The sequence below is a fragment of the Abramis brama genome (assembly GCF_963993115.1).
Source record: "Abramis brama genome assembly, chromosome: 11".
Taxonomy (NCBI): Eukaryota; Metazoa; Chordata; class Actinopteri; order Cypriniformes; family Leuciscidae; genus Abramis; species Abramis brama.
In genome coordinates, this window is record NC_139973.1 from 24,584,707 (window position 1) to 24,728,885 (window position 144,179).

The 144,179-nt window shown below is 39.4% G+C and overlaps 1 protein-coding gene, 1 long non-coding RNA gene and 1 pseudogene across 4 annotated transcripts; 2 read left to right on the forward strand and 1 right to left on the reverse strand.

The window, feature by feature from the left end:
• The first annotated feature begins 3,064 nt into the window (after positions 1-3,064).
• On the forward strand, positions 3,065-6,366 carry LOC311091655. Its single transcript, XR_014608143.1, has 3 exons — positions 3,065-3,228; positions 4,249-4,407; positions 5,786-6,366. It is a non-coding gene; the product is annotated as an uncharacterized lncRNA (long non-coding RNA).
• A 12,028-nt stretch (positions 6,367-18,394) lies between these two features.
• On the forward strand, positions 18,395-116,766 carry ube2o (ubiquitin-conjugating enzyme E2O). Of its 2 annotated transcripts, none has more exons than XM_084129366.1 (21): positions 18,395-18,412; positions 18,730-19,127; positions 29,637-29,696; positions 29,917-30,027; positions 30,734-30,831; positions 31,020-31,083; positions 32,439-32,582; positions 32,741-32,850; positions 33,406-33,556; positions 95,918-96,020; positions 96,185-96,530; positions 103,001-103,155; positions 103,369-103,481; positions 103,562-103,684; positions 103,961-104,050; positions 104,167-104,437; positions 111,647-112,117; positions 113,241-113,377; positions 113,535-113,738; positions 115,113-115,170; positions 115,769-116,766. In XM_084129366.1, exons 2-21 carry the CDS (start codon positions 18,741-18,743, stop codon positions 116,521-116,523), a joined length of 3,951 nt encoding a protein of 1,316 aa, XP_083985492.1. In that variant the 5' UTR covers positions 18,395-18,412; positions 18,730-18,740; the 3' UTR covers positions 116,524-116,766. The 2 variants fall into 2 exon arrangements, with proteins under 2 accessions (XP_083985492.1, XP_083985491.1); XM_084129365.1 differs by lacking the exon at positions 18,395-18,412 and adding an exon at positions 18,469-18,623.
• A 4,997-nt stretch (positions 116,767-121,763) lies between these two features.
• Positions 121,764-136,087, reverse strand: LOC311091841 (sphingosine kinase 1-like; annotated as a pseudogene). The gene is made up of 4 exons: positions 136,036-136,087; positions 135,359-135,453; positions 123,693-123,808; positions 121,764-122,603 (listed from the first exon to the last, which is right to left on the reverse strand). The product of its transcript is annotated as a sphingosine kinase 1-like (transcript).
• Positions 136,088-144,179: the final 8,092 nt, after the last annotated feature.

Here is a 144,179-nt window from a genome sequence, read left to right on the forward strand (position 1 = left end):
CAAAAGAAAAGGCATGAGAGTTGGCTGTTTTTGTCAATTTTAAGTTTTGATTTAAAATGTTTGCGGTTTTAATATAACTACACGGCTAAATATTTTACCACATGCTTATAAATCTATATAGAAGTAGTGCATTTAATAATACGTTGTTTAAATTGTGCTTAAAAGTGAATTACGTCTATTAAAGAGTGTATAGGTGTGTAAAGAGAATCGCAATGCTGACAAACTTTTTTTTTAAATAAAAGTAGCTGATAACTTCTGGATTTGAAATAAAAATAGTGAGTATGTGTTTGTGGTGAAGCCGTGGATCAGTTACGTACTGCAAACGCAGCACATGTGAAAGCACTATAGCGTGTGCTGCTCCTGTGCTGCTGCACCTCCAGTGTGTGTGAAACGGGCGTCAGACTTATCTTTGTTTGTTGTCGTTTATGCTAACTCACTGCAGCTGCATCTTCTATATAACGTCGCGAGTGGGGCTTGAGAAAGCGACGTCGCCTGCGTCTGTGCAGTGAGACCTGATGCAGCCCCTGAAGTGAGCCACGGGAAACAGAAATACTGCAAAGTAATAGTAATAATAATAATAATGCGACTACTCAACGTTTTGTTCAATGAAAATGAAGAGACATTTTAGCATAGTTTTTATTTTGTTAACCACATTTAGTCTTGTTTTTATTCGTCAACAATATTGCATTATACATTTAATTATAGTTATAATCACATGAGCAGCATTTACATTGTGTCTTGTCTCGTTTTCGTCATGCGGTTCGTTTACGACGATATTTAGTCAATTTTCGTAGACGAAAGAAACACTAGTATTGGTTTTGACTCAAAACACAATGTGATTCATAATTCCTTGCAATAAACCACCTTATCTTTCTATAGTAAAATAGTATGTTCAACAATATGAATTGGAAATGCTGGAGAGATGAATTGATTAAAGGAGTAGTTCACTTTAAAAGGAAAATTCTGTCATCATGAATGAAGATAATGAAGAAGAAAAAAATGAAGCTATTTAGAAGAATATCAGTAGGACCCAGAAACTGTCTGGTTACTGATATTCTTCTAAATATCTTCCTTTCTGTTCAGCAGAAGAAATAAATTCATACAGGTTTGAAACAACATGAGGGTGAGTATATGATGACAGAATTTTCATTTTAAAGTGAACTATTCCTTTAAGTTGAACAAAGTTCATGAATCAAACAAGTCAGCTGATCAGAGTTTGTGAATCAAATAATTCAGTTTAAAGAGTTGTTCTCTCTCCATTTCAGAAGTAAAAAAATAAAATAAATCAAAGTCCTTTGAGTCCAAAAAAACAAAAGAAAACTGTAATTATCCTACCAGTTGATGGTTTCAAATTACAGTTCAAAGGGGAAACAGGTCCATGGGCACTGGTCAGCATTTGTGCATATGTAATTGCATCCACTAAGCAGGCGATTCACATTCACGGGATTATTTATGGCAGAAAACAGGATACACTTGCCGATCACGTTCACATAGGAAAAAAAAAATAGAGAACAAGAAAACGCAGCCTTGGAAAACACAAGGCAAACGTACAATAATTAATTTCTGACTCAACATTTCAATAACAAATGACATGCGCAGCTCAAATGACACATTAATCCAACTTTACGACAGTTATTTAACACATCGACACTCAATAATCACTCTTTGTCTCAACTCATGATTCAAAGATCATTGTTACACGCGGTAGCTTTAGCCCACGGCTAACTAGTTCAGCTCGCGCTGTGACTGCGGCCTAACTTTACACAACTCAGCTCATATCAAATAATTTCTGAAATTGACATATCTGTCATAAGATAACATATGATAAAAAAATGTCACTCACTAAAACGAGATTGCATCACATATTCAATTAAAGAAGATTATTCAATAAAGATTATCACACAGGGATCCACTAAATCTTTAGCAGCTACTCCGATTTCCACTTCACCTTTCTCTGACGACAACACTCTTGATGCATCCAAAGTTTCCAAGTGCACACAATCACAGTTACCGATAGATTATGATGATCATTTAGTACAAGGAGTTTCTGGAGTAACGTTCCGTGCTGCTGTCTCATCTGATCTGTTCTCTCATCATGCTGACAGCAGCGCCAGCGCGAACAGTGGGCGGGCCTTATGAATATGGCGCTACTGTTGGCTCTCAGGGGTGTCAGTCACTGCAGCACAATCAATCAGTGATTGGATGAATCGCGTGTTATTGCCCAGTGCCAGTGGTGTGGCAACCAGTGCGTCAATTAAAGAAAAAAAAAAGAACTAATTGAAAAAATTACATTTGTCCATAACAGAGCAACACGACTCAATTTAAACTGTTATATATGAGCTAATTATACTAAGAATGAACTGGTGAAGGATTGTCTCTCTGCTTTATTTTATAAGAAATATTTCTGTGTATAGAGTCCTAATGCGCTGTACTCTCAACTTTTGTATAGTAGTACTAGGCATAATTTTTTACACCAGGCATGAATAAAAGGAATGTTTTTTATTTCCTGTTTTGAAAACCACTGGAAAACAACAGACTGTAATGTATAGAGGAATGAAAATATGGAATCATTTACCATTGATATCACATTTTTACAAGAAAATGAGTTTTAAAAAAAAATATTTAAAGGACCATTTAATGGCAAAATATATAGTAAATTGTTGATTGATTGTTGTTTTGATATTTGGAATGAATGTTGTGTTAGTATGTTTCATTGACTTGACTTTTTATTGTTGTTGATTAAATGTAGTTTTGTTTGTCTTACTTGTTGGGACACCAGGAAGAGTACCCAGATAGCAATTACGTTTGGGCCACATGTGGGTATTATCTGGCACATATGGCCTAGATGTGGCATGGCTGAACAGATATGGGCCAAATTGTAGCCATATTTGTTTTGCCATAACTTAAAAATCTGCGGGAAATGCTCTCTTGGTTCACAACTGATTTTGAGGTATATGGCCCAGATAACAACGAACACATGAGAACCATATGTGGTTGAGCTATGGCACACAGTGAGAAACACCGACTTGTGGTAAACATTTGGCTTATACGTGGAAAAACACAGGAATCCTGAAATCGAATGCGGCAAACATCCGCCGTTCCACACCTCAGGTTGCTCTGCATCTTCCCTCCTATTGGTGGAGAGACTACGGCGCGAGTTTGACTGCGACGCTGGGCAGCTGACGCCATTTACTCTGCTTTCCTCACGACTGTGTACATTCAGGTTAGGTAAGTGATGTTTTGGCATTTTAAAGTCATATAAAAGAAATATGCAGCATTATGTGTCAATATTGCATGTTATTATGCGTTTAGTTATTCGTTTCATCGAGGAAGGGGTTGAACTAGCTAATATTTTCCTCTGTTTACTGCTATAACTTAAAATAAAGTTTAATGTAACTTAACTGTTAACTTAGGCTATAGCAGTTCGCTGGTTTGCCGTTTTAAATTAAGATGTTTTTGTTTATAAATCAACAGCTCACTGCCGTACACATATAAAATAGTATAGTTTGTCATTGTGTAGTAGTATTTGTGAATTTTAGGCGACGCGGTCCAATGTCGGTGTTACTGTTTGTCAAAAAACCTAAATCCTAATTTGTGTTCACAATCATTCAACTAATCATAATAATATAAAAATGCCAAGAACAATTAATACGTGTGCATTATTGTATGTATCTTTTTATCTTTGTATTTATCTAACTCTGAAATGATATTATTCATCCAAGACTTTTTCTCATGACTTTTCCCTCTTTAAATTTAAAGTTGTAACGTCTTTCGATACAATACCTGATTAAAATAACTTGTTAACATGAACTAATAATGAACTTCACTTCTACAGCATATATTAATGTGTTAATGTTAATTTCAACATTTACTAACACATTCAAATAAAAAATTGTACTTGTTAACTTGGCCTATGCACTGTGAACTTACATGAACAAACAATGAATTGCTGTATTTCTGTTAACTATCAATTAATTGAACGGCCATTCACTGTCATTATAAAGCTTGGAAGAGGCAGGAAATTTTTATAATTACTCTGATTTCTAACGATAGAGATTATATATACCATGCTATGGTATACTGTCATACCGCCCAGCCCTAATGTGCGGTATGGGTGGGGCAATGACAATAATTTCCATATTGAAAACCTAGAAAATATGGTTTCAGATGGAGTAAGTAATAGTTTATAGGGTGGTCTATTTAAATGCATATTTCAACCACTTACCCAATTTTTTTTTTTCCTATCAGATTACCTATCTGGGTCTGGTTGGTGGCTCTGACCTGGATAACACCGTGTGGAGAGTGCTGAAAAGCACTTTTACAACTGCTGTTGCACGTTGATGAATTGGAGAGAAGTCAATGGGAAGATTGGTGTCCAACGCCTGGTCGTAAAGGAAGTTGTCATTGGTGAGACCTTTTTTAGAAGTCCCTTTTATTTGTATTGCACTTTGCACAATACACAACTTTTCAAAACCGCTTTACAGAACATTGTATTTTTATTTCCGTTATCTCAGTAATAGTAATAGTCAAAAATTCATTCCCTATGACTTAGTGCAGGCGCTAACGGCTCCAGGTTTATCTCGTAAATTACTCCACTAATAATGCCCAGAATGGCACCAAACTTATACAGTAGTAAAAATAGGTTCTGAACTCAAAAAACGAGGCATTGGAAAGTTTGTAAGTACATCAGGAGTTTATTTAAATAACACTTGCCTGACGGCGAATGCTACTGCTAACTCGGACGTTGGGCTCACAGAAAGCGATGCGCAAGGATGAAGTGTATTATTGTTTATCAGAAGCAATCGAAATATTATTGTAATGTTGTTGTTATTATGAATGCATTATAAATAAATAAATTATTTACAGTATTTATAATTATTATTTAATAATAATTACAGGGGATGGGGTTAGCTATTCTGGTTTTCCCTCTTTTTTTTGTCATTACCTGATCACATCCGTGGCTCACTTAAGTGACTGTTATTATTATTGAAATTATTATTGAAACTTGCCAGCTCAGAAAGTTAGTAAAGACATTGTTAAAATAGTCCAAGAATACAGTGGCTCAATCTTAAGTTTATCAAGTGTTGAGAATACTTTTTGTGTGCAAAACAAGCAAAAATAACGACTTTATTCAACTCTTCATTTTTTTCTCTAAGTGAGTTCACGTAGTGTAACGGCAGAGCGCTTCTTTGTTGTACGTCAGAACGTAGGCTCACGATTGGCCAGGATCCCACACATGACCAGCGTCTGTCAATAGTGAGTCTACGCTCTGACGTACAACCCAGAAGTTGGAAAAACTTGAGGGTAATTACAGACAGAATTTTCATTTTTGGGCGAACTAACCCTTTATGTTCCTCCTTGCATTCAGTACTTGGCCCATTATTGTTTGTGTGTTTCTGCTTCCAAATTGTCTCGCATCATTGCGGATTATCTTGAGTTTATTATGTGTTATTAAAAACACTTATTTTTGTAGACTCTTTGGACTAAAACATGACATTAATGCTATCTGTGTTGGTGTGTTTTTACATTAGAGTGTGCATGTCTTTAAAAAAAAAAAGCAGAATACATGCAGTGCTGTAAATTTTAACCGGTTGTTGGTGCAAAAGTATTCTAAAAAAAAAAAAACTTTCATACAGTGGTAATTCAGAGGTGTTTAATTTGTTAATAATTGCAATTAAAATATTAAAGGAAATTTACATTAATGATTTTTTTTTTTCATTCTCCTGCAGCTCTAGCTTCCAGGTTGTATTGCTGCTAACATTATTTAAATTCTTCTTTATTGCAGGTGCAGTCAGGCAGAATCCCCTTACTGGAAAAGGTCAACACATTGCCGACCCTCATTGGAGACTTCTCTGCACATCAACACACTTCTCAACTCTTTACCTTTCAAGTTTGCTTTAACTTTCTCAATTTCTCTTTAAAGTTCTCTTTACCAAGTTACTGTGATTTATTTGTATTACTCTCATTAGACTAATTGAACATAACATTAATACACGCTTTGATCGAGTGTTTTGAACTTTGGTGTAAAAAAATAGCTTTGAATGCTATTTATATGATTGATTTGTATTCTTCAATGTTTTCAACTGAATTCTACTTAAAATAAGTACAACTGAGTAGCTGTAATTCTATGTATTCTTAAATGTTTTCAACTGAATACTACTGTAATTATTAAATTCAACTGTTGCTGTAATTATATTTATTTTTATGAAATGTTTTCAACTGAATACTACTGTAATTATTATTCAACTCTTGCTGTAATTATATTTATCTTTATGAAATGTTTTCAACTGAATACTACTGTAATTAAGTACAACACTTTAGCTGTAATTATTTAAATGCTTGTAAAAATAAATACTTTTGAGTACATTTGTTGTTGAGTGTTTAATTTACCTGTGAGTTAATAAGACTTTAAAAACTGTCAGCTGCATGTGGGCCACATAAGGGCCGTTAGATTTTAACAGAACTCAACCATACTAAAGTTGCATACCAGGCTCACATATGGGCCACATGAAATTGTAGTATTTGGCTCATGCTTGGTGGAGTTATGGCAGTCCTTTGGTTCAGTTCTGGCAAAGGAGATGTGGGCCATATCTGGGCCGGCAAACACAAACTAATCTGGGCCACAGCTCAGCTGTTTATCTGGCCCACATCTTTGCCAAAGGTAATTTGCTGACTGGGTAGCCACTGCCTAGGTAGAGGCTAATGGGGATCCAAATAAACAAATAAACTTAGATCATTGATGGAAAATACCATTTACAGCCAATACAGGCAATTTACTGAGGAAAGTTTTTTTGACAGTTATAGCACCACATCTTGCCTGATCTCCATCACTTTTATTAAGTGTCCTCAAAGTGTAGCCATGCATGTCTGTCAAATTTGTTGTAAATATCTCATTTTGTTTTGAAGTTTAGACACTTCTGTTTATGAGAGAATAAAAATGATCCATGGGTGACAATGATTTAAATTTTTTATTTGTTTATTTATTTTTGTCAGTTCCTATCATAATTGTGACATTTGGGCGTTATTGTTTAGCTATTGATCTATGTTGTCAAATTTCACGAAATTTGGACTAATGGTTTCGAAGATAATTGCAAGTTTTTTAAGTGCTAAATGACAATGATACACAAACTATAAGGAGAAACCTGGCATATTTGGTATTGTTGGACTCGGGAAGGATTCAGGATTTCAAAGGACTAACGGTTGGGTGCGTTTATAGTCATTTTCATGATTTTTTTCCATGTTGTAGCGCCACCAAGTGGCCAATCGTCGCGATTTTTTTCAAGTAACCTCAGATTGAGCTCATGAACATGTTTCCCGAGTTTAGCGAAAATATCTCTTTCCGTTCACGAGATATAATTGTTTTAGTAAAAGTGGCCCTGGTGCCATCAAACATTTTGGTTTCCCTTAGCGACCGTGAATTTAAATTAAGAATTTTTTTGATGATTATTGATAGTCACTGTCCAGAGAATATTTCTGCATTGGTTTGGTTCCGATCAGGCGAAAAATCTAGGAAAAATCTACTATCAGCCCCCAAAGTTTCAAGTCTCCACGACTTACGGTTTGGTCTGCCCGATCAGTTTTAGGTCTGAATGTTGCATCATGGGAAAATTAACAATAACAATAGGGTTTCAGCACTTCGTGCTTGAACCCCTAATAAGTGGCTAAAAAAGGGCCACAAAAAGGCCTCTAAAAAAAAAACTATAGGGTCTAGGCACTTGCCGTTTGCGCTGCTGCGTTCCAAAAACTTTACCAAGCCTTCTAACATGTGCCTCGGAGAGGAAAAAGAACGTTTTTTGCCCTTTTAGCTCATTTATCATGGAAATGTGGTGCATTTTTTTTTTTACCTTTTAAACTGTGACACCTCCACTGATGGCCCGATCTCCATAAAAGTTTGCACGCTTCTTTGGAATAATATGGCGCATGTGCTCAGCTAATTTGGTGAAGCTCTGCTCTTTTTTCCCCCATTTTTCAGTCATTTAAATGTCATTTTGCATAGGATAATACAGAGGCCTTCTCACCTTTATGACAGTTAAAGCGCCACCAATGGCCCGACGTCCATGAAAGTTTTCAAGCTTCTTCAGGATCACGTGACGCATGCGCATGCCCGATTTTGTGAGGTTGTATGCAAATCAGACAGCAAGATGGCCGCTTTCAGCCATTTCATGGGGTTTTTCCATAGAAATACATCATTTTGACACCCTTTTAACAGTTATAGCGCCACCAAGTGGCCAGTCGCTGCGCCCTTTTTCACGTGACCACAGAATGAGCTCGTACATGCGTGTGCCGAGTTTGGTGCAAACATCTCGTTCCGTTCACGAGTTATAGCCAATTAAGCAAAATGGGCTCCTCCCACTTGGAACGTTTTGGCAGCCCTTAGGGACCGTGAACCGAAATTTTCACTTTTTTTTGATAATTATTGACATTCAGACTCCAGAGAATCTTGCCGCACCGGTTTGGTTCCGGTCGGGCCAAAAACCTAGGACTAGTTCGCGAAAGTAGGTTTTTGGAAAAACCGCAAATACCCGAAAATTTTCCCAGGGTCACGAGCAAATCCGAGGCATGCATCTTGTCCGCCTCGAGCCAAGGATTCCAGCGATATAAGACACTTGAGCCTACGCCTCACGGTTGATGAGTTATGAGCCGTTTCGTACTTTTGACCGCTGTAGCGCCCCCGTCAGGCCGATCGGGGCGGGCCTTGGTGACGCTGCAGGCGGTGTGAGTACTATCAGCCCCCAAAGTTTCAAGTCTCCACGACTTACGGTTTGGTCTGCCCGATCAGTTTTAGGTCTGAATGTTGCATCATGGGAAAATTAACAATAACAATAGGGTTTCAGCACTTCGTGCTTGAACCCCTAATAAAAATCAGTACAATTACAATAGGGTTTCAGCACTACGTGCTTGAACCCATAATAAAAATCAGTACAATTACAATAGGGTTTCAGCACTTCGTGCTTGAACCCCTAATAAAAATCAGGGCAATTACAATAGGGTTTCAGCACTTCGTGCTTGAACCCCTAATTAAAGCTGCAAGCAGCATTTATCGGGGTTCAAGCAGTTAAGGCCTTTAAGCACACAAGCATCAAAAGACATTACGTTTTATTTAGCAAGCATTTAACAACTGCCATCATAGATGAAAAAGTCAATTTACAGCCAATACAGGCAGTTTACCATAGGAAATATATGGTTTTAAAGCGTTTTTACAGTTATAGCACCTTTTTGCCTGAGTCTTCTTACAGTCTTGCCTGATCTCCACCACTTTTATTAGTAGTACTCAAAGTGTGCCCATATATATGTGTCAAATTTGTTGTAAATATGTAATTTTGATAAGGAGTTTAGACAATTATATTCAGTGGTGTAACGAGCCAACACCGGGCCCTTAAGTAGGATTATCAAGGCGGGCCCCTTGATGACGCAATTGATGACATTGATAACGCAATGTCCGCGAGTAGGCTACCATGAATAGGGCAGGATATGATCATACACAGCATATAAGAGATGAGATGACTAACAAAATCAGGAGGAGCCTACTCTCACCAAAAAAAAACAACAAAAAAAACACTGGTGACAGCGCACCATAACACATTGTTAGGCCTAGGTCCAAATACATAAAAAAGATGCTCTCTTACATTATAGCGGGATTTTCCGGGCTTTCCTATGTGCAACTGCAAAGTTGTCGATTAGATCAGGATTGTGCGCACGAGCATTCTCAATTGACCCTTCGCAGGGAGTTTGATTTACAGGTGATCTGACTAATCATAATCCGCCATTTTGTCCCACAAAGCAGTCAGGAGAGTTAGTAGATTAACTTTGGAGGATTTAAATTTGAAAAACAAAGTGTACTGACGTCTTAGCACTTTAAAACAACATTCCTTTTATGTTCATTCATGTTTATTTTAATGCTATAAATGAACTAGAAGGAAGAGATGATCGGTTCACGAGCAGCTTTAACTGAGCCTTGAGTCTACAGCGATCTGTCAGACACATTAAAGAGTCACAAAACGGTATTTATTGTTTAAATGTCTCTAAAAATGACTACATTTGAAAGGTGAGACTTTTGGCGCTTTTCCATTAACAGTACCAGCTCAACTCAACTTGACTCGACTCGACTCGACTCGGCTCGCTTTTCGCTCCGTTTTCCATTGCAGATAGTACCTCCACAATAGTACCTGGTCGTCATAGCGACGCCGCAGGAAACTGCCGTGACTTAATCTTCTACGCGAGATACATCCGCTGCCACACACAATGGACAATGGAGGAAATCGAGTGTATGCTGTTTTTGGATGTTTTTGTTTTTGCTGTTTTTTATTCAGGATACTCCGTCTGGCGCGTGCAATGATGACGCAGTGAATAGTGACAATTCTCTCTGACCAATCAGCAGTCTGCCGTGTTTTCACGTCACATTTTAGTATCGCCTCAGCTTGCCCCAGCTCACTTAGAACCTCGCCGGAGGTGGTACGAAAAAAAGTACCTGGAAGCAGGTACAGGAACTTTTACACAGTGGAAAACCAAACAAAGCCGAGTCAAGTCGAGCCGAGCCGAGCCGAGCCGAGCTGGCTGTAGTGGAAAAGCGCCATTTGTTTCATATCAAAAGTACTTGTCTGTCAGCGCGCAGTCTCCTCTCTGATCCGCAATGTATTTTTCACTGCGTGAGAACTTGGTGTGGTGTGAGAGTGGCGTCGCTTGACAGACATAGCAACAGTAACTAAAGTGGGCGGGTCTTTGCGAATGGTCATTGACAGTATGGACGGGGATTCGCCAGTCCCAATTCAAAACAAATTTCATGACAATCCATCATTGTTTGTTTCAAACATGTGAGAGCATCAAAATGATCCATGGGTGAAATTGATTGGATTTAATTCATTTTTTTGTCAGTTCCTATCATAATTTTAACATTTTGGCGTTATTGTTTAGCTATTTACCTATGTTTTCAAATTTCCTGTGTTTTTTTGCTGTTGTCTCGATCGGACTAACGGCTTTGAAGATAAACACAATTTTTTAAAGCTCTAAATGACACTTACAAAAACCATAAGGCGAAACCTGGCATGTTTGGTATTGTTGGACTCTGCAAGGATTCAGGAGTCTTAGGAGGTTACTCCTGTGAAAAAACACTGGCTTGAAACTTCTAAGGCTCCTTCAAGGCATTGTGCCAATGACGTATACTGAGTTTTTTGAGATACACCAATGTTCTCATAGACTATCATGGCACCCTGGACAAAGACACTGCGTGCCAATTTTCAGTAGACTAACAGTTGGGTGCGCTTATAGCTATTTTCATGATTTTTTTCACTGTTATAGCGCCACCAAGTGGCCAATTGTCACGATTTTTTTCATGTCAACTCAGATTGAGCTTATGAACATGTGTGCCAAGTTTAGCGAAAATATCTCTTTCCGCTCACAAGTTATAACCATTTTATAGTGCCACCAAGTGGCCAATTGTCATGACTTTTTTTCACGTGACCTCAGAATGAGCTCATGAACGTGTCCCAAGTTTTGCGAAAATATCTCATTCCGTTCACAAGTTATAACCATTTTATAGTGCCACCAAGTGGCCAATTGTTGCGATTTTTCTCAAGTGATCTCAGGTTGAGCTCAGGAAGATGTATCCCAAGTTTAGCAAAAAAATCTCTTTCTGTTCACAATTTATAACCGTTTTAGTAAAAGTGGCCCTGGTGCCATCAAATATTTTGGTTCCCCTTATCGACCGTTAATTGAAATTTTGAATTTTTTGGATGATTATTGATTGACAGACTCCAGAGAATACTCATGCAGTGGTTTGGTTCCGATCGGGCGAAAAACCTAGGAGAAGTTTGCAAAAATAGGTTTTTCAAAAAAATGCAATTTACTCAAAATTGGCGCCTGAAGGGCGAGCAAATCGGAGATAGCCATTTTGTCCGCCTCGAGCCAAGGATTCCAACGATATAAGACACTTGATCCTGGGACAAACGGTCTAAGAGTTATGAGCGATTTTGAACTTTTGGTTGCTGTAGCGCCACCTATGGGCCAATCGGGGTCATACTCTGATAGGTTGTCCCCACATTGAGGCCTACCATCTGGCCAGGTTTCAAGTCTCTAGGCCTTACGGTTTGTCCTGCACGATGCGTTTTACGAATCCTTACAATTACAATAGGGTTTCAGCATTTCATGCTTGAACCCCTAATAAGAATGAAGGCTTTTTGCCAGTTATAGCGCCACCTATGGTCCGATCTCCATGAAACTCTGCATGCTTCCTCACCATGTTCTGACACATATGCTCATCAATTTGTGTGAAGTTCTGAGTTTTCCTTTGGGATTTATAGGCTTTTGAGTGCATTTTGCCACGCCCCTTTTCTAAATGACCCTGTTACAGCCACCCAAATGCCAAAGTTCAACTTTTTTTTTGATAATTATTGATCTAGAGAGTCCAGAGAATTGCCCTAGACTGGTTTGGTTCCGATCGGGCGAAAAACCAGGGACTAGTTCACAAAAGTAGGTTTTGGACAAAACTCGACATAGCAGAAATTGTTTCCTGCCTACATCCAAATCGGAGATAGCCATTTTGTCCGCCTTGAGCCAAGGATTCCAACGATACAAGACACTTGATCCTGGGACAAACGGTCTAAGAGTTATGAGCGATTTTCAACTTTTGGTTGCTGTAGCGCCACCTATGGGCCAATCGGGGTCATACTCTGATAGGTTGTCCCCAAATTGAGGCCTACCATCTGGCCAGGTTTCAAGTCTCTAGGCCTTACAGTTTGTCCTGCACGATGCGTTTTACGAATCCTTACAATTACAATAGGGTTTCAGCATTTCATGCTTGAACCCCTAATAAGAATGAAGGCTTTTTGCCAGTTATAGCGCCACCTATGGTCCGATCTCCATGAAACTCTGCATGCTTCCTCACCATGTTCTGACACATATGCTCATCAATTTGTGTGAAGTTCTGAGTTTTCCTTTGGAATTTATAGGCTTTTGAGTGCATTTTGCCACGCCCCTTTACTAAATGACCCTGTTACAGCCACCCAAATGCCAAAGTTCAACTTTTTTTTTGATAATTATTGATCTAGAGAGTCCAGAGAATTGTCCTAGACTGGTTTGGTTCCGATCGGGCGAAAAACCAGGGACTAGTTCGCAAAAGTAGGTTTTGGACAAAACTCGACATAGCAGAAATTTTTCCCTGCCTACATCCAAATCGGAGATAGCCATTTTGTCTGCCTTGAGCCAAGGATTCCAACGATACAAGACACTTGATCCTGGGACAAACGGTCTAAGAGTTATGAGCGATTTTCAACTTTTGGTTGCTGTAGCGCCACCTATGGGCCAATCGGGGTCATACTCTGATAGGTTGTCCCCAAATTGAGGCCTACCATCTGGCCAGGTTTCAAGTCTCTAGGCCTTACGGTTTGTCCTGCACGATGCGTTTTACGAATCCTTACAATTACAATAGGGTTTCAGCATTTCATGCTTGAACCCCTAAAAATCAGTACAATTACAATAGGGTTTCAGCACTTCGTGCTTGAACCCCTAAAAATCAGTACAATTACAATAGGGTTTCAGCACTTCGTGCTTGAACCCCTAAAAATCCTTACAATTACAATAGGGTTTCAGCACTTCGTGCTTGAACCCCTAAAAATCAGGACAATTACAATAGGGTTTCAGCACTTCGTGCTTGAACCCCTAATAAAAATCAGTACAATTACAATAGGGTTTCAGCACTTCGTGCTTGAACCCCTAATAATAAAAATCAGTACAATTACAATAGGGTTTCAGCACTTCGTGCTTGAACCCCTAATAATAAAAATCAGTACAATTACAATAGGGTTTCAGCACTTCGTGCTTGAACCCCTAATAATCCTACCGAAAACAATAGGGCTCTGTGCCCTCTTAGGGCTTGGGCCCTAAATATAGCTGCGAGCAGCGATTGCGGGCCCAAGCCGGTGGCACCGCCACCCTGGTGCCTTTAGTTACACTAAAGGCCCCAGGGTGGCGGTGCCGCCAGCTTGGGCCCTCCATCGCTGCTCGCAGCTATATTTATATATATATATATATATATATATAACAAAAGATATATACATTATATATATATCAGACAAGTAATATTCTCTGTCTTGTCACTTCACAAAAAAAATGGTACAAATTGTACTACTGACTATTTAAACAGAGCAGTGTAATTTTGATATGTTAGGTTGACTATTTTATAAATATATTTTATTAGGGCTATAATGAACAGGCTGCGATGTCAAGATTGCAATGCTGGAGTGTGTGTGTGTGTGTGTGTGTGTGTGTGGCGTGGGCGTGATTGATCAGTGGAGACATAAAAATATACTTTATGGTGCTAACTTTAAAATTGAACTAAAATGCTCAGGGCTGCACGGGCATTCATTCCTACTTCCATAGGAATTCATTGAAAACGCTCGCTCTGCTCCCCACCAATATCAATGTCAGCGCGGACGAACATATTTTACTTTCGTTTTTAAGTTAGCGATTCAAAAGCCCCCAGCGGTGTCACACGTCGATTAACCGGTGGTAAAATTATATTCTCACTGTCACATACCTAGTATAGGCCGCCTACCTGAAAGAGAGTTTAGCTTGCCCGACCATAGTAGCCTGATTAGAACGTCAATGACAAAAAAATAACTTGGGAATCACTAAAACGAGAGATTATTCTAATTATATTACATTAATTTTAAGTTGCAATCAACAGTTGATAATAAATGTATTACTGATCAATGGTAACAAGGTTGCGCTGCTGAGGCTCGTGCAGCTTCTCCAGGAGAAATGTAAACAAATGAGCGCAGCACACAAAAAAGAAACCCAGTTAACAACATACTGACTATAAAAATTACAAATATGGAGTTTTTATATATTTTATAACATATGATAAGAGCAACCTCACTTGACGAGTAGGCTATGTTTCCTGAATACAATCACGATTGAAACTGCGACATTGATTTCATCAACAGGTTAATAAACAGTTACAATTAAGTCACTTACATTTTAGATGCAATATTGACTGTTTTTGTTCTGTTTCAGCAGCAAAAATAGTTAAACCAAGATCACAGCAGAACCATCGCACATCTCACAGCAACTTGTTTTCTCATTACTGAATGATTCAGCATTTTGAACGAATCGGTTGACTCAAAGATTCAATGACCAATCCATAAACATCTGTCTCAATCATGAATGACTCAGTCATTCGAACAAATCGTTTGAACGAATGAATTAATGACTCGCTCATTAAGACGGTCGCCTGGCGACACCTAATGGCAGTTTAGTGTTATGTTTAAAAGTATCATTCTTTCCAACGTGTGTGCACCATTATCAATGTCCGTGCGGACGTCTTTACTTTCACTTTTATATTAGCGATTTAAAAGCACCCGCTCGTGTCACACGTCGATTAACCGATGGGAAAATATCCTCACAGTCATATACCTAATAAATTTATATTTAAATACAATATAGGCCTACCTAGTAAAAAGTTTTATATACTATTTTGATATCCTTTTGGACACAAGAGGGCAGTATAGCCCTATGTTTGCTTTTTTGTTGAAACAAATAGCACTAAATAGCCTGTTTATAACTTTTTCATACTTCTTGAATTGCAAAAACAGAATAAAATGGGTTTAGTTCTAATATTTGTATAATTTTATATATAAATAAATGGTGTATAATTACATTTTTAGAAGATATAAGGCTTTTAGTGTTTCCTTTTTTGACATTACTTTAATCCCTTGCCATAGCAAAACCGTTTGAGATATTTATTATCTGTTCACAATTTAGTATCTTTAATGTATTTTCATCATGTTGAAAAAGTTTGGTGGGAATAAAATAAACCACTTAAGAGGAGTGGGTAAATATTCAGAGGATGATTTTGCAAAGAAATCCACATTCAAACCAAAATATCTGACTTCCTGTTGGTCAGACCTTATAACTGTAATTTAGAAAGTTGTCCGGCTCGATGAGAACAATATACGTACTGATGTTTGTAATTGTGGGTAAAACTAACCCCCCCACTTTTGTCAAAAGCATTTTGAAAGTGACACACTTCCTGCTGCCAGTTGGTGGCGCTATAACTTTGACTCACAATAGTTACATCCATGTGATAGGCCTCTTACAACGAACACACTGCGGAAGTTTCATCCAGATCAGTTAATGTATGCTGAAGTTATAATACTCTTCCTGTGTCCCTTATTTGCCATAAATTCGTTTCCTCGCCACGGCCAAACCGTTCGAGATAGCATCCTCAATGTCTTGACTTCATGCTGACCGAGTTTGGAGGCGAATGGATGAATTCCCTAGGAGGAGTACATCAAATTCCACAGCATGCGTTTCCAAACAACCCATAATAGCCGACTTCCTGTTGGGCTTTTGTAAAACTTAGAGCACGAAAGTTGTTCGGCCCGATGAGATCTATATGTGTACCGAGTTTCATATTATTACATGCAAGCGTGTCTGATTTATGGACAAGTGTTCGGATCCCATTCCATGGGGTGCTGTCGAGCCCCCCTGCCACGCCCGGGTACCAGCTTCCCTGATGGCCGCGGGTTCTGACCTGTGTGCAAAGTTCCAAGAGTTTTCGAGCATGTTAAGGGCCCCAAAAGTGCCCGAGAAGTAGAAAATAATAATAATAATAATAACAAATAATCCTACCGAAAACAATAGGGCTCTGCGCCCTTTCAGGGCTTGGGCCCTAATAATCCTTACGAAAACAATAGAGCCTTCGCCCTTTCAGGGCTTGGGCCCTAATAATAATAATCCTAACGAAAACAATAGGGCCTTCGCCCTTTCAGGGCTTGGGCCCTAATAATAAATAATCCTACCGAAAACAATAGGGCCTTCGCCCTTTCAGGGCTTAGGCCCTAATGATCAGTATATGAGACAGGCTTCCATACTAGATAGTCTTTTATTAATTTGTAATATTCATTTGTATTTTTGTGTATGAACAAGCAGCAACACAGAAGGGTGATCCATGGATTTCGAATAGATGGAGGAATGATAAGACAGCACACCTTTCAAAATCTGTTTAAGAACACTTCATCTGGAATTCTGTGTAAGGATCCGTTCATAGAGAACGCGCTTTTTCATTGCTTTTCTAGGCATACGCGCACTAGACGGACGTTGCGCTCGCTCTTTTACAGCATCTCGCGCATGACACGGCGTTCTAAAAACGCGGCGCTCATTTGAAAAGAAGTTCAGCTTTTAAAAACACGTCTCGACCTTGCGTTTTCCCCCATTCCACTGCCCACTTATGTGTAAATGTCCCCAAAGTCATAAACATCTTAAAGGTGATTTCTGTATTGATATCTTCCAGATGAACCTGCATCAAATATCCTAGAAGCATCTGCAAAATACGTGTTATATTAACACACATTCGACACACATGAAGATGTTACACTTAAACTTGACGAATAAATGTAATATTCCAACTTTAATCTGATAGTTTTGTAAATTCATGTAACACAATTTCCAAGCAGGCGTCCTTCGTTATGTAACCGTCCTCTGCTTCTGCATTCCACTTTCACACCTTTTTGTGCGCATGGAAAAGTATGGATATAGGCCTACTGATGATTTTTAGTTGATGTTATTTAATGATACTACAGATTGCACTTTGTAGATCACACTGACTTTAATAAAATCAACTGTTTTGCAGAGCGTGCCATGTTTGCTGTGATGCATTTACACGGCTTTGACCAGCGGATGTCGCTAGTGTGGCACGCCCTTCTGCTCCGCTGCTTTGCGCATGCGTAGAAGTGCGAGGAAATAAATCATTATTACGAGAAAGTTTCTCATTATTCTGAGATTTTAAGTCATTATTACGAGAAAGTTTCTCATTATTTTGAGATGTTAAGTCATAATTATGAGAAAGTTTCTCATTATTACGAGATGTTAAGTCATTATTACGAGAAAGTTTCTCATTGTTACAAGAAAGTTTCTCATTATTATGAGATGTTAAGTTATTTCGAGAAAGTTTCTCATTATTATGAGATCTATGTCATAATTATGAGAAAGTTTCTCATTATTACGAGATGTTAAGTCATTATTTCGAGAAAGTTTCTCATTATTATGAGATATTAAGTCATAATTACGAGAAAGTTTCTCATTATTATGAGATGTTTAAGTCATAATTACGAGAAAGTTTCTCATTATTTTGAGATGTTAAGTCATTATTATGAGAAAGTTTCTCATTATTATGAGATGTTAAGTCATTATTATGAGAAAGTTTCTCATTATTATGACTTAGAATCTTTTTTTTTTACTCAACGTGGCGGAAACGGGCTTCCATAGTAGACAGTAGCCATTGATTTCCATAGTATTTTTTTCCCTACTATGGAAGTCAATGGCTACGTCAACTGTTTGATTATTAGCATTCTTTAAAATATCTTCTTTTGTGTTCAACAGAAGAAAGAAACTCATACAGGTTTAGAACAACTTGAGGGTGAGTAAGTGATAGAATTTTCATTTTTGGGTGAACTATCTCTTTAAGACTCCCTTATTGGAGGACATTTTCAGTCTGATGGGCTTTACAACGCGACGTCAAAACATTTGCATTGAAGAGTTGCATTTTCTGTTGAATGCAATTCTGTAAAATAAACGTATGAGTGCTTTGCTATTGAAGACACTGATGTAATTCAGGACAGTGGTAACAGGTGACCCTTCCTCCATGCTACGCACTACGTACAGACGTAAACACGTGCTGCTCCTGCTCACAGGTTTCTATTCACTTCTCCATCCCTTTCCTCCTGCATCATTCAGCAGTAGCAGAGATGGCGGAACCCGCCACAGCAACGCTTTCTCCGGCCATGAGCCCGAGCTCCGAGCCTCCGTCCGGCACACACTCTCCCACGGCAGGCGGAACACAGCGGCTCCTGTTTACGCATGACCTGGTCTCTGGAAAACACCGCGGGGCGATGCGTTTTGGGCTCGTACGGATGATTCACGGCGAGGAGGATTTTGAAGATTCGGACTCCGAGATTGACGGTGATGGCGGAGGGAGAGGAGGTGGTGGCTGCGGTGGAAGAGGTGGAGGCGCTCCCGGTAACTCCGACAACGAGAGCGGGGCGGCGGACACACGGTCATGGCCTCTCGGTAGAGAATTCGTGCGGGTTCAGTGGTATCCTGAAGGAACGAAGCAGGATATTCGGGAAACACAGGTAACGTTACTGAACGGCGCTGATGATTTGTGCGTATTGTTCTTCCTTTATAGCCATAAAGCCAACCACAATGATCAGCAACTCAATATTTCACTCTCATTCTCTGTCGCAATGATTTAAACGAGGCCGAGATACGTTTATAGTCTTTTACTTTAATCAGAACATGACCAGGATGATGTAATTTGATTGATGATCCCCAGAATGCTGTAGACAGCCCACAAGGTTCAGGGATTCGGCCGCTGAATCCAACATATGATCTAACGTTAGCCTATCGAAAGGGCGCAGTGAGCTACTTATGAAAACACTTAAACGAGAATTTATTACATTAAGCGTTCAGGACTAACATGGAAACTGATCGGCTGTGAACAGTTAAGTTTTTAATCTCTAGATTGTAACGAGTCATTGATCATCATTTGTGTAGCCATTAGCCAAACATTTATTCAGGCGTGGACAGTATCCAATCACTGGTCAATAAAGAGTGTTTGTATCCCCAACTCAGCCAGCAGTAAACAATGTCAGAAAACAAATAATGTCAGTGCAATTAATTATGGCCAGTTAGGCCTTCCTCTGATGTTTCTGGACCTTCAGTGTCTTATTTCGTTGAATGGTTTTCAGATAGATTTTTGTGTCAGTTCCCTGTTAAAGCATGGACCAGCCCTGACCAGAACTCACCATTTTATTCTCCAGCTCTCAGCTGTAGTTTCAGAATAAAACACTGTGAATGAGAATACAACACTGGACAGCTGTTGTTCCTAACAAAGACATACCATCAGGCTGATAACCACCCCACCCTTCAATGCATGGTTAAGGCCTACCAGTACAGGAATGAACTACAATTGACTAAACCAAAAAAAAAAAAAAAAAATGTAAAGTGTTCTCCCAGTTGTACAAATAAATGTAGGCCTAATTATAGGTCTACACAGTATAGCTTTCTCACCACAGAAAAGATAGCAATGCTCATGACTAATCACATTTTCATTTAAACATTCATCATTTATATTTTAACAATAATACTGTATATGGAGTCTTATAGGATCTTTTCCATGTTTATTTAAATTCCTACTTCTTATCGTGGCCTGTATTACCGTAATATTGCATTGTCTTTACCACTAGCAAAGGGCAATACTGTATGAAATGTATTGTTATCTGACATATTTAACTTTTTCTGCACATGCACTTTATGTTTTAATTTGGTATGTGGTGTCTGTGATGCAGCATTCAAGCTGTCAGGGACCAAAAGCATGTGTCAGCATGTGGTCTGCTGGGAAAAAGGACCCAGTGGGCAGGAAGAACCGTCCAGTTTAGAAGCTCTTTATTTCTTTTCTTTTGGAAAGCTTTTGGACAGATGTTGGTTATGCTAATGATGACTTTGCTTGTCCTTGATAAGTAATTAGCATCTCCTTCCTATCCAAGCAAATTTTTCTTCCGTGCAAAGTGTTCAGGCTCAGAATGACAAGGCTTACACGGGTAGATCGGTCTGCTTCTATAGATGAGTCCTGCTCTACATCTCATCTGTTCAGCAGATGTCTCTGACCAGAGTAATCAGGGATTGCATTTTTGTTATGTATGTTTCATCCTATTTCTTGTACTCATCAAATGGCTACAAACAGGAAAGCGATGGAAAATAGTCTGTTCATGAGATCTTTACAGTATTTATATCATCAAAGCAAAATTTTCAATATAATTTCTAAATAAAATCTCTATTATGTATCAGCGATATTCAATATTGGTAGTGATATTATCCTTGTAGCTGAGACTCTTCAGGATCATTTATTTGTCTAGATCGAGTGCAGTCATGATAGGCCATTCCATCATTATGTCCATCTCTGCTTTGCAATAATGCAGTATTATGCCATCATATTAATAGCCCAATACGTTAATATCTGAGCTTTCTCTGTTGCATAGGTCTTAAAGGTTTAGCAGCAGACTGCTTGAGCTGAGGTTTGCTCTATTGCCATTTACAGAGTCTTTAATTGACTTAACTGTAGTTTGAAACCTAGACTCTCACTCATGTTCTTTCCCCTTTCATTTTACTTTCAAAGTATGTTTGTTGGTCCATTTTTAATACCGTAAAACAAAGGTTGTCTTGTTTTTTTATATTTTTTGTCCATGTGTAGATAATTAATCTGTAGTAGTAATTGTGGATCTGATCAAACAGGTTAGGACACCCTGCCAAGGACCCATGTGCATGTCAGTTCAGCTTTGTATTAGAAAGATGTGTGCAAAGTGTCACCATGTTTTTTTTTTTTTTTTTTTTTTTTCAAACCAGGAATTAGGGGTGGGCGAGATGACCATTATGTTATATCACTATATGAGTAATTTTATTTCACAATAATGATCACAATATAGTCATTTTTGCTTTAAATAATATCAAAAGTTTGATACCATAGACATTTCATAATTTTTGTCACCATTGTCAATATCACAAAAAACTAATACTAGCCAAACTAAATAAAAAAAACCCCACAAGCTTACTGAAGACATGTAAACAATCAGTGATAAAAAAATGAACAAATAAACGAATTACAAGCAATAGGACAAAAAATAACTAAAATAGACCTACATGAAAGAATTCAAGCATTAAGAAATGATACATAAATTGTAAATGTATAAAAAATAAAAAACTGCGTGGTCATCACTGTGTAAATTAAATATACATTTGTTCTTATTAAAGTTACAAAAAGTGATTTAGTCAAGAGCAGGTAGTGATTTTCTCTCTTTTGTTTGATTTTCTCTCTTTTGTTTGATTTGTATGAATGACAGACAGCAGGAATATTAGGCTGCTGTCACTTTAAGAGCTAACCGGATCAATATACTGTTACACATGTGTTTTCTTTTCTCAACTGTTTACGTTCACTTAAGGCATAAATGACTGTATATAGGATACTTGCAAAGACAGGCATTTTGACTCATACAAGTGTGTGTATTTAACCGTTCAAAGCCAATAAATTGGCAAAAATAATAAGGTGCTCACTGAGCAGCGGCTTCACGTGCGTGCATCTCTCAGACAGCGCGCATATAGCGAAATGAGTTCTGTTTCGCTGCCTATTGCGCTTCACTTGTTTTAAACCACTATGCTTAAAAACGTATGCAGACGATAAGCTTTCGTGGCCATGGGCGCAGCACAGCAAAGTCACGTGAGCATAACCGCGAAAGAGACGATAGTCTAAAATCTCTACTGGTTGACACATTTCTATCAGTTAATCGTGTCTACCGGTATGTCGCCCACCCCTCACCTAGACCCCATTTGCAGCTCACAGGTAGACCAAGCTTATGCATACAGTCATAATATACAGATTCTGATTGGCACTTATACGAGGAAAATTATTTGATGTTTAATACAGCTATGTGGAGCATGTTTTTGAACCAGTGAGATTTCCCTGTTGGCAGGACTACCCAGTGAAACTACAAAATTGAAACTGAAACCAAGTGACTTACAAAATCCTGTTGGTCACAGTTGTGTCTGGTTAAGACTGTGGCTGGTTGATTTAACACTGAAGAGCTAACTTGCATTGCTGCTTGTTGTGAATGTGATCAAGCACAATGCAAGGACTCTTTTCCTCTGTTTCTCACATTTAAGGTCAGAAAACATCCTCAATCTTTCAGGGTCATTTCACTCATTTGGTCAGGTTGTTTTCAGTAGTTTTGCATCATAATATAGCCCAGTTCTGTGGATGTTGTTTATTTATTTATTTGTTTATTTTTGGAACAATCCTAGTCTCTATAGTGTGAACCAGTGGCCCAGTTTGGCAATAGGTAGTATTTAACTGCTACTTAACACTACTAATTGCTTACTACAAAATCAACATAATGACAGGAAGATTTTAATCGATGAAGTAAGGCATTTAAACAGTCAGGGAAGGGGCGTGTCCTTTTAAGGCGTGGTTCCTGTAGTGCTGCAGTGTTCTGCTGCAGTCCCTCCTTCTTTGCTCCAACGCACACGTACATGTACAGCATTTTGTTAATTTGCACATGAAGTTTAAACAAACATACAATGAGCAGATTCTTATTGATTTTTGTAATTGAGCCTTGTTTTGGGCTCGAGCAGTGAAGGTTACTGAAAACTGAATAAAATATGAGCCTGTTTTACTGAAAAAGGTTCACAAATTTAGGACCATAATATGTGACATTTTAACATGACATAACGTGGCACTTTTTTCCCCCAAGAATGAAAGAATAAACAACAAGAATTAAACTTATTATCAGGAAAATATTTTTTTGTGTGTGTGTGGAATAAGTACCATCTGTTTTTTGTTATTGTACTGTCAGTGGTCCATTCAGCTCTCTTCAGTGTGTTTGTTTGTGTGCATGTGTGGATGAGAAAGAGAGAGACATTGCTGGAAATGCTGGGATAACTGCCCATTTTACTCTCCACGCCCCACCTGACTGTGCATTACCACATACTGCACTGCTAGGTGCTTAAAAAAATTCCTGCTGTGAGCCAGAGCTGAACTGGAGGTATTTGTAATCAACTAGTTCTAGGCTTCTACAATTTGCAAAAAACAGGATTGCTCTTTCTTAGAAAAGTCATGTTGAGAAATTGCAAATAGGATGCACTCGAAAACCAAGACAGCTTGAGTCTAGTATCTAAATTATTTGTAAAGAACACCATTGTCACTCAGTCACTCTTTCTAGTGTTCTCACCCCACACTTCATGAACAGAAGGGTGTAGCATAGATCACAAATGGGTATTAATAGTATCCTACCCTACCCTCACAAGAGACAGAATGAGCCCAGGGCCTGATATGAATCACAGCTAGTATTATTTTACTATGGAGGTAAACTAACTGCATCTGTAAAGGACTGCAGGATGTGATTTAAGGATCATTTGAATGTAATCTGTAATGTGAAAATATGTGAAAATGTCTGTAATGTGAAAATATCTCTGGAATAAATGCTACAGATGCTTAAACAATGAGATCAGATCCATGTCCCCTGAGATTTTTTTGGATGGCAGCTCATCAGGACACAGCATGAATCCTGAATACATGATCACAAAAAGAAGGTTGCAGTGTCCCATCTGTCTTTTGTCTTACAACATCTTTCCTTTGTTTCTCTCATTCTGTCTCTTTCTCACCCCTGACTCAGCTGTGGGGGTGGGGCTAACCCTATAGATTGCCCAATAAGACAATGGGCAATCCCTGTACTGTGGCTTTGTTATAGATGACCATTTCAGCACATTGATCAATAAACATGTTTCCCCGTTACAATTTCAGATTTAAATAAATGTAAGCTCTAAAATGGACAAAACTGATCTGTTTTATAAAATGCATTCATTTTCAGATGTTTCAACAAATTTAGTCCATGTTGCCTTTTATTCTTCTTGTTGTTTTTCTATTGTATTAGATGTAGTCTCAAAGGTTTAATTTTAAGCTACCTTTTGGTTTTTGTCAACTATATATTCTCCTGACCTATTAAGAATACTTTTCATATGTTCAATATTCTTGATTTTTTGTGTTTCACTTCATCTGTCTTTCTCTTTGGTTCTTAAAGGGGCATTCCACCCATAGGAACATTGTTTTTTATTGAAAGTGGGTCATATATGTAGTCGAAATGTAAAATAAATTTTGAATTTGGTGCCTTCGTGACCGAGGAAAGACAAAAAATAACTTCAGGACGCATTTGTATGAAAGACAACAACTCCCACAATGCACCACATTGCACAGCTCCGCAAGCCACTCCCACTAATCCAGAACAGCGCATATCTGCCTATAAGAGAAATCACTCTTCCGTCTACAAGGCTAGCTACCACCAGAGCTTGAAATTCATTTCACACAAAATGTCTAGTTAGTTGGCGAACTCATTAGTGCATTACTCCTCGTTTGTATTTCTTTTGAAAAGGTGAATTATTGCATGGTACCTGGATGTTCAGTCAGAACATATGCGGCGCGAAACTAGGATAGTTCACAACACAAACGTCCGTGTCCTCGTCTGATTCAGAGATTTCGTCCAGGAGAAATTGTCATTGTTGGAATTCTTTGCCGCAGACGGACTCTATCTCTGTGTTCGTAATTGCATAGTGAGATCACCGGCGCCACCAGTCCGCCCTAACTCGAGCCAGTCCGGGCTCCTCGTCCGTGGCAGGCAGGTCTTCTGCCTCGGCTGCTCTTCGCTATAATGCGGCTTGTAAAAGTAGCCACAAACACCTGATTCAAGCATCAGACTTCCGAAATCCTCTTCTTCTATATCATATTGAGTACTCTCCTCCGCTATTGTCATAACTTTACATCTGTCTCCACAGCGCCTGTTAGCTTAGCTTCAAACAAGATGGAGGATATTGCTTTCAGTTTCAGAGAGTAAAGTCCCACCCACTGATCTGTAATAGGTCTGTAGCGTGAGTGGGTCCCGCCCCCTGGGAAAGATGAGGAACGAGTATCTGTAGTCTCAACAGAAATCCCCCCCTCTTACACTTCCTCCGACAATGACGCAAAATGACGATTTTTGCGTCATTGTGGGAGGAAGTGTAAGAGGTAAATAACGGATTTCTCCCGTCTCAGGGGAAAATGAGAGAGTGTTGCACGACCATTCAATAGTATGACTGGGTTTCTAACAATGCAAAGCTTAGTGCAAATGGGTGGAGTGCCCCTTTAATGTATTTTGTCTGTTTTTTACAAAAAAAACTGATATACTACATTCTTTCTTTTGTTGTTGTTGCTTAATCTGTTTATTAAACTTTTACAATAACAGGATACAGGTACAGGAAAATAGGGAAAAATATTATTCCCACTCCACCCCTAACCCCAAACACAAAGGGGGAAAAACAATGCATAACTACAGAGTGCAAGACAGGTGTTTAGACATATGCACACAAAATCATACACGTCTCAACAGATTTGAGCCACCATCATGATAACATCTTATTGTTTAAATTGACAAGACGTAGAAATAGTACTAGAAAATTTAAAAAAAAAAAGATAATGAATGGTTCCCCGGTCTGAAAATACACTAATGTTGCCTTTAATTGTATACCTGATTTTTTTTCCAAATGAATGAAGTTCATTCAATTGCATCTCGGAGCCAGTCATCAAAACATTGAGGGAAGGACATTTTTTTTCCATAACAGGAGAATGTGGTGTCTAGCCAGTAATGTTAGGAAAGCAAAAGTGTTTGCAGTATCTGGATAGGCCATTGATATTTGGGGAGAGTCCAAAAAGTGCAACCAGAGGACAAGGCACAATCAAGCGTGCCGCACAAGCCCTGAAAAGTGAAGCCAAAATGTCTCGATCGCCCCCCGGTGACTGGTCTTAGTATAGGTCATAAGCCCCGCCTCCCCGTGTTATTCAATGGGACGTGAGACCAACTAAACAATTAAATTACACTTCAAATATCTTTTTTCCAAAGGTGGTTTATTTAATTTGCTGTCGTTTTTATCACGCTGATGTAAGTTCAAGTGTCTGTTTCAAAAATAAGTTGGTTTTTAGTTAGTTACGTGATGCGGTGGTGTAACGTCATGATTGACAGCTGTGATTGACAGGTTCTCTGAGCAAAGTAGTCACTGAAGCACCAACGGACATTTTTTTCGGGATCTTCTGAGGACTGAGGAGATTGTATTTACTTTATTTTAACAAGCCTCTTGTCGTACTGCAATCAATTTTTTAAAAAGTGTGAGAATGCACTCCTCCTGAGTGCATTCTGCGAGAGTGAGGGCGGAGCGTTGATTTCGCGGCTTTACTTCCTGCTCACTACTGCGCAGGTCTGGTCCCGAGATCGCTACTGCGCAGACTCAAGTTCCAATATGTCAGCGCCATATCGGGACACTGGCGGCTTCAGTTCTCATCAATGGAAGAGAGCGAAGGGGCGTCGTCCATCTTTTTTTACAGTCTATGGGCACAATCTGTTTCTTTGACACTGAGTAGAAGTAATTAAAAATTGATAGTCAGAAAGAAGTTATTGATGGGCATAACAAAAAACATGTATTAAATCAGCTAGTATCAATACCCTGTTTACCTGGATAATTTTTTTGCTAGCATCACTTTTGTCCAATAAACACGATGAATAAAGTTTAATAAAGGAGAGGGAGGAGGTGGTGATGGAAGAGATTAGTCTGTATAAATTGGACAATTCTAGCCTTTTGTCTAGGGCTACTTCAAGAATGAGACATATCTGGGATTTTGGTGGGTGATTCGGAAAGTCAGGGAATTAATTTTTAGCAAATGATACTACATTCTAATTTTGTCTCATGGGAAGGGGTTGATATGGGAAACCTCTGAAATTCAAACTTTCCTACATGGGTAGTTGATATGAAATTTTGAGCAGTTTCAGCAGTGTTTTGAGACATGCTGTTAATTTCCAGCTCATACTAATTTAGAGACTTAATTATGTTAAGTGTGAGCTGTGAGCACCACAGTCAAGTCAAGTCACCTTCATTTATGTAGCGCTTTTAACAATATAGATTGTTTCAAAGCAGCTTTACAGTGATAATAGGAAATTAAAGTAACATAGATTGTTTTGGCTTTACAGCAGCTCTAGAATAAAGTTATTGTCCAGCTAAAGTTAGTTTTGATTGATTCACTTCCGTCGCAACGATCATTAGTTATTAACTTAGGGGCCGCTAACACGACACCGTTCTAACAGAAAAGAGAAGAAAAAGTTGTTGGAACAAAGCTTAGTGACTTTGAAGCCATGCAACCGTAGTGTAGTTTGTTTATAGCCAGTGTTTGGCTTTTTACTTCTGCCAATTGTATTTAGGTTTCATGTCTTCATTTTTGAAGATTATCATGTTGAACAAAACGTGCAAGAATCATAAACTTTTGTTAGTTATAGAAATTATTTTCTGCAATAATCCAAAAGTATTTTTTTTACCATATGAAAATTTAGATATTGGAATTGTATGATCTGCTTTTTTGAGTTGAATTTGGTTAAATTTGGCCTTTGTTAGAGTGGGTCAGTAACAGGATCTCAAGGATGCCCCAATTAACAGATAGAGCTGTCCTGGATCCAGATTTAGTGTTTAACCCAGTAATTACAGATTTTCTCATGTTCATGTATTACATATACACTTGGTCAGATTGTTATTTGTTGTATTGTTTCTACCATAGTTTTATGATTTTGACAACCAAATTATATGAAATATTTCCAGATCAGCAGATATTATAAAGAACAATTTAAACTGATATTCAGACCTAATAGTATATGACACTATTCAGTGTCTCATGAATAGACGTTAGATTAAAATTTTTTCAGTAAATCCGAATCTGATGTTCCAAAACTAGACTGAATTTTTAAATACCCAAAGCATGTTTATGAGCATTTACATCAGGTCAGATATATCTAAACTCTTTTTGATGCATAGACCCTGTCCAAAATGGAAACCTAAGCCCTCGCAATCTTCCTCTGAGTCTACACTTTCGTGACATGACGCTGCTTTGACTGTCTGGTAGAAGTCTGCTGCGTAGCTTGCGAGCACTTGCGAGCCCGGCTAAAGAGTGCATTGCCTATTGGCTGCAAAGGGGGCGCTCGCAAGCACCCTTCTGAAACCTAAAATGACAAATGGGACATCCCACGGTCTTGTGAACTTGAGCATGCAAGTCCATTGAAGACTAAAAATTTACTGTTTGTTATTTTTTAGTATTATTTTTCTTTATTAATTTTCATAATAATTTCATAATTTATTTTATGAGTCAGAGTATGTTGTACATGTGTGCTGAGCAGAGAGCTGGGAGAGTTATATATTTTGCTTAGAGGTATGTGTGCAATGTAACACGTTCACTGAGCAGAGATGTTCCACTGATGATGATACTTTAAATTCGTACAGTTGGCATGTTCCTTACAAGGAAAGGAATGTTTCAACTGATGCAAATGTACCACTAATGTATACACAGAGGGAAAGTGGATTGTACCATGTGTAAGCATGAGGTATACATTCCATTTTTAAACAGAAGCAACATGTTTTTCTACCTTACAAGGAAGTTGTAAGTCCCAGAGTGGTGTATATAAGCTCAATCTTACTGTACCACCTCAGAGAAACATAGAGGCATGACGGGGTGAGAGCAAGGAGAAACATAGAGGCATGATGGGGTGAGAGGATAGAGAAATGGGGAACAGAGAAGTCTGGAATGAAGACCACCTCTCACGTAGCCTTATTCTTAAATGCCTGTTTCTCTCTGTCTGATACATGTATAAAATAATAAATAATAAATCTCTTGGCAAACATATCTGGTGTAGCTTCCGTGATTCAACAATAATGGGGAAAAGCGTGATTTTCAAATCTACACCATAAGACTGCAAGTGCACATGAAAGTATGCCATTTAGGACAGGGCCACAGTGGTCATGGAACAGCAGTCAGCATTCTTTTTGCAGAGTCATGCTGTGAATAAAAATGTTAAATTATTTTCTGTTTTGATTAGGAGGAGAGTGAGGAGTCAAATGGAAATAAAGTTAAAGCTGTTGGACTTCTTTGAGATATTGCTATTATCAACTGCTCACACACACATCTCTCTCTCTCTCTCTCTCTCTCTCTCTCTCTCTCTCTCTCTCTCTCAAAAATTCCTATTCTCTTGATTCTGTAGCTCAAACTTGAAGATCGGTCTATTGTGCCTAGAGACTTTGTCCGGCGAATGAATTCAAATGTAAGTTGTATTTTTATCACTTGTATTTAAAGACAAAACAATGTACAGAATAATAGAGAAAGTGTCTCAGAGGCTTGGACTTTACTAGAATGCCTAGAACTACTAAAACGTCCTGTTATGTAGAAAGGATTGTAGTATAGACATCTTCAAATGTTTTTTTTATGATGACAGTACCAGTACTTGAAGGTGTGGTTATTAATTTGTTCTTTGAATCCTGCAGGATAAACAGTGTGGCATTGTGACTAACATAAACACCAAATGTGCAGTGAAACTTGTAGGAACCAACTGTGTTCTATATCCTGTAAATAGCAAAGACCTGCAGCACGTCTGGGTGAGTTAAAAAACAAACAAAGTTATATAGTAGTCTATATGGGTTTTCAGTTTTAAGAGATTATTAATGAAAATTATAATAAAGGCAAAAACTAACAATGAAGAAATATTTCTGTTAATAAAAATAAAAGTGGGAGTTTGTAAATGTGCACTACATTATTAACTATATAGAAATGTATTTTAGTTTCATTTTCATTTTGAATGGTCTTTTAATTTACATATAAATGCATACAAAAGAGCACATTACAGTACAAATGGTAAACAGGGAAGCTTGTGCGTGCTTCACGCCCTCGAACAAACCTCCTTAGTTCTCTTGCAGCATGCATGTTTGAGCTTCCATGCTTTCCAATCAAATCATGCTTACCTTACAAATTAGCTCTAATTTCTATGCATATGTGTCAATATTTTTTTAAATGTCAATTAAAAAAATGAAATGAAAAAAATAAAATGTCAAAGCCTAAATTAAATTTGTTATCTTGGTAACGAGAGGTTGCACAATGTCCTAAATGTAGGGAATGCTAATAATTGTGTTAGCTGAGGAGGAAAAAAAATATTCTTGTGGAGGGAACATTGTCATAAGGGATTAAAAATGAAAACTACTGACACTCAATAACTAATATTAATAGTAATTTCCATAAAGCATCTTAAAATTGATGACTAATAGATAGTTAACTAACTATGTATCTGTGTTTTGTACCTGTCTACAGTCATTTATGTATGGTGACTACATTGTGTATGATTTCTGGCTTGGAAAGGTGTATGATCTCAGCATCCAAATCGTTGTGAAGCTTTCCAACGGTGCACGGTAATGTAATCACAATATCTTATTACTTCACGTCAGTGTGGGTCATGCAGTATGATGCTGAACATGTTAAACCTTCAATCTTGTTCAAGTGCAACTCCATAGTAGAGAAGAAAGAATGCTACATAAACTGACTTTGTAGGATTTGTACTGAAGTGTTGTGTTTAATACAATTTATTTTTTCACTGTAGATGTTCTATGAGTGAGGAAGATGGTGCAAAACTCTATGATATTTACCCTCACGTCAGTGATGTGGTAGGTGCCAAGAATGTTTGTGTTCTTGTCTGCATTATCAATTATGTGGTCTTTTTTGTTGTCATATAATATTCATTAGGGCTGGGTAATATAACGGTATTTATAGTGTCAGTAGAAATATGCCGGTCAAGTCATTTTTATCTGCCCCAGTGTTATACTGTGCTATAAAAAAACTTTTCCCCCAGTTTCACAGACAAGGCTTAAGCCTAGTCCCAGACTAAAATGCATGTTGGAGCTGTTTTAACTGAAAGCAACTTGCACTGACATATTTTAATATATGTCAGTGCAAGTTGCTTTCAGTTAAAACAGCTCCAACATGTCATGTCAGTACCATTGTTTTGTTTCAACTGCACACCAGTAATGTTTTTCTAACGCATGTTTATAAAAGTTACATAAATGTCCCCCTAAGTTAATAACTAATGATCTTCGCAAAGGAAGTGAATCAATCAATCAAAACTAACTTTAGCTGGACAATAACTTTATCCTAGAGCTGCTGTAAAGTCAAAACAATTGTGATGAGGTGTAGAGAAGGACCCAAAAGCAGAGAAAGCATTCAACAGTCTTTAATAAGAGATGCTGGCAGAATGAAGCGGTTAGAACAGAACACTTCTTAATCAGATAACACAAGTTCTTCTGTAGACTTCGGGTAATCAAAACAACTTTCTTCCGTAGACTCAGGGTAGAAAGCACAAGGATAACTTAAAGTCCCGTTGCACGAAGTGTGCGTAAGAGGTACTCGCCCAGATGCGTGAGCCCACAGATTCGCTCCAGCGAACAGGATAGAACAGCTACAGGGGGCGGCCACCAGTCGGAAACTCTGCACACAGTATAGCTCAGTGGAGATGACAATGACACGAGTAGATACCTCTTAGACAGGACACGATCACACCACGAGATGCACAAACACATGAAATAATCTGGCGACAAGACAAGGGAAGGTCAGAACAATAAATAGCAAACCCTATTAGGGAAAGAGAGAGCAGGTGAGAAAGTAATGAGAAGACAATGAGTAGCAAGTGGGTTCAGCTGGAAATGATCAGAATGTAAAAGAGCGGCATGAATGAATGCGTGTATGAGTGTGTGTGTCCAAAAGGGGGAGACAGAGTAAAGAAAGGAAAAGCCAGGATCATGACAAGATCATGACAACAATCTCCTATTATCACTGTAAAGCTGCTTTGAAACAATTCATATTGTTATAGCGCTATATAAATGAAGGTGACTTGACTTGACTTGACTAATCTAAGCCCTGTCTGTGAAACCTAGGCCATTATGTTTAATTTATGCATTATGCAGCTGTCTCACTCAACTTGTTGAATGTGTCTCAGTGTGAAATGTTGCTCTGCCTTTTACTCCAGGGTTTGTTCTTTGATGATGCCTATGGGTTCTATCCGGGTCAGGTTTTGATTGGGCCCTCAAAGGTTTTTGCTAACGTGCAATGGCTGTATGGTGTGAAGCCTGTTCTCAGTAAGAAAAGCAAGTTCAGAGTTGTTGTGGAGGAGGTAAGAGAAAAGTTTGACTCCAACTGAGACGAGTTCTGTTATTGGGAATGTCGAAATAACGAAACCAAATCAGGCTTCTGCTGTAGTCTCAACATGTTTTAATAATTTACATTTCTAGTTGTATATGTCTCGTACAAGAAATCTGTGTATAATTACAGGTTCAAGTGGTGGAGCTAAAGGTGACATGGATTACAAAAAGTTACTCTCCAAAGGGGTCAGACAGTGTCTTTCCACCGCCTTCAACCATCACACAGGAGAACCTTTGCAGGTTTACAATCAGCTTTACAATCAGCTTTCCACACTGCAGTTTTATCATTTTGATTATTTATAACTAGGGCTGTCGAATGATTTAAAATTTTAAACAAATTATTCACACGCCTATTCACTAAACTGCCAGAAAGATTGTCAGAGATAGATGGACAGTAATCCAAAGAGACAAAGACCAGTGAAATCTCAACATATGTTTGAGATCCCATGAGTTTTTTTAACAGTCAATATATAACTTTTTTCATTTCCATGTTGTAAATAATCTTATCACTTGCCTATAGTCCACAGAAATGGCCTTTTTTATACAGGTTTATTCCTTTAACAGCTATGTCTGGGCTGATTGTCGACAGGGTGGCTAATTAAATTTTGTAACATTTTCCCATTTTACACTGGAAACAAAAGTATTTATATGGGGCACTTAAACATCTGAGTGCTTAAAAGTGTTATTTACCTTAGCAACAACTTGCTGTCTAGCAAGTTATTTTTCTAGGCTTACTAATCCAGATGTTACAGTTTTTCAATTAAATATTTTCTCTTGACTTTCTCTAATGTTCAGGGTGAAGCGACTGGGCTACTTTGATCATACTCAAAGGCAACTTGGGGAGAGATCCTTGTATGTTTTTCCTGCCAAGAGTGAAACCACACGGATCACTTGTGAGGGGCCAGAGGGGGCACCTGCTCACCCCGAGGACCCTGTTGTTCGAAAGGTATGGATGATTTAACCATTTCTGGCATGTCTTTTGAAAAGCAGATTCTTTGTTGTTAGAAGTTCTGCTGAGTATAGGTGTCTAAAGTATCAGTACCACTGCACTAATTTGATTCTACAGTATCGGTAGTACAGAGTACCTACTGAGTCCGGTACCACAGTGATTTAAGAAGTGGCTGTATTCCATTGCTCATAAATAAACTTTTTGGTCAAAAAGCCCATCTTTGCAAGTTATTAATGTAAATATGTCTTAAAGGGCACCTATTATGCAAAATTCACTTTTACATGGCGTTTAAACATAAATGTGTGTTGGCAGTGTGTACACAACCACCCTATAATGATAAAAATCCACCCTGTGCTTTTTTTTAAAATCCCCATAGTCAAGTCACATTTATTTATATAGCGCTTTTTACAATACAGATTGTTTCAAAGCAGCTTTACTGAGATAAATCCATAAATCATAAGCACTGTCTCAGAACAAGCCTTTCTCAGATTCGGGGCAATGTGACGTACTTTGCACAAGCCCCGCCCATGACTGTTGACTGACACTGCCGTATTAGCATAGACCCGCCACGAGTGAGCTGAACACAGTCCGCCATTGTTTCGATGCCAGAGCAGCTGTAGACAAGAATGTCTTCTAAGCAATTGAGGTGTTTTGTTGTTGGATGTAAGAATGAACATAGCTATCTTCATTCACTCTCGTTGTTACTTGAGGATGGATCTGTACCAACTGTTAGTGATCCAGCTTACAGTCTCCGGAGCGATAGAGCTAATGTTACTGATAAAGTTTACCGGTTTATTAAAGCTGCAGTCCGTAGTTTTTCCTCTTTGTCGCCATCTCTGTTCGAAATCTGCAATTACAGTTATTTGTGGATTTATCAACTTTACGTGCGTTGTGCCTCGGCACGGCACAGCTATGGAGTTAATATTGTGCCATAATTAAACAAACAAATCCAGCATTTTGCAAACAAACTCGATCTGCTTTGCAAAGGAAAACTCTACTCGCAAACAAACAGAAAGCATTGTGCAAGTACAAAGGTCAATTTGAGCCAAAATGAAGTGGAGTAACACATGCATTGTGTTTTGCAAATATAAATAAATGAGCCTAGATAATATTTCACAAATAAATACAAACCATCCTACAAATTGCATGTAACCTTTGAACAAATACCAAATCTATTACATACAAATGCATATCTGTCTGTTATGATTGTGAGACACTTGGCTTTTTATGAGATCTCTCGGCTCGATTTTCTCACAAATGTGTCTAGGCAGATTTTCTCACAAATGCAGTTGAGCAACTTCCTCTTCAAAAACAGTAGATGGCGCTAAGCTAGGGGATTCATTTAGCGATAGTCTCCCAGGAGAAGCACTGATTTGGAACTTGCCTTTGCCTACAGCTGAGGAAAATGACCGGTGAACAGGCGTGTTTCTGTGTTACTTTATCTATAATTAACCTTTTTGAGGTTTTCTTTTGCAAAATGTTTATTACATATCTAGACAGATTTGCACTTAGTAGCAATTCACTCTCTCTAGGATAGGGGAATCTATAAGATGAAAGCTATGCCATTATATGTTGCTTTTTTACATTTAACAAGTCTATTTATTTCGTTCTCCATAAATTAATGCGAACATTTCATTTAATTGAAAGGAGGGTCCCACTTATTTATTTATTCAGTTGGAATTCAGTCAGCTTAACTGTTAATGTAATAAAATAATTAATGAACAAAACAAACAATATACAATTGTTTCTTAACTTGCCTGTGACGTATGCAGTGCCCAAATTATTATTTTGGACAGACAAATGAAACCCTCATTTCAATTAAATGAAATGTTCTCATTAATTTATGGAGAACGGAAGAAATAGATTCGTTTCGTGTTCTCCTCAGCTGTAGGCAAAGGCAAGTTTCAAATCAGTGCTTCTCCCGGGAGACAAGCGCTAAATGAATCCCCTAGCTTAGTGCCATCTATTGTTTTAGAAGAGGAAGTTGCTCAACTGCATTTGTGAGAAAATCTGCCTGGACACATTTGTGAGAAAATCGAGCCGAGAGATCTCATAAAAAGCCAAGTGTCTCACAATCATAACAGACAGATATGCATTTGTATGCTAGATTTGGTATTTGTTCAAAGGTTACATGCAATTTGTAGGATGGTTTGTATTTATTAGTGAAATATTATCTAGGCTCATTTATTTATATTTGTAAAACACAATATATATTTGTTCACTCCACTGCATTTTCGCTCAAATTGACCTTTGTACTTGCACACTGCTTTCTGTTTGTTTGCGAGTCAAGTTTTCCTTTGCAAAGCAGATCGAGTTTGTTTGCAAGTCGAGTTTTCTTTTGCAAAGCAGATCGAGTTTGTTTGCGAGTCGAGTTTTCCTTTGCAAAGTAGATTGAGTTTGTTTGCAAAATGCTGGATTTGTTTGTTTAATTATGGCACAATATTAACTCCATACACAGCACGGATTTGTTTTGAGGAGAATGTGCCGCTGTTAGGGCTGGGACGGTATGGATTTTTTCTTACCGCGGTTGAAAAGCAAGAAATTCCCGCGGTATAGCGGTAAACCGCTTTAAATCCCCCCCCCCCCCCACCAATCTGTACATCTCACAGCACCCGCACCCAGTTCTTGCGTCTAAATTAGTTGCTTAAATAAACAAAATAATCCTACAATAGTAGACATAAGCCCTTTAAATACAAATAAATAGCCATGTTTTATAAAAATGTTCACAAAACTAAATGAAAATGTTGTATGTAAGATAACGTTAATTAAGTTGTAGGTTACGTTTCTAATGTCACAGGTAGGGCTGGGACGGTATGGATTTTTTCTTACCGCGGTTGAAAAGCAAGAAATTCCCGCGGTATTGCGGTAAACCGCTTTAAACCTCAACCCCCCTCCACCCTCCCCCAGTTTTTTTTTTCTGCGACGTTGCGGCTGGAACAACAAACAAAGTGTGGCAATGATAATCTCAGGTAGTGTTTATGTGCTTTATTTAATGTTAAAAGCATGCAATGTGACTTTGAATATCATTTAGTGCTCCAGCTTTGTAGCTGTAAAAGCAACAATGGATAATTCACCTCAGATCTTGAAATTAAACAAATGGAAACAAGAACGTTCAAACTGTGAACATACAAGTGTATTCTTTGACAAATATTGTTTTAGTAACTCAGTAGCCTATGTATTTTTAATGTTTAAATGGTGTAGTATTTGTGAATTTGATTATGGAGCACTTATCCATTTTCTTGCAAGTGCCGTCAAGATTACTCTCTGGAGCTGTGAGTGTGCACTTGCCGCGACTCCGCGAGGGTTGACAAATGCGGTCTTCACGTGAGAGAATTGTGTTAAATAAGCACGTGCAATTAAAAGCTGAGGTCCTGCTTTTACTTCTTTTTTTTTTTTTTTAACGACGCGGCTACCGTCGAAAATAGACTTTAGACTTTGGCTATCTTTAGCGGCGCGGCGCGGAGAGACGCTTCTGAAACGCGCCGCGTCGTGGCTGTTGTAAACACAAGCATTGACTAGAGTGGGCGCGATCAGCTCCGGTAGCCGCGTCGCAGCCGTAACGCGCCACAGAGTGTAAATAAGGGGTTATAGTCAATAGCCTACGAATGGAATGTTATTATGTGTCATGGAACAACTTGCGAAAGGTCGGATTTGCTCCATCTTTTGATAAGTTTTGTTTAGAAAACCTTGAATCCATGTAATACACAATGTTATTAGACACAATCCATGTTATTAGAATCAATGAATCCATGTCATTAGACACATGTGAAGGCCAGTGTTTATTTAAAAAAAAATTTTTTTTTTTTTTGCGGTGATGACGGTGACGAGCTCAGACCCGCGGTAGGCGTCACGTGACCGCGGTATTGCGGTAATGCGGTAACCGTCCCAGCCCTAGTCACAGGTAGCCTAATAATCTCAAGGTTTACTGCTTACACGATTCTTTTGTAGTTTGGTGTACTAAAGTGTTGTTCTAAAATAAACATTCATGAGTGTACCTTATTACTTCTTCTCACTGCTGAGTCCTGATGGAGTCGCCCGCTGTCGTTTCAAAGAATAGTATACGGCGAGCGCGTCAAGCATAAAATGCCTCATCCACTTGGGGAGGTGCGCGCGCAGTCAGAGAAGAAGAGATAAAAGCCCACCCACACTGACAACTGATTGGTTGACTTACCGAAACGGGCCAATCAGGATGCTCTCTCTCGCTCCCTCTCCCTCTCTGCCGTGCGCACGCTACACGGTTTGGAACACAGTCTCTGTCTTGCATGCGCACTCTTGCTCGCTCGCTCTAGATTCCGGGAGATTTTAACTAATTTGCGGGCATCATGGAGCCGCTATTAATATGCGGGAGACTCGCGGAACTTCTGGGAGACTTGGGATGTCTGTAGGTACTCTTGCATATAGGCCTAATAGTCAATACGAATGGAATGTTATTATGTGTCATGGAACATTGCGCTCCCCAACTCGCGAAAGGTCGGATGTGCTCCATCTTTTGATGGATTCAAGGTTTTCTAAACAAAACTTATGTAAGACACAATGTCATTAGACACAATCCATGTCATTAGAATCAATGTAATTAGACACAACGTGCACACATGTGCAGGCCAATGCTTTTTTTTTTTTTTTTTTTTGGTGATGACGGTGACGAGGGCATCATGTGACCGCGGTATTGCGGTGATGCGGTAACCGCCCCAGCCCTAGCTGCTGTCAGTCACTGCGCCGGTGTGGATACTGTCATTCGGAATCACAGATTCTACTTTTTGGAAGTATGACCAACATAAGAATTTTCACCGGAAAATGTAATCTGAACAAGTAACATCCACTTTTGTTCTGACCAACTAAGGGGAAAAAAAGCATTGCAGTAAATCGAGCTGATTAAATCTAACGATCGCTTATCATATCACATCAAACCGTGCAAATTATACTTTGTTCTCAATAGGGTTGTGCCGATAGACGATAGTATCGTGTATCGACGATAGTCAGAGATATCGCTGCTGGCAGATGCCTTTGACGATATCAATACGATAATTAGCTCGTTTTCCCATTAATGTATTAAATTATTATTATTATTATTATTATTATTATTATTATGAAGCTAGTATTGTTATTAAATTAATTAGGAACTACAATTAATTTGCCTTGCCTAAATTCATAACGACATCACCACATAACCACACTTGCGACATCACCGACGCGCGTATGAGATCCATTCACAAATTGTCAAGAGTGCTTGTTTTAACAGACGCATCATTCTTATACAGAGCCAAGATGAAGACGGCATCGTTGTTCGTCAGTATTTTGTTTCCATAGCACATTAACAAAACATTTAATGACACTAATAACACTAAAAACAATACAATTACAAAATATTAATGATAATAATAATATCACTAAAATTATATAGGCCTAGTAACAGTCTTTAGTTCACGAACGCAGCACAACTCTGCCATCTGTGAAAATCAAAAGCAACTTCAAACACTTGTTTAACAAGTAATATTCTTCTAATTGTTTTACTGTCTATAATGTAAGTCCACAAGAGAAATATTAAGCCAGTAAATTAAGTTGCTATACCGTTATATCCACCGTCGTCTCAGAGAGAACGCGCCGTTAAAGGACAAATCCAGTGAAAAATGAACCTGGGGTTAATTAACACATGGTTAACCGAGTCGATCATTCCCTGCGATGCGTTTTCATGAAAATCGAATGTAAAGAGTTTTATCTTTAAAAACATTTTAGCTCATAACACTAGTATATGGGGCACAGAGTAAGTAAAAATAAATCGCTAGTTAATACCACTAACAAGGCTCAAAATAGCCTCACACTAACACGGTAACATAATGAGGGTCCTTACATACAAACCGAAGCATTGAGAACTTTGTAAGTGTACAGACAGTTTAATAAGAAGATACTTTATAAAGACAGTACATTACGCGTTGACATGCAGGAGCCATCTTGGAAAACAGTCTCGACTAATCGAGCCACGAACGCCGTGCTACGTTAGATTTCACAAACGTAATTCCTATCGACCAGCTATCCTATCGACGGCGTTCGTGGCTCGATTAGTCGAGACTGTTTTCCAAGATGGATCCTGCATGTCAACGCGTAATGTACTGTCTTTATAAAGTATCTTCTTATTAAACTGTCTGTACACTTACAAAGTTCTCAATGCTTCGGTTTGTATGTAAGGACCCTTTATGAGCCTTTAAGGAGCCTTTAAGGAGTGTTATGAGCTAATCTGTTTTTAAAGATAAAACTCTATACATTCGATTTTCATGAAAATGCATCGCAGGGAACGATCGACTCGGTAACCATGTGTTAATTAAGCCCAGGTTCATTTTTCACTGGATTTGTCCTTTAATGCAGTGAAAGCTCAGTCCGTTTCTGCTTTCACTTTGAGGGAATGAGCGCGTTTACATGCACGTTATTAACTTGATTATGCTGAATAAACTGACAATGCATGTCATGTAAACACATTAACCCGTTTTCCTTTATCGGAGTCAAGTCATAAGTTTAAGTATAAACCGATCGACTTTTAGATTTTTGCCTTTGATTTCTCCCGGCATTTAAAACACATTAACCCGCGCTCTTTGGGCTTATTGAAGTGCGATATGTGAAGTGCATACAGACAGAGAGAGCACTGGTAGTAGGAGGACATGTATCACAAACTCCGACTCTTTCTTGACCTAAGAAATTATTAAAACGTGTTCCCATCTCGTGCAGAAGTACAGTCAAAATGCTGCATCTGTAACGGCATGAGAGGATAATGTGTGTCCGTAAATTTCCCGCTGACATGTTGAAATACTCTTGAGTCAGATACAAGAATGATTATAGGATCTTTTTTACCTCACTATACCGGGAAATAACCTGATTTAGCCTATTAATAAACACTCCACCTTTGCTAGCAAAATAGAAAACAATTCTCATATATAAAACGAACTAATAAAACAAGCAAATTAACAAGTAAATAAGCAAGTTAATAATCAAATAAGTAAGCCCCGCCCCCCTCACGATAATATCGTGTATCGCCGATCTCACAGGCTGACGAAAATGGAGCATATCGCCCAACACTAGTTCTCAAATTGTTAATTTTAACAACATCAGCATTGCTTGACTACATTTAATGTGTATTAGGGCTACCTGTAGTTCAGTTTCCATTTGTGTGCAGTCTAATTTCTAATTGTCATACCAACAAATTAAAGGGGACCTATTATGCCCCTTTTCACAAGATTTAAAATAAGTCTCTGATGTCCCCAGAGTGTGTATGTGAAGTTTAAGCTCAAAATACCCAACAGATCATTTTTTACAGCATGTTTAAATCGTCACTTTTTGGGCCTGAGAAAAACGCACTGTTTAAGTGTGTCCCCTTTAAATGCAAATAAGCTGCTGCTGCACGGCACAGGGGGCGGAGCCTCACGAGCTCGCGCTCAGTGTCATCTCATTGTAACGGTGTTCATTTCGACCCGGAGTCAGACAATAATGCCTACAGAGTCAGATAGTATGCTGTATGGAGATGGAACAGGTATAGTTTAGTTTAATTACGGTTATAACCTATTTGTCATTGCTTGTATTCACTATTAATACAAGCCTGCTGTAGGACCCCATCCGAATGATGGCCAAAAATATACTGATGAGTTTAATAAAGTTTATTGCACATCACACAAAAGATGAAGCATCAGTTTTACTCCAGAAAATCACCGTAAGAGCTGAGTAAACAAAGTATAAGAAGTGTGTACGTACATAAACAAAATTCGGTAGAGTTGAGGGAGCATTTTCTTCTAATACAAAATGAATCCACCTCGTCTTCAGCAGCTGGCTCAGATTTCGGGAGTAAATAGAAAGAGAGCTATGTGAATTAATACATCCAGCCACACAACACCTTCTACGCTTGGGAGACATTCTCGTCAGTGCAGAAATGGCGGATTTGTACAACTCGCTGTGAACTCGATCAGGGAGGTTCTATGTTAAAACGGCAGTGTCTATCAACACTCGTGGGCGCGGCCTGTGGCTGTTGTGACGTCACATCAGCCCCATGGCTGAAACAGGTCATTGGGAGAAACTGTTTATGATTTATGGGGATTAAAAAAAAAAGGAGTGAGTGGATTTTTATCACTATAGGGTGGTTGTGTACACACACTGCCAACACACATTTATGTCCAAACACCATGCAAAAGTGAATTCTGCATAATAGGTCCCCTTTAATGTTCCTTAGAACTGGTTCTCTTTGAAATACAAACACACGTATATGTAATCAGATGCATATTTAAAACTGGAATATAATCTAATTTTTAACTTTCAAAAGCCCTTCTGATATTTATCCTTGTTTTCGCAATGGCCTAGTTGCAGTCTCTTTTTTTTTCTGTAGCCACTTCCATAGTCCGAAGTCTTTTGCATGTTACAATGGGTGAATCTCCAGTTGTCACTGGTGATTGTCGCATGAACCTTTCTGGATCCGTCATCAAATTGATTAAGTTTAATTATTTCAAGTGCTATGAGAAAGGGCTATAAATCTCCACCTCCAACATCCTCACACGCAATATAGCCTACTAGCCGGGACATTTTCTTTATGTGTACAGATGTGATGTAATGATGCAAAGACATCCTTTCGAGCTCGAATTTCCTGCGTAAATCCACCAGTACCACTGGAATTAAAAACATTATTACACGCTTACCGTTTTGAATCGAGCTAAGGCAAGCAGATAGTTTTGAAAATTGGCTGGTTATGTACTTGGTCAATTTATTTTGGATTATTTTTAACCCAGAAAAGTTACGGACTGCAGTTTTAAGCACCCCCTGAAAAGGTGTGTATATATTAGTTTACTGTTAGTTGTAACGAGTGTTTTGTGTAATTCGCTGTGTATGTTGATGATAATGAAAAAGTGAGAGAGTTTAAGATAAGAGAAAGATAAGACTTGCTAATGCACACTTCTTATACTGTGTTTCTTCAGCTCTTACAGTGATTTTTCTGGAGTAAAACTAATGTTTCATCTTTTGTCATGTATAGTGATCGAACGATATATCAGTCGGCCGATATATCGGGCCGATATTTGCGTTTTTTACGCCGATACACGCTGCTGCGTTCGCCGATAGTTTTTTCCCGGCATTATTTACAGACAGGCGTCCACAGGCAGCTCTGTATTGCTGGAGACGCTGCACTGCCCCTCCCCCACTAGCAGAGTGCTGGAATCTGCTCTTGAGACAATTATAAGTTTTAAAATTCCAAAGCATCTTTTAACTGTTTGACTTAGCTGAAATATTGCCATACACTTTGAAAGTGGAAACACGTAGCTCTATATGTACTTGCAACTATAGCTAAGCAAGTTTGTGGGTCCAAATGGAAAACGCGAATGCCTCTTTAAAACTGCTTGCCATTGTATTTAGGGAGCTGCAAATAGCTAAGTTGTAGGCTATTCGTATGCATACGGTAGCTGTTACGAACACTGGTCATAGGATTAAGTAATGCCGACGTTGTTCCGTGGTATTTGTGGGAGTTTTATTCAGCGACCACCTGGCAGAGGTTTGGACGCGTGTGGTGTGTGTCTCTCCAGTGTTTCCCACACATAGACACTCAGGGTTCGAAATGACTTAGGACTCTTGGGGGGTCCCCTACAATTTAATTATTAAATATTAAAAATTCTGAAGACTACCTTGCTACACTATATACTGTAGGCAAAATTATATGGACCAATGTTGAAGGTGGGATAATGGTCTTGGGATGTTTTTCATGGTTTGGGCTAGGCCCAGTATTGTAGTGGTGTCTGGAGAAGTGGCTATAATCTAACAGGTAAACCTCTAACTCTGGAGCAACAAAGTTACAAGTTATTTTTCCTCTTTTTCTCTCCATGATGCAGGATTCTAAATTAAGAAAAATTATATTAGCTTCCTAGATAGCTTACCAAGCTCTCATGTATATACTCATTCATGCTCAAATCACATTCACTTTAATCAACTCACAGACTTGAATTAAGTCCTGGTTATCTTTCGTAATCACTGACTGGACAAGTAGGTTGTTAAGATAGCTTTGAATAACTAGTCTAGCTGCTAGGTCTTCTATGGAAGCTTGTTTTCGCCAATTAAACATTTTAAAAGATAACTGCGACTTTTATCTCACAATTGCTAGTTTACATCTCACAATTCTGACTTTATTTCTCAGAATTGCGTGAAATAAAGTCGCAATTGCGTCTTATAAAGTCAGAATTCTGACTTTTTTTCCTCGCAATTCTGACTTTATATCACGCAATTCTGACTTTATAACACATAATTGCAAGTTTATATCTCGCAAATCTGACATCTTTTATATAATTTAATATAAAGTCCAATTCTAAGGGAAATATATATATATATATATATATATATATATATATATATATATATATATATATATTATTTTTTTTAACTCAGAATAGTTTATATCTCGCAATTCTGACATCTTTTCTCATAAAGTCCAATTCTAAGGGGAAAATATATATATTTTTTTACCTCAGAATAGTTTATATCTCGCAATTCTGACTTTATAACACGCAATTGCGACTTTATATCATGCAATTCTGACTTTATATCTCCCAATTGCGTATTATAAAGTCAGAATTGCGAGATATAAACATGCAATTCTGAGAAAAAAAGTCAGAATTTCAAGTATATTTCTCGCAATTGCGAGTTTATATCTCGTAATTTTGACCTAATAACACACAATTGTGACTTTATAACCTGCAATTGCGACTTTATATCACGTATTTCTGAGATAAAGTCAGAATTGTGAGATTATAAAGTCTCACTTTTTTATTTTTCACTCTGTGGCGGAAACAAGCTTCTGCTGTTAGCTGGCAGATGATTTGGCTTCATATAAGTTAACGTTACAGCTAGCAAGAAACGTTGACAAACGCACTCTTCTAATCATTACACTGGGTATCTAGTTAATGCAACTTTTGATATAGGAACTAGAACTCCTAATATTTTACTATAAGCAATTATGGAGATATAAACATAATCGAAGCACTTACAGGATTTTCACTCAGGATTTCACTCTTTGTGAGGTTTCGTTTTGCCGCGTTCAGCTACAGTGCGTGTCTGCGGGAGCACCACAACAACAATCTGTGACGCTCTAGCAACTCACACGGCTATCACAATCATTTTTAATGTTATATATATTTGTAGGGGACCCCCCAAAATCCAAAAATAAATTCTTATGGGGGGTCCCTAATGACTTATGGAGGGTCCGGGACCCCCCCAGACCCCCCTCATTTCGAACCCTGCATAGACTAATTCGTGGCAGTGCGCCACAGAATCAACACCGGCCGCCACATAATGCGTTTTTTGCGGTCGCCAAAGCGAATTTTTATCCCGCCAAAGCCTTATTTGATCGCTGAGTGATGTAGATGACTGACAACTGCGCTTGTGACAGGTCACATGTTGCTGAAAGAACGAGCAGAGAGAGAGCGCGCCCCTCCTCTGGCCGCACGCGCGCACACTCACACCGTCTTCAAACTGTCTTGCTCTCCCTCCCTCGCGCATATTAATCAAAATCAATTGAGAATTGACATGATAGTAAAAGGTCGGAAGAGCGAAGTTTCATGTGGCGGATTGGGACATTTTTTTCCTGAATTACCGCTGGATGTGAATTGTGCTAAAAAAAAACGTTTCCTTATCTTCTCTGAAAAGCGTTCCGCACATTCAGCTGACACAAACCACACTTTCAATAAACCCAAAAACCTATCCAGTGATGAAATGTTTTCTGTGTTGACACAAATCTTGTGCGATGTCCTAAACTGCCAGGATAATCACACAAACACGTACACGTCCACTAATGAAACCTTTGATTCACACACTAGTGACTTCTTTGAACCGATTCTATTTAATGTATGGCAACACATTATAACAACTGATCTATCCAACACTGTACTCACCAGACGTCTGAATCGGTGTATAACAAATCGGTAACACTTTATAATAAAATTCAATTTATTAAACTCTAGTTAACTTCATAAGTTAACATTAACTATTAATAAACTGCACTTCTACAGCATTTGTTAATCTTTGATAATGTTAATTTCACCATTTATAGTAGCCTTATTGAAATCAAAAGTTGTATTTGTTTACATTAGTTAGCCTAATGCACTGTGAATAACATGAACAGCTGAATGAACAGCTGTATTTTTATTAACAAAGATTAATAATACAGTAACAAATGTACCTTTTGCTCATTTTTAATAATTAATCATTAATAATTATTTTCAGTATTTTCAGCACTGAACTCTTTTTTTTTAATTGTTCTACCTCACCTGTTTTTACTATTTGTTAAATATAGTTTTTTTTAAGTTCAATAAATGATCCTTTTTTAAATTGAGACTTGTAACATTTGTTATCATCATGATCATTGTGTCATTTTTATGATGTAAATTGAGGGAGATAAAGCAGTATCGGCTCCAAATATCAGCTCAAGAAAATCGGCAGCCCGTATCGGTCATCGGCTAAGGCTGATGAAAAAAAATCGGCATCGCACTAAAAAATCCTTATCGGTCAATCCCTAGTCATGTACAATAAACTTCATTGAACTCATCAGTATATTTTTGCCCATCATTCGGACGGGGTCCGCTACAGCAGGCTTGTATTAATAGTGGATACAAGCAGATGACAAATACGTTATAACCGTAATTAGAGGTCGACCGATTCATCGGTTTTGCCGATATATCGGTACCGATAGTTGATTGGTGGAACTATCGTTATCGGCAAAAATCCACACCGATAGTTTTTCCGGGTTGCGTCCGTTGCTGGAGCGGCTGAGAAGAGTGCGCTGTCATTACACAGTACGAGCGCGCTGAGAAGAGACTGTTGGCATTATACAGAGCGAGAGCGGCCTCTAGAGGCCAAAGAAAAACTATCACTGACTGAGTTGTTAACGTTAACGCGTGAGGCTGCGCGCACCACAGAGAGATCACGCTTCACGGAGATCGCTGACACTTCAGCATTTAAAACACCGACAGCTAAACGGTATGCATACAGAACACTAAACTACATATTGCCATGTCATTATAAAGTAATTCATTTGTTGACTAGATGCTGCATTAGAACAGAACACACAGAGAAATAACAGAAGTATGTTTGCCGTCGAGTCTGAGAGGAATAACATTAGCTACCTCAAGCGATTAAAGCAATGTGACAAAAACACACGCAAACCTGACCCAAATATTTTATGTCCCAATTGTTACCATCTATTTCCATTAGTTTATATCCAGCTTTATAGCTAAATAAACACATATTTGACCTGTAATATTAATTTATTTTAGTTTGTTCTGTAGAACTTCTCATTTTAATATTTTCATTTTAATATATTTATTTAATTTAGCACATTTCAGTTCAGCACTTTATTACTTGGAGTGTTATGTTTGTTTTTAATCCAGTATCCATTTAAAAAAATATCGGTTGAATAATCGGTTATCGGCATGTACGGTTAAACCTAAATATCGGTATCGGTAAAATCCACTATTGGTCGACCTCTAACCGTGTCATGTCATCTTCGTCCGCTTATCCGGGGCCGGGTCGCGGGGGCAGCAGTCTAAGCAGAGATGCCCAGACTCCCCTCTCCCTAGACACTTCCTCCAGCTCTTCCGGGGGAACACCGAGGCGTTCCCAGGCCAGCCGGGAGACATAGCACCTCTAACCGTAATTAAACTAAATTATACCTGTTCTATTTCCATACAGCGTATATTCTCTGACTCTGTAGGCATTATTGTCCGACTCTGGGTCGAAATGAACACCACTACTGAGAGTTTCTGTTTTGATGATATCATTCCGTGAGATTGTCCTGCCACTGAGTGCGAGCTCGTGAGGCTCCGCCCTCTGTGCAGTGTTGCCAGATTGGGACTGTGATTTCCAGCCCAAAAGCTCACCAAAACCCACCAATTCCAAGAAAAAAACGCCCAAAATTTTACTGCCAAAATAATGTGATATAATTTTATTGCCATGTCATTCAAGGTTGATAAGCACCATTTTTATCTCCTTAAAACAAAATAACGATGATAAAATAAAATAAAATAAAATAAAATAAAAAATAAATAAATTTCCCAGGAAAACGGATCAATACAGGACAATAATTAAGGAGAATTAGCAAATATGACTAAAATGTCCAGGTGGACACTGTCAAACGGCAATCAAGAAATTAACTGATGAATTTAACCCCGCGGATGTACACATTGCAGAACATAATGCAGAAATGATCGTGGGGAATATTCCCTTCGAAAACAAACTCGGCCACTGCGTCTTCAGCGGTTCGGATTTAGGAACATCAAAATGACTGCTGTGTTCGTTATTACACCCAAGAACAGAACACCACAATCGCTTAGACGCCATTCTGCTCATAGACAGTGCTCCAGCGTATCAGCGTATCCAGCAATTCACTCCGCCCAAGTAGCAGTGCTTCGCCTTCCGAGAATATAGTTCCCAGTATGTATACGGTTATATTAATCTCATGTGACCTTGTTATTTGTACACGCTGTGACTATACAAATCACAACATGTTTAGTGAAATTTATTTTATTTTGTCACTTATTGAGAGCAGTACGGCACACACGGAGATGAAAAGGGTATGTATGGACTTGTCTAACTCTGGGGGATACGGTGAATAAGCTAATGTCCCAAAAAGTCGGTGTGTTCCTTTAAAAGTACTTTGCTCAGTTATACAGTAACTTAAAGGGCATATTGCAGGTTAGAGTATCCAGTGAGCCAATGTAGATTTAACCCCCTGGGGTCGGCTATCGATTTAACCCCCTGCGGTCGGCTAATTTATCTAAAAATAAATGTAAAAAAAATATTAATTTTTATCTCATATGCTTGTGTTATACATCAATCGATCCTGTTTAGTGTGTATTTTTTTTGTGTATGCTCATAATAAAAACAAAGTGTTGTGCTTTTCGCCAAATAAAGAAAAATAAACATGATGCGAGTTCTGCCTACTCTCCGTCAGTGAAGTCAATTCTGAAACGCGTCCGAAAATGAACTGTAACTCAGCGAATACTCAGTCAAACAGGCATACAGACACACAGGCATGAAGCTTGAATTCTCTTCTTTTAAATGAAGTAATTTTTATAAAAAACATATATTCACAGTTTATATAATATGTATGTAAAGAGAGAGATGTCAGTCGTTCTCATCTCAGCTAATTAAGTTTTAATGTGACTCCGCCTACGGAGACCGCGCTATTCAAACGCAAATGTGAGGCGATCCATACAAACCTGTGAAACGCCCACATCTGCTGGATAAGGCCAGTGAAACACTGGATGTGTGGCGTAAGCGTCTCAGCTGCGTGGCGTGTCCGTTTTTATTTCGGCTCCCATGTTAACAGTTTAGAGTTTGTACACTGCCTGTGTGAGACGCGCGTCTCAGGCGCGGCACGAGCCGTGTGGAAAACGCGTGCATTCTAGAAATAGAACCGACGCCTATTTTTCACGCGACACGCAAGCATCTTGGAAGCGTTTCCATGCAAAATTGAATAGGAAAATGTTTATTTGTCATTTTGACACGAATACATATTAATAAATGTCCTTTTGATGTTTAAAAGTGTCTAGGTTTTGACATAAATGCAAATATAAATGTAATTTACAAAATATGATCGATTTTCAAATACTGCTGTATTGAATGAACAGCTTTTAGCAAACTCTATTGCTATACTGAGATGAGGAATATATACTGTATGTGTTTTGTCAAAAATAAAGTCATCAACTAACTAATGAATGCTTTACTTTGAAATGCGTATGATAAAATGTATACTTTAGTTTTGAAAGACGTTGACTAGTTTTGAAAAGATTATAAAGTATGTATGTGCATGCATATGTGTGTGTATATATGAAGAGTTCAGATGCAAAAGCCTCAAAATGCCATCTGAAATTTTCTTCTAGAATGATCATTTTTATGAAGCTTGTATATTTAAGTTAGCTATAGGTGACACACCTGAATGAATGGCTCATTAAGTATGCAGGGACATTGTCTCACCAGGTGTGAACTACTAAATATGCATGATGCTGTTGGAGCGTTTACGCCCCATCCGCATATTGGCTTTCCAAACTAAAAGTGTTTCACAAAACTAAAATCAATGTATCGTTTTATGTGAATGATTAGGCAGGATGATTTTCACATCATTTTGAAGAAAAAACTCTAGGCGATGACAAAAGTCTTATTGCCACATATTTAGTATGTGTTTTGTGGCCTTATTTCAGAAACTTAAATTTTTTGTTTTTTCGATAACCTTGCATAAACATTATTCTCTCAAAAATGAAAACATGTACATACATGTGGCTCACATATTATGGAAGTCCTGTTTGTGCTATATAGAGTGAATTTACACCTTTGCCATTAATATGTTTATAAGCAACTGAAAAAAGCACAAATGTCAGGGCATGTCAGAACATCTCAAGGACCCCAAAAACACCCCAGACCCCAGAGGGTTAAATATAAACATATACTTATTAAATGCTATTTAGGCTTCTGGAGTCGTTTTTGTGAGAAAATTTTACTTCCGCATTTGAAAACCACCAAAACGCAAGTGACGTAACGGGAGGGAGTGCGGTCAAAGTAAACAATAGGAAAGCAATGGATCGCAATGACAGTTTGGACGCTGAGGAAATTGTAGCCTAAATGTTTACTCGTATGACGGACCTCAGCCATATAATTATGAGCCTGCTATGCGGCCAAGAGAGAAGGGAAAGGCCAGGATTAGACAAAACAACGGTCAAGTAGACTTTATTTATATAGTGCTTTTTACAATACAGATTGTATTAAAGCAGCTTCACAGTGATAACATGAAAATAATACAACAAAGTTTGTTTCTAGAAGAAAATTGCATCCACCGTAAGTAAGGCAGATCAATAATATTGTTGAATATTAAATATCCCTAACTAAGCAAGCCAAAAGCCAAGGCAACAGTGGCAAGGAACCAAAACTCCATCAGATGACAGAATGTAGAAAAAAAAACCTTGGGAGGAACCAGGCTCAGTCAGGGCCAGTTCTCCTCTGTCCAACGAGCGAACAGTGTACGAATATGATTAAGGCAGCATTACAGGGGCCTATACCATGAAGCCGGTTTAGGTGGCTAGCCAGCTATGTTTCAGTTTAGTTTCCGCCAACCCTGGGTTTTAGGTACTATGAAAGTAGCATGGCTTTAATCGGTGTTCGTTGCCATGGTATCTTACGCTGCACGGCTAACCTGCTCCGGGGCAGGTTATGTTCTGGATTCAAGATCTCAGACTGAAGTTTGACCAATCAGCTGCAGAGCAAAGAAACAAATAGGTGACGTAACTTATTCACCTTTTCTTCCAAATCCTGTGACATCTCAGCGCAAATTGTTAGACAAGTACTTCGTAAAGAGAGAATTTTTAGCATGACAAAATCCCCTTGCCTTTCCTGATAGTTATTTGTATGAAAGATACAGATTTTCCGCGGAAGCAATGTCTTATCTTTGCGAACTTCTTGAGCCGCACATAAAGAATTTAACACGTCAAATTCATGCACTTACTGTACCGCAAATATTGCGTTGCGGTTTTTTTGCAAGTGGTACATTCTTGCACGGTGGGTGACGCACAGAAGCTGGGGGAAAACACGGTTTGTCGAACCATTCGCAAGGTGGTCCTCGCTCTGCAGGAGTACATTAATAGTTTCATTAATAGTGTTCCCCGGACATTTATCGACCATGTCCATAAAAGAGGGCTTTTATAAAATTGCCGGTAAGATATATTGATAGGGTGACATCACATGAACACATTTTTTTTTTTTTTTTTTTTCAAAAAGCAAATTTCACAAATGTAGGCTACTATACAATACATGTTAAGAATTATTTTAAATATTTTTTATTATTATTCTGTTAATCTTATGATAGGATTCCCTAGAGTCATTGCAACATGCAGTCTATTGCTCCAATCTCCACTGCTCTAGGGGAACATGAGGCAGATTATGTTAATAGGAAGTCCTATCACAGCCTTAATGTTCAGGTAGAGATGATGTGAATATGTGAGATGATTATTTTCTGTGAGATGAAGCTTTAAATTAATAGTAACATTAACAGATATAACAATGATCTACTAAACATTTCATCTGCAGACGACTTGTGGTGGTCATGAACGTATGATCACAAGTTTGTATGCCAAATGGCCTGGCTCCAGTGCTTGACTCACGAATTTTCCGTGAGTCTTTGTTGTGTCAGCGCTTTGAGGAAAGCAAGTTAAATTTGGTACAGTACAAAACACTGTTAACCTACACAATAACCCCCTATCATGACCCTCAGACAGGGCCACAGCACCGCTTCAGTGTGGCCCTCAGTAAAACCAGAGTGAAGATAGAGATGACCTTTGGCATCCTAAAGGCACATTTCAACTGTGTTTGGCCCTTAAGAGTCACCAGAGCGGCCCACCCAGCTGGTGCAGATGTAGATGCAATCACCATACAATATTACACTTAATAAAAGCACATTGAAACTGCAGATTGGTCTCAAACTGTTTTATTGGTTTTGTGGGATGGGAGGGAGAAAGAGCAAGAGAAAGTTGCATTAATAAATATTAGGGCTGTCAAAGTTAGCTCGTTAATAACGCGTTAACGCAAAATCATATTAACGGCACTATTTTTTTTAACGCTCGATTAACGCAGCGCGTATTTTCTGTTTGACCCGTGGCCCAAAACCTAGTTGGAGAAATGGAGATACACAGTGTTGCCAACTTAGCGACATTGCAGACCCATTTAGCGATTTTTTTCCCTTCAACAAAGCGCCCAAACCTTATTTAGTTTCTGAGAATCTACCGGTACTGCCGGTACTGCTCTCCCAGCACGCGCGCGCGCGCCTCTCTCTCTCTCGCTCTCTCTCTCTGCGTCTCGCGCTGGAGAGAGGAGCAGCGTTTTAATTCAGTTAAAAACAGATATGATGTTGCTTCTCTAATTTTACATGCAAGTATAGCCGAAATCGCAAAACAGATATTGTGTTTATCTTATGTGTATTTGATTTCATCAGACGACGGCTCGATTATCAGGATTTTTGTGCAGATTAACATCTTGGAAGGGAGAGCTGGTTATGTCTTAATGGGTCGCGTTTCAGTCACCATTTCATATTCATTCCGTTGTTTGACAACAGAAACAGTAAAATATACCAATGACAACAGTTTTATTGAGAATTTAGCTTCATCAAAATGGGCACAGAGAGAGACAAACTATAATGTAGCCTAATAATAAATGTACATTTAGCATTTTCAGAAGAGCTGCCCTGTCATGCAAAAATCTAAACATGTTTGTGTTAATTGCTCAGTGCAAAGAAAGAGAAGTAATGGGAACCTGGTATTTCTTTGTTCTTTCTACATGTGTCTAATAGACATGAACAAGTTCTTTGAAAAACATCTATGACCTTTGAAACATGTCTCGTCTTCATGCTCTATGTTGACTATGGTTTCAATAATAAACATACATTTGCATAAAGCATCCATATTTATCCATGGCCACGTTGATTAGAGTATTACAAACTTGAAAAGTATTAATTTAAGGTACATTTAGAACAAATAAAAAAATGTGCGATTAATCACGAGTTAACTCATGACAATCATGCGATTTAATCGATTAAAATTTTTAATCGATTGACAGCCCTAATAAATATTCATACTAAAGTGTTACTTGGTTAAATAAGTTCACATACTGAGATCAGTTTTATCCAGCTGTTTGATCTCCAATTTTTATTTTTATTTTTTTGGGAGCCTCCTCAGCTCACAGTCCAGCTCCTTTAGTGAACAGTCTAGTTCAAGACTCCTTTAGTGTGCAGTCTAGTTCAAGTCTCCTTTAGTGAACAGTCTAGTTCAAGACTCCTTTAGTGTGCAGTCTAGTTCAAGACTCATTTAGTGTGCGGTCTAGTTCAAGTCTCCTTTAGTGTGCAGTCTAGTTCAAGACTCCTTTTGTACAGGGCCCTGACTGAGTCTGTTTCCACCTGAAACATAATTCCACCACAAACATGATCATTACAAGTTTTCTGGAGGCTCAGAAAAAGTTCCTTGACTTCCTACAAACACAGGACTGACTGACTGTAATTTATGTCAAGGGTTTTAAATCCTTACCTTGTTCACATTTCTTCTGAAGCCCATTGAGGTAGAGGCCTCAGTTTCTGGGGGAGGTTGTGAAAAATCCTACAATAAAAAAGGCCAGTCCCTTTTTTATGCCACACATTTAAATGTTTGCCATAATAAAAAGCCCAGTGCATTCGCATCAGCAACTGTCTGAGAACACACAGACAGAGTGCCTTCATTTCCTCCACCCTAATAAATAAAAATAGGCCAATGTAAAGCATAACTGTTGTAAAGCTGGTTATGTTTGGTGTTCTGTCTGCTGCATACTGACCTCTGTGTGGGAGACTGTGTGCATGTGTGCTGGCTTCAACAGGGACACTGTGTTTCCCTCTACTGCAGAACATACAGTCAGCCATATTTAAAACTTAAAAACGTATTAATGTATTGCACACGTACCCAGTGTTACATGCTTAGAGGAGCCAGCACCAGGGTCAGATTGTACAGCACCTGTAATCACATCCATAATCGTCCGTCCCTTATTGCCTACTCAGAGCCAACTCCTCCGCCACAGTGTATTCTGGTTTTCTGAATTTAACTCTTTATTTCTGTTTGCTGCAAACAAGTGTTTGTGATAAAATGTTCACAAAAGTAATAAAAGGTTGTGGTAAATACTCACCACTTTGAATTATATTTTTATATTTTGTCTTTATCTGCTGCCAAGAACATTTGGAGTTGGGGTTGCATCTAAAAATCAATGAATATTAATCTTTCTTAGTACATACATGCACATTTTTATATATTATAAAAATAGGCTATAGGCTATATTACACGTATAGGCTACACATACATAATTTTACATAAATATAGAACGTATTTGTTTAACTTACACATTAACAATCAGCAATCTTTCTCCAACAGTCTTCTCTTGCTTTGGCAGCAGAGACCGTATTGTTTCGAGCTTGAAATACATATTTAAATTCATCGTAATTCTTAAATGATTATCTCTTGTTCCTCCGCTGAAAAATATATCGCTCTCGCTCTACTACCTGCGATTGGTTGTTCAGTGCCGACGTCACTCTTTTATGTGCACGCGCGCGTGGAGTAATCATAGCTTGAGGATCAAAGCCTGAGTTGACAGAGAAAGTTGATGAGCTGCATCATGGTACCAATAAAGCCTGATTGCATCGGTTTGGTTTTGTCAACTCAAAACTAATCCTGTAACCCCGAGTTTGTTCAGCTACCTTCATGGTACAGGCCCCAGGTCAGAAGTCAGATAGGATCAGAACATTCAGAATATTTATCTAGTTCCATCTGGTTGGAAGTCGCAGTCATCACGCTGGTATGGAGACGAGTTTGTTGAGGATCAGTGCCGATGGCTGTCGTGTCGATGAGGCCTTCACAGGGCTGATGAGGCTGACACCTCAGGGATGCGTCGTGGATGGGTCCAGGCGCAGGTCCACCATCTGATCTGGATTCGGCTGACTTCAGTAAACCTCGGAATAAACCAGGGTCCCCGCGGATCCTTAAAAAGTCTTAAAAGGTCTTAAATTAGATTTTTTAAATTTAAGGCCATAAAAAGTCTTAAAAATTTAAAACATTTAAAAAAATGTCTTTTTTTTATTTATGAAAGGTCTTAAATTTTAGATGACACTTTGACTTAGACTTATCTAAATGCTTTCGAAATTATTTTTTTAATTCTATCTTGGTGGATTTGCTTGTTCACGTGACAATTCGCGTCACTTACGGCAGTATATTAGCCTACGTCTTTCTCCTGCACGTGAGAGGAGAGAAGAAAACGAGTAAATGTCAGTTCAATTGTAAGTTCAGTCTTTATGTGCTTAGGAGTGTGCGATATTGTCTATGAACTATGATGATATTGTAATCATTGTTTTAACTATGTACGAGGCACTGCGACTGCGAGCTGACATCGCGTTTCTCTCATGCTTGCTTTCACTGCGTGATGTGTCAGTTTATAGATGTCCCCAAATGAGTTTTTGTCTTATATTTATATTATATGTTGTTATATTAGAATATCACATGAGCAAGAGTGCCGTTTTCCTTTGCACAATTGCAAATGTGCTATTTATTTTATACAACAGTTAAATTAACAATAAAGTTAACGTGAGTTACTTTTTGGACACAATATTGTCAATTTTCACTTTATATTGCCGACGAGAATTTCATAATGAAGCCATGGTCCAACAGACAGCGATGATTTTTTTTTTCTTTTATTTTTTTTACTGAAATCCGCGTTTTGAACAAATCATTTTAACGATTCAATGAACAATCACTTGTTTTCTGAATGAATCAGCCGTTTGAACAAATCGGTTGACTCCAATAACTCGCTTGTTTCAGTTTCATATTTAAAGTATCCTTTAATTAAAACGTTAAAATTATAAATCATTTCATATTTAAATATTGAATAGCTTTATTTATGCAATTGTAAATGAAGTGTAAATATAGTAATGCCAGTTTTGATGCCGCTTCTGTGTCATCTCTGCACTGCAAGGATGGATTTTAATTTAATGATTTAATTTGACATTGGTACTGTGTTATTCTAATATAATTTAATTTGAATGTTAGAATTTGACATAAAAGGTGATGCATACCTCTAAATACGTTTAGAAACAATATCCATATATAGGTGAAAATGGAAATCAATTTAAGGTGGCAAATATTGCCCCTTAATAAAAATGTTAATTTCGGTCACTACTGTGAACTGTGACCACTGCATAGAATATAAAAAATATGAATATCTTCATGAGTCTTCTGTCAACAACAGGCCTAAACCAGCCAGGGTACCAGTACAAAAATACAATCAGTAAAATATCATTTAATTATTATCAACAAAACTTTGAAAATATCTAGACATATTTTTGTCAATATTGCGCACCCCTAATGTACGGTATTAATTTTGATTTCTTCATGTCTTAAAAAGGTCTTAAAAAGCCTTAAATTTGACTTAAAAAATTGTGCAGATACCCTGTAAACAGAAAGACTAACATTAGCGTAGATATCTTATGATGTAACGACTACATCAGGTGTTATAGGAAGTGTCCCTGGTTCTGGTTGACCTAATCTATGCAGCCTAATAATCATTTAACTGATTTGAATAATAGAAATGTATAATGTTCTATATGAATGCCAGGTAAAAGAGATGCGTTTTTAGTCTAGATTTTGACAGAGTGTGTCTGCTTCCCGGACAATGTTAGGAAGACTGTTCCTTTAGTTTAGATGCTAAATAGGAGAAGGATCTACCGCCAGCAGTCGATTTTGATATTCTAGGTATTATCAACTGGCCAGAATTTTGAGATCGCAGTAGACGTGTAGGACTATAATGCGTTAAGAGCTCGCTCAAGTACTGCGGAGCTAAACCATTTAGTGCTTTGTAAGTAATCAGCAATATTTTAAAATGTATGTTTACCTTATTAAACGTTGTTTAATAGGGAGCCAATGCAGTGTTGACAGAACTGGGCTAATATGGTCATACTTCCTGGTTCTGGTAATAACTCTAGCTGCTGCATTTTGGACCAGCTGTAGTTTGTTTATTCAGCATGCAGGGCAACCACCCATGATAGCATTACAATAATCTAGCCTTGATGTCATGAACGCATGAACTAATTGTTCGGCATTTTTCATTGAGAGCATGTGACGTCATTTAGATATATTTTTAAGATTAAAAAATGCGGTTTTAAAGATACTAGACACGTGACTTTCAAATGAAAGATTGGTATCAAAGAGCACACCCAGGTTCCTAACCGATGACGAGGACTTGACAGAGCAGCCATCAAGTGTTAGACAGTATTCTAGGTTATTACGAGAGGAAGTTTTTTGTCCAATAATTAGAATCTCTGTTTTTTCAGAATTAAGTAGTAGGAAATTACTAGTCATCCAGGTTTTTATATCAGCTATTCATTCCGTTAATTTTGTGAATTGGTAAGTTTTGTCAGGGTGTGAAGAAATAGAGCTGCATATCATCAGCATAACAGTGAAAACTAATGCCATGCTTCCTAATGATATCTCCCAAGGGTAGGATGTACAGAGTGAACAGCAACAGTCCTAGTACTGAGCCTTGTGGTACACCATACTGAACTTTTGATCGATAAGACATCTCTTAATTTACTGCTACAAACTGATAACGGTCAGATAAGTATGATTTGAACCATGCTAATGCAATTCCACTAATGCCAACATAATTTTCGAGTCTATTTAAAAGAATGTTGTGGTCGATAGTGTGAAATGCAGCACTAAGATCGAGTAATACTAATAGAGAGATACAACCACGATCGGATGATGAGAGCAAATCATTTGTGACTCTAATGAGAGCTGTGTCAGTACTATGGTACGGTCTAAATCCTCACAGATATAATTTATTTCTAAAAAGGAACATAGTTGTGAAGATACTGCCTTTTCTAGTATCTTTGACAGAAAAGGTAGATTCGAGATCGGCCTGTAATTTACTAATTCTGTAGGATCAAATTGCGTTTTTTTAACAAGCGGTTTAATCATAGCCAGCTTAAAAGTTTTTGGTACGTATCCTAATGACGAAGATGAATTAATGATATTAAGAAGATGATCTATGACCTCTGGAAGCATCTCTTCGTCGGTATAGGGTCTAACATGCATGTTGTCAATTTAGATGATTTAATGAGTTTAGAAAATTCTTCCTCTCCTATAGCAATGAATGAATCGAATTTTTCCTTATAGGGAGACTACAGTGCACTGCCTGATGCAATACTGTAGTAGACAGTTGCATAGTTATAATTTTCTCCCTGATATTATCAATCTTATAAGTGAAGTTCATAAAGTACTGTTGTGCTGCTTGGAAACGTCTGGGCTTGAAGCTTTATTTTTTGTTAGTTTAGCCACTGTTTCAAATAAATACCTAGGGTTTTGTTTATTTTCTTCTAATAGGGTTGAAAAATAAGCAGATCTAGCAGCTTTTAAGGCCTCTCTGTATGCAATCGTGCTCTTTCCATGAAATGCGAAATACCTCTTTTGTTTTCTTCCAGTTGCGCTCCATTTTTCTGGCTGCTCTCTTAAGTGCCTGAGTGTGCTCGTTGTACCACGGCGTTTTACTATTTTCTTTAATCTTCTTTAAGCGCAAAGGAGCAACTGTGTCTAAAGTGCTGGAAAAGAGAGAGTTAAAAGTTTGTCACAATATCGAGTTCTTCTAAGCTATCTGGGATGCTGAGAGGATGAAACTGATCAGGAAGATTATTAATAAAGCAATCTTTAATGCAGTGGTTCTCAAAGTGGGGTCCACGGCGCACTGCCTGGGGGTCCGTGGAGAGTTTGCTATAAAATATAAACATACCCGGAGAAAGTGCAGGGCCCATCGTCATTCATTACTCCCGCGTGTGTAACGTTAGACCAATGAACATTCGGCTTTTACATTACGTCAATCTACCAAAACATTTCCCTTAGGCTTTAACTTCACGTCTCACAGCTAATAAATGAATAAATGAAAGCCAATTAAACAGGCGCATTGTGTTCAGCACTCCCCCCGCTTTAACTTTGGGCCAATAGAAACTCTGTTGTTACATTACGTCAATCTGTCAAAGTCGTTATTTCGACATCTTGTCATTTCGACATAATAAGGGGACATTCTAATCTGCATTAAGCCACATTAAGCGTTCTTACAATTATCCGTGAACTTGATTTGAACAAATGCCTTTCAACTTGTTTGTTCAAAATTCAGAATTAAGTGAATGTGCAGCAATTTGTAGAGAGTCTGTAGGCCTACTATACTGTTGTAGCCATTAAATAAGCGCATTTAGTTTCATATTTGTTAAAATATTATGATGTTATTTTGTTTCCATTTATGTTGATTTATGAAAAGTGAACAGCATGAGTAAGATAGGATGCGCAATATATCAAGAGACATGGAGCGGGTCAGACATGATTTTGACCACTTCATTAAGTTTGTTTTGTAGAAAGCATTTCTTTAAAGTGAATTTCGTTTTGTATAAATTGTATCTTAATTTTAATACATTTTTCATCAACCAATTTCCTGGATTTAATGAATAAGAAGCAAATATAACAGACAATAATCATGGAGGTGCCCGCGCGGTCACTTGCATTGCACGTTAACTGGAGCGCATCTCATCCTAACTTAACGACACTCAGTGTATGCCTCACACAGACATGAGAAATACATCAAATACACAAAGCTTGAAATGTCTTAAAACGAAATAATTCAAAACGAAAAGAAAAAGGCTACTCTCTGATTATGTAATCCATGATGTGCATTTCTCTCTATAGGCGCGTTCACTACGAATATGGCGATCGTCAACTTCATCTTTGCAGCAGACACTGTAATAAAAATCAATGCACGCGTCACCGAATTTACAAATGCACATCTTGCTTGTTGCACGCACACATATTATGTAACATTATTATTAATTAATACATCTTTTAGAATTTTTGATTGAATGCTGAATGTTGCGCTTGTTCAATTTAATAAAATTAAAACTTTAATTGTGATCATTAAAATAATTTAATATTAAATATTTAGTGGCCAAGTTTTGCTAATTTATTAATAGTGTATATATATATATATATATATATATATATATATATATATATATATATATATATATATATATATATATATATATAATTGCGCAGCTCCCCGTCAATGATCTAGCACCCCCTCAGCACATGCGTTAACGATTTTGCCGGGTCTTCAGCCCCGAATGTTTTGAGTGTAGCCCCGAATGTTTTTTGAAAAGTTGACTGACAAAAATTAAACTGGACAATAGCCTATGTAAACCCCCGAAATCCATAAGTTGCCTTATTTCATTGTGCTTTGGCTTTGCTGCTGTCTCTGACTAGTGATTGTTGAAATCTGTCTCTGCAGACGCACCACGTGAGTGATTTCAGCCGATCCTAGAATATCTCCAGGATTTGCGCAACAGCAAACAATCTCACAGCAATTTAAAAAAATAAAAAATAAATAACGCAGTCAGCACCGCCGTACAGTCCTCTGTCAGACCAGATGTTGTCAGGCTATATGTCAGTAAAACTTTCCTGTCGTATGACTCGTATCAGCCGTGTGCTCGCGGCGCGCACTCTTCAATATCAAGCGCAAATGCAGCGCGCCCTGTATCACGCAAAAGAAACTACGAGCATGTACGTCGTGTTCTGTTGTCAATTAGGCTAAGTATTGAAATAACCAAAAGGGAGAATAAAATTGTGTCATTTTTCATTATTAATATTCTAACATTTTATCAATATTGCAAAGCCATCAAAACTGACTCGTGTCATAAAAAAAATATTTTGTGACCAAAAATGTGAAAAATACATCTAGCCTAAATGATCGTTCTTGACATTCTTTTAACTATAAGCAACCCAATTTGTCTAGATCTGTAATGTTATTTCCTTTGTATAATGAGCTTGTCTTTTTTTTTATTTATTATATTGTATTTTTATTGTGAGTGTGTTGGAACTGCTGCACAGTCGTGTGATTTAGGCAGCTTGATCAACATTATTACAATGTATTCCTATTTAACACAGATGTTCTTTGCTAATTACAGAAACTATAAGCAAAATATAAGCATAAATATATATTTTATAAAATAAACAAACAAAAGATTGCACTGGTGTTTGATTGAAATGTAACATCTATATGCAAAATAATCCTTAAGATTTCTCATTTAAGGCCATTCCTGTTTGGAATATGTGATTGTGTATTGTCAACAATAAGCAGAAACATTCTACATTTCCATTTTGTACTGTGGATCATTCATTTCAACATTTATTATCATTCTCATGTTTAAGAATCTGTTATCTGCTTGACAAATAATTTCTGCTACTGCCCACTGACATGCTTTTAAAGCTATTGTTATCAAAAAATGTTGGCCTTCAAACACCTTAAAATGCACATATGTAGGTCAGAGAAATACAAATTTTCTCGGGGGAGCATGCCCCTTAACCCCCCTAATTACCTCACATTTGAATGCGCGTGTCTGTGGGGTAATGTGGGCTGGTGTGGCTCCCCCCTGCATATAGACCTACAATATACATTATTCTCTGTATCGAATCATGTTATCTTGTAACCCACCCCCAGCCCCTGATGTTTCGGGCTCAGCCCCTGATGTTTTTAAAACCTAGAAACGCCCCTGCCCCTTTCCCATCTTTCTCTCTCTCTCACACACACACATGATTTAGCTATTACATTTGTGTTGCGGTTATGAGGGGGTCCTTGGAATTTTTTCTGCCCTATGAGGGGTCCTTATCTCCAGATAGTTTGAGAACACCTGCTTTAATGGCAGAAGTGATAGGTCTAACATATTTGTAACACGGAGTCGGCTTTGCAGCCTTGGCTAAATGAAGTTTACATGAGACTAGATAATGATCGGAGATGTCATCGCTCTGCTGCAGAATTTCAACGGCATCAACATTAATTCCATGTGATAATATTAGATCTAGAGCAGTGATCTCAAACTCAATTCCTGGAGGGCCACAGCTCTGCACAGTTTTGCTCCAATCAAACACACCTGATCCAGCTAATCAAGGTCTTAAGGATTACTAGAAACTTCCTTGCAGGTGTGAGTTGGAGCTGGTTGGAGCTAAACTGTGCAGAGCTGTGGCCCTCCAGGAATTGAGATCACTGATCTAGAGTATGATTACGACAATGAGTGGGTCCTGACACTTGTTGTCTAACTCCAATGGAGTTAAGAATGTCTTTAAATGCCAATCCCAATGCATCTTTTTCGTTATCTACATGTATATTTAAATCACCAACAATTAGGACTTTTTCTGCAGCCAGTACTAACTCTGATAGAAAGTCAGCAAATTCTTTGATAAAGTCTGTATAGTCTGTATCCCCCCCCCCAGTTCTGTATAAAGTCTTGCTCATTTGTATTATATCTGTTTTTTATTTGTTGAACATCAATTAAATTTTTACCCTTAGATGGGTTTGGAAGTTTTTTGTATTTCCTAATTCGGGGAACAGACACAGTCTCTATATGATGATATCTAGGTGAAAGAGGCTCTATGTGATGGGATTTATCTGACCTCGGTGACGCGAGACAGCTAGCAGACGGTCGGTTTAGCCAGTCTGTCTGCTTCCTGACCTGAGCCCCAATTCATGTTTGAGCTCTAAGAGTATGTTCCATATTACTAGAGAGAAGAGCAGCACCATCCCAGGAGGGATGAATACCATCTCTTTTCAACAGGTCAGGTCTGCCCCAAAAACTTTTCCAATTGTCTATGAATTTTATATTATTTTATTTTGCGGACACCACTTAGACAGCCAGCCATTGAGTGAGGACAGTCTACTAAGTATCTCATCACTCCTGCGAACAGGAAGGGGACCAGAGCAAATTACAGTGCCTGACATCGTACTTGCGAGACAAGGTGTCTTGTTGAGAGACCGTTGTTAGCTTATAGATTTATCCACGTTAGCCGACGATAGCCTGTGTATAACACTATGCTCAGATCACAATATTGTACAGATTATTATCATGTATCAGGCAATAGCAAAGCTAGTATTTAGACCCTTACCTATTGCATGTGTTGTGTCAGCCATTAGGAGACAGTTTCCAGAGGAAGAGGGACTTTATAAAGGCTTTGAATGGCCCCATTTTGGTCACAATGAATAAAAAAATAATCACAATCACAACTGTCTTACTGTGTAAAAACTTTATATGTAGAAACAGCCAACACAAACATTAAAGTGGTTTTGTACAAATTGAAAATGAATTATTGAACATAATATATTATATTTATAATAATAATAAGTTTCGGCAGCAGACTAATAACAAACACATAAATGCATTACATTGCAAATTTATGTAGGATAAGCAATGAGCAATATAATCCTTAAGACAAAAAAAACATTTTGCTGTAGCAAAATCACAAACAGTTTTTGTTCAAAAGTATAGAATTATGTATCAGCAGCTCTCATACAAACATAATGCTTGTGGACTTACGTATATTCTGAATAATTAGTAACATACAAAGCCGCTTTTGTACACAACTAAATAATAAAGAGTTATGACTTGAAATGTTTGCTGTGTACCACAATCAAAAACAGCTTATACAAAAAAAGTGAATGAACATCTGCAGAGAGCACAGTCAAAATGTAACTTTTTGTGACTGGCATTGCACTGATACATACTGTGACTGTGGAGGTCAGTATAACGTACATATAACAGATCGGTTTACAGCATATTGATGTGAAAACTAAACAATACAGAAAGCAGCTCTCATACAAAAAATACTAAATAGGTCACAATGAAATTGCCAATTTTCCATACCTTAGCTTTTAACAAAGAGGGTGCCGTTCGAATTTGGCGCTCAACCATCATGCGTCTCTGTTATGTGCACGCCACAGACTGTCTTAGACACCACTGCACGTCCGCTTTAGAGTTCTGCCTTTTGCGTTCCGTCATTGTTACATTATTAGAAAAAAAACATTTTTTTTTTAGAAAATCGATTTTTGACATTTGTGAATCGATTCAGAATCGTCCGTGTCCGCATCGCGATGCATCTAAGAATCGATTTTTTTCCCCCACCCCTACAAGGCACATTTTGTAAAACAGATGTACAATAAGTGATCTCTGACGGATCCATGACCGTCATGTTTCCCGCCGGCGGCCGAACCATATGTTGACGGCAGACCTGATGAAGGAGCTGGGACAGTGTGCACCGAAGGAACCGCACCAGCCCGGAGTCTCACTTGGTTCTTGCTTCGGCATCCCATGTTGAACTCCATCATATCGCCGGGATTATAATTATCCAGTCTAAAGTGAACGCTACACACTACCGCGTTTTTCAAAGCAGATGCAGAAGTGAAGTCCCGTCTCTTAGCCTGCACAAAACGCACCCAGGCACGGAAGATAGCACTGTCCTTTTTCTTGTTCAGAAACCTGTGAACTGTGTTCTATAGCGATCAGTGAGCCGGGAGCATACATACAAGGTTTGTTTGCACGTCAATAATAATGGACTTGCGCATTCCTAATGTACGATGACTCCTGTATGTCACTGTAATCGCCTTTATCTTCATTACAATTGTCATCCATCAAAACTTTGACACACTGGTTTTCTTTATCCAACTGAGCGATGTAGTTTGAGTATATGTTCATGAAGTGGTTGGGTGTTTTGAGCCGCCATTCAGTCTGTATTTCACACAGCGCGATGAGAAATGGCTTGGGCTTCTCCGAAACTATCACAGAATACGTACGAGAGAGGTGGTGCTTTGATAATTTTTAATTTAATGTGTTAATAATAAATAAATGAATTATATATAATAGTTATCTTGCGGCCCCCCAGTTGAGAACCACTGTGTTAAATTTATATTAAACTATTGCTTGTAATTGATCTTATTACAGACTGTTTGTCTGTGTTGAATAATTACTTAACTTAATTACTTAAAGCGATTTTTATTTAATTAAGTCCTGTGTATAGTTTGTAGGGCTGTCACTAACGATTATTTTGGCAGTCAAGCAATTGGTCGATTGTTTTAAAGATTAATCGTGTAATCGGACAATTTTTTTTTGTGGTAATGAAAATAGACCTAAGTGAACAATAACCATTAAATGACTTAAAACACATGGGTATAATAACGACGAGGCAATAATAATTTAGAAAATAAATAATAAAAGCAAGGAATCATGGTTTTATTGAACAACACTGTTAAAATACATTGGCCTGGTTTCACAGACAGGCCTTGTCCATGAAACCAGGGGCTTATGTAATATACATTACATAAACATAATAAATTTATGTAAATTACGAATTCTAACAAATGCCTGCAGAGGGTGCAAACGGCCTGGTGATTGTTGTTGTTACACATACAGCAGTGGTTCTCAACCTTTTTTGGGCCAGCGCCCCCTATCCAATATCCAAATCCCTGAACGCCCCCCACCCCCAAAATAATGAGCGACCTGGAACGAGTGAGAGTTAACAGATGAAATAAGTGCAAAATTGTCTTTTATTAATACAATTGAACTGTACTCCACAGTGATTAATCCAAAAAACAAGTTATAAACTGCATTGGCATAGCAATACCAGTGTTTCTCACAGGATTTTTGGTAAATCTGTGGTGGGTGGACCTTGGGCCTTCTAGGGGGGTTTGGGGGCATGCCCCCCCTAAGAAAATTTTGTGCATTTTAATGTTAAATTCATCAATCTGGTGCACTTTGAGAGTTCAAAATTAAAAGTGCCAACCCATATTCAGTGTGCAAATTAAACAAAGAAAAATTCAAACCTCTTTTAGTTGTGTCTGTCTACATTACACTACTACATAATAATAGTTATAATATTAATCCCATGACAGTAATAGCCATATATTGTAAAACAAATGCACTGAAAAATAAAGGACGGTCATTAAAGCGGTAATGTTTGCACTTAGGTTTTATTACGCATTTAGGAGAGTATTGCAAGAAGCTGCTTACATTAACCTTACTTTCGAAAAATAAATAAATACAATCATGATTTTTCATGAAAAATTGTTAGAATTGTAGGCCTAAAATACCTTGGTATCAGCTTGTTTTCATCAATGGTATAATTAATACAATTACAATTAATTTGGTTTGTTGTGATTAATTTGTGTTCATAATCGGTAAAAAATATTCTAACAAGATTAAACACATATGAACAATTAAATTATTATTATATTATTAATTATTTTTATATCTTGAAACTACCCAAGCAGCGTTTCGTGCTCAGATGTGACGGCGGAATGAATACATTACCAAAATGTGAATGCAGAATATATTTAAATTATCCATCAAATTGTCATTTTCTCCTTACTGTCTTGCGAGTTAACAATAATGCCTGACCAGTAAATTACTTGGTGAACAAAGAAAACATTTTGGCATTAGGGATTGGAATTAGTTAATGCCTAAAAATGTAAAAGTTTTACCTTATAAATAGAATAAAGTTTAATTAATTTTAAAATTCGTCGCCAGAGTGAATGGGAACATGATTTATTGAAAATATTTGAAAAAAATATAAGTGTTTCTTAAGTCAATACTTTTTAATGGCTTGTCAACTTTCCATTCCTCCGCTGCATGATTCTGCACCACCGGATTGTTGTCAGCGCGAAACACATTTTTGAGCTCGTGAATGCTGATTCTTGTCAGCGCTGGATTCTAGTAAGTGCTTGAGCGCTGGTCTATGACTGGAAAAATAATAGTCGTTGCAAAAGTAACGATAGGCTACATGTCGCATTTAACTGGAAGATTTTAGAATGTTAGGCATTCTAAACTTTTGAATAAGAAATACCTTATATCCCCGACTATAAGACGACCCTGAATATAAGACGACCCCCCCATTTTCCAGACTTATTTTTGGGACAAAAAGAGATTTTTGTGGAAAAAATCTTGTTTTCAACAGAAAATAATTTAATTAGAAAATTGCAGTGATAATTCATTCTCTCTCTTCCAGCACGCGCGCGCACCTTTCTGTCTCTCTCCCTCTCGCTCTGCGTCTCTCTCTCTCTCTCTCTCTCTCTCTCTCTCTCTCTCTCTCTCTCTCTCTCTCTCTCTCTCTCTGCGTCTCATGCGCGCACCTCTCTCTCTCTCTCTCTCTCTCGCTCTGCATCTCGCGCGCGCACCTCTCGCTCTCGCTCTGCGTCTCGCGCGCGCACCTCTCTCTCTCGCGCGCTCGCTCGCTTGCTCTGCGTCTCGCGCGGATTAACTTTTGTGCATTATCTTTTATGCAGATTAACATATTGGAAGGGAAAGCTGGTTTTGTCTTAATGGGTCGCGTTTCAGTCACTATTTCATATTAATTCCGTTGTTCTTTCTCCCTTTCACCCCGTGATTTTGTTTATATCGCGAATATAAGACGACCCCACATTTTTCAGCCTATTTTTAGGACAAAAACCTCGTCTTATATTCGGGTATATACGGTAATATCAAGTCGTCAAAAAAATACAACTCGTCAAAACTCCGCGAATCACAAGCGCGCGCGGTGAGAACACTCACAGCACATACCCGAACTTGACTGCACATCATATTTTTGACATTATTGATACTGCTTTCAATCGTAATGCAATAGAAATGAATACCAAAAAACCTGCGTAGTGCCTACCAACAACACTGACGGTCGACTTGCGGTTAGGACTAGAGCGGGTGCGACGAATGTTTTTTTTTTTAGCGCTGCTGAGGTATTCTTTCACGCGCACCATATGCACACACAATATGATGGATATCACACTCTGCGCATATGTTTTACAACATAATTTAACAAAAACATAGTCCTAACACTTTTTAAATAGCCCAATTAAAGTGTTTATTACAGCTAAATTACTAAATGCTTAAAATGAATAAAAGTAAATGAACAAAAATTTGCGTTACATATTTAAACTCGTGAACGCCTGAACGCCCCCCTTTCAAAAATCTTGCTTCCAACGCCCCCCGTTGTTCTCTGAACGCCCCCTGGGGGGGCGGTACCACCCCCGTTGAGAACCACTAACATACAGCATGATCAAATCCTTGTTTAATATTGGCCAAACAACATTTAATTCAAATATCCACTTAATCTTTAATATTTGGCCACTTCTTTATGAAAGAAATGCTACAGCCACTGTAATTTGTTGAACAAGAACATGTGGACATCAAAACATGCAAACTCAGAGTGAAGGTTTAAATCTTTATTTTGAAATCACAATGAACAACAGTTTGTATTTAGAAACAGTATTTAGAAACATATTGATGTATTCTCCTGTGTTGGCTAGTGAAAATGGCACATGTTGCATATCCAGATGAACGTTATAAGCAACTGTTAGGGAATTTACAGTTAAAGAGCCAAGGACCAGATATGATTAATGAAGACCAGGAGTTAGAAGTGCAGTCAATTTAAGACCAGAGTCAGAATTATAATAAATGTAAGACATTTTTTACTTAACCCTCTGGGGTCTGAGCGGTTTTCTGGGCCCTGGAGGTGTTCTGACATGCACTGACATTTGTGCTTTTTTCAGTTATTTATAAACATGATAATGGCAAAGGTGTAAATTCACTCTATATAGCACAAACAGGGCTACCATAATATGTGATCAACATGCATGTATATGTTTGAATTTTTAAGAGAATAATGTTTATGCGTGGTTATTGAAAAAAATAAAAATGAAAGTTGCTGAAATAAGACCACAAAAGTCAATGAAGTCAATTCTGAAACGCGTCCGAAAATGATCTGTAACTCAGCGAATACTCAGTCAAACAGGCATACAGACACACAGGCATGAATTGAATTCTCTTCTTTTAAATGAAGTAATTTTTATAAAAAACAAATATTCACAGTTCATGTAATATGTATGTAAAGAGAGAGATGTCAGTCGTTCTCATCTCAGCTAATTATTTTTAATGTGACTCCGCCCACGGAGAGCGCGCTATACAAACGCAAATGTGAGGCGATCCATACAAACCTGTGAAACGCCCACATCAGCTGGATAACCCCCAATTTCCACCAGATGCGTAACGGCTGCGGAACGGCTCCGCTGCGTGACGGCTCCGTGTTTCGTCGTCCGTCAATACCCACCAGGTCCGGAGTTGTTGCGGAACGGCTGCGGCCATGACTGACAGCTGAAGTCACGAGGACCCACGAGATCTCGCTAATTCACGTATGATCGCGCGATATGTAGTTTCTATAAACAGAACGTTATGACGAATGGTATATTATGACGTTTTCAAGGTGTAGTGTAGGGAAATATGATCCGCCATGATCACGGTGTATTTTATTTTGAAAATTAACCGGATCTTTTATTTTGTTTTGTTTTGTTCTGTTTTTTTGCTCGACTTCCTGTCCTGCGCACTCTGTCCTGTAGTGCTGCGGAGCTCTCCGGCATCCGGCAAAAATAGAAGCTCTGCGTATCTGCTCCGGAGGGCTGCGGATCGCCGGAGTCGGAACGCAGCTGTACCGCATTCAGTGGAAATACACTCATTGACTTTAATGGAAACCTATTGACTCCGCCGCCGTGCCGGAGCCGTAACGCAGCCGTTACGCATCTGGTGGAAATTGGGGGTAAGGCCGGTGACACACTGGATGCGTGGCGTAAGCGTCTCAGCTGCGTGGCGTGTCCGTTTTTATTTCTGCTCCCATGTTAACAGTTTAGAGTTTGCACACTGCTTGCGTGAGACGCGCGTCTCAGGCGCGGCATGAGCCGTGCGGAAAACGCGTGCATGCTAGAAATAGAACTGACGCCTATTTTTCACGCGACACGCAAGCGTCTTGGAAGCGTTTCCATGCAAAATTGAATAGGAAAATCTGTTTATAAGTCATTTTGACACGAATACATATTAATAAATGTTTTGATGTTTAAAAGTGTCTAGGTTTTCACATAAATGCAAATATAAATGTAATTTTACAAAATATTATCGATTTTCAAATACTGCTGTATTGAATGAACAGCTTTTAGTCTCTATTGCTATACTGAGTATATTTTTAAGTTCAATAATTTATATATATATATATATATATATATATATATATATATATATATATAGCTCTTGTATTCTTTCTTGTGGCTATAGGTGACACACCTGAATGAATGGCTCATTAAGTATGCAGGGGCATTGTCTCATCAGGTGTGAACTACTAAATATGCATGATGCTGTTGGAGCGTTTACGCCCCATCCGCATATTGGCTTTCCAAACTAAAAGTGTTTCACAAAACTTAAATCAATGTATCGTTTTATGTGAATGATTAGGCAGGATGATTTTCACATTTCACATTTTTCATGATTTTCACTCTAGGCGACGACATCCATTAGTCAAAAGTCTTATTGACACATATTTAGTATATGTTTTGTGGCCTTATTTCAGAAACTTTCATTTTTAGTTTTTTCAATAACCATGCATAAACATTATTCTCTCAAAAATGAAAACATGTACATACATGTGGCTCACATATTATGGTAGTCCTGTTTGTGCTAAATAGTGTAATTACACCTTTGCCATTGATATGTTTATAAGCAACTGAAAAAAGCACAAATGTCAGAACATCTCAAGGACCCCAAAAACACCTCAGACCCCAGAGGGTTAATCTAGCTTTGAACTGACAGAGTGTGTCTGCTTCCCGGACAATGTTAGGAAGACTGTTCCAAAGTTTTGGTGCTAAATAGGAAAAGGATCTACCGCCAACAGTCGATTTTGATATTCTAGGTATTATGAACTGGCCGGAATTTTGAGATCGCAATAGACGTGAAGGACTATAATGCGTTAAGAGCTCACTCAAGTACTGTGGAGCTAAACCATTTAGTGCTTTGTTAGTGCTGTATCTGAATAAGTCACGGCTGAAGGGCGTTGTTAGGCACGAAGCGAATATGAAACATTGGCCGAGGTTCTCGGTTAAAGCCAGTGGGTATTAATGTCTTGCTATAATTGTTGTAGAAATTGTGTTAAGACCTTTGTACACCCAAATAGTTGAATTTCCAAAACAGCCTAATACATGAATGAACCTCATCGTCGATTATGGTCTAGTCTGAGTCTAACATCATAACTAACATGGTCAGGCTGGTTGTTTCCATGTTCTAATGCTGCGGCAGCTTCCCGCAAAAGCTCACTAACAGATTTCGCCATATCTCGTCGTCTCGATTACAATATAATCACATTTAAATAATTTCGTTTCACACATTCAACTCATGCACACGGACGTCGATGACTTCGCTTTACAGAAGGCGTGCCTCTAGCGCCGTTACTAGAATAAGCCACACCCACTCATTAACATAGAATTTGCATGCAGGTTGTCTTTGAAAATGAAAACGAAAATGAAAACTGTGAAATAAAAGAGGAATTAAAATGAAAACGAAAATTTACATTTGTATTTGAATTGTCACTATTATTGCGTGAGCGTTACTAAAGAGCATTGTAAAAACTGTATTTGTAGTTTCTTTTTCACGTTTGGCTTTTCATTTTGATATTGGCAGTCTTGCCTCGAGACTGTAGTGAAAATGAAATGTGAAATCACCAATTGCATTTTATTTTTCAATTTGACAGGGATAATGCTGTGAAAATGAAATAATTTAATTTCATTCTCAATTTTGTCACATATTTTGCGTACTGTTTTCTGTAATGAAATCGTTAATTTGGTTTTAATTTTCATTTTAATAATTTAATTTATTTATTTAAATTTGGCAGAAAATGGCTTCCATACTTTGTAAGTAATCAGCAATATTTTAAAATTGATGCAATGTTTAATAGGGAGCCAATGCAGTTTTGACAGAACCGGGCTAATATGGCCATACTTCCTGGTTCTGGTAAGAACTCGTGCTGCTGCGTTTTGAACTAGCTGTAGTTTGTTTATTAAGCGTGCAGGGCAACCACCCAGTAGAGCATTACAATAATCTAGCCTTGAGGTCATGAACGCATGAACTAATTGTTCCGCATTTGCCGAGGCAGAAGACCTGCCTGTCGCGGACGAGGAGCCCGGACTGGCTCGAGCTGGGTCGGACTGGTGGTGCCTGTGCTCTCACTGTGCGCCTATGGACACAGAGATAGAGTCCGTCTGCTGCAAAGAATTTCAACGATGCCAATTTCTCCTGGACGAAATCTCTGAATCAGACGAGGACGTTTGTGTTGTGAACCATCCTAGTTTCGCACCGCATATGTTCTGACTGAACATCCCGGTACCATGCAATAATTCACCATTTCGAAAGAAATACAAACGAGGAGTAATTCACTAATGAGTTCGCCAACTAACTAGACATTTTGTGTGAAATTAATTTCAAGCTCTTGTGGTAGCTAGCCTTGTAGACGGAAAAGTGATTTCTCCTATAGGCGGATACCTCATATGCGCTGTTCTGGATTAGTGGGAGTGGCTTGCGGAGCTGTGCAATGTGGTGCATTGTGGGAGTTGTTGTCTTTCATACAAATGCATCCTGAAGTTACTTTGTCTTTCCTCGGTCAAGAAGGTACCAAATTCGAAATTTTTTTTACATTGTGACTACATATATGACCCACTTTCAATAAAGATCAATGTTCCCATGGGTGAAATGCTCCTTTAAAAGTTTTTGGTATGTATCCTAATGACGAAGATGAATTAATGATATTAAGAAGAGGATCTATGACCTCTGGAAGCATCTCTTTCAGTAGCTTAGTCGGTATAGGGTCTAACATATATGTTGTCGATTTAGATGGTTTAACGAATTCTTCCTCTTCTATAGCAATGAATGAATCAAATTTTTCCTTAGGGAGACTACAATGCACTGCCTGATGCGTTACTGTAGTAGACGGTTGCATAGTTATAATTTTCTCCCTGATGTTATCAATCTTATAAGTGAAGAAGTTCATAAAATCATTACTGCTGTGCTGCTTGGAAACATCTGGGCTTGAAGCTTTTTTTTTTGTTAGTTTAGCCACTGTTTCAAATAAATACCTATGGTTTTGTTTATTTTCTTCTAATAGGGTTGAAAAATAAGCAGATCTTGCAGCTTTTAAGGCCTCTCTGTATGCAATCGACCTCTCTTTCCATGAAATGCGAAATACTTCTAGTTTTGTTTTCTTCCAGTTGCGCTCCATTTTTCTGGCTGCTCTCTTAAGGGCCCGAGTGTGCTCGTTGTGCCACGGCGTTGGACTATTTTATTTAATCTTCTTTAATCGCAACGGAGCAACTGTGTCTAAAGTGTTGGAAAAGAGAGTTAAAAGTTTCTATTGCAATATCGAGTTCTTCTAAGCTATCTGGGATGCTGAGATGATGAAACTGATCAGGAAGATTATTAATAAAGCAATCTTTAGCGGAAGAAGTGATAGGTCTAACATATTTGTAACATGGAGTCGGCTTTGCAGCCTTGGCTAAATGAAGTTTACACGAGACTAGATAATGATCTGAGATGTCATCGCTCTGCTGCAGAATTTCAACAGCATCAACATTGATTCCATGTGATAATATTAGATCTAGAGTATGATTACGACAATGAGTAGGTCCTGACACATGTTGTCTAACTCCAATAGAGTTAAGAATGTCTTTAAATGCCAGTCCCAATGCATCTTTTTCGTTATCTGTATGTATAGTAGTCCAAGGGCCTCCAACGATGCCTTGTGTGGTTTGTTCTTTTGCTCCTTGCCATGGGACAGATCTTCAGTCAGCTTCATGAAGCATGGTCTGAGAATAGAGGGTCGGCCATTCTCTATCACACAGCTGGTTTGTGTGCATTCCCTAGGCACATGTCTCCTACCAGGACCCATCCCAAATCCAATCTTTGTGCAAAGGGGGCGTTGTGAGGTCCGCTCACTTGCTGTCGGACTTTATGGACCCTCACAATTAGGGATGGGTATCGTTAAGGTTTTAACGGTATTACTACTCTTACCGATACTCCTTATCGATACTCCTTATCGATCCGGTACTTTAACGGTATTCTTATCGGTTCTTTTTGTTATATTAAAAAAAAGGAAAACAAATAATTTAGAACATAATTAATATTGCTTTATATTTTGAAATGTAAAATAAATATCTATATAGCAAAAGAAAAAGCAATGCTTTAACAAAACAAATAAAACATGTAGGCTATGTTATGCAGAAGGGTGCAGGCTTTTGTGTTTTATATACAGAAGACATAGGACACCAAAAACAAAGTACAAACACATGGTTAAACAAAAAAAAGTATACAATAAAACAAATATACAAATTATATACCCAGTGCTTTAATTTCAGTAATGTCTACTGACATTACTGTTCAGGAGTAATATGGGCTAAAAAGACATCCAATAAAGTCAGATGTAAAATAACACTGCATAGTTTATCATAGATAGATTAAAGCTTATAAAAGCCAAAATTATTCATTCAAGAGCTGCGACTGATTTTCTCTTTGCCTTTTATTGTTTGATTCACATTAATGGAGCAATTGTCAGCAGGTTTATTAGACTGCTGCCTCTTTAAGACCAAATGCAGATCTAATCATTATTACGCATCATATTTTCTCCCAACTATTAACGCCCATTTAAGACATAAACTGTATTTAAGTGAATAAACTGTTTAAGTGAATCTCCAAGACGGCCAAGAATATTTTGACATATTTTTGTGTATATTTGATCGTTTAGATGCGCACACAAAGTCCAAAAAATACGTTGCTTGTCTCGTTGCGGTGTGTTTCGGAGTGCGCGCCGCATTTGGAACAGCGTCTATTGCGTCAATTTTGGTACTTTTAATAGCCTTTTATTATCAAACACGTCCCGCAGTTTAGCAACAGTATAGACTACATTTTACAACAATCACCGATCGTGCAGATTCTGACGTTACATTTGGGTTTTAGGGAGAAATGACAGCGCACCGCTGTGAAGGCAAGGAAGTTGCGCTGGACAGAATGCGGCTTTAGTTTTTAATGGTTATACCTCAAATATATTATTTTTTATAATCATTGGAAGCCAAAATCTAAATCTAAAATAAAATTAGCTTAATATCAAAGATCTAAAGTGTAACCATTTGAATGTTTAGTTCTGTATCTCTCAGTAATCTCTCGTGCGCATGCGCGGAGTGTCTGTGGGGAGCGTGTGAGCGGAAGAGTGTGTGGCGTTGAATGAGTGAGTTTTTCTAATTTTCTCTTATTACGGCTGTGGTTGTGTAAATCGTTTGTTTGGCTAGTACAATAGTAGAGACGCTGGCCGATATAGACCAACGCTACTTTTGCGTCATCGAAGGGCAACGCCCCTTTTTGGGGGAAGACAAACGGATTCCCCTGAGAACAGAACTCGCTCGCTCTAGACCTGCAAAGTTTCTTGATAGCAAAAATGGCACAAACATACACTCTCTTTGACGGCCGAGGACCGTGAGCGGTATTTAAAGAAGCTACTGGATAGGGAGTTACAGAGGTGTCCCTTTGAAATGGTCGAAAACTGGATTAATGACCCCACGCAGTGGCCAAATATGGACTATTCAGACATCTACCACTATCTCGTGGAATCACCAAGTAAGTAACGTTAGCCTTTTTTTTTGTCATTAACACACTCACAGTATGACAAACTAGACGATGAGGCCATGTCAAGTGGAGTCGGTGGTTTACTTGGATCATATTTCACTTGATTTAAGCTATTAACAGTTTTGTTGTCGACTAGCTATACTAGTAAGAAACCCCTTAAACACTGTAATCAGAACAATCATGTCAGAGGCTAAAAACATAAATAGTCCGTACCTTAAGTGGGGTAGAGACAATGAAAAACATGCCCCATACATAGGTCCCATACATATTTTGCCGTACACTGTAAACCTTTTTACAACTTTCAAAGTCCTAGCACTTTCTAGACACAAGCAGAAACCAGCCAAGTCCACTTTAGTCCTAGCCTGCCACTATTTCAACAGTAAAATCAGTTAACAGCCAAGGTAGCGTGCCTAGTGAGAGCTAACGTTAATCACGTAGCTGCTAGCAGCTTCGTCTTTCTAACTAGTAAGTTATAGCTAGTCGACAACAAAACTATGTCAATAGCTTAAATCAAGTGAAATATGATCCAAGTAAACCACCGACTCCTCTTGACATGGCCTCATCGTCTAGTTTGTACTATTTTTTACAGTCTATGAGTTTGTCATACTGTGAGTGTGTTAATGACAAAAAAATAGGCTACTTACTTGGTGATTCCACGAGATAGTGGTAGATGTCTGAATAGTCCAAAGAGAGTGTATGTTTGTGCGATTTTTGCTATCAAGAAACTTTGCAGGTCTAGAGTGAGCGAGTTCTGTTCTCAGGGGAATCCGTTTGTTTTCCCCCAAAAAGGGGCGTTACCCTTCGATGACGCAAAAGTAGCGTTGGTCTATGGCGGCGTCTCAGAGTTTAGATAACTTAACGCGGAAGCATGGCATTAAAGTCATCACTGCAGAGCGTTGCTCGGTTGAAGATTGCACAATTGCAGTCGCTGAAGTAGTTGGATACTCTAGTATTTTGTCTGCAGCTAGAATGAATAGTGCTGTAATGATTTTTTTGAATAGTGTAGAGAAAGTTAATGATGTTGTAGTGAGAGGGATTGTCGTCAACAGTGCGTTTACCCCGGTAATGCCTTTAGTCCAGCCGGCAAAAAGGATTACGCTTTCAAATGTACCGCCATTCATCAGAGATGAGATGATTGAAAGAGAATTAATGAGACATGGTAAAGTTGTGTCTAAAATCAGGAAGATTGCTTTAGGGTGTAAGTTACCTCAGCTAAAACATGTGGTTTCATTTAGAAGACAGACATATATGATTCTAAAAAATGAAAATGAGGAGCTAAGCTTGTTGAAAAGGAAAACTTGGAAGAGGTTGTGAATGAGGATGAAATAGCAAACAGGAAAGAGTTTGAGGCAACTGATCCTAAAGTGGTTGTTATAGGAGGTGAGGAAGATATGGAAATGGTAGAAGATGAAAGTGTGTTTAAAACACCTGCAATTAAACGGAAATTGAAGAAAAAAGGCTGTGGGAAGAGAGTTAGGAAAGAAACTGGAGATGATATATCGGGAAAAGATGTTGGAAATTCTGAGATTCGGATGGAATCAGATATGAGCAATGTTGATGAGTCTCAATCCGCCCCAGAAAGTGGGAGTGATTCTTCAGGATCTGTGAATTCAGCCTCACAAAAAAGATCTGTTAGAAGTGATTATACGATTGAGAAAATAAAAAAAATCTTACAAACAACTAAGGGAATGAAAGGAGTGAGAGTGGAAGATTATTTCCCGGATCGAGAATTGTTTGTTAATTCAGCTAAAATGTCAATGAAAGAGAAGGGTGCAAATAGTTTGACTGATCAAGAGATTTACAGATTGAAAAAATTTGTGCAAAAGACTAAAATGAATATACTTAATGATGAATTTGAAACGGAATGATTTCTTTATTTTTCTTGTGTTATTTTTTTGGTTGCTTTGCCCAGTTTTGGTCTCTATTCATACATTTATGAGCACGCTAAGATTGGGCACACTCAATGTAAATGGAGTACGAGAAAGTGGGAAGAGAACAAAGCTTTTTGAATTAATAAAACAAAAGAAATATGATGTGATGTTGGTTCAAGAAACCCATAGTGATGCAAAAAATGAGACTGATTGGAAAATGGGATGGGATGGAGAAGTTATTTTAAGTCATAAAAGTTAATCTAGTGGTGGTGTAGCGGTTCTGTTTCAAAAACACATGAAACCTTTATCATATGAGGTTGAACACATTGTTGAAGGAAAACTATTGAAAGTTAGAGCAAAATTTTAAAAATTTGTTTTAATTTTTGTAAATGTTTATGCTCCTGTTTGTGGTCCTGAGAGGGTTTACTTTTTGAAAAAATTGAATGATGCTCTTTCTAGTTTGGAACAAGAAGAGTATATGTTTATGGGAGGAGACTTTAACTGCACAGAAGATGCTAAAGTAGATAGGAACCATAAAGAGCCCCATATTGCATCTCAGCATGAAATGTTGAAACTCATTTCCGAACACGATCTCTATGATATCTGGAGAATATTGCATAAGAATGAAAGACAATATACATGGGCACAGGCAAGAGAGAATTTAATTACTTTGGCTAGACTTGACAGATTTTATTGTTGTAAGCATCATTTTAATGTTATAAAGAAATGTGTGATTTTACCTGTAAGTTTTTCTGATCACTGTTTAGTTGAATGTAATATTTATATAGCAAATATAAAACCCAAAAGTGCTTATTGGCACTTTAATGTCTTATTGTTGCAAGATAAATCTTTTATTGAGACATTTACATATTTTTGGAAACAGTTTGGGTTGAAAAAGAATGAATATAGATCTTTACGACAGTGGTGGGATTGTGGTAAAGTGGAAATACAGCAACTGTGACGGCAGTACACACTCAATGTTTCCAGGGACATTTCCCGGTCGATGAAAAACCTGGAGATCGAAATTGTGGAACTGCAGAATTCAACAGCATCCACTGGAAACCAAGGGCAGAGTGAACTCCTCAAATTCAAAAAGAGCAAGTTAGATGAACTGTTAGGTGTTAAAGCACAGGGCGCATTGGTCCGCTCTCGATTTCAGAGCATTGAGCAGATGGATGGCCCGACTAAGTTCTTCTTTGGTCTAGAAAAAAAGAATGGTCAAAGTCGTTATATTCACTCGCTATACTCAATGACTGGAACAGACATAACAGAGCCTAATGAGATTAGAAAAAGGGCGGTGTCTTTTTATTCAGAATTGTATAGGAGTGAGAGTACAGAAGTGGATGAGCCAGTCAATGTGTTTCTTAAAGGGTTGCCAAAAGTGCCGAGTGAAGTGAATGTTGAACTTCAGAAGCCCAGTTCCATAGGAGAATTGCAGATTGCACTGCAGAGCATGGAATGTGGCAGGGCACCTGGAATGGATGGCCTCCCTATCGACTTTTATAAGGCTTTTTGGGCAGTAATAGGGAATGATTTGCTTGCAGTACTGAGTGAGAGTCTGGCTGATGGCTTGCTACCACTGAGCTGCAGAAGGGCAGTCATAACCCTGCTGCCAAAGAAGGGAGATCTGAAAGATATGAAGAATTGGCGACCCGTTTCACTTCTGTGCACTGATTTGAAAATTTTATCTAAGGTTTTGGCAATAAGACTGAGGGAGGTGGTTGGTCGGGTCATTCATCACGATCAGACGTACTGTGTGCCTAAGAGGTCTATCTTTGATAATATATTTTTGATTCGAGATAGTTTAGAAGTCTCCAGGTTATTGGGTTTAAATACTGGTCTTATTTCCATAGATCAGGAAAAGGCGTTTGATCGGGTTGAGCACGGCTATCTCTGGCGTACACTGGAGGAGTTTGGGTTCAGCTCAGGTTTTATTGCTATGATCAGGGTCTTGTATCAGGACATTGAGAGTGTGCTGAAGATAAATGGAGGTTTGTGTGCACCTTTTAAAGTTAAAAGAGGGATCAGACAGGGATGTGCGTTGTCAGGAATGTTGTATGCATTGGCAATTGAACCTTTGTTGGTAAAAATTAGAAATAATATTGAAGCCTGGTCGATACCACAATCAGGTGAAAAAGTTAAATTATCAGCTTATGCTGATGATATTATTGTTATGGTTAAAGATCAAAAGGATATACTGATGTTAAAGAAAATTATTGATGATTTTGGCATTATTTCTTCAGCCAAAGTAAACTGGTCTAAAAGTGAGGCATTGGTGTGTGGTAAATGGGATGGTGATCCTCCTAGTTTACCAGGAGGCCTGTCCTGGAAAAATGATGGAATTAAGTATCTGGGAGTTTATCTTGGGAATGATTCTGTTACAAAAAAATTGGGAAGGTATTTTAGAAAAAGTAAAAGGGAAGTTAGAAAAATGGAAGTGGCTTTTGCCGCAGATGTCATTTAGAGGGAGAGTTATAGTCATTAACAATTTGGTTGCATCAATGTTATGGCATCGATTGACTTGTATTGATCCTCCTATTGGGCTTTTGGCAAAACTACAAGCCATTATAGTAGACTTTTTCTGGAGTGGATTTCACTGGATTGCCCAGAGCGTACTGTTTCTCCCCACGGAGAAGGGTGGACAAGGGTTTAATCAAGTGAGTGGATTGAATTTGAACTCAGGACTCTTTTTAACAGACTTTGGCAAACTACAGATTAATACGTCGATTCAATTCTACAAAGGACTTTTTAATGTTTGGCAACTTTTTAAAAAACAGAGGCAAGACACAACATCTCTGTACTGGCTGCTTGAGGAACCTCTTGTTCATGGAGCGAGGTTGGATGTGGCTTATGAAGCCACACCAGGACTATCTCAAATACTGTGTTCATCCAAAACATTAAAGTTACATCATTTAATGGACATTGGTGGTCCTGAGCTATGTAATTCTCAAGCTGTGGTCTCTCATTTGGGAATTCATTCTGTACGACAAGTTGGTAAAGTGTTAGAGTTATTATTGCAAAGGTTGACAGTAGAAGAAAAAATGGTGTTGAAAGAATATTATAACGGCAAAGTGGTTTATACTACTTCAGATCCTTTTCCAACAATTTTAATTACTCCTGATTTAAAGGGTTTAAGTGGGTTTTTTTTGGTTTTGGAGGGTCTGGAGAATTTGAATTTTCAAGATGTTCAAAGTAAAGTGTTATATAAATGCTGTGTAAAGATCTTAAACAAAACAATTCTTAAAGAACGAAAAGATACAGTGTGGAGAGAAAAACTGGGGTTGGAAGATGATGTTAAACCTGTATGGAGAATTCTTTATAAACCACCATTAGAAAAGCACACTGGTGATCTTCAATGGAAAATATTGCACGGCACAGTTGCTGTTAATGCATTTGTGAGTGTTATCAATTCTAATGTGTCTGATGAATGTCCTTTCTGTAAAATAAGGGAAACGATTTTTCACTGCTTTTTAGAATGTTTAAGATTAAAGAATTTGTTTAGTATACTGAAGTTAATGTTTTTTAATTTTGGTGACAATTTCTCCATTCAGAATTTCTTTCTTGGTCCATGTTATAGAGCGACACAAAAAAGTAAATGTCAATTGCTAAATTTCTTGATTGGACAAGCTAAAAGAGCTATATATATTTCAAGGAAGAAAAAACTAGAAGGTTTAGTGGGGCAGAAAGTTGAGACTGTTTTTAAAAATTTGGTGAAAAGTCGGGTTCTGATTGATTTTAAGTTTTATAAGCTGGTTAATGATTATGAAGGTTTTTTGCAAAGGTGGGGATATAATGAATCTATTTGCACAGTTGTGGATGGAATGTTGTTTTTTGATTTGGTATTGCAATAAGTATTAGGATACGGAAGAAAGAATAATATGTGACAAGAATGTGATTAGAATGTAACAATTACAGTGTGAAGCTCTGAGAAATAAAAGTTGTTGTTAAAGGGGTCATGACATGGTTTTTTCTTTTCTTTTATTGTGTTCCCTTAGGTGCAATTATAGTATTACTATAGTTTTTTGGACAAAAAACGTTTAAAATTTAGTGATTTATGACCTTTTCCCACCCTGTTTCTCATGCTCTGATTCAAACAGTCTGTTTTGGGGGTGTTTCCCCTTTGAGTTCAGTGTTAACACCCACTGTTATGATTGGATAACGTCAGTGCCTATGCATCAATTGTTAACGCCCCCTTGTCAAAACGTGCAGATTTTGCGGAGCTGTGTTTACCGTTACCATAGTAACGGGTGATGCGTGCGAGGCGATTGCAATGATGTTTGAGTCGGAATCAGAGGAAATGAACCATCAACACAACTAAGAATGCATCAGCCCGTCCACATAGAAAGTGTGAAACTATTTTGTCAGTTTAACAGCCTACATCTTTTAATAGCCTACGGGGCATGAACATGACGGTCATAAAACAATAAGTAGGCTAAAAAACACGGTGATTATTCATAATGAATTAAACTGCAATTAACGTTTTAAAAAAGTTTTAAGTTTTAAATAGCCTACATTACTTACAGTTTGCGTCGTCGTTGTGTAGCCCAGAATAGTCCACACGGCCTTATCTTGTACAAAAGTTTTCTGGCAAAGCCAGCATCAAACTGCGATTGTTCTCAACTGTCACTCATCCTTGAAATGTGGAGAACACACGCTTAAATTAACACTGCCGTGACTGGGACATCCGCGAAAAATAAACTGCATCCATCTTCCCCTGACGTCTGGATCTTTCAGCAGCGTATATTATTCAAACATGTTGTTTGTCCACAGCCAGGAACAGCACATCTGCGTGTCGTGACATAGCAATCTTCTTGTAAACAGACCCACTCGCTGCACGTCGACTGAACACATGTGAAGCGCGTGACAGATGCAATGATGAAATGAGGCGTAGTTATCTTGCGCTTGAAGCGTAGTTGTCTACGCTGGAGGCGGTCATATGCAAAGAACTGCTACGTCACTTCGTACCGTGACGTCACTTCATACCATGGATCCAGAACGAGCTGTATTTAGAGCTTGATTAAATAAATGCTTCGTTTATAATGGGGAGGACGTCTTAAGCTATGAAACTTGCAGGACGTTTTAATGGTACAAAGACCTCTTATATACCAAAAGATCAAGGCAAATTTGGTTTGTCATGTCATGACCCCTTTAAAAACTCAAAACTCAACTCTCTCTCTCTCTCTCTCTCTCTCTCTCTCTCTCTCTATCTCTATCTCTCTCTTTAGCAAAAATGCATCACAGACAAATGGTTCAATAAAGTGGCTGGCGAGATTAAATTTGCAAGATAATAATTTCTTAATAGCAATAATAAATAGAACGTGTACTTTCTTAATTTCTCCAGTACCGACAGCAGAACCGATAACGTCCGAGCTTATCGATCCAGCGGTCTTTCATAATTCAGCACCGGGGCCCGTTTAATACCGGGTTTCGGTACCCATCCCTACTCACAATGTCTCTGCCTAGCAAGATGAGGATTTCCGCCTTGGGGTCGAGTTCTGGTATGTGTGCCGCTACACTTCGTAGGTGTGGATGGTGACGGGCTGCATCAGGCGTCGGTATTTCAGAGTGATCAATGAGAATCTCGTTACACTCATTTAGTGTAAATACTATCTAAATACTCTGCATTTCCTTAGCAAATGTGGTTTGTTGTGAATGGGATAGTTTTTCTCTGGCCCACCGGGCTTTCTCTCAGGTGAGTTCGCAGGTGGGTCTTTACCTGAAGAGATGTCTGTCTTGTGAATGGATATTTTTCTTCCATAATTATTTGAGACTACCTTGTCTGACTTCAGTCCGTTGTTGCTGGCGTATAGAAGGATGAAACTGGGATCATTCCTCCGGCGTGCTTCGTCGCAGATGAAATCGGCAAAGTAATCGAATGGGGGGAAATAGCCGGAAATAATCTTCTTTAAATCTTGAGCTGACTGAGAGCCATTTCTCCTGTGGCCCGTGAGGGAGTTTCTCCACGATGGGCCCAATTCCTCTGGCGGTATCCAGGTAGGCCAATCCTGTGAGGTAACCTTCTTCTCTGGCACCCTGGATTTCCATAAGAAGATCGCCTAGGTCTCTCAGCTTCCCTTAATCTTTGGTTGATATTCTTGGGAATTCATCCAATCTCTTAAAAAGAGACTTCTCCATTACTTCAGGCGCAGCGTAGCACTCTTGGAGGCGATCCCAAGCCTTTTTAAGTGCTACATCTGGGTTCCCGACATGCACAGAGCGAATCCTTTTGATATGTTTCACAGACTCTGGTCCGAGCCATTTAATCAGCAAATCTAACATTTCAGCGGAGGTGAGTCCTAAGCCTGTAGTAGCATTACTGAATGATGACTGCCATGCTAAATAATTTTCAGGTTTATCATCGAATCGGTAGAGACATGTACTCACTAAATCACGACGAGCCAGGTATCGTGCCAGGTGTTCTGTTTCAGGTGTCACGCTTGGGTTGGATGGTGCATACACGGGCACGTATGATGGCGCTGTTGCTTTAAGTGGTGATTTGTGAGGATGATGTGTTGTCTTGGGTTTTGCGGGGTGTCCGCTGTCTCTAGCAGGTGTTGTGTGATGTCCACTGTCTCCAATGGGTGTTGTATGATGTCCATCATATCTTACCAGACCTGTATGACCTCCATTAAATGATGTGCTGATGTGGGTAACATCCATGAATTTAGCATAGTTGCTGAAGAATGTCCTTTTCGGTGCAGTGTTATGCTCAGATGGTCTGTTATGTGTTTCAACCTCTTCCTGCCCTTCCTGTAACTGTAAGTTGCGTTCTGATGGAGGATTCCATGTGACATAGCTCCCTTCTGACAATGCTGCCTCAGGTAATGTTGCATGGGCAGATGCTTGAGTTCATGCTACGTTATGTTCAGCATGTGCTTCAACATATTCGTTAGTGCGTGTTACAATTTCATTTTGTAAATTTGCTTGAGAAGATACATCGGTCTTGATTGAATCTTCTAGATCTAGTTCGGCCGCTTCTAATGCCTCGGCTTGGGCAATAGCTGCGGCTTCCTCTCTTTGAAGTTCAAGTGCGCCTAGTTCGGCTTCCAGCTTTGATTTTCCTAATTGTAGCTCTGCTTCCTTCTCTGCCCTTTGTACCTTCAGCTCTGCTGCTTTCTCAGCTAACGCTGCTCGTGCCTTCGCGGCCTCTGCTTTAGCACGCGCCCTTACTGCAGCGCTCTATGCCGATGAGTGAGAGCTCTTTGATTTTCTTGAGCTTGCAGACGCATTGTTCGTCCATTCTGATTCAATTTTACTCATCTTGCTTATCTACTTGCTTCTCAAGACGTTGATACCCCAGCTGGATTACGTTTTTTCACTGTACTGTTCTCGCTGAGGTGTAACAACTCCAACTAAACAGTGAGCTAAACTCTCTCTATTCATGAACATAAAGAAAACATGAGTTCTTTGTATGCAGATTTATTTTCTTCAAATTGTACTGAATCCATACATATGGAACGAGTGATGAGAGAGTGAAACTAGGAAACAAACAGCAAAATACTGAAATTAGCTAAGCCACCTAGCTTTCATGAACATTACTTTTACAGCACAAAATCAATATGCTTAAAATTTAAATTAGTCAGAACAAAGATTATATATATATATACAGTGAGGAAAATAAGTATTTGAACACCCTGCTATTTTGCAAGTTCTCCCACTTAGAAATCATGGAGGGGTCTGAAATTGTCATTGTAGGTGCATGTCCACTGTGAGAGACATAATCTAAAAAAAAAAATCCAGAAATCACAATGTATGATTTTTTAACTATTTATTTGTATGATACAGCTGCAAATAAGTATTTGAACAGAGAAAATCAATGTTAATATTTGGTACAGTAGCCTTTGTTTGCAATTACAGAGGTCAAACGTTTCCTGTAGTTTTTCACCAGGTTTGCACACAATGCAGAAGGGATTTTGGCCCACTCCTCCACACAGATCTTCTCTAGATCAGGTGAGGTTTCTGGGCTGTCGCTGAGAAACACGGAGTTTGAGCTCCCTCCAAAGATTCTCTATTGGGTTTAGGTCTGGAGACTGGCTAGTCCACGCCAGAACCTTGATATGCTTCTTACAGAGCCACTCCTTGGTTATCCTGGCTGTGTGCTTCGGGTCATTGTCATGTTGGAAGACCCAGCCTCGACCCATCTTCAATGCTCTAACTGAGGGAAGGACATTGTTCCCCAAAATCTCGCAATACATGGCCCCGGTCATCCTCTCCTTAATACAGTGCAGTCGCCCTGTCCCATGTGCAGAAAAACACCCCCAAAGCATGATGCTACCACCCCCATGCTTCACAGTAGGGATGGTGTTCTTGGGATGGTACTCATCATTCTTCTTCCTCCAAACACGTTTAGTGGAATTATGACCAAAAAGTTCTATTTTGGTCTCATCTGACCACATGACTTTCTCCCATGACTCCTCTGGATCATCCAAATGGTCATTGACAAACTTAAGACGGGCCTTGACATGTGCTGGTTTAAGCAGGGGAACCTTCCGTGCCATGCATGATTTCAAACCATGACGTCTTAGTGTATTACCAACAGTAACCTTGGAAACGGTGGTCCCAGCTCTTTTCAGGTCATTGACCAGCTCCTCCCGTGTAGTTCTGGGCTGATTTCTCACCTTTCTTAGGATCATTGAGACCCCACGAGGTGAGATCTTGCATGGAGCCCCAGTCCGAGGGAGACTGACAGTCATGTTTAGCTTCTTCCATTTTCTAATGATTGCTCCAACAGTGGACCTTTTTTCACCAAGCTGCTTGGCAATTTCCCCATAGCCCTTTCCAGCCTTGTGGAGGTGTACAATTTTCTCTAGTGTCTTTGGACAGCTCTTTGGTCTTGGCCATGTTAGTAGTTGGATTCTTACTGATTGTATGGGGTGGACAGGTGTCTTTATGCAGCTAACGACCTCAAACAGATGCATCTAATTTAGGATAATAAATGGAGTGGAGGTGGACATTTTAAAGGCAGACTAACAGGTCTTTGAGGGTCAGAAGCGATGCTTCTGCTGGGGAGTTAACAGGCAGGATTAATTTTCTCTGATGCAATGACCGTCTGCATTTTTTTAACCAGTCTGCTGTTTCTAATGCATTTCCTACTTCCTGTTTTAGCTCAGTAAACAAACGTCAAAATAAGAGTCTGCATGAAACTGAAAGTATACCAAATTAAAAGCATAAAAATTAAACTTAAATGCCTGAAGGGCAGAACAAGACATTTTATTGTATTAATCGGAGTAAAAACTATTCAAAGGAGTATCATTAGGTAGGAGAGGAACATCTGGAAATGTAGCCTGAGAAAAACTTGTAAGTATCTGAAAAAATGCTGCTTTGTATTTGAAAATGTGTCCTTAAGCTGTTGAAAAGCAAATGTGCCATCAATATAAATCACAAAATGTATTAAGGCCACAACTAGACCAAAATAAAATAGCACTGTCCAACATGGAGAGAGAAAAGACTTGATTAGTGGCTATCGGAGCATGGATTGAGTATGACTGTAATTGAGCCCAAGTCTTAAGAGTGGTCTTAACTATCAGATTCTTAGCAAAAGGTGAGGTAGAAGAATGTGAGAATGTACTAAAGCATTCAGTGAGCTGGGTTTAGTGGAATTTGCTTCCATCTTAAGCCATGAAGGAAGAGACTCTACATTTTTATTTTGAAGCCAACATTTTAAATCTCTAATATTGGTGGCCCAATAATAGAACCTCAGGTTAGGGAATTGTTGTAAACTCAGAATCGAAGACCAGGAGACTTTTGGGATCACGTTGAAGAAGTTCGCCTGAATAGCTGTGAAGTCTGTTTCCTGTAGAGTCCATTTCCCACGTAGAGTCGCTCTGATGACTCGTCCCTCATGAGGCTTGTTCATGGAAATCTGAGGTGATGCTTTATACCAGTATGCTGCTTGTGATGACATCATGGCATACACACATACCTGTAACATAATAAAACAAAGAAACGGCAGACCAGCAGTATTCATGCATGGACTTCATTCTTCCATAAGTCGCACATGTTCTGTGTTGATTTTCTGTAATTGCATGTTGACACAGAAACAAACATGCAATTAGGGTCCGTGAAGTCTCTGCGTTGTGTATTTTTTCTTTTTTTCTTTTATGGTTGGAACTCAATTTCTCGTGAACAAGTTTCTGAACCATGAAGAATTATCTTCAGCCATCTGGTGTAATTTTGTTGAAAGATCAAGAATGTCTGTTGGTTAACCCGACATTAACCCGGTGCAGCACTCATGTAATGGTGCAGGCTTGTAGTCTTGATCATGTTGATGGATGACTGAAGGTTTCGTATGTGAGTCTCTGCGTTGTGTATTTTTCTTCTGTGTTGGTTGGCTCGGCAGTGGGTCTAGTTGTTTTCTTGAGGTTGTGGCTTCATATGCAGGTGAGGAGGTCGGTGCATATGGGTCTCAGGAGAGCCATCAAGTGTTTATCTGCACAGAGGAAGAAAGAAAACAAAATACGACAGAGCAGTATTTGTTCAAACACTGGGGTTGTAGCTGTATTTGTTTAAACACGGGTTGTATCGTTTTCAGAGTCTGCTGTTGTTGTTTCATTCTTTCCCTATTTCTTAATTTATTTGACACCTATGAACCAGTGAGGTAAGGATGGACTAAATGGGAAAGGCCTATGAGGTAGTGTCTTCACCCTGGGTTCACCCCCGAACGCCTGTTGCGTTCAGTTCTTCCCAGGGCACCTCACTTGTCCGTGTGTTCTATCCTGTCCCTGTAGAAGGGGGAAACAACTGTACAGTGTGTGAGAAAATTGCCACATTTCCATTCTCCAGTGAAAGTCCTAGTAGGCATCATGACAGAGGATGGTGTCTGATTGTAATGTTTCTGTGGTATAACATTTAAGGCTGTGAGTATACTGAATGTCCCCCAAACAAAGGCTGTGACAGTCAATAATTATTTCGTCTTTGTTGTAAGTTACTGGGGAGATTAAGCAATCACAGCCCAAATGGTTAACACCTCAAAAAGCTTACCCACGAGTCCAATGACGAGGGGAGGGGTTGCTTCAAAGTAGCAAACAAATTTAGTAAAAGCTGCATAACATTGTTAACTTGTCTTAAGTTATTTTTGTTTTTCCTACATTCTTTTCCAAAATGTCCGTGCTTGCCACAGTAAGAACAACTGGCTTCTCTAGGATATTTGCGTTTCTGTTTCTCTGAATTGACCTTAAAGGATGCTGCTGCAATTTTTACCCTTTCCTTGACATCAGAGTCTCTTTCCCAAGTAGCTAACTTGTCCAAGTTGTTTTGCAGGGTTCTACTGGACCATGTTAATTCTAAGTAAGGCAATGCATTTTTATGTTCTGACAGAAGACCCTGAAACCATGCGCGAACTAGGGGACCATTATCACCTAGCACCTTCTCTGAAGTGTCAGCAATTCCGCTGTAAGCGGCAGCGGTCTGGCAAAATCTTTCTGTGTACTCACAAACAGTTTCACCCTTCTTCTGTACACAATTGGTAATTTTCGACTAGACATGTGCCGGTATTCGGTAATGCGATAAATCGCGGTAATGAATATGCACGATATTGTTATCGCAGGCACTTCAAAATACCGTGAAAAATAATAGATCCCAATTTAGATTTTTAGAACGCGCATTATAGCTTATTTTCCATCAACCGCTTAAACAAACACTGCGTATATGCTGCGCGAAACACCTGCGCACTCTGATGTAAACAATCGCCACGTGTATAAGCATGCGGCCTGTGCGCACTTCTAGTCTAATGTAAACAATCCTCACATAGAGAAGCAGCATGGTGGAAGGAGAAACGCCGCCGCCTACAGTCTATGGCAGGGGTGGGCAAACTTTTTGGCTCAAGGGCCACACTGGGTTTTAAAATTTGACAGAGGGCCGGCCCAGTAGCAGATTATGAAACACGATCTCATGAAAGTGCGTATCTATACCACGAATTTTATTTCTCGTGCCATTTATATGCCAAAAATATTTTTTTTTGCGTGCATATGCTGCGCACTGTAAACCCTTTGGTTAGGATTAGGGGTGCGGAGTGCGTGCCTATTACACGCCATTAAAGGGATAGTTCGCCCAAAAATGAAAATTCTGTCATCATTTACTCACCCTCAAGTTGTTTCAAACCTGTATGAATTTCTTTTTTCTGCTGAACACAAAAGAAGATATTTTGAAAAATGTCGGTAACCAAACAGTTGATGGACCCCATTGACTTCCATAGTAGGAAAAAAAATACTATGGAAGTCAATGGAGTCCATCAACTGTTTGGTTTACCCGAGATTTTTCAAAATATCTTCTTTTGTGTTCAGCAGAAAAAAGAAATTCATACAGGTTTGAAACAACTTGAGGGTGAGTAAATGATGACCGAATATTCATTTTTGGGCGAACTATCCCTTTAAGTGCGTATCATATGCACGCGAAAACTGCGTTTCATAAGAACTACAAATACAATTCGTGGTATTCGCACTTTCATGAGATCGGGCTGGGCAAACACATTTACGTTGTGGCAACGTCTGCGCGAAATTCAACAACTGAGAGACGACATTCTGACAATACATTTTTTTATGCTAGATATCCCCCATTTAGCATGTTATGTTTTGAGGTTAATTTTTAAAAAACGAAAATTTGGAAAAAAACGAAATAAACGAATATACAAATTTATTTTAAGTATAATAAAATAAAACATAAAAAGCAAATGCAGATCAGAACATTTAATGAACAAAACCGGGTTCTGTACATGGCAGACGTCAGGGGAGCGTAGTCGAAAGCCGGGCGATAAAGGTTTTGTAAACGGAATCAGTCAGGAGGATACATCCACAAATCCAGAGTAGCAAAACTAAATGGCAGAAAAATCAAAGGAAAAACTAAACGTGTGCAAGCGGTTACCAAACATTTTTTTCTCTGTGAGTTTTCAAAAAAAGGAAAAAACATTAACGTGCACCAAGTCTATGCGCTTAAGTCGCTGTCTGTTTGGTTTCCATGGTGACGCGTCTAGCTTGTTACGTGACACACCGCAGCCACAACAGCGCTGAATGAATGATGATCTGCTTTTATGTCATTTTTCCTTTTTTACATTTGTTAGCTATGGCATGAAATATCTGATATTCCGATTGTCAAATATATGCAACGCAATTTATATATAACGCAAAGTATTGCAAGAAAAAGGCAAAATTAATGCGATCTTAAGACAATTTTTTAAATACTCGACGGGCCGGATTAAACAGCCTAACGGGCCGTATGTGGCCCGCGGGCCGTAGTTTGCCCACCCCTGGTCTATGGCCGCCGCCGATCTATCCGGATCCATCCCGCTTCTAAAAGCAGAGCTGCCAACTCGACGCATTCAGCGCGAGACTCTTCACACGCTCACGCCACACATCCGTTTTCTCACGCAGAGAAAAATCGCGGAGCAAAGAAGACACGAAGACCGTCAAACAAGACAGAGCAGGTTACTTTTGATATGAAACAGGAGAACAATTGTGTCACAGAACGTTACATTTAAACCATTTAATGACCAGCAGCATGTTAGATGACTAAAACAAATAGATAAAGATAAGTATTTTGCTGAATATGTGCACTGCACTTTTTTACCCATTTATTATATTTTTACTTGTGTCATTACATAATTGTTATTATAATGAAAACCACATTATATTTGATTTAATTAGTTATTTGTAACCTTTAATAATACTAGCTGATAGGGCTCTATATGGTTACATAGCATTATGTGAGATTTTTTTTTAATGAGAAAAAAAATAACATGTGGGCTATCTACTGTAGCCTTCCTAATATTTATCCAAAATGAGTCAATATTGAATCAAGATTTAAATCAAATCCCAAGTATTGAATTGAAATCGTTAAATTTGTGTTAAGCAATACAAACAGTAGCCTACCAGTCACTGTACCATGTAATCATTGTAACATGTTGTCACTAAACTTAATAAAATTCAGTTTAGTTACCAAATGTTTTGACAATCACAATTACACCTTGTGATGCAAGTTTTATTTATATTTTACATCCCCCCAATCCATCTGTTTCTCATGTGCGATTAAAATATTGTGATAATACCGTATACCGTGATAAAAGCTCACTCAATTAATCGCAGCATGAAAATGTGATACCGGCACATGCCTATTTTCGACCAATCGATTTTGGGTCCTAAGATATTCTTTAGGATTTTCAAAACACCTTCTCTCAAATCGCCTTTACTGGCATGTTGCAGTTCGGAAGTAACAGCAGACTCAAAACTGTTGAATTCAGATTCAGTTAGAATTTGTGACATCAGCTGTGTGACTTCTGGCAACGACATGTCGTAAAGACGCATTTTACTGATTAATGCTCTTCTAAATTCAGAAAAAATTGTGCGTGCTGAGGGTAAACTCTGGGAGAGTCTATCTATATCCTTAGGACCTAAAGATGTTTTGGCAACAGTTTGTATATGGACAACAGAAGAGTTGGGAGTAACACTTTCAGTTCCCTGAGATCTTCTCCTAGCCCCACAAACCTGCACTGAATCTACAGGCTCATCAGTTACTGATTGGATGGCTACATCTGTTTCAAAGAAAGCTTTTAAGTCAGGATAATTGTTATCAGGCTGACTAACTTCTTCCACATCCGTTTTTTCTGCATCTTTGTTGCGGTTTACTTTCTTAGTCACAGAAGATAATCTAGTACGGAGCTCTTTGATCTGTTTCTCTAGCTCTGAGTTGCGCTTAGACTGTTCTGTAGCTAGTGTTAAAGGGGTCATGACATGAGAAACCAAATTTGCCTTGATCTTTTGGTATATAAGAGGTCTTTGTACCATTAAAACGCCCTGCAAGTTTCATAGCTTAAGACGTCCTCCCCATTATAAACGAAGCATTTATTTAATCAAGCTCTAAATACAGCTCGTTCTGGATCCATGGTATGAAGTGACGTCACGGTACGAAGTGACGTAGCAGTCGTTTGCATATGACCGCCTCCAGCGTAGACAACTACGCTTCAAGCACAAGATAACTAAGCCTCATTTCATCATCGCATCTGTCACGCGCTTCACATGTGTTCAGTCGACGTGCAGCGAGTGGGTCTGTTTACAAGAAGATTGCTATGTCACGACACGCAGATGTGCTGTTCCTGGCTGTGGACAAACAACATGTTTGAATAATATACGCTGCTGAAAGATCCAGACGTCAGGGGAAGATGGATGCAGTTTATTTTTCGCGGACGTCCCAGTCACGGCAGTGTTAATTTAAGCGTGTGTTCTCCACATTTCAAGGATGAGTGACAGTTGAGAACAATCGCAGTTTGATGCTGGCTTTGCCAGAAAACTTTTGTACAAGATAAGGCCGTGTGGACTATTCTGGGCTACACAACGACGACGCAAACTGTAAGTAATGTAGGCTATTTAAAACTTAAAACTTTTTTAAAACGTTAATTGCAGTTTAAGTCATTATGAATAATCACCGTGTTTTTTAGCCTACTTATTGTTTTATGACCGTCATGTTCATGCCCCGTAGGCTATTAAAAGATGTAGGCTGTTAAACTGACAAAATAGTTTCACACTTTCTATGTGGACGGGCTGATGCATTCTTAGTTGTGTTGATGGTTCATTTCCTCTGATTCCGACTCAAACATCATTGCAATCGCCTCGCACGCATCACCCGTTACTATGGTAACGGTAAACACAGCTCCGCAAAATCTGCACGTTTTGACAAAGGGGCGTTAACAATTGATGCATAGGCACTGACGTTATCCAATCATAACAGTGGGTGTTAACACTGAACTCTTAAAGGGGAAACACCCCCAAAACAGACTGTTTGAATCAGAGCATGAGAAACAGGGTGGGAAAAGGTCATAAATCACTAAATTTTAAACGTTTTTTGTCCAAAAGACTATAATAATACTATAATTGCACCTAAGGGGACACAATAAAATGAAAGAAAAAAACATGTCATGACCCCTTTAAACCAAATTCTCTGTGACAACAGATAATGGCTTTCACATTGTCATTGTTCAATTGAACCATCTTCAATTACTTTGTCTATGACCTTTGTCTGCATCAATGCCAAATTTCTTTGTTAAATTCAATCTGACTTCCTCAGTCACGATTGAGTCCATGTGCTCTCTTAACAAAGACTTAAACTCATTGTCTGTCCATAAAGGTGTAATCAGTCTACTTTTCCTAAACATTTTGTGAATTTCTATGTTACCACAAACAAACACTAAAAAACTTCTCTCTACTGTCTTACAAACAGAGGGTACAATCTTATTAGCACATGACGCTAAATCTTCTCTAGCTTACAAAGGTCTTCTTCTAGCAAGAGCATACACACAATATTAACATGTAACTGTTAATCTTCCCTGCCAACAACAGAGGATACATTTCATCTCTAAAAGAAAACTTTTTTAGAGGCTTATCTTTAGTTAACCAAACTCTACAGCTGTTTGTTAACTACTTCTCTGAACGGCGCAGAAGAAAACAATTGTACTGGTCTGCAATGGTTCTTTGAATAGAGTGAAACTCACCGAGTCTTTGGTTGTACAGAAAACATTCGTCTGGAACTCAGTCAGCTTTGTTGAGATCTTTGAGCTTGAAGTTTCAAGATTCAGTCTGGAACTCAGTCAGCTTTGTTGAGATCTTTGAGCTTGAAGTTTTCAATCTGGAGGAAGCTGGAAAGATTCAGTCTGGCAATCTTTGTCAGATCTTTTGTTGAGCTTGAAGTTTCAAGATTCAGTTCTTTGAGCTTGAAGTTCTTTGAGTTTCCTTTTTCTCCATCCGGGTCACAGCACCATCTGTTGTAAACTCAGAATCGAAGACCAGGAGACTTTTGGGATCACGTTGAAGAAGTTATTCTTTATTGAGGACTTCGCGTTGACGTGGCTGCAGTTCATCAAAAGTCTAAACTCAAGACAGTTGCCTTGCAAATTTATAGACATTTAGGGGGAGGGATTTACATTGAGGTTGAACAAAGCATGCAAATTAAGTATACAGGTTAAGGAACCCCCCCGACTCCAGCGGGTTACCAGTCTCAATCCAATCAGCATAACCATTCAAAAGCATATGTGCTAATCCAATCAGCCTAACGATTCATCGTCTAGGGCTGGGGCTCGAGCCATTAAAGACAAAAGGTGACTTACAATAGAGAAAAACAGGACTGGCAGAAACTGTTGTTACTATTATCCTAACCTAACCTTAAAATGCTAACTTCAATGTACTCAACTTTTACTGTTGCAAACTAAATTAAACATTTAATAAATTTGTAATCCAACAGAATGCCAATCCCCCAATGGCTTAGGTCTTTGTAAATATACTTTACGTAACCTGAGGATAAACCAGATAAAGCCCACTATCTTGCTGTCTAAATCTTAAAATAATAATAATAATAATAATAATAATAATCTGTGGGAGAAAGATAGGGATGCATTGAAACAAATATAAAAATTTGTGGGACAACAAACGTTTTCACAGCATTAATTTGAGCAGCTAAAGAGAGATTCAGAAGGGACCATTGATCAAAATTCTCCCTAGTTCGGAACAACAAAGGAGTCCAATTTGCTTTAAATAGATCTGCATATTTATGTGTAACAAGAATTTCAAAATATGAAAAACTAGGCTACTTAGAGAAATTCTTTGCTAATGTATTAATTGGAAATAATACACTTTTAGACAAGTTAAATTTATAACCTGAAATTTGACTGAAGCATTGAAGAGTAGCCAGGGCAGCAGGGACGGATAAAGACAAATTAGAAACATAAAGTAGTAAATCATCCGCATATAAATAAACTTTTAACTCGACACAATTCCTAACTATGCCAGTAATGGCACAGTTAGATCGAAGGGCGATAGAAAGGGGATCAATGGCTACTGCAAATAAAAGAGGGCCATCCTTGTCTTGTAAAGCGATATAATTGAAAATAATCAGATTGAATCTTGTTTGTCCTTACTGCAGCCAGTGGGGAGGAACAAAGCAACTTAATCCATGAAATCAATTTCTTTCCTAAACCAAACTTATCCAAAGTATAAAATGAATGGCTCCACTCCACTCTATCAAACGCTTTCTCAGCGTCCAACAAAATCAAAGCTTCCTCTGTATTAGCCTGAGAAGGATTGTAATAGATGGGAACGTTTTTGCCAAAACACTTTATAGAATTCCAGCGGGTACCCATCTTGGTCTTGGACTTTTCCCAGACTGCAAGGAAGAAACAGCTACATGAAGTTCTTCGATAGTAATTCGTTTTTCTAATTTCTCTGAAGATGATTGTTCAATGCAAATATTTATTTAACTGAATCGCAGCCTTTGTGGTTTCACAATAACACTATGCTATATTATGATTTTTAAATGGTTTTAATATATCGTGCAGTCTTTGAAAACTGTCTAATAATGCGGTTCATGGATTCGCATCCGTGGAATGTGCCACTCCTGGTATTTTGCCGGTTAATTGACACAGGAAAATTGCTATAGAGTATTTTTTTAAATCGAGTAATCGAATTTAATCAAGGAATCCTGACAGCCCTAATAGTTTGGTCAGTTAGTTGATCTAACATGGCTTAACTAGTATTTAAACAGTTTTTACTAAATGAAAATAAATCATTTGGCTATTGTAATTCCCTTGCTTTTTGATCATTTGATTATTTGATTATTTGCTTCTTTTTTTTTTTTCAGTTAAAAAGAATGTTTAGAAAAGAAGTGGGAAAGAAAATTCCAGAAAATGCAGACTCACAGAGTAACAATTCACAGTCAACAGAGAAAACGGACAGCATAGAAGGTACTGCGGTTTTATTCACTTTTAAACCACAAACTGAACTGATTTGTCAGCATGGCTCATGTAATTGTTTCTTCAATATGCTATTCAAATATGTCTTTAATCTTTAACCTTATTTTTGATGCTAAGAAATTGTCTGATATTTTGTACCATGTCTTATGCTCCAGGTGAAAAGAGATCAGTGCAGGAACAGGATTGTTCTGATGATAATTCTGTTCCATGCTACCCCAACAATGGTCCTGTTCCATGCCAGGATGCTCTGGAGGAGCGAAAAGAGCCACCATTGGATGCTCTTCAGGGACAATGGGCCCATTTGGGAGACCAAGAGTCAGATGAGGAGCCAGGTGATGATACAGATGATACCAGCTCTGTCACTTCCTCTGCCAGCTCTACGGCCTCACTGCAGAGTGGCCCAACCCGAAAAAAGAGCATTCCTCTCTCTATCCGCAACCTAAAGAGAAAACACAAGAAGAAGAGGACTAAGTTTTCACGCGAGTTTAAACCAGGAGACAGGTGAATGAATGTTTTTGATTTGTGAGTTCAGAAATTATCATGCCGTGCCAGATAAAAGTTGTAAATCATAGTGCAATACCTGCAGGTTCACCCTTAATATCCTTCAGTCCTAACTGACAGAATTGATCATTATGTTTGCTAATCGACAAACAATTCTAAATAACTGAATGATTTTCTTGACCTTTGACACTGGATATGGTTATAAGGAATGTTTCACATATACTGTGTGTCAGGGCATGGGTAGTGTTTTTTTGTTGTTGTTTTTTGGTGCCCAATTAAAAACCATTAGGAGATTAGAAAGTCCAGGAAACCATTGAAAAACATTTGAACACTGAATGCAGACAACTGAAGCAGTCAGCATTCGTATTATTTTTATGAGCCATGTCTTTTTTTAATGATTTAGTCAAAACGAGTAACAAGCGAACTCTGTCTAAAAGTTGCTCACTTGGAGTAGTTACTGCAATAAGATTTGACCCAATGACTAAACGGTAACACTTTACAATAAGGTTCATTAGTTAACTACATTATGGCTCGTTTCCACTGAGTGGTACGCTACGGTACGGTACAGTACTGTACGGGTCGGTAAACCATGAATCGGCTAGCGTTTCCACTGCCAACAGTACCCTTACTTGATAGGCGTGGTGTAGCCTATGCCGGAAAGAAGCGATCGACGTCATTTTCGCGCGAAGAAGAAAGCGACATAAACAACAATGGATGACATACAGCAGATCTGGTTCTTGCTTCTCGGCATGTTTGTCACAAGAAGCCAAGCGCCGCCGCCGACATTAGGCGTTTCTCAATTGCAAGTACGCAAAGTTCGGACTTGCCAAGTCCAGCTCAGGAGAATGACTCCCGCGGAAGCGAGGAAATGGAACAGCGCGTTCTTCAAAGCGTCACTCCATGGGCGTCGGAAGAAAAAAAAAAGTGGGTGGGTCCTCCCCCAGAAAAATGTTACTGGAGTAAATACCATTTCATGTATTCTGGTGCCTTTTAATTAAAACAAGTAAACTAAACTCCACTTCACGTCGGGCGGTTCTTTGCCTCCACGTCGTGCATTAAATGCACAGCTATCCGTGGATTATCCCGCTAATACCATGGTCATTTGCCAGCAATGACAACTTAAAGCTGTTATTGATGTTTGCGACGCAGTATTTGACTGAAGGGTACAACGGGCGGTTACTTTCGTCAGTTGCGGCTCGTTGAGAAATATAATGTAGCGATTCAGCGGAAATGGAGTTTAGGGAATTCCTCAAGTGGAATGGATTTGACTGACGGCGCTCTGAAAAGCGAACAGACAAATGCGAAATAGAGAAATTTGAAATAGAGACGGTAAAAGTAAGTGGGTCCAATATCATTGGTCTTAAAAAGTGGGTGGGTCTTGTCCCACCCATATACAATGGTTCCGACGCCCCATGCGTCACTCAGCTCGCTCTGCTAACGTTAATCCGGTTATCTCTGTATGTACATTTTAGGCAACAATAAAACGAAATATGTTATAAAACACCACACTGCCTCTTTACGTTTTCATTTTAACCCTCTGAGGTCTGAGCTGTTTTCTGGGCCCTGGAGGTGTTCTGACATGCTCTGACATTTCTGGTTATTTCTGTTACTTGTGACATTTTCATGGCTAAAGTCTAATTACACTGTATTCAGCACAAACTCTGCTACGATAATATATCAGCAGCATGTATGTAAAAGTTTGTAGTTTTGAGATAATGACATTTATGCGTGGTTTGTGAAAATACAAAAAAAAATTCTCACTGAAATAAGGCCATGAAACCCATACTGATTATTTCTTCACAAGACTTTTGAAATTTTTATGACGTAGCCTAGAATATTTGCTCTAAAACTATGTGAAAATCACCCTGACTGCTCATTCAGATAAGACAATATATTGATTTAAAATTTTTACGACGTGTTTTGTGTGAAAAAGCTTTATGCGGAGGTCATTAATATGTATTGTTTTCACACCTGAGAAAGACAAAGACCCTCCCCTAACGGCCCTATTAGGAGCTATCAGGCCCTGTCATTCTGAGCAACCTTGCACAATACTGTAAATGAGGAGATTTAAAAAAGAATGGCTTTTATATTGTTTGGATTTATTTACAACACAACATAGTCCAAAGATACACACAACAAATGCCAAAAAAGCACTTATTGAAAACAATGATCCAAAGACAGAGACCTTTGTGCCATTCCTAAAAACATTGTACATACCTTTCATTTCCAAGGTGTTTGATTTTCACTTTACCATGTTCATGTTCACTGAAGTCCTCAGTGGCATCTGGGCCTTGAAAAAAAAAAGTGAACATACTGATATCAAGAGAAAGGCCTGCACGATTTTGGGAATAAATTTTAGATTTTTCTGGTTAAAATTGCTTTTTAAAATTCACAGAATACACACACACACACACACACACACACACACACAAATGTTTCCAACAATATATAATATAATGAACACCAGGTTTGTTGTGCCTTGTAGGCATAAGCTATGCGCAGTGCTGGATAAAATAACAATAACCTGTAGCAATATAAATCTTCCAAAAGATTTCAGTAACAACTAAGCTAGAGAAAAATATATTGATTATCATGTTTCTTCAAATGTTTCCATTCGTTATGATGATATGAAATGAGATAATAGTAAAAACATGAAGCCGTTTGCTTTTCAAACGCGATCGCGCTGCAAAATATGATACATTCAAACGCGATTGCGCTGCAAAATATGATACATTCAAACGCGATCGCGCTGCAAAATATGATACATTCAAACGCGATCGCGCTGCAAAATATGATACATTCAAACGCGATCGCACTGCAAAATATGATGCATTCAAGCGCGATCGCGCTCAAATATAAAACATTATGGTTACCATATACATATCTACGTTTGAGCAGATATCCACAAACACAGTAACAGTAAACACGGGTCTAAATATTATAATATTCACCATATATCTAGCAACAGTTCAACTGCAATGTGAAATTTATGCAACAATAGCAAACTAATATGTAAGAATTTCTTACCTTACATCTTTCTTGTCTTCAAATCGCGTTCTTCTTCTTCTGATGTAAATCCAATGTAAGCTCAGGCGCGTCTAAAAGCAGAGACTTGAAAAGTGTTTTGATGTTTTGTTTTTGAGGTAGGCCTAATGAGCGCGATCGTGTTCCATGTGGAGATTTGCATGTGAATATCTTTTGCGCGAGTGGGCGTGGTAAATTAAAAAAATAATGAGCAAGCGTTTGAGAAGCTGGACATCTTGTTGGTTTTATACAAATTACTTAAACAGAGAATATTTGTTTTCAGTTTGAATCCGATCATTTAAAAGTACACACTTAAATGTTTATAAAGGTATATGGCTCATAAATGTGTGACAAGTATTCGCTGAGTTTTGTTTCAGTTTATAGACGTGCTCAAGAAAAAAAAGTTCACCGCAACGGAGAGGCAGAACGCACACCCTGTTTATTTTCTTTATTTTACAAAAGCACAATGTTTTGATTTGATTGTAAGTGGACACATACAAAAGTAGAAATATCACAGATTCTTTTTTTATATTTCTTTTTTCTGTATGACCATAAATGACGGAGTAATTTAAGTTTATAGTGCTACAATGTGGAGAAAATCCAGCAAAACGCACCCGCGCGTTTGTCGACCTCAGAGGGTTAAAGAAATCTTAAACATTATAGCCACACAAATGTGGTTCAGCAAATTGTCTCTGGGTTCAGGCAACGCGTATTGATTACATTCAATGCATGTAACGTTAGCCTATTTATAACAATATATAACAATAATATATATATATATATATATATATATATATATATATATATATTTATATATAACACAACCCTGTCTCTTTTCGTTTAAATTTTAAAAATATGAAACTTATTAATATGGTTCAGGGTTCAGGCAATATGTGCATTTGTACTGTGATCATCTTCAGTGTAATAAAATAAAAAATTACAAAACTAAACCCTGTCTCTTTTTGTTACATTTCAGTTTTATCAATAATACCCATTATAAAAGTATAAGTAAAAAGTACAAGAAGCTATACAATAAGAAATAAAGCAAACAATTCAGTCAAACATACAAAGTCAGCGCTCTAGTCTAACGATACAACGGTAAAGTTAAATAGCCTAAATATAAAGTTATGAAATTTCACTTAGCCCTCAGTTCAGCCAGGGAACAAATTATAGATTCACAAGACCAAAGATCGCCGGTTAGGTCTACACAAGACGAATTATATCTCATGTTTAACCACTACAGAGATGTCAGAGTCAGCGGCAAACTTCAGAAGGACCAGCCGAGGAAAGGCTGTTCCAGGCGGGGTACATGAGCGCCGAGCGCCCGGTGATTGCATGGATCTCAAATTTTAATAAATCTTTATAAATAAACCACAGATTTGAGCTTTAAACAACTACATTCTCGCCTGAAAAACTCTTAAAATTACATTTCGTGACACAGTAACAGTAGTATTATATTAAACTGTATATTAAAAAATGGCGCTTCTTATGTTGTCATTCCCCTTGTAGCACGCACAAGTGACGATTCTCTGTCAACCAATCAACGTCCTGCAGTGAGTCTAGCTCCACCTTTTAGTACCGTACCACTGTGCTAGGTACCCCAATGGAAGGGTACCTAAAAAGTGGTACGGTACAGTTCGGCATTTTGGTACCATTCACAACTTTTAATAGTGGAAACGCAAATAAATGCGTACCGTTCCGTACCGTACTGTACCGTACCACTCAGTGGAAACGAGCCATTAGTTAACATAAACTAATAATGAACTGCACTTATACAGCATTTGTTCATCTTTGTTAATGTTCATTTCAACATTTACTAATACTTTATTAAAATCTTGTTAACATTAGTTAATGCACTGTGAACTAACATGAACAAACAATGAACAGCTTTATTTTTATCAACTAACATTAACAAAGATGAACAAAAACAGTAATAAATGTATTGCTCATTGTTAGTTCATGTTAGTTAATACATTAACTAATGTTTAATAAAGGAACCTTATTGTAAAGTGTTACCGACTAAACGGCAAATAATTTACTTTAGGTAATAAACATACTAATTAATGCAGGAACAGTGCATTTCAGTGCAATGTCATTATAATCAAATCATTAAGTTGAATTGCAACTAAAATTGTAAAAATTATGATTACGATTTCCATCCGTTTTGATCATTTTGTTTTGTGGTCCTAGGGATGCAACAAAGTCAAAATAGCATTTTGATGTGCATGCAGAGAGACTAAGGACAGTATAATGACACCTTACCTTGTTGAGCTCTGTATCTGTTCACCTGTCTCTCATAGTATGGAGATGGCTGAGGAGACGTGTGGTATTATATCACTCTGGCAAAACATTTTTTTTTTTTTATGTCTTTGTCCTCTTGAATATGTTCTTGATGTGCATGTATATTATCTATGTCATTTATTTCCAGCTCAGTAGAAGAGAGCCAAAATGGATCATATTAACAAAACAAAAACACAAATAACACTCCTTTTTAATATTAGGGTGTGTTCACATTTGTAGTTTTGTTCGTGGCAGGAATCCCTCCGTCACGCACACAAACAATCTGCTGCGAGGAGACGCGGTTCTGATGCCTGTACCTAACTGTGATGGCAACATCATGACTATAACGAGAAAAAAACTATATGCGTGAGCACTCTGTCCTTTTTAGGGTCTCATCTTCCAGTTTTTGGTTTGTTTACATGCCTTTGCTCCGTGTTGCGTTCATATATCATTCGAACCGCACCAGAGTTCGTTTGGAAGAGGATTGAGACCCATTTTTTCAGCATTCTCGGTCTGCTTGTTTGGTGTGCATCAGGGTTCGGATGGCAGCGTTCGCACATTCAAATTAACCACACTAACAGAGCAATCGCACCAGGTTTAATCGAGCCAAACATGCCAAGTGTTAACACACCCTTAAAGTCATATATGTGTTAATTGTTAAGGACTTGTTCAAGACCATGTTAATTGTTTATATTTAACACAGAATAATATTTTAAGACTTGCACCTCATCAGACGTGGAACAAATATTTTGCATCAAAATTAATCTGGCCTCTGGGACAGATCTGCATTGAAGTCACATAAGCATAATCCTGTATATGTTACACTTACATGCAGGTTTGAGCTTACGGACATGTTGACAACATGACAATTACAACATTATACAAAACCATTAAATCCAAATAACTCAATTCATGCACAAAGAATGGGCTCTGATGTTTAGATTTACATCAAATTGTTTTCATTGAAGTCGCAAAAACTGAATTGCGTTGTGAAAGGTTCATGAAACAATCTTTGCTGAAATGTGCAACACAATCTGTTAATCAGATGGTCAGATATTATGATATGACCTCTTCAAAGAAAGACTTAAAGTAGATCATATTTCTGTCAAATTAAATAAGACTTCAATTAGAATACACTCTTAAATGGTATGTCTGTTTGTGCGTAGGGTGGCAGTTGAGGTTGTCTCCACTGTAACCTCTGCAGATGTGATGTGGAAGGATGGTAGATTAGAGACAGGGATCCGCTCCAATGACCTGATCCCTATCCAGCACCTGGACAACCATGAGTTCTGCCCGGGAGACTATGTTCTAGACAAACGACGTATGTTCTTTTTATAACACAGTTGTCATTTTCAATATGGCTCTTAATTGTGTCATGCCTTTGTTTGTTGGAGCATGCTTATGTATCAGTAAAGTCCTTATATTAGGTTGATTACAATTGAATTGGCAAATAGATAATCTAATCTAATCTAACTTGTTTAGATTTTGCACTTTACTCACTTAAAATAAGCCCTGTTGATTTTGGCACCTGCAGCCCAGGCTCTTCATGATCCAGGCATCTATGGGGTGATTCAGTCAGGTGATCATAAGGCCAGAACCTGTGTAGTCAAATGGGTCAAGCTCAATGCTGCAGGCGACAATGTTGAGGTATTTTTGATATTGTCATTAAGAGGTGTTTGGGATTGTCTATTTTCATATTGTTTAACAAATTAATCTTGTATATGTAGGTGATTGGGGAGGAGGAGGATGTTAGTGTTTATGACATTGCTGATCATCCAGATTTCCATTTTCACACAACGGATATTGTCATAAGGATCGGCAACTCTGACACAGAGGACTGTGAAAATGAGGTACATATATAATTTTGCATAGCAAATTTGAAAACTTTTCCAGGATTATCACATTGCCAGTGTGCATTTAAGTTTGAGTGTAAAATGTAACTCCTCATTGTAATTTTTGTTATTCAATGCACCTAGTATTTTTTATTTTTATTTAAAGTAAAACTTTATTATTTGATATAAGTGGACAAAATGACTTGGTGCTCTTATAAGGTTGTTTGATAGTTCTATCTTTTTTTAGCAATTTTTGAAATTGTCTCCATGTCATTTTCTCAACTGTCCATGTAGAGATCTGTTGGCCAAGTGTGCAGGGTGGATCTGAGCAGTAAAGTGGAGGTTGTGTGGGCTGATAATTCAAAGACTATTGTCCTGCCACAGGTATGCACCAGTCTATCGAGCCATTCAATTTTAAACTGATAAAGTATTTGCTACTGAATATGCACACACCCACCTATGACCCTGGAACTAACACTAATTTATTCTTTCTCTCTTAGCACTTGTATAATGTAGAGTCTGAGATTGAAGAAACATATTATGACTCTGCAGAGGGCAGCAGTAGTGGTGCCTCATCTGAAGAATGGGAAGATGAGAGTGATAGCTGGGAGACAGATAATGGACAAGTGGAAGAGGAACCAGGTGGTGGGGAAACCATCCCAGTCTCCTCCCCCAACATAGGTGTCACTTCTGATGGCAAAACCCATGGCGTGCATGCTTCCACGACTACAGACTCACCAGGAGCTGTCTCCACACCTGAACTTCCTGGAGGTAATGAATCTCTTACAATTATATTGCTGCATTATTAAGGATCAGATAAAGTGTTCACTCTGGTCCATTCACATTGTTTTACAAGAGGAAAAAATGGATACAGAAAATGTAGTATTTTGCCATCTTAAGTGAGATTCCATTCTGTAGGGAGTATACAGATGGTACTCAACCAGAATGCGTTTTTTTTAATTCCATGGACTGCTTTATAATGCAGTAGCCAACTAATACCCCATATAAAAAAAAATAAAAAAAAAAGTCTTTATGTATTATGTAATTTTCTCCTTGTAATAAATAATAAAAAAAAAAATATAGAAATGTGAATTATATAGGCTACACATTTGCATGGGCGTATTAAGAGTTAAAGCGTAGTTTATAGGCTACTTGAGTTAGGCTTTGCATGGGAGGCTTTGCATTAAGAGTGATTCGACAATAGCTTAGTGGGCAGCTTAATAACACGTTGTGCAACTGTACTCAAGGCGATCCAAGTTCGAGTCCCAGTTCAAGGTTTTGGTTTCCCAAGCCAACATCAGTTTGTTGTCTAGTTTAATAATTGTCACAAATAAGGACGTTTGAAAGGTACATTTATTGATTCAATTCAATTTATTGAACACTTTTCGGAGCGTTGTTATTCATTGTCTGTCATTTTTATTAGTAGTAGGTTATGTTTATTTTTAATTGATAGGCTATGCCTGCTTATTGACAACAACATTGTAAATATTTGCTCTTAACCGATGCAACACTGGCGTCACGTGAACGGTAGCTAGAACGATAGTGAGAGGTGAGACCGGAGTCATCATGTCAGCTGTGTGGAGTTATTTTCTTACTAAAAGCCAAAGCCAAGTGCAATTTATGCAATGTAAGCGTTTAGAAAGGTGGCAACAGCATTGGAAACTTCAACACCACAAACTTGATTAAACACTTGCAGAAGCATCATGGAAAGGACTATACTGAATTTATACAGGCACGAGTGCCATTAAGAAAAGTGTCCCGCATTTTTATATAAAAATGAAGCAGCAGTCATGTTGTGGGCTACGTATTTCTTCCTTTAGGGGAGTAGAACATTTCTTGCACTGTTTGAGCATGATGCTTTTTAGATGGCTAGGTTAAAGCTGCAGTCCATAACTTTTTGTGATATAATGAGCACGAGTACATTGTGAATCCCAAACCATGTTTTTGTCTTATCCTGAATCACTACGGTACACCTATAATAAGTGTTTATATTCTGGCTATTTTAGGCTGATTCGGGTTAACCATTAACAGCTTAATTGTTTAAGAGGGAGAAAAATATGGTATTGGATCGGTATTGGCAGATACTCAAGGTTGTGGTATCGGTATCAGACATGAAAAAGTGGTATCGAGCGAGCCACCCCTACTAAATAGTATGCTATTGCTTTAAATATAAAAATGTAAATATATATTGTACATTTTCAAGGTTTACATAAAGACTTGGGACAGTTTTATTTATTTATTAGCCTACAGTTTTGCATAGAGTTTGTTTATTCCCTGTGCGATTTTATGTAAAATGAGGAATACAGAATCTTATTCTTATTCTTGCGACATTTTAGATTTGTTTAGACAAATAAATTGCAGCGTCGCTGTGTACAATTCAAACATGAATAGTAAATAGTGCAAAATAAATTAAGAACAGACGTTTTTCTTGCAGACCCACTGGATCTCTTTCAGCAAGTTTCTTTTGTCTCCCTCGCTGACAAGCGCCGAGTCTCTCTCGAAATTAAACATTTCGGGGAGGAAACACTTTATTAAAGGCTAGCATTAATAGGCTAACATTATTAAAGTTTATGAAGAAATTCAATAATTTACATGTCATAGTATTTTGTCATAAGTTTATTAATTGTTAAATATTTCAAATTATAAATTCAGTCATAAGCCCTATTCGCACGGGATTAGTATTACCTAGGGACCTCCGGTAATTTGTAATAATCGCAGAGGTCGTCTGTGATTTTTATCCCGTGCGAATCTGCCATGTCTGTAAAAATGTCTATAAAAATTCCCCCGAAAATTACCTACCGTATTTCGACCAACACAGGGGTCCTCTGATAATACCAGTCCCGTGCGAATCCCCATGTCTGTGATTTTGGGCTGTTTTTTTATCAGCCTATCGTTTCCTAAAGAACGTAATAACCATTATGGGCCGTTTAACAGTCCATTTTACGTCTGTATTAAAATATATTAACAATAACATCTCTCGATATTCCCTACTTCAATTCGATCATAGTTGTTCTCGAATAAAAAACTATGTAAACTATGTCTTGAATAAAAACTATTTTAAGTGCTGCACAAGAGAAAACAAACTACAGTAAAGACATGACCCGGAAGCTCAACTCGGACCGTTGTCATGGAAACGTTAAACTAAGCATTTTGGTGCAACATGGAAGCTCTTTTGGAAAGTTTGGACGCTTTTTGTGGTAGTGTTGGGCCAAGAGGGTCGTATTACAGTGGACGGAGACGACTTAAAAGAGATGGGCAGCTACCAAGAAGAGCTAAATCTCGAAAAATGATCAAATGGATGACATGCGTCGCAGCATGCGGTAAGGAACGTTTTTTACTGTAACGTTAACGTTATAGTAGCTAACGTTAGCTAAAAGCAACCTAACCATAGTAACTTAAGTAAAGCCAGCAACGATTTGGTTATTTCAGTGTGATTGTTGTGTAATTGTGACATTTAGTGAGTAGTTGTGCACCATTTGTTCAAATTGCCTTTGGTAGCCGGGTTCACCCCACACGATAATAAAGTCAAGGTTTCCTCGCGTGTCCAATGTCTATTTTTCTTCTTCGCCGCCATTGCGATTCTGTCGGTGAGCGGATGTTACGCAGCTGTGATGTCATATCCTGACTAAAGTCCGTAAAATCGAGGGAATTACGGACATTTATTTGCCCGTGTGAATGACCCACCAAAAACACAGACGTCAGGGGGTAATTTCTTAATTACAGAGGTCCAGGGGTAATACTAATCCCATGCGAATAGGACTATAGCCTACTGTTGGATAATATTTGTTGCTTTCATGGTAGGCTAGATTTATAGTCTAAATGTAGGCAAAATAATTATGGTGTAACAAATCAACGTGTTTTAGAACTGCAGGACACACAAATCTCTGCATTAAAAAAAACAAACGGTTGCATGTGTTTGTTCGGGGTTTGAACCCGTGTCATTGACATTGCTGACCAATGCTCTACCACTCGACTACGAACTGACTTTCTTAGAAATGCCCAAAAGTTCCCTTTTCCAATCAAGTAATAGAAGTCATAAGAAATCAACATCACAGAAACCCAAAACAAATCAAGAAAGTAAAGATAAGAAGATGGATGGATTTGGAGATGGACATGGTTCGAATTACGTGGGAGCCAGTGGGAGCTGAGCTCCCATAGAGAGAGGATGAGCTCCCATGAAAGCAGTAAAATCATACACCTGTGGGGGTCTCTAAAAATCATCAGCACCATTATTTTAAATTACAAATAAAGCACTTTTTCCTTCAGACTACTGTAGCATGACTTAAAAGATAGGACAAGATGCCAAACACATGGATCTCGCAGGATCTCGGATCGTCATCACACTACGGTACATCCTTATGCTTAAATCAAGTGATAAAAGTGCCGCTGCGATCATTGGCGCGGATACTGTGTTTGTTTGTGGCTCACGCACAGTCTTCACTCGGGCGCGCTTCAATCCGTTGTGGAGACTCTCTATTCGTTCCAGTAAAATTACAAAACAAAATGCACACAAACGTGTCTCTGCCTGATATAGAACCACTTATAAACATAATCGGATTTGATAAAAAAAAAAAAAAAACTTATAGGAGTGCGGAATCGAACCTAGAACCTCTGACGCGTTTGGCAAATGTTCTACTACTGAACCACTTAAGTACAAGATCGAATCTGTCGGATCTATCTATTTACTCACGTGAAAATTCTTACAACTAACAGCATATATTAGACCTCATCGACAAATTAAACCAAATGTACTATTTAAATTGAATTGTGTTACCAACGCTTTTTTATTAAATTTGTATTATATTTACAAATTTTTCTATTTTTCTATTACATTATTAAGCTACCGCGCCTGCTCATAGGCTACTTTTTTTCTTCTTTTTTTAAAGAGACCCCCACAAAGATGAAATCATAATTCGAACCCTGGAGATGGAGATGGATCCTCCAAATTGAGAAATTGAAATGAAAGAGGATATGTACTCTCGTAGTCATAGTCCTTCTCCAGATGTTCGAAATAAGGGGCTCGTCTACCCACTTGAAGCTGGATAAGCATATAATACAGTGGAATTGCTGTGGTCTCTAAGACAAATTTGCAGAATTACAACGTTTAGCTGCGGTGTTTAACCCTCTGGCTTTTGCCTCCAGGAGACCCATCTTACCCTAAATTGCAGTGTGTCTCTGAAACAGTTTTCCTTTTTTAATGTGTATGGTCCAAATATTCAACACCCATCTGGCGGCTCAACTATATTAATAAGAAATCATGTCATTCACAGCCATATTGAAATTGATGCCAACCTACAGGCAATAGCAATTCGTCTAACATTGCACAAAACTTTTACCTTGTGTTCTATTTACATTCCTCCTGATTTTGCAGTAACATATCAAGGATTGAACAGACCTGTAGGACAGTTACCGCAACCTTATATTCTCATGGGTAACTTTAATGGCCACAACCCTCTATGGGGAGGAAATCAACTTGATACAAAAGGAAAAAGGATCAATTATTTTTTTTTTAATTATTATTAAATGATGGTTCACATACTTATCTCCATCCAGGTCATGCAACCTTTTCTGCCATTGATTTAACTATTTGTGAACCTGAACTATTAATTGTTGATATTTTTTTTGCATGGCAAGTTTGGGACGATCTTTGTGGGAGTGACCACTTCCCTTTAATTATAACTTCAAGACTAGCATAAATACAGCAAAGACCTCAAAAATGGAAGATACAAAAAGCTAACTGGTATGCTTTCCAAGCCCTTTGCTTTGAGAGATTCAATGAGAAACCTCAGGACCAAGAGGATCCCATAAAATGGTTTACCAATACATTGGTTACAGTTGCTGATGAGACTATTCCAAAAACTTCTATAAAACAATTCAAGAAACAAAGTCCATGGTTCAATGATAAATGTAAAAACCTTATTGAGACACGGAAAAAAGCATTGAGAACATTTAATAAACAACCAACAACTGAAAACCGGAATACAAGTAAAACATTAATGACCAAGATACCCTACTAACTCAAAAACATGAAATAGCAAAAACATTATCATCAAGAATTACAGAGAATTTGGATGAGGCAAGAAATAAGTGAACTGAATTTTCACACTTAAAATATTGAACTATACAACCAACCTTTCTCAATAGAGGAACTCTAAAATTCTTTAAGTAGCTGCCATGACACTGGAGTTGGCCCGGACAAAGTTCTTTATCAATTCCTGAAACACTTACCTCAAAACATCTTACCTGTTCTGCTGAAATGTTTTAATGAAATCTGGAAGGTGGATACTATTCCACCATCCTGGCAAGAATCATTGATCATACCAATTCCTAAACCAGGCAAGGATCACACCGACCCCAACAATTACTGACCAATAGCGTTGACAATGGTTTTAGATTCTCTAAGACAAAAACTATTTTGCCCATCAAATAGCCCATCAAAGTTGTCAAAGAAGCTACATTTTTATGTTTACTAGTATGAGGTAATAAAATGACTTTTATTCCCCACATAAAGTATCTAAGGAACATATGTCTAATAGCATTGAGTATTATTAAGGTACTAGAAAAAACAAAATGGGGTGCTGATTGCACAGTTCTTTTGCAGCTATATAGACTGTTGGTCTGTTCCTGGCTGAATCATGGGAGCATAGTTTATAGCTCTGCTAGAAAATCATATTTGGAAATGCTAGGTACAGTTTACCATCAAGGATTGAGACTTGCCTTAGGAGCTTTCAGGACCTCTCCAGTCTATACACAGAAGCAAATTAACCATCTCTTCAATTTAGACGCTTGAAATTATCCCTTCAATATGCAATCAAGATAAAGAAAAATCAGCATAATCCAGCGTACAAGTCAATTTTCTACCCACAATGTTTACATCTGTATGATGCCAGACCCAGTTATATCAGACCCTTTGGAATACGAATAAGACCTTTTATAGAAAACCTGGATATAAATCTTGACAATCTAAGCCAGATTCACTTCTGTCCAGTTTGAAAAAGTTAAGCATCAATTTGGAATTGTCCTGTTATAAGAAGGCTGAAACTCATCCACTTATTTATCATCAGCATGTCTCCACATCATAATCCTATCTATACTGATGGGTCAAAGATTGACAATCACATGTCTGCAGCAGCAGTAATTGGCCACCAAAAGTATGGCATTCGTATCCCAGACCAAAGTTAAATTTTTACAGCAGAAGCTCGTGCCCTATTACTTGCCTTGGAAGTTGGAACATATTGAAAATGCAGGAGAACGGCACTTTATAGTGTTTATTGATCAAAAATCCTGTTTACAAGTTCTTGAGTCTTTGAAGACAAAGTATACAATATATCATTGATGTATTAATCAAAGCAAATCAGTTACGGAGACTCAAGTACAACATTGTTTTTTGCTGGATTCCAGGACATAGTGGCATTATTGGAAATGAGCAAGCAGACATGGTTGCATCAGTTTTTGCAGAAAGAATCAGTGAATGCCAAATCCCACTTTCGGACATAAATCCCTTAATCAACTAATATATATTAGAGAAACGGCAAGCAGAATAGGTAGAATATCAAAATAACACATTATTTAAAATAAATTCTGTGGTTGGTTAAAGATGTCTACTCTTTTAAATCAAGACACGACCAAGTTGTATTTACAAGGTGTTGGATAGGTCATATTAGACTGACTCAAGGGTGAAGAGGCACCAAAATGTCAATACTGTAGTACCAACTTGTCTGTGAAATATACTTTTGGACTGCCCAATCTTTAATGTTACGAGACAGCGCTTTTTATTAGGACAACGTTATTTATGGATCCAGAAGTTTTTATTTATTTATTTTTAATTTTTTGGCACAAGTACATTTAAAGAATATTTTATATAATTGTACTCATTGTGTACATGTACTAATTATTATTAATATTATTATTATTATTATTATTGTTGTTGTTTTTTGTCTAAGTTGAATTTTATAAAATGTTTGTATTTTACTTGCACAGTTGGAGTTGCTGCGCCTGAAGAGAAGCCCAGTAAAGAGACTCCACCACGGGGATTTCGTGAGCTTAAAGAAGCCCTAAAAATTTTAGAAAGTTTAAAGAACATGACTGTTGAGCAGCTCTGGACCGGATCACCCACTTCACCCACTGCCGAACCATCAGCCGCCACTGCTGCCACAACCCCTGCTGATGCCAAACCCACAAAAGAAAAACGCTTTCTGGATGATATTAAGAAACTTCAGGAAAACCTGAAAAAGACTCTAGACAATGTGGCCATTGTAGAAGAAGATAAAATGGAGTCTGCTATAGAGGAGGAGAGGGTGATGGCACCAGTGCTAGCTGAACCACAGACGCCTCTGCGTTCTGAGTGGCCTAGTGACACACCAGTTTTGTGTCAGCAGAGTGGAGGCAAACCAGGTGTCACCTTCACCAGTGCTAAAGGGGAAGTGTTTTCTGTTTTGGAATGGGCACCAGGTACTTACTGTACTCCAAACTTTTTCTTTTTTTTTTCATTTTAAATACCATTAGAATTATTAGGGCTGCCCCCTAATATTAGACTAATCATTAGTCAACTAGAAAAGCCTTAGTCGACCAAACATTTTATTAGTCGGTTAGTCACTGAAATTATTTTATTAGTTGGTTAGACACTGAAAAAAAAAAACTCCACAGGAAGTGACAAAGTCACACAGTCCATGAGGGACAGATTGTTAACGGCGGGTCCTTGTTGTAATTACAGTATGTTGGGCAAATATGACCTCAAATATGGCTTATCATTTGAAACATGTCAGTAACTTGGCTGCTCGCTCCAACGTCAACCTAGATACATGTGTGCTATTATTAGGCGCATATCCAAGTGTTTGTGCTGAGTGTCGAATCTAGAGTATAGCGCGCTTTACTATCTGACGTGGAGGTGCCGGTGCGATCACTTGCATTTTTCCGTGACAACAGCGGAAACAACTTAAAATACTCTGTCATTTTTGGTCATACAGATAAGAGAGATAACATCATTCTACTTTTATTTGTGTAAACTTGCAATAACAAGAAAAAGTTGTGCCTTTGTAAAATAAAGAAAACAAACAGGATGCGCTTTCTGTCGTCTCGGTCTCTGTGAACTTGAACGCATCAAAAAAATAAACCAAAACTCAGTGTATACTTGCCTCACAGACATGAGAAATATATTTTTAGAAAACTTCAAAAACAGTTTTTTCACGACACATTCATAATCATTACTTTTGCCGGTGCACTGTGGCAAGCTTTATGCACACGCTTGAGCGCTGATTAGGCTATGTATTATATATAGGCAATTAAAGGCTCATTATCATGATTTATTTATATGACTTATTAATATACGCGTGCAATTAGTTGACTAATCGCTTAAATGAACGACTAGTTGACTAGAAACATTTTTAGTCGAGGTCAGCCCTAAGAATTATTGACTTGCTACTATATATTTTCATGAAAGTGCCTTCTTATATGAACAATAGGCAATTATTTATATCTTCTTGAACAAAAATCATCACATCAATTTCATACAGCACTTTGTATGATAGTTTCACTCTAGAAGCCATCTAAAAATGCCCCCTCTTTCTTGCCATAGACACCCACTCTTTTAAAAAAATGGAATTCCAGCCAGCAGAGGCAAAGAAGTTCTTTAGCACTGTAAGGAAAGAAATGGCCCTGCTGGCCACCTCTCTGCCCGATGGCATCATGGTGAAGACTTTTGAGGACAGAATGGTAAATTTGCCTTGCTTACTACATATTTATGAACTCTTCCTAGAATTTATTTTGATTGTTGCATTTAGTTTATTTTACAAAGTATGGAAAACAATTGTGAAAATTCCATCAAAAGTTCCTCTTTTCTTCGATTAACCTTTCCTGTTGATTTCTTCAGGACCTTTTCTCAGCTTTCATTAAGGGCCCTAACCGCACTCCCTACGAGGATGGACTCTTCCTCTTTGATATTCAGCTTCCTAATATCTATCCTGCTGTTCCTCCTCTCTTCCGTTACCTGTCTCAGTGCAGTGGCCGACTTAATCCCAACCTCTATGACAATGGGAAGGTTTGTGTCAGTCTTCTCGGCACCTGGATTGGAAAGGTGAGCAGACCTACTTTCTGTTCTAATTTCTGACTGGTATGTTTCTGATTTTCAACTAGCAACCTCTTTTAAGCGCTTTTAACAATATGGATTGTTTCAAAGCAGCTTTACAGTGATAATAGGAAATTACCTTGTCTAGGCTTTACAACAGCACTAGGATAAAGTTATTGTCCAGCTAAAGTTAGTTTTGATTGATTGATTCACTTCCGTAGTGAAGATCATTAGTTATTAATTTAGGGGCTGCTAACACAACCCCGTTCTAACAGGAAAACCCTAACACGCTCCGGCCGCCCATCTGCACAACAACAGTGCCTGGTGTCTCGAGAACGCACTCTCTGAAATAGGTTTGAAGGTGCAAACGATTATCCGTTATCTCTGCGCAAACCTCAAAAACGGACAATGTTAGGAACCTCCCGGACAATGTTAGGAAGATTGTTCCAAAGTTTTGGTGCTAAATAGGAAAAGGATCTACCGCCAGCAGTCGATTTTTCATATTCTAAGTATTATCAACTGGCCGGAATTTTGAGATCGCAATAGACGTGACGGACTATAATGCGTTAAGAGCTCGCTCAACTACTGGGGAGCTAAACCATTTAGTACTTTGTAAGTAATCAGCAATATTTTTAAATTTATACTTTGTTTAATAGGGAGCCAATGCAGTGTTGACAGAACCGGGCTAATATGGTCATACTTCCTGGTTCTGGTAAGAACTCTAGCTGCTGCATTTTGGATTTTGCATTCTGCATTCTACATTCTGTAAATTTGGAGTGCTGTCAATACAGAGAACAGCGACAAAAATCGGTGTGGGCAACACCGATTTTTGTCGTTGTTCTCTGTATTGACAGCACTCCAAATTTACAAAAAAATGAGCTCAATGTTAAAATTGACCGGAGTTCTCCTTTAAGCGTGCAGGGCAACCACCCATAATAGCATTACAATAATCTAGCCTTGATGTCATGAAGATGAAAAAATGCGGTTTTACAGATAATAGACACATGACTTTAAAATGAAAGATTGGTATCAAAGAGCACACCCAGGTTCCTAACCGACGACGAGGATTGACACAGCAGCCATCAAGTGTTAGACAGTATTCTAGGTTATTACGTGAGGAAGTTTTTTTGTCCAATAATTAGAATCTCTGTTTTTCAGAATTAAGTAGTAGGAAATTGCTAGTCATCCAGTTTTTTTTTTTTTTTTTAAATATCAAACTCTTTTACTTAAAAAGATACATTTTGATTATTTTATTGACCGTTCTGTTAATATGATTCATGAAAAGCACAATTTGGCTTTATCACCAAATCCTTGATGCCCTTTAACTGCATTGTATGATTATTGGTCAATGCTGACGTGTGATTTTTATGTTTCCTTTCACAGGGTACTGAAAGATGGACCAGCAAATCCAGTCTACTGCAAGTGCTTATCTCTATACAAGGTTAATTAAAAATGTATATAGTATAAAACATAGAGTATATTTTTGTGGTAATTTTTCAACCTTTTTTTAGGTTTAAACCCATATTTAGGTTGAAAACCATAAGGGGTCTTGTGATTAGTGCAGTAGTAGCCCTACTATTCATTTAATATCATCTACATTAAAACGATATTTCATCTGTCATCATTTATTCACCCTCATGTCGTTCCAAAACTTTTTTTCTTCTCTGTAACATAATAGAAGATATTTTGAGAAATGTCTCTGTGTTTTTTTTTGGTCCATACAATAGGGACCAAAACTGTTTGGTTTCCAACATTCTGTCATCTGTGAAATAGTAAAGAATATATTTTGATGAAAGTCAAAGAGTAAATGATAACAGAACTTTTATATTTGGGTGAACTATTCCTTTAAGTATTACTTTTGGAGGGTCAGGCTTTGGAAATGTATTTATTTGAAACTTAAATTATTAAATGTAATTTTAATTGTATGATTTCATTAGAGGCACTCCTGTTTTTTTTTGTTTGTTTTTTTGCTATTGTACCTGCAAGACTATTAATAACATTCTAACATTTTTAAGTGTATTTTGTCTCCACCACTTTAGGTCTGATCCTTGTCAATGAGCCATACTATAATGAGGCTGGCTTTGACAGTGACAGAGGGCTTCAAGAGGGTTACGAGAACAGTCGCTGCTACAATGAAATGGCACTCATTAAGATGGTGCAGTCAATGACTCTACTTCTCCAGCAGCCTGTGGAGGTCTTTCAGCAGGAGATCTGTGAGCACTTTGCCTGCAATGGCTGGCGGCTGGTCCATCGGCTGGAGTCCTGGCTAGATTTGGATGGGGCAGTGACCGACCGTGCTTCACGATGTGGGGTTGGCAGCCTCCATGCAGAACCTTTGGAGGAGATCCCCTCAGCTCTAGCCCACAGTAGTCCAAGCAAACAGGATGTGCGAAGTGAAGAGGAGCTTGAGGACTCGGGTCTCAGTCCTTCCACAGTGGGGCCCAGTTTACCTCCTGGATCAGCCAGGCAACGGGACCTGAGCCAGAACTCTGATTGTGATAGCTCAGTGGTGGGTGGTGCAGGATCAGACATACCAGAAGGTTTTGAAGGGGCATCTGGTTTTGTGACATCTCAAAGTGTAAAACCATGTCAGGAGTCTCAGCCGGCTGTGAGACCAAAGAAACGGAGAAAGAGCTATCGGAGCTTCCTACCAGAGCGCAGTGGCTATCCAGATATTGGATTCCCACTCTTCCCTCTTTCCAAAGGCTTTGTAAAGAGCATGCGTGTAGTTTTGCAGCAGTATCGAGCTACTCTTACAGCTGCTGGCGTTCCTGAATACCCAGAAAACAAATAATTGCCCTCCAGCGTAATTTTCCCTTTTTTCTTTTCTCCCGGTTTATTCAACCCAAGAGCTGTGTTTTTCCCCTTTAACCATTGGCAAGGAACTTGGATCTCCTCATCAGGCTGTAAATGTTCCCAGCAGCCTTTGTTAATTGCTTTGTAGCACATCTTTAGTTGCTTTGTTTGTTGTTGCCTCTCATTGGTCATGGGGTGGCAGCACATATTATTTGTTTGTATTAAACAATGTTGAAATATCATATGCTTCTATCTTGTTTCCCTGACAACAACTCTGCCGTCACACCACTCTCTCAGGGAAGTATGGACAGATATGAGACATTAAGAGATACTGAAGGCATGACTGAATCTTTTGTTGTGTTGACTTATTTTTCAAGACTTGTGGTTTTGTGGACCGTGCCAGAGGGATACTCCTATTGGTCTTAGGTGTTGTCCTTTGCTACTGTTATTTTTTTTTTTTTTTTTTTTTTTTTTTGATGGGATTACCACCAGACTGTCACCACATATTGATTTGCACAAGTGGAAGGAAGTTCGCTTGCAGAAAAAAGGAGTAAGGATGAAGTTTCAGATCAGATGTGCTGCTCCCCATTTTTTTTTTTTTTTTTTTTTTTTGTCCTTGGTTCATCAAATAACTATATTTCCAAGCGTGACTTCCTCTTTGGTCCATATTTCTAAATGTAGTGCTGCTTTATATGTTGCATTGCTTTTCAGTCTTGATCAATATCATCATTCTTTTAAAGGTGTTGGTGACTTGCTTTTTGATCCAAAAAAGACACCGTTGTACAACTGCCCAGTCATCTATACTGTACAGAGCCTGATCATTCCTGCTAGTGTTTTGCACCGAAATCATATGAAAGTTGAGTGTCAAGTTTACATTTAAAAATCAAAAAGCAACCAGACACACTAAGTGCGTCTCTTGACTCTTAAAACTGGAATCTAACATCCCATTTCCCTCTCCCTTAAACTCCATGGTACAACAGACATATTTTCAACTTTACTAGCTAGTGTTCTCTGTACAGTAATATTATTTACAACTTTTCTTACACTTTCATCAGAAAGATATATATCATAAATCCAGTTTACACATTTGTGAATAGACAATGGGACCTTTGGTAGGTTAGTGTTCTATACATGTGAGAAGGAACCCAGAGTCAACTAATCATTTGAAGAGGTTTGGCAGACAGTTTTTTTGTTTGTTTTTTTTTTCATTGAGCTTTGCTTGCATGAAGGTCTCTGGTTTGAACACTGACGAGTTCCACCGTTCCCATTCCTAACACTTTCCTATGTCCAACATTGTTGCCTTAAAACTGATTTCAAGCTTGAACCTAGGGTTCCCTTTTTTACTGCATTGTCTTTTTCTATTAAGGGGCCAAGTCAAGATACTAGTTATGGTGGAGAGGCATAAATGTTACTAATTATTATTTTCACAAGCACAATCTAAGAAGTCATATTCTTTCAACAACTGAAATGGTTTATTTGTGTATTTGCTTGTATACATTTTTGTTTTGTTTGATACACTATTTAATCAACTTTTTCCTGATATCATATGTATCTTTGTGACATGATTTAGATGCTGTGATTTAGAAAAAGCTTCATGTTAATCCTGGTGCTGTGGTTCTCCAGACCACTAGGAGGCAGCAGACTAGTTTCAGAACTAACAGTTCCGACCTCATTCTTTTGTTTACATCAACATCAGGCCAGCTGTAATTAAGCACAGCCCACAGACACAAGTTTTACATGTAACAGATCCTCATAATTTTCTTAGTTTTGCACAAAAGTGAATGCATATAATTACACTTGTTACTACTGGAAGGCATATCATGTTTCTTCTGGAGTTATGAGCAGCTGGCTGTATTTTTTCCTGTGTTTTTTTTCTTTTCTAGCCAGCATACTTTCTTGCTGTAGTTTGGCTATTGGGCTGATTGGCAGATGTGTAGATGTAATATACTGCTGATGTTTTTCTGCACGTTAGCATTCAAGTCTTTTGAAAGACAAAAATAAATTTCTGTCTGATAGCTTTGTGCCATCTTAAGACATTTTCATACATGTTTCCATGCATAAGTCGCTGCCAGTAATATTTTTGAGATGTTTTAGATCAAATGATTTAATTTCTACTTTTTCTCTTGAATTTGTAGCTTATTACAGTTTGGTATTTGGAGAGAAAAAATGCTTTATCAAATTGTTTCATATGCACATTTGCTCCGTTAACTGATTAAATTGCAAGTCTCTCTTCCTCTAACTCCTTTTCACCAGTTCAGCCCTCCATGATTTGTTTTTAGAACATTTCCCACATGTGAAGCTAAGTTTCAAGCAAGAATCAGACATCCACTTTAAACTAGGAATTATTTTGTGTGTGTGTAATATACTATGAATTTAATCAAACCATTATGAGGAGAGATAACAGCCAAAGCATGTAACATGTTGCTTTAAGCCTTAACGGCTACATGAGACTTGACTGTACAATGTAAACATTTCCACAGTGGCCTGTATTGGTAAACTAATAAACATGATTTGTAGCCTGAATTCTCTGTACAGAAGTCATGACTATAGAAATGCATATAATATATAGATTATATATTTAACAGAAAAGTGGACATGTGAATGCTTGGGGTGTGTCGCAGAGTGTGTGTTGTATTTTTCTTTATTTATTTTTTGCTTCATTTGTAATTTTTATTTTATTTTGGTTGCACTAAATGTAAAAAGTGAAGCATTAAACTTTGCAAGCAGAACCATGGGAAAATATTGTGAATTATCCGGTTTTGTACTTAAGTATTCATTTCTTTTTATTAGGAATTTATCATGCATTGGAAGAACAAACAACATGCATTTAAACAAACTTTTATTCAAAAAATAGAGAGAAATGCTCTCTCTGCTTTGACTTTCCAATAGAAAAATTTAGAGTGAAAATATAGATTAGTCAGACAATATAACACGACTTTAAACAGTAGAAAATGAGTCAGCCACTTATTCCAAAACCATGGAGTTGAGCATTAAATCTGCTCTGACATCAATTTTGAACTTTGTATTATTGTTAGGATACATTGATTGTTTAATAGGTAACCAATGTTACTTCCACTTTCCTATCAGAAAACTTTATTCCCTGTCCCTAACATACTAATATTAAAGGGGTCATGACATGAGAAACCAAATTTGCCTTGATCTTTTGGTATATAAGAGGTCTTTGTACCATTAAAACGTCCTGCAAGTTTCATAGCTTAAGACGTCCTCCCCATTATAAACGAAGCATTTATTTAATCAAGCTCTAAATACAGCTCGTTCTGGATCCATGGTATGAAGTGACGTCACGGTACGAAGTGACGTAGCAGTCGTTTGCATATGACCGCCTCCAGCGTAGACAACTACGCTTCAAGCACAAGGTAACTACGCCTCATTTCATCATCGCATCTGTCACGCGCTTCACATGTGTTCAGTCGACGTGCAGCAAGTGGGTCTGTTTACAAGAAGATTGCTATGTCACGACACGCAGATGTGCTGTTCCAGGCTGTGGACAAACAACATGTTTGAATAATATACGCTGCTGAAAGATCCAGACGTCAGGGGAAGATGGATGCAGTTTATTTTTCGCGGACGTCCCAGTCACGGCAGTGTTAATTTAAGCGTGTGTTCTCCACATTTCAAGGATGAGTGACAGTTGAGAACAATCGCAGTTTGATGCTGGCTTTGCCAGAAAACTTTTGTACAAGATAAGGCCGTGTGGACTATTCTGGGCTACACAACGACGACGCAAACTGTAAGTAATGTAGGCTATTTAAAACTTAAAACTTTTTTAAAACGTTAATTGCAGTTTAATTCATTATGAATAATCACCGTGTTTTTTAGCCTACTTATTGTTTTATGACCGTCATGTTCATGCCCCATAGGCTATTAAAAGATGTAGGCTGTTAAACTGACAAAACTTTCACACTTTCTATGTGGACGGGCTGATCCATTCTTAGTTGTGTTGATGGTTCATTTCCTCTGATTCCGACTCAAACATCATTGCAATCGCCTCGCACGCATCACCCGTTACTATGGTAACGGTAAACACAGCTCCGCAAAATCTGCACGTTTTGACAAGGGGGCGTTAACAATTGATGCATAGGCACTGACGTTATCCAATCATAACAGTGGGTGTTAACACTTAACTCTTAAAGGGGAAACACCCCCAAAACAGACTGTTTGAATCAGAGCATGAGAAACAGGGTGGGAAAAGGTCATAAATCACTAAATTTTAAACGTTTTTTGTCCAAAAAACTATAGTAATACTATAATTGCACCTAAGGGAACACAATAAAAGAAAAGAAAAAAACATGTCATGACCCCTTTAATATATTAAAATCTTGACTTATTAAAATAATACTAAAATATGTCTGATTGTTGTAACATTCACTTAGTACAAGATGATGATTTCACGATGTTAAGGCACATCAAAGATTTTGAAGCATTTATATCGTAATACATTAGATATTCAATTTATAGTACAAAACTAAGCAATCTAAAGTCGTCACAATCATTACTCAGCAATGCTGAGCAATATAATACATTAGCAAATACATTTTTGCAAAGAAATTAGCAAGTTGTTTAAAAACATACACAGCACAGAAAGGAAAGTTCATATTTCAAAATTGATCAATAATTGATAATTGACCAATACAGTATATGCACACAAGTAATACAAAACTCAGTCCAGTAGCCTGCTTAAGCTGAAATTTGCTATAGTTATAGCACTGCAGCATTACAGAATAGTCACACATTCTGAAATCAAAAATGGAAATTGACATTTAGTCACCTTCAACATTGTTCCGAACCGGTATCACTTTGTCCATGGAACACAAAAGGCTTTTTCATATAACTTAAGTGAAAGGTGGTAGGGTCTATCAAACTCCCAAAATAACAAAATAAACACCACGAAAGCATTATAAAAGTTGTTCATATTATTAATGCACTATATTCCAAGTACATAGCATATGGTGCAGTAGCTCTGTGCGAGGCACATACCAAATGAAAGTCTTCTGATTTGATTTAGGTATAAGGCGGAGGAAAATATTTTCAGTAAATAAACAAAATTTTAATTAAAATTCAAGTTGTCACATTAAAAAGCTATTATATGGCTTAAAAAGACTTTTGATGCAATGCATTTATCAGATGGGCTACTTTTATTTGTTATTTTGGAGTAGCCCCAGTCTCTACTTTCATTATACAGAAAAGAACAACTCTGCCAGCACCATATCTGTTTAGTCACCCAGCTATGAGTTTTGCAAGGCTGCAATGAATTTGTGCCTGTACCGGTCCATATTCTACCAGCTCTCCATCCACAGTAATGATCCCTTTGGGTGAGTATGGTTCAAGCCGCAGAGCCTTCACTTTAACATAAACCACATGAGGGCAGTTTATACTTAGGTGGCCTCCTTTTTCCATAGCTAGGAATAGGCGCAGGAGAGATCTTCACATAGATCAGGTGGATTATGCCATCATTGAGTCTGGATGCAGGTGCAGCAAACATGTCTTCTGCAAGATGGGACTGGTACATGGCCACAACTAGTACAAAATCCTCCCCTTGAACCACTGTCCAGTGGCCTGGTACTGGCTGGTTGAGGGGGGTAAGTAGGGAGTCTGTAGGGCCAAATACAGAAAAAGGGGATGGATTGGTTTTCTTTGACCTGGAAGCATTGTTGGAGTTGCTGGAATTTTGGAGAGTGTGACCAAGTGAGTCATTTGAAGAACAGCAGGTATCAGAGTTAGACTGGGGCAAGGTGTGGCTAAATGATACAATTGACTCTGCAGGACTGGATTGAAACATGGAGTTCTCTATGGGTAAGTAAGCTAGTTTTCCCCTATACCCTTAGTGAAGCCAGACGAACCAGGGTTCCCACCGTAAAACGGGCAGCTCCCACGTGGCGATACTTCTCACTTTCAATGTCTACATCAGCCACAAAGCCCCAGGCCAGAGACAGGAAGGAGAACATACGTTGACTGGAGGCCATGCATACAGATGTGAGGTCCAGTCGTGACACCAGGCCTTTACATAACATGAAGCCACAACTGACCAACAGCTCTTCACTGGACACAGCTTGTAACCTGAAAAACAGCCACAAGCTACATCAGTCAAGGCACACCATAACCCTTTAAACCAGTCACCACAAAATCTTCTCTTGACTCCCTCCATGACACCTGTAGGACCACTAACGATCTGTCTGTCTGTTTATCCCACTGATATGTGCTAAATTTGTTGAAACTTCAGTTTAAGGTGCTGGATGTTACAAATTTCAGCTCACTTGCAACCCAGCCAAACAACACAGGAACAATTCATATGAAGTCAGATGCAGTGTATGATTTTTATGGTTCTTTAACTATTGTTGCTTGTCAGATTGTTTAATAGGATTTCAGTGACATCTTTGGTAAAAGCCATGACTATTCTAAATCCAAAATTTATCAGAAAGGCAATTAATCAGCAATCAGAAAAAAAGTCACATTATCCAAGTCTCACCAGTCCGTGATCATTTAGACTTCCCTATGTCAAGAGAACTTTCCCCCCAAAATTGATCTCAGACAGCAAAACAGTGGCCAAAATTTTACACTATGAACCCGACTAGTAACTGAAAGGTTTGAGGCCAAATTGCAGGATTTCTTTATGCTGACGTCACAATGGACCACTTAAATTATTAAACCAAAATGCAGATTCACATGTTGTTGTTTTTTTTTTACATGTACAAGTTAATGATTCCGATTTTTTTTAATAATTCATAATTATTTTTAATTCATTAATTATCTTTAAAATGACTATTTAAATTATGATTGAATTAAAGAGAAAATGTGTGTAATAGTCTCACAACCTTGCAATTTAGCTCAGGGCTAAATTATGTTGATGATGTTTGGAATTTTTTTTTTTATATATATATATTTTCTTTGTTCTGCAAAGATTTGCTTAGTGCCGCTCTGTGGGAAATAGGAGGGACAGAACATGGAGAGCAGATTGTTGTGTCTTTGGAGGATTTTGGGTTTGCTTAGTGGAGTAATGACTTAAACAATGACTCACTGACATTGATCCAAGAGGCCTGCAAGCAAGAAATTTGGATAAAGAAATTTCCCAGATTGGTCTGGAAGGTCTCTGCTGCCCTATAGCTAATAACTCCACATAAGCAATATATGAGCTGTGGAAATTCATACCCAGAATAGTGGTGTGCAGAGGCTGCCAGAGCATTTCCAGAGCCCCCCGGAAGCACTCCCAGAGGGGTCTGAATAGCTTCTTCCCAATCCTCACGCTCCATCAGCCCATTCACCACCTGAGAAAACATTGGGTGCGTGTCAGTGGCAAAGCAGCCAGGAGTTCACTAGACAATCCCATGGACTCCAGGTTATTAAAGGAATACTATGCAAATAACACTTGAAAAAGGCTAAATGTCAACAATAAAAGAAGGTCAAACTATTTAAAATGTTTGGCAGCAGCAATTTACACTAAGTGTAAAAAAAAGGTAGATGCTATTTACAGTAAGTGTAAATAGTGGATGGTGCAACTCAGTATAAACAGACAATGGCAAAATATTTTGAGACAATTTTAATTTTTAACTCAATTGATTAAGGAATGTGTCTAAAAAGATGCATACCCTTTTTAAAAGCTATTTTAGGCATCTAGACAAACTATGGATGAAAATATAATAGAGATCAGCTATAGTATGTAGGAAGAGCTGTGCAGGTAAACCTTCCCCTCAAGAGGAGCGTTAGTGACCAACACTAGAGGCTGTGATCTTTAGTCTCATTGTTAGGGCGCCCACCTCCTGTCCCGGTTGATTATTTTTCGAATCCCATTTGGAGTTGTGCGAATAGGACCAGTTACACAAACACCAGTCTCAAAATGTAGAGAGGTGACTGTTTAAATGACTGCCAATTACCTTTCTCCCTAAATTAAGTCACAATGCTTGGTTACAAGATTACTTTGTATAAAAATCTGCATTTGTGATACATGGCTCTGAGTTTGCTTAGAAAAAGGATTGTATCAGTGTGAGCAGGACCACCTGTGACTCATCTTTAGGAGAAGGTTCAGCAGTGCCTAACTCTAACTCCACTTGAAAACATAGACCTGCATTCTGCAACAAATACTTTTTAGATTTTATAGACTATTTTAAGTCATGAAGTGAATTGGATACATTAAAATATTGTGTATGGTTTTGGCAGGGAATAGGCTATGTAATACAGATTTTCGGTTTCTGAGATTTTTGGTTTCCATGGGTGGAGCATACATACTTTGATGTTGGTATTACATGTGATGTATACTTTTTATACAAGATTATGACAGTTATTACAAGGTTATGACATTTTGTTTTTATTTATGGAGAAATATATGCACCTTGGACCAGCCAAGACCAAACTTTAGCTTTAGCTAGCAGTCTCTGAATGTATAAAAACATATGACACATTTTTTTGACTAAACTAATGACATTCCTAGTCGTACAATTTAAAGAGGGGGAAAAATGGCAGAATCTTACTATATATAAAAATAATTTTACAAAAAATTTTTTTTTTACATACAGTGGCCCCAAAAAGTATTTACACACCTTTTTATTTGCACATAAATGTATTTGCATTAAAATATCATTCAAAAGTCTGGAATAGCTGTGATAATAATAATAAATGTTTTATGAGCACCAAATCGGCATATTAGAATGATTTCTGAAGGATCATTTGACAAATAGTGAACATGCTAAAAACATTATAAACTGTTACAAAAAGATCAATTTGTAGCTTATGCATAAGTTTGCTGAAACTACCTTTATGAAACAATCCATTAAATGTCTTGAGATATAAGGAGAGTGAACTAAAACAGTGGTAATAGAAACGTTGTAATGGTCATGAATTTGTACCCGTTGAGGTGTGTTACCTTTCCTGTAGCTCAAACAGTAGAGCATTGGTGCTTGCAATGCCAAGGTCATGGGTTAAATTCCCAGGGAAAGCAAGAACTGATAAGAATGTAAAAATGTGTACCTTGAAATGCAATGTAAGTTGCTTTGGATAAAAGCGTCTGCCAAATGAATTAATGAGGTGTTGATGTTGTGAGCCTGGTTTCTCCAAAGTTTTTTTTTTCTCCATTCTGTCGAGTTTTGGTTCCTTGCCACTGTTGCCTTGGCTTTTGGCTTGCTTAGTTAGGGATGTGGTACCTGCCATGCAGTATACCTTATTTTAAGTCTGACTACGCCACCCCCTGATGATGGGCAGGAGGAACCCCAACTCTTCACGTGAATGTAGTGTGGCTAATAATACGTTTATCCCCGCAAAGGGACAGTCAACAAGAGGCAGAAATGTAAATGTATTTCAAAATTTATTACATTAGTACAAAAAGATGTAGAAAAGTTATTTAAAACGAATCTTAAAAAATACTGTGATAAATGACTGGTGGATTTTCCTCAATCTAGGAAGGTCGGATCAGCCAATGCAAAACCCCTGCTCAGGAGGCCCCTGGAGAGACAGAAACAGGAGACAGCAACCCAACACCAGTCGAAGCATGCAACACAACAAGCACTACACACTTAAGATCTTTATATACCACTACAAAATATCACACCGTGTTGTAGTTATAAGTACACACCTGTAACCGCACTGGGTTGTACATTAATATTACTATTAGCTCAAATGATCTATAGGGAATTTTAATAATTAATCATGAATATGATTAATATTTTGCATTTTACAGTTGCGTTAATTTATTCGAAGTTGAAAATAGATCGATTTGTATATATGAATAATCAATCACAACGAATTATAATTCATCATTCATATATCAAAAATCCTATTTCAGATCGATTATGAGATAACCCTTAATGGAAAATTAATTTAATTATCGAACAGTTGTCTGTCCCGCAAACGACCATAAGATTAACTTACCAACCCTCTCAATAAAGTTATCACTTCTTATAATTTCAGAAAGGAATAGCTTCTGGCCATGAAACCATTCTTTTTGTCCTTATAAAATTTAGGTTACTAAACCATAATCAAATTGTAAAGCCTGTAGCTAGATCAAACATTTCAGGGACTAGTAATGTGAGAATTATAGACAGGATCAATCAAGTATATATGGAATTTAATAATTGGACTAATACATCGAACTAAGGAATATATCAAACTACACAATACACACGGATTATATGTCTATGTACATACAATACAGTTAAACAATACAAGATAACGAATAACAGTGAGAGAGAGAGAGGATGAAAGGGAGAAAGTGAAACTAAAGTTCAGGATGAGAGAGATCACCGAGATGATCTCAGCATGGCAAAATCACAGGCAATGTAACCTTTTGAGAGACAGCAAGGAATCAAATCACATTAAAAGTTCAATAAACTTATCTTGCAAAATGGTTCTCTTTGTTGCTGAAGAACGCCGAGTTCGTGCGTGTGTCCTAAGAGCAGCGTGCGTGTGTTTCTTTAAGAAAGCAGGGCTTGCTTCGGTGCGCGCGTGCTGTGTCTTCCATGCGAGCGCGAGCGCGGGAGGTTCAAAGAGTCTCTTTCTTTGAGGTGAAGTTGCCGGGAATGATTCAGGCTAAGTTCATTCAGCTCGTGAATGAACAGAGGCGAATAGGAAAACGAAACTAGACTATAGAAAAACATAAAAAGAAATAAAAGAGAAGAAAAGAGAAGCAGGCCGAAGCCGGTCCGGACTTGGGTTTCCAAAGTTTTGAGGAGGGAGAAGAGAGCGAGAAATGAAGGTTTGGACTTTTTATCAGTGTCCCGTGTACGCCTCCATTGCGTGGAGGACGAATCAGCTCAGAGCATTTTAAAAAGGGAGAAGTTCCGCTGTCCAGTGGACGACGCCCACTGGAATGAGTCATGAGGAGATTTAACTTGAGAAGATTTGCTCAAGAAATATGAAATGTATAAAACAATGCACATTACTGCATTCTGCTATCGGAATTCCACTCCGTTAGCTGGAGAGGATTACAGAGATATCAGAAATAGAATATAGAAGTTGTAGTAATGCAAAGATACATTATTATGCATTAGTATAGGCATTTGCAGTTCGATTAATGTTACAATAGGATATATATACATGCTTTCCTATGGTTTATAAACATAGTACATCGAAAAGTGACGTTATGGGTAAAAGTCCCTTGTGTGGTGGGTTTCTGCATGTGTTTGTGTGCGTGTTTGTGTGTGTGTTAATGTGTGTTTTGGAATGTGTGTGCGTTGGAATGTTGCGCCCCCGTTATCAATGAGATCGGGTTACAGGATGCGATTCTACTGGGAGAACATTCTTCAGAGAAAAATACAGAGCCAACACTCGAAGATCATAACTATACGATCAAAACAACATTAATCACACATACATACAGGAAGTTCAGATACCAGTCTGAGTTACATACATTAAAAGGATATTAAGTTAAACACAACGGATGTTTGTGTGTATATGTATGTATGTGTGTGTATCTGTGAGGTCGGCATCTGTTGCATCTCGTGGTGCATACCACGTGAGGGGTTGGGGGCTATTTGAGAATGTGTTACTCGGCAAAAACAAAGGTAGTTCTGTGGGCAGACTAACTTGACAGCCTGAGGCGTCATATAATTTTGCTGAGAGAAGCAAGATAGTCCTAGTTGTCCCAAAACAACTGAATGGGGTAAGTCTTGCAATTTTCCTTCAGTACACAAAGAACAAACGTTAGACACAGTAAGGGAATTGTGGTCGCAGCACGTGATAGTATGAGAAACAAACAGGGGCCTGTTCGTTGATTTCATTAGGTCGGGTAAAACATTAACCAGGGCCTGCTTGTAGAGACTTGTGTCAGAAAGCTAGTCAATTAGGGCTTTCTGAATATGAACGTGTAGTGTTCATATTTAGTCAGCATGAGAAGAACAATCATGATTCGCTACTTCAGAACATCTGACCGGACAGACGGTCAGTGTCGTTACACACCAATACAGTGTCTCTCCCAGTGTGGTCCCCTGAAGAGAAGGGGCAAAGCATCAGTGTGGATCCGGCCTTTTACAAGGATAACCTACGCAGAAGACATAGTTAGAGAGGAGAATCACCAGCATAAATGGCAACACTTAGTCAAAATAAGAAATACTATAAATGTAGCACATGAGTGGCAAAATTATGGATAACCAAACAAAACAAAAAAATCAAACAACAGGAAGCAATAAAGAAATGCCTATTAATTACAGGAAAACAGTGGCTGGCCTGGTCCCTTTTCAAAAGAAACCAAGCATGTTAGTTAACAACCTCATTAAACAGCATAACAGTCAACTAAAACATAACTAGAAAATATAGGCCTACTTTTCAGTATGCTCAACTGTCCCACAGCGCATTAACACATGCAGAGAAAAGGTGAACGTTCCGTTGCTACAGACAGAGAAAGTCGTTAAAACATGTTTCAATGCAGGTATAAAACATTCAATGGAAAATGTACATATTGAGGCATTTACCAGTGCAGCTCAGCAGCTCGAGTCACACTGGGGTGATCGCATAAATGTTAAAACTCCATTCAGCAGCCTGTGTCCTCCGTGAAGAGTAGACACGCGCCTCTAGAATTACCCTAATCAAATGAAATAAGTATTAAAATTTACTGGCAGTGATTAAACATGCTCTGCAATGAACAATTTTACCTGCATGAAAAAGGGGGCCCAACTCACACAACAGTGTCTAGCATCAACACGAAAAGAGTCTGCCTTGCAGCCAGCAAACATTTATCACTTCCTGATTAGTCATGTGACCTTACAACAGATCACATGATTGATTGAGTGAATGTGATGCAGCTGTGTTGTATGCCTGCCTGAGTAGATCCCCACACTCACTCCTCCCAAAAGGTATCGTCGCCCCCGACGATCAAACATCAACCCCAAGGGATGCAGCAGCCCCTACCATCCCCACATTGGCACTGGATACTGCAGACCTTGGCAAATTGTGAGGATTCTGGTGTTTCCCAGCTGTTGCCCGTCTGGTGCGTCTAAGACCTGGCGACCTGCCTTGAAGTTGGGAGTTCCCCACCTCATCATCATGGCCCTCGTCACAACCCTCATCCTCTCCTACCGGTGTTTCTGACGCTTAGTTGGGAGCCGTTGGTGGCAGATCTGTAGTGACAACAGCGGTTGGAATAGGTCTTACTTCTATCCAGGTAAGGACATCCTCATCACTGCAAGTCAAGTTACTTTCTGGGCAAGTAGATTTTGTGCAGGGCTGAGGGACCTTTGCTACGGATGGTATAGTCTCTAGTTGTGATGCTTTAATCTCTGTTCTGTGGACTCGCCGGACATTACCAGTTCCATCAACCAATGTTACCGTATAGGGCCCACCAGGGTCGGTCGGTGCCCTGACAACTTTGTACAATACTGGTGACCAGACATCCTGGATCTTGCGGCGACCTTGGCAACAATGATCTTTTAAATAGACCAGTTGACCCTCTGTGAAACCCGTATCACACACCTGTTGGTTATGGCTTCGTTGCCGGTAATCTGCTGCCTCCTCCATGTTCTTGCGGGCCAGTTCACGAGTTACCTGAAGTCGTTCCTGATGCTGTAAGACCCATTCATCCCAAGAGCTTGTTTCCTCTGTGTCAGTAGCCCCCAAGAGGAAATCCACGGGGAGTTGAGGTGTCACGCCAAACATCAATGAGTAAGGGGAATGACCAGTGGAGCGGTGGGTAGAGGTGTTGTATGCCCACACCAACTGGGAGATGTACTTTGGCCACGCCCTTTTCTTTTCTATAGTGAGTGATCGGAGGAGGTCATGAAGGGTCCTGTTAAATCTTTCGCATTGACCATTCCCTTGGGGATGGTATGCTGTTGTTCTAGACTTTTCAATCCCATATAGCTGACACAACTGTGCGATGAGTGCACTCTCAAAGTTTCTCCCTTGATCGGAATGTATCCGTTTAGGCACTCCGAAGCGATAAAACCAACAGTCAACTAAGACCTTCGCCACTGTACTGGCACTTTGATCTTTGGTTGGACATCCTTGGTGAGTTTGGCCCGCTGCTCCTTGCTGGGAGACCTTCCTTGTCTCCAAAGAGACAGAAAGTCTTTCAAAACAGGGTCCGCCCCCTGCAACGTTGCCAGATCAGTATTGGATCGACTTTGATGAGACATGGCTTCCTCAATTCTGTCGGGAATGGGCGGCTGGTAAGATTCTACTCTCAGCTGGTCAGTCTCCAGAACTGTGGTCTCTGCTTGAGTGCTGTATTGACGAGAGAGAGAGAGTCAGCATTAGCATTATTTTTACCTGGTCGGTAATGCACGGTGAAGTCGAAAGCTGCCAACTGAGCAACCCATCTTTATTCAGTAGCCCCCAGCTTCAGGGTCTGAAAATGACTCAAAGGGTTATTGTCAGTATAAACCGCACATTTGCTGCCAAGTAAATACTCTCTGAGCTTTTCCGAGACTGCCCATTTTAATGCTAAGAACTCCAGCTTCATGGAGCTGTAATTTTCCATGTTACGCTCTGAACCACGCAATGAGCGACTAGCATATGACACTGGTCTCAATTTTCCATCCTTCTCCTGGGACAGGACTGCACCTAGTCCTTGGTGACTAGCATCTATCTCCAAGACAAAAGGCTTGGTGAAATCGGCGAATGCTAAAATGGGAGCACTTGTAAACATCCTCTTCAACTCAGTAAAACTTCTCTCACATCTTTCAGTCCACATACTGGGTAGAACTGCAGCTGGCCTGGTCCTACTCATCTTTGCGGCTTTAATCACGTCCGCCACTAATTGGTGAAGTGGAGCTGCTAACTGGGCAAACCCCTTGACGAAGCGACGATAATAGCTGCAAAATCCAAGAAATGATCGAACTTCAGTCACATCACAGGGCCTCCTCCAGTTACTCACAGCAGATATCTTTTCTGGATCAGTGGCCACACCTTCTTTGGACACACGATGTCCCAAGTACTGCACCTCCCTCCTGAAAAAGTGGCACTTACTCAGCTTTGCCTTAAGCCCTTTCTGTTGGAGTCGACTAAGGACCATCTCCAGTCTCTGCAAGTGCTGGACCACAGAAGAAGCAAAAATGATGACATCATCCAGATATAAAAGAACTGAGTGAAAGCTCTGGTCACCAAATATTCGCTCCATGAGCCTCTGAAAAGTTCCGGGAGCATTACATAGTCCAAATGGCATCCTTTCAAATTCAAAAAGGCCAAAGGGGGTACAGAATGCAGTTTTTGGCTTATCGCTCTCAGCAACAGCAACTTGATTATAGCCACTAGCCAAGTCCAGAGTTGAGAACCACTGGGCACCTGACAAGGCGACCAAAGACTCTTCAATGCGAGGTAATGGGTAGGCATCCTTTCTTGTTTTGGCGTTAAGTTGGCGGTAATCAACACACATCCGTAGCTCTCCAGTTTTCTTTTGCACCAGGACAATGGGTGATGCGTAAGGGCTGCTACTCTCCCTAATCACTTTGCTATCCATAAGCTGTTTAATATGGTCTTTCACAGCCTGCCACTGTGTAGGGGGTATTCGCCTATATCTTTGTCTGACTGGTGCATCATCTAAAAGAGGTATCTCATGTACAATTTCATCAGTACAACCCAGATCTCCATCATATCTAGCAAAGACATCACTATACTTCTCTAACAGCTGTTTTGCTTGACTCTCCTCTTCAGGTGAAAGCTCTGACCAGTGTAAAGCTGCAAGGGCTTCTGAGATGGAGGCAGGTGGCTCACCAGCAGTATGTATATTAACTAGGGCAACCTCTCCATTCTCCCCTTCAAACCTCAGCTGCTCTGCCTGAATGTCAACTACTGAGTGTAACATCCCCAACACCTGCTTTGAGTGGACTGTAGCACCAGTGGCTCCTACATTAACTACCGGAACATATGTCACACCATTAGTAACACTGAGTAATGACGAGGACAACAACAAACCTGGGGCAAGATCTGAGCCTCCAGGTTCCAACAACATTGTGGCAGGTGTCGTATGTGGGACTTTTGGGCAGATGACCTTAATAAACTTAAGTGACCCAGCTGGTATAAACTCCCCACCCTTTTCTAAAACCCGCACCCGACCCTCATGAGTTAAATGGCACACATCTTGGCGACGACAGTAGCGGAGAGCAGACTCCCAACAGGCCTCTGCCTGAACAGCACATAGAGAAGCAAATAAATCTTCACCCTGTTGTGCAAATAACTCCCCATAACACTGAGCAATGACATTCATTCCCAACAGCCCAGGAATGGAATGTTGTAATGTGCGAGGGGCATCTTTCACCACCAAAACCCGTCAGGGTTCTACCCAGTACCTGGATATCCAACTCTAAATATCCAACATAGGGGATGTCTAAGCCATTTGCAGCTTTTAAAGCCAACCACCCACATGACTTGAGCTTAGGTGCACCCCAATGTTGAAAGACTTCCTTAAAAAGAGACTCTGTTATTGTCGTCACCATAGAACCAGTGTCCAATAAACACTTTACTTTAACACCCCCCATCTTTACCTCCACTACAGGGCATTTACCTACAAGTGAGACTGACTCATTTGAAGGGGGCAAGACCTGATTAGAAAGACTAGGATTGTTCGTCACAGTGCTAGGATCAATATGATGCATACCTGACTGTCCTGTAACTGCAGGGTTTTCCTCAGGCTGGACATTAGGTAGACTGGCTGTTTCTCGGTCTTGGCCCCTGTCGACACTGACGGAGGACGTGCCCAGGCTTACGACACCGGAGACAGATGGGTTGACCTTCTGGGGTAAACTGGTAATTGGGGTTATGGGGATGAGCAGTTGACTGGCTTAACACAGATTCAATCTTGGACAGACAGGATTTTATTAATCTGTAACTGCTGTTGGTTAAGTTGTTCCTGCAAAACAGAAACTTCCGACCCTTTTCCCACCCCAACTGCATGACAAGCCCCTTCAACATTTATATCCACCCCACAGTGGTAAAGCCCGGCTCGATTTTGTCCGGAAGGACGCTCACCCTCCTCCATCCATCTAATTGCTTCATGCCGCAGTGCTATAAAATCAACTGCCGGATTTTGGCGCACAATGCTCTTTAGCTCTCTTCTTAGTGAAACATCACGTACATGCTCCATAAACTGATCTCTGACTAATATATCTGGGTCTGTCAACCTATTAGGGTAAGCACGCTTGATTTCTTCAGATAAAGCCCACAGAGAGTGTGAAAATTCTTTTAGAGACTCCCCATCTTTTTGTTTTCTGTCAAAGAATTGTCTTTGCAGGCTGACAAAGGAGGAGGAGGAACCATAAACCTCAGATTTTTAAAATTGTGTCCGGATTCTCCCGCTCAGCCAAAGGGCGGAATCTAATTTCAGCTTTTGCTTCTCCTTCCAAATGGTCATAAAGGAAGAGGGCCTTCTCTCTAGCGCTCATATTTCTATCCCTCACGCATGACTCAATTTTCTATCCAATCATAAATCAATATATCAGATTTTGATTTTGAGCCGGAGAAGTGGGGGCACTTCCTTTCTCTCTGAATATAAACAAAACGTTCAGATCTAGGTTGTGGACCAGGAAAATTTGGTGAGTACAAAACGCCACTGGGGGCTGTCCCACCAGCAGTAGTGCCATTACCAAAGGTACTTGCGCTGGCACCTCTTCCTCTCTGAAGTTGTTCATTAGCCACTCGACAATTAAATGTCACTATGTTTTAAACCTAAAAAAAGCATAAATAAACCATAAATATAGCCATAATAACTGCCTATACATTAGCGCTACAATAAATAAATAAACAAACTTTATTTAATGCATTCAAATTTATTTAAAGTATCATTAGTTTCCATTGAAACAAACAGGCATGGATTGTTGAATTAGTTCTCGAGGGACTATCCTAGTGGCTAGTTCATATGAGTTCCTAGAACTTAGAACTACCCCGTGTGAAAGCAGAAGTAACTGGGTGCAAAAGTGATGTTGAACCAACACAACTTGCAATTTTAATTCAATGCAATTCGTGTTAATGCATTAATAATTCAACTTAATATTAATATTCAATGAATATTAACATATTCATATTCAAGTATATTAATATTATTAAGTAGATGATTGGAAAACATTACTAATTTTGGAGACTAAAACCATAGTTTGTTAGACTGAAGGTTTCATAAGCTGCTGTTTCAAAGTTCAGTCTTTTTTTTTTTCTCTTTGTTTCTAAGTGATTCTTACATTTCTAAGTGACAGAAATATGAGGTGTTAAAGGGTTAGTTCACCCAAAAATGAAAATTCTGTCAGTAATTACTCACCCTCATGTTGTTCCAACCCCTTAAGACTTTCGTTCATCTTCAGAACACAAAATAAGATATTTTTGATGAAATCTGAGAGTTGGCTCACTCCTTTATAGGCTTCTATGTAATCGATATCTGCCATCCCAGAAAAGTTAGTAAAGACATCGTTAAAATAGTCCAAGTGACTACAGTGGCTCAACCTTAAGTTTATCAAGCGGCGAGAATACTATTTGTGCGCAAAAAAAACAAACAAAAATAACGACTTTATTCAACTATTCATTTTCTTCTGTGTGGGCCTCTGACATGAGTTCATGTAGTGTAACAGCACAGCCAATAGTGAGCCTACGTTCTGACTTACAACCCATGTCTTTACTAACTTTTCTGGGATGGCAGATATAGATTACATAGAAGCCTATGAAGGAGTGAGCCAGCTCTCAGATTTCATCAAATATATCTTAATTTGTGTTCCGAAGGTGAACGAAAGTCTTATGGGGTTGGAACAACATGAGGGTGAGTAATTACTGACAGAATTTTCATTCTTGGGTGAACTAACCCTTTAAAATGCTACAATGAAATCGGAATTGCAGTATTTGTCAAACTAACTGCAATATGATTTTTTTTTTACTAAATTGTACAACATACTAAATGCTACAGCATGTCTGCTAAATACCTCAAATAGTAGGCCATCACCAGACATGATGACCAGAGCATCCCACTGAAACAAGTCTGCCTCCCGCACTAGCTCACGTGCGTGGTTCTGGCGTTCTGGAAAGAAACAAACAAAAGAAACAAATGTATCATGTCATCCTTCTGTTTTCTGCAATCTTTGCATTGCTGAATTCCACCAGCAGGAGGCGATATTTACAGTTCCCTTTCAGTCGCTCACGTTCGACGTAACGTTTATAACGCCGCGCGGGTATAAATAGGAAGCGGGCGCACGCACACATTGTCTTTCACTTCGGAGCCGAGCTTTCGTTTGACTTCTGAACCTACAGACTGCTTACTGAGAACGAGAAGACTCTCATTCGTGTTGGTGTGACGGCGCGATCAGCGGTGGCCGCGAGCATTGCAGCTCTCAACTGCTGTTTTCACATTTGTTGTTTGTGTATTGTGTGTGCTGTTTGTGTATTGTGTGTGTGTGTCGGTATCGGTGGGCGTTTCCCCTGTGTGTTATTCACACCACGGCTACCCCTGGGTGCCTCAGCACTGAAAGAGAGTTTCTATTTTTTTGTTTTCACTAAAAGAGCAACACAAGCGTGACCCTGCGTCTTTTTCAAGATGTCATTCCGCTTGTGCGTTTCTGGATGCCGTCGTTCCCTGGCGCCAGCAGATGGCCACAGCAGTTGCCTCTCGTGTTTGGGCATTCAACACGCTGAGGCAGCTTTTGTGGATAGCTCATGTTCCCATTGCGGGAATATGACTATCGCAGCGCTTAGATCGAGACTTGCTTACCTCAAGGGAGGTGCAGTCCCCTCGCCTATGCCCCGATCTAGTGTCTATTCTGCCCCGCAGAATAGACCTACTTCAGTGCATGACCAGGGTGATCTGAGGATTACCGTGAGGGCTTCCCCGTCGAGTCATCCTCCGCGGGCCCCTCACGCCTCACAAGCGCTGTCGCCATTGGGGCTCCTTAGTGAACGTCTTGGTCCTTCTCCGGAATGGCCAACCGTTTCCTTTGGGGCTCCAGCTGACGATCAGATGTCGATCGCAGCATCGGAGGGGGAGCTGTCCTCTGGAAATGACGACTCTGCTGCGTTGCCCCCCTCGGGGCGTGTAGCGTTGTCCGAGCCAGATCCAGAATGGACTGCTATGCTTTCCCGGGCCGCCGAGAAGGTCGGGCTTGCGTGGAATCCTCCACCACGTCCCGAACCTTCTCGGTTGGACGATTGGTTTCTCGGGGCGGGCCGTGCTGGTTCTCAGTGCGCCGCCCCGGTACCTTTCTTTCCGGAAGTGCATGAGGAGCTTTCTAGGACGTGGAAGGCACCGTATAGTGCCCGAAGCCGTTCTAGTGGCTCCTCACCCCTCGCCACCCTCGACGGCGGGGCAGCTAAGGGGTATGTGGATATCCCCCCAGTGGAGCGGGCCGTCGCGATGCAGCTGTGTCCGGCATCCGCTTCCTCTTGGCGGGGTAATCCACGCCTCCCGTCCAAGGCCTGTAAGTTTTCGTCCGGTCTAACGGCGAAGGCTTACAAGGCCTGTGGACAGACTGCTTCCGCCCTCCATGCCATGGCGCTCTTGCAGGTCCACCAGGCCCAGGCGCTCATGGACATGAACGAGGGTGGTTCTGACCCAGAGCTCCTCCGGGAGCTCCGTGTGGCAACCGACCTCGCCCTCCGGGCGACGAAGGAAACCGCACGTTCAGTTGGTCAGGCGATGTCCACCTTGGTGGTCCAGGAGTGCCACCTTTGGCTCAACCTGGCGGATATGAGGGACACCGATAAATATCGGTTCCTGGATGCCCCTCTTTCCCAGGTTGGGTTGTTCGGCGACGCGGTCGAGAGCTTTGCCCAACAGTTCTCGGCCGCACAGAAGCAGACGGAGGCCATCCGGCACATCCTGCCCCGGCGGACCGCTGCTGCTCCCACCCGTCCGCCGGCCGCAGACCCTCCGTCTACTCGTCGCCGAGGTCGGCCTTCTGCGGCGTCCTCCGCTCCCGCTAAGCCCCAGCAGCAGCAGCAACCATCCAGGCCTCAGCGCGGAGCAAGCCGTAGGAAGCCGACCCCGCCCGTCCAGGCCGCTGCCAAACCAGGAGGCAAGCGACGGAGCAAACGACCCTGAGACGGGCGGCCCGGAGGTGGATCAAGTTGCTCTTCAGGAGATGGCGAAGGCGCCACTCCTTCCCCCGGTGGAGGGCCGGGCGGAGAATCTTTTGTTTCCTTTTCTTTTTGATCCGCCACTGACCCACGGGTCAGTGGTACCCACATTTTCAAAAAAAGAGCAATTTCTGAAACCTCTGGGCCCCAAGAGGGCGCGCTTGGCAGTCGACGACGCCGCCATGCCTTGTCACTCCCTAGCCCCTCTTTCATCGCCAGCAGGCAGCAGTGGCTGTGTCCTGGACGCACTGACGCCTCCGCACACCCGCTCTGCCCTTCGACGGAAGCAGGTATGTGTTGCACCACACACTCAGACCCCACTTCGGGCCGCTGTGCCGTCCGAGTCGGGTCCCTGCATTCCGCCGCGCTGCCCCACCCCGGGTACGTCTGTGGTGCCCTTGGTCCCGCTTGCTCGGTCTCTGGGAGCCTGGTTAACGCTTCCCAGCCCGTCTCGCTGGCTCATCCGTACCATCAGACTCGGCTATACGATTCAGTTCGCCCGGCGCCCCCCTGCTTTCAAGGGCATCCTGTTCACCCGTGTTCTGGCGGACAATGCCCCCGTGCTCAGGGCGGAGATCGCAGTCCTACTGGCGAAGGACGCGATCGAGCCGGTCCCTCCAGCCGATATGAAGACCGGCTTCTACAGCCCGTACTTCATTGTACCCAAGAAAGGTGGTGGGTTACGACCAATCTTGGACCTGCGCGTCCTGAACCGGTCCCTTCACAGATGCTTAAGCAGAAGCGCATTTTCAAATGCATCCGTCCCCAAGATTGGTTTGCAGCGATCGACCTGAAGGACGCGTACTTTCATGTCTCGATTCTCCCTCGACACAGACCGTTTCTCCGCTTTGCGTTCGAGGGACGGGCATATCAGTACAAGGTCTTACCCTTCGGGCTGGCCCTGTCGCCCCGCGTCTTCACGAAAGTCGCGGAGGCGGCCATTGCTCCCATGTGCGAGCGTGGTGTTCGCATCCTCAACTACCTCGACGACTGGCTTATTCTGGCCCAGTCGAGAGAGCAGTTGTGCGAACACAGGGACATGGTGCTCAGTCACCTCAGCCACCTAGGGCTTCGGGTCAACTGGGAAAAGAGCAAACTCACCCCCGGGCAGAGGATCTCTTTTCTCGGTATGGAGTTGGACTCGATCAGCATGACAGCGCGCCTCACCGAGGCCCGTGTCCAGTCAGTGTTGAACTGCGTGAGCACGCTCAGACGCAGAACAGCGGCACCACTGAAACTGTTTCAGAGGCTCCTGGGGCATATGGCATCTGCAGCCACGGTTACGCCGCTCGGATTGCTTCATATGAGGCCGCTCCAACACTGGCTCCACGATCGAGTCCCGAGATGGGCGTGGCAGAGCGGCTCGTGCCGGGTCCAAGTGACTCCGCACTGTCGCCAAACTCTCAGCTTGTGGTCGGACCCTTCGTTCCTGCGGGCAGGTGTTCCCCTGGAACAAGTGTCCAGGCACTCTGTGGTCTCCACGGATGCCTCTACCACCGGCTGGGGGGCCACGTACAACGGGCATGCAGCTTCAGGTCTGTGGACGGGGCCTCAACTGCATTGGCACATCAACTGCCTCGAGTTGTTAGCAGTACGTCTTGCACTGAGCCGTTTCAAAACGCTGCTTCTAGGCAAGCACGTACTGGTCCGTACGGACAGCACTGCGACCGTTGCGTACATCAACCGCCAAGGTGGTCTACGTTCCCGCCGCATGTCACAACTCGCCCGCCATCTCCTCCTCTGGAGTCAGAAGCGTCTGAGGTCGCTTCGTGCCGTTTACATTCCGGGCCTGCTCAACCGTGCAGCCGACGAGCTCTCACGGCAGCAGGTGCTACCGGGAGAGTGGCGACTCCATCCCCAGGTGGTCCAGCTGATTTTCAGGCGCTTCGGGACCGCACAGGTAGATCTGTTTGCCGCCCCGGACACGTCTCATTGCCAGTTGTTCTATTCTCTGACCGAGGGGACCCTCGGCACGGATGCTCTGGCACACAGCTGGCCCCGGGGCCTACGCAAGTATGCGTTTCCCCCAGTGAGCCTTCTTGCACAGACCTTGTGCAAAGTCAGGGAGGACGAGGAGCAGGTCTTGTTAGTTGCGCCGTATTGGCCCAACCGGACCTGGTTCCCGGAACTAGTGCTCCTCGCGACAGCCCCTCCCTGGCCCATTCCTCTGAGAGAAGACCTGCTCTCTCAGAGACGGGGCACCTTATGGCACCCGCGTCCAGACCTCTGGAAACTCCATGTCTGGTCCCTGGACGGGACGCGGAGGTTCTAGGTGACCTACCCCCTGCGGTAGTTGACACCATCACTTCCGCTAGAGCTCCCTCTACGAGGCACCTCTATGCATTGAAGTGGAACCTGTTCGTTGACTGGTGCTCCTCTCATGAGGAGAACCCCCGATCTTGCTCGATCAGAGCCGTGCTTTCCTTCCTGCAAGAAGGGCTGGAGCGAAGGCTGTCTCCCTCCACCCTTAAAGTGTATGTTGCCGCTATTGCTGCACATCACGATGCTGTTGATGGTAAGTCTTTGGGAAAGCATGACCTGATCGTCAGGTTCCTGAGGGGAGCAAGGAGACTGAATCCTCCTCGCCCACTCTCTATACCCACTTGGGATTTGTCTCTGGTCCTTTCGGCACTTCAGAGACCACCCTTTGAGCCTCTGCAATCAGCTGAGTTAAAAATTCTGTCCTGTAAGACAGTACTCCTGGTTGCATTGGCTTCTATCAAGAGTGTAGGGGACCTGCATGCATTTTCGGTCGACGAATTGTGCCTAGAATACGGATACGTGCCCAAGGTTCCTACCACTCCCTTCCGGGACCAGGTAGTGAACCTGCAAGCGCTGCCTTCGGAGGAGGCAGACCCAGCCCTGGCTTTTCTCTGTCCCGTTCGCGCTCTGCGTCTGTACGTGGACAGAACGCAAAGCCTCAGGACCTCAGATCAGCTCTTCGTCTGTTACGGAGGCCAGCAGAAAGGGAAGGCTGTCTCCAAGCAGAGGATGGCCCACTGGATAGTGGATGCCATCGCCTTGGCTTACGAAGCCCAAGGCGTGCCCTGCCCGCCTGGGTTGAAAGCCCACTCCACTAGGAGTGTCGCTTCTTCCTGGGCGCTGGCTCACGGCGCCTCGCTGACAGACATCTGTAGAGCTGCGGGCTGGGCGACACCTAACACGTTCGCTAGGTTTTATAGCTTACGTGTTGAGCCGGTTTCTTCCTGTGTGCTCGCTTCTACTAGCCGGTAACACCGAAGTTCCCGCTCTAGTGTCGGCTTGCTGCGCCACTCCCTTCCTAGGAACGGATATGTGCGCTTTTTACTCCAGTCGAGTTCCCCACTTGGCGAACCCTGTGAGTTCCTCCGCACCCCTTCGGCAGTCGGACGTTGCGGAGCGTCCGACGCCAGGCCTAGTGCTTGTATGCTTGTGTGACTTGTGCTAGGCTGGGTTCCATATGTCCGATCCCTGCAGCGATCCCATATGTGTATTCTTCCACGACCAGCTCCCTGCGGTGAGCCCGTGTCTTCCCTTGGCAGAGTCTGCTCTGTCGTCACTGTCCGGTGTGTCTCCCCCTTCGGTTGGAGCCACCCCAGTGACATTCCATATGTCGCACTGCCCCTTCGGCCAGTCCATATGTGTATTCTCCACATGTTACCTCCCTTCGGGCAGGATGTGGCTCCGCAGCGTTCTTTCCCCTGGAGAGGTACGCTTTCCCAGTGTTATCCAAGAGTTCCGCTGTGTGGGGTGTAATGGAACAGCAGTTGAACTCCCTCTACGCAGGTCTTCCGCCCCAACAGTTGGGGGTCTGAGAGTCTTGCGTAGGGCGCTGGATGTGGCAGCAACCGTGGCGTTTTCCATGGGATCCCAATTACGTCGTCACGTCGACGTTACGTCGAACGTGAGCGACTGAAAGGGAACGTCTCGGTTACTGATGTAACCCTCGTTCCCTGAAGGAGGGAACGGGAGACGTAACGTCCCGTCGCCACCGTTGCTGACCATCGCTGCATGGCCGTCACAAATCTCGGCTCCTCAGCGAAAAACAATGTGTGCGTGCGCCCGCTTCCTATTTATACCCGCGCGGCGGGGCGGGGGCGCGTGACGCGATTCACGCACGCCAACGTTCATTGGCTCGTTCTGTAGACACTCGAAGTTGATAGGGCTCCCTGAAGTGATCCCAATTACGTCGTCACGTCGACGTTACGTCTCCCGTTCCCTCCTTCAGGGAACGAGGGTTACATCAGTAACCGAGACGTTTTTGTTACTTAGGAATTCAGATCCAGTTTCACTTCCACACAAGCCCAATTCTTTAAACTAGCACACTCACTGTCCCAGCTGATATCTCGGTCACATAGCAGCCACATTTATGCTCATTTGTTTACATCCCAAAAGGTGTACTTAATCAATTCTACGCAGATTTCCTGTAACAATCACTAGTCTGTGGGAACATACGCCTTTATACTGTACTACCTATTGACACGTCTCTACTGTGCTGTTAACATTGTCCTGCTTATTTTTTTATTTTTTTTATTTTTATTATTTTTTGGAAGAAGAAAAATAAACGAGTTATTGTTTTCCAACAAGCTTTGAAACAACTAGAGTATGAGCAGCTCCATCTGGTTTTGGTCCCAGGAGGGCATCAGATTCTAAGTAAGACTAAGTAGCCAGGAAAGGAATCAATACCCCTTCATTAATTTAGTCACATCCAATTTGATAATGCAGGAGCTGTAAACTATAGACTACAATAAAGCGAAAAAAGAGAGCACGAGAAAGAGAAGCTGGAGAAAGACTAAAGAGAGAGATAAAGAAGAGGGTTAGTTGTCAGTAATGGAGGGGCTCAAGTAACCACCTGTACATAATTGGGGAAGGGAAAAAAAACTATATAAGATTATAAATATCCTTTTCATTCTCAAAGAGAAAAAAAATCTCAAAAGAGATCCATTTAAAGTCTCCTAAGCATTAGCTTTCCAGACTGTGCTAAAGGTTTTAAAAGCAGAATGACCTAATCTGCGCTTTACTAATGTAAATGCATTTGCTCCGTGCTGTCCAGTGTGTCAGGCAGCTTTGCCACACAGATTTTGAGAGTTGGCCAGCTAAACAAAACAGGTGGTGTGCCAAATAAGTAGACTAATGGGTAATGTGGGAGCAGATGCGAGGTACATTCATATTTCCGAAATAAACAGTTTAAAGTGTGTCCCATGTGTTTTATTTTGTGATATGTGGATATATTTTAGATATGTCTGTTAGTTGTGCGAAACTGAGGAACAACTAATGACGGCACGGTTTGATGTTTGGTTGCCCAATCAGTAGAAAGGGGCGTTTATTAATTCCCACCCACATGTAGAGATCGAATAATTAAGCTGTTTATTCATTTTGGTTTTATTGTGTTTCCATTTGGTGAATTAGAACAAAGTGTAATGAAAACGAAAATATAAAAAAACAAATGAGATCCGATTTTTATATTCATAAGTCGAATAAGTGATGAATGAACGTTTTCCCGTTTTGAAGACAAAAACGAGAAAACAAATTATCCGAAGGTACACGGACCGGAACTGTACATTATCTGTGTATCATTCGTCCATTAATTTTTGGATTTAATATTTAAAGTAAAAAAATTAGTTAACAGCGCCTTTTTCATTTTTCATAAAAAAAGCTTAAAATAAAATTTCAGCTTCTTTTCTCAAAGCTTTGATTTTTCAGCTTGACTAAAGGGTAACTAAACCCTAAAACAACTTTTTTTAGTTAATGATTTGTAAGACTGGGGCTTTATTAGTGCTGTTCATTGATTCAAGTAATTTTTTTGACATTTGGGTATAAAGTGTTTTAATTCTACAATATATGATGTAAAAACGTCTGAGTGCTGCCCTCTTCAGGTTGAACGGTGGCTACTGCAGTTGAATTTTCCTAATGGATGTTGTGGTACTGCGTGACGTAAGCAGGTGCTGCGTGGTACCAGCTCACCACGCCTTTGGTACGAGCTCAACACGCCCTTGGCAGCCCCTGGTATAAAAACATCTTGTTTCGTCAAAACCACTGTAGCGAGTCAGGAGTTGGAATTGCGAGTATTGAAAACGATCAGGATAGCGTATATTAGCATCTAGTAAGCATAGCATATGCATTTTAACGTTTCTGCTTTGAGTCTTATAAATTACAAAAATCTATTTTTTTTTTTTATATTATACGTGAATAATGATCATTGATGTCAATGATCATTTGACTCGGAAGATGGCTTAACAACATACACTGCCGGATGGCAGGTTTAAACAAATCTGATTACACCGTAACCTAGAGCACGCAGATGTTGGTATCGCGCATCTTATTTTGTTCAAAATGACAGTTAAATGCAGTAGCATTCAAAGATCTGCCTCTGCTTAAAAACACTGATTGAACCAACTCCGCTGAGAACTAATATATGCTTGTCTGTTGTAGTCCATATACCCCCGGTTTCACAGATAAGGCTTAAGCTAGTCCCAGACTAAAATGCATGTTTTAACTGAAAGCAACTTGCACTGAGATATCTTAAATTAATTCAGATAGAGACTTGAGATCTTTTGTCTCAAGATGTACACCAGTAATGTTGTTTTTTTTTTTTGTTTTTTTAAAGGCACGTTTATAAAAGCTACTTACATGTCCTAATTGAACTAAGGCCTAATCTTGGCTAAGCCCTATCTGTGAAACCAGGCCATTGTGTTCCAG

Bases quoted from the DNA above. Each gene is read 5' to 3' on its own strand.
- ube2o (XM_084129366.1), top strand. From the start codon at position 18,741: ATGGCGGAACCCGCCACAGCAACGCTTTCTCCGGCCATGAGCCCGAGC. The intron at 30,832-31,019 runs GTAATGTAATCA...TTTTCACTGTAG, and splicing joins AAGCTTTCCAACGGTGCACG to ATGTTCTATGAGTGAGGAAG. The intron at 32,851-33,405 runs GTTTACAATCAG...TCTAATGTTCAG, and splicing joins ACACAGGAGAACCTTTGCAG to GGTGAAGCGACTGGGCTACT.